The sequence below is a fragment of the Cupressus sempervirens genome, chromosome 5 (assembly GCF_028749045.1).
Source record: "Cupressus sempervirens isolate cs-2001-9-10 chromosome 5, ASM2874904v1, whole genome shotgun sequence".
In the NCBI taxonomy this organism is placed as follows: domain Eukaryota; kingdom Viridiplantae; phylum Streptophyta; class Pinopsida; order Cupressales; family Cupressaceae; genus Cupressus; species Cupressus sempervirens.
In genome coordinates this window covers 841,164,391-841,308,569 of record NC_143122.1, presented here as the reverse complement: position 1 = coordinate 841,308,569, position 144,179 = coordinate 841,164,391, and the positions used below count along the sequence as shown (strand labels likewise).

At 37.7% G+C, this 144,179-nt stretch overlaps 1 protein-coding gene across 5 annotated transcripts; it reads left to right on the top strand.

The window, feature by feature from the left end:
* The first annotated feature begins 33,652 nt into the window (after positions 1 to 33,652).
* On the top strand, positions 33,653 to 141,528 carry LOC149558494 (uncharacterized). Of its 5 annotated transcripts, XM_089832718.1 has the most exons (10): positions 33,968 to 34,258; positions 35,023 to 35,359; positions 75,116 to 75,378; positions 92,844 to 93,069; positions 93,229 to 93,458; positions 94,166 to 94,388; positions 94,546 to 94,775; positions 140,296 to 140,521; positions 140,642 to 140,892; positions 141,009 to 141,528. In XM_089832718.1, exons 2-9 carry the CDS (start codon positions 35,320 to 35,322, stop codon positions 140,845 to 140,847), a joined length of 1,644 nt encoding a protein of 547 aa, XP_089688844.1. In that variant the 5' UTR covers positions 33,968 to 34,258; positions 35,023 to 35,319; the 3' UTR covers positions 140,848 to 140,892; positions 141,009 to 141,528. The 5 variants fall into 5 exon arrangements, with proteins under 5 accessions (XP_089688846.1, XP_089688845.1, XP_089688848.1 ...); XM_089832720.1 differs by lacking the exon at positions 35,023 to 35,359 and having other exon boundaries at positions 33,653 to 34,258; XM_089832719.1 differs by lacking the exons at positions 33,968 to 34,258; positions 35,023 to 35,359 and adding an exon at positions 33,717 to 33,878.
* The last annotated feature ends 2,651 nt before the right edge of the window (positions 141,529 to 144,179 follow it).

Genomic DNA, 144,179 nt, shown 5'->3' with positions numbered 1-144,179 from the left:
CATCCAGGTTCTATTCTTACCCTTTCCTTTGTTACGAGACTTAACCTGAATAAATCCACTGCTATCAACAAGTCCATTAGATAACAGGGCCTTCCCCTTGTCCACCCTAGGGGGATTGGGGGCAGCCAAGGATGGGGACTTATTCCTAGGGCATCTGTGATATAAATGACCATATTCATGGCAAATTATGCATCTAAATAGGAGGGTCTCATAATCCAACTGTTGGATCTAGGAAGATGATCCCATGCAAATCTCCATAGAGTCTGGTAATGATTTATTTAAATCAACTTCTACACAAATACGGGTAAAAGAAATTACCTTACGATCTTGAGTCTGAGTAGCCGAACCCATAGGTTTTCCAACAAGCAAAGAGATTGAGTGAAGAATATCTTCCCTCTAGAATTCCAAAGGAAGCCTCAATAAGCGAACCCACACTGAAACTCATGAGGGGATCTCATCAGTGGAGTTGAAGCCCATGTCCCAAGGCTTGATGAAGAGCCCCACCTAGTTAAAGAAATAAGGGCCTCCTTCAAATCCCTTATTCCTATCCGACATGCTTGAAAAGATAACCATAAAATAGTTATTAGATGCTAACAAAATCTCCATATCTCCTTATGGGTTCCACGCCTAGTGTGCCTAGGATTCCAGCACGGGTAAAGAAAGGCAAAGGCCCAAAAATTTGCAAATAAGAGCACGATTGCTCTAGTATTCGACATCCTTTGAAACTTGCTTTGGTTGAATAACCAAGATTGGCTGATCCTCTAATCTCTACAAGCACCCATTAACTTTTCTTAATCAAATCATCCCTTTTGGATAGGAGTCACCTTCCTCCAATTGGGGTTTACCATTTAGTTCCTTATCATTGACATGTAGCAAAGAAGACGGCTCGCCCATCTCCATATCTCTATTGGAAAGTTGAGACGAGGCTATACCTCAGTCCCCCATTCAACAATGAACTGAGATGCAGCTAGAAGGAGAGAAAGATAGGGTAGGAGTTTCACACTCACAAAAAATCATAGGTCTCCCATCGAGGATGCACCCGAGGTGGTGTTCGATCTAAAAAAGCCCACCCACTGGCTGTAAACAAGCCAGGCCACCCACCCAACCAACGGACACCCTCGACAGCAGATCATCAACCCTCAACGTAGCAGATACACTTGCTCAAGAGCCTCAAAAACTCTCCTCGCAAGTCGGGCTAGGGCACGCAGGCCCTAACGCAACACAAAATTTTGCTCACCATCCTCATAATATTATGTAGTTCTTTTGATTTCTATGACTTAAAAATTAATTTATTTTAAATTTCTTTATGGAACTAATATGTTACATAGAATAGATGCATGATTGTAAACATTACAATTTTAAGAAATTATTTTTCTAAGATTTGATTGGTTGAATTCATTTAGCTATTATATTGGTCAAGTGGATTGTAAAACTAACAATTTTTAAGAGTTAGTTTTTATTAACGTGAATGTTTAATAATTTTAATGTAAATGATTTGGTTTAATTTTTTTATAATATAATATTTGTCATTTAATTAAAAATACTAGAAAGATATCTTTCGTATATTATATAATAGTTTAAGAAATACTATTATATATTATTATAAAAATATTATTCTTTTTATATTTTAATATATTTCTAATATAATATTATCGATGACATATATACAATACAATATATATTGATAATTATATTCATAAATAAAATTTAAATTATAATTATAATTAATATCATTATAGAAAACTATAATTATCTAATATTTTTATTAATTAAAATATTTTATAAACAATAATAAATTTATTAAATTACAACTATATTTATATAAAAGGTATAGCAAGTACTAAGCCACTATGTAGCACTTGTTATATCTTTGTAATATAAGTTAGCTATTACATTAGTTTTAAAACTAATATTTAGTAAATAATTTAATTTGTAAATATTAGATAACAATAAAGTAGAATAGTATATTTTTTGAGAGAGTTTTTATTTTTATTTTTTTTCCTTTCTCTATTTAAAAGACAATATTAAGAAGCAATTTTTTTTTGTATAATATATTAAACACTAATTTCTTATTTGAATTGTCAGTAAAAAAAAATTCAATACTTAACATTCTTCTTTATATATTTATAGTAGAAATAAAAATACTATATAAGTTAAGAATAAATAAAAATAAATTAATTTTCTTATTAAAAAAAAATTGTATTTTATCCATATTTTTTGTAAATTTTTAATAAGATAAATTTTCAAAAATTAACTAATTTCATTTTTCTCATACATTATTTAGATGAATATTATTTAGATAAATTTATTTTTATAAGTCTTTAAATATTTTTCAATTAGCTAACTTATATTACTTACCTATTACCTACTGTTGTTACTTAGGTTTGCACCCTTGTCCAAAGCCTATGCATGAGGACAACCTAGTAAAACATGGAAACAACCTCCAAGTTGTGGGACTTGAACTGTGAGGTTGAGTCTCTGGAGAAGGCCGGCTTCCTCTTACTATCAGGATGCACCTAACTACTCTTGGAGAGGAAAAGGGAGAAGGAGAGCATGAAAGCAAATCTACCTAATCTAATCTAAAGAGGTGATGCACCAAAATAGAGTGTTTAGGCCAATCTCTGCTCATATATGCACTTTTGAACCAAAATGAAACTAAGCATATACACATTCAGACTTGTTTTAATCTAATAGTCACATGCAGATCAGAAGACCAAGATGAATGACACAAGGAAGAGAGATTCACTTATAGTATCATTCATAAGCAAAGGAGATACAGTCATGCAGATCATAGATCTCTACAAAACACCAGTGAGAGGCAAAGAGTTCTTGCACTTTCATACCAATGGCTAAAAGAGATAAGATAAAAAATTATGTAGTTCAGAAGCACAGGGGAATTTACACTGAGAATCTGCATAGCAGTAACAGAGAAAACAGAGAAAGGTTCACCTTTACAAAATTCACAAAAATTGCCTTTATAGTTCAAGCATAACTGAGATTTTCCCTCCAAAACTATCCTACAATCCCTGCCATCAAGGCTCTACCAAGGATAATCATGGGGATATGAAGAAATCTGATCTAAGTATAGCTTTAAGTACCATGAAATCTGACTGTTAACTAAAACAGGGCCTTGAGAAGACAGAGGAGACACCATAACTGTGCTCTAACCAAGTAAATAGATTAGATTGGGGTGGTAGAGTGTCTCTGCATGCTTCACATTCACTTCGGTGGTTGGAATTGATCACGAAGATCAAATCACATAAAAATTCCTGACTCTCTTCATTCCTGAGCACCTGAATCAGCAGGGTTAGCAAGTCAACTAAACTCTGCATCCAAAATGGGCTATGTGGACCAATAACCTCTTTCCTTTCTACCACCTCGCAAGGTCTTCCCGAGTTGACCACCCCTTTCATTACTAACCACACCATCTTCTCATACTCCAACTGCGACGGTCACATTAACTGCCAGCGCATCTAATTGTTACTGCCTCCATTGGACCCACTGGGACATGTGTCACCGAGGCGCTATGTCGCTATGCGTATCCTCTGAGCACTTTCCCATAGCAAGATAGCACCCACCGTGGATCAAGATTGATCTAACAATTGTGAAGACTCGCCATATTACTGTGCTCTACCCTTAAAACTTCTGGGCCCATGAACCAACTCAGCACACCTAGCATTTGACTTGGCTCGAACTGGTACCATCCCTGCAATTTCATAACACTTGGCCCCAGCTTGCTACGTGTCGCTGAGGCACTATGTCACTATGGGTAATATTCTCACAGCTTTCCATAGCAAGATAGCACCCACCATTGATTTCCACGAGATCAACAATCATGGAAGATCCTCATAATACTGCGCTTGCCTCCATAAAGTTTCTGGTCCATGAATCCACTTGGCAACCACCTGGCACAACCTAGCGTCCTCATCTTGGCAAGATCTGGCCCCATTGATCCATGTGGCAGAATGGCGCTATGTCACTATGGATAATATCCTCGTAGCTTTCCATAGCAAGATAGTGCCTATCGTCGATTTCCTTAGATCTATGGTGATCAACAAATTTGTACAACTGCACACTAAGTTGGCTGAATGGACCAATGAAATATCACCACTGTACTATAACCCACATGACAATTGCCATCGAGGACGAGCCGTAATATTTCTTTGGATAAGGGTGGGCCCATTACATCATCTGTGCCATGTGTCACTGAGGTGCTATGTCGCTATGGGTAATATCCTCGTAGCTTTCCATAGCGAGATAGCGCCCATCGTTGATTTCCTTAGATCTGGCAGCGAGCAAGATGGATCTGACCTATCAACATATCAACCAATAGAAACTGGCCACGTGCCAACCTGTCTGACAAATCCTCGTTACTGATATCTGACGGGGCATACTTGGAACCCACCTTCCTTCTGATGTCACCGCAGTAACACTTTTCGTCTGGGCGCTATGTCGCTAACGGCTGTATATGCTACTTTAGTATTTTAGAAACACCAAATTAAAACAATCAAAAGCATTTGCATACTAATTTAATATAACTTCATGAGAGACAAAGTGAAGTTCTCAAATGAGAATATGAGCCATGGATAGACTCTCTCAATGAGGATGATCACTTGATGTAGAGGTGTGTCTAATAGCTGAGATGGCTTGATTATGTATGTATGCTCAAATGCTCAAATGGGCTCCAATGGAGGATTTTTGATAGATTTTGGTGAATGGATTTGATGTAAAAAATGGCTTCTCAAAATGGCATTATGGCTTTACTTTCTAGATTGTGTTAAAATGGCTTGAGAGAGGATTCCTTAAATAGGCAAAGGGCTTGAGGGATCAAGGGCTAAGATGCAAGGATGGGAAAAAGCTTATGGAAGGTTTAGATTGAATGAGAGGAGAGCACATGGATTGTGCTTTCTTATAGCCAATTAGAGAGTGACACATGTCACAGGGTCATTGGTTAGAGCAAGAGGGGTTGAAGGGTCAACAAAGGAGGCTCAAAGGTCATAAAGACCCTCATAATGGCTTGTAAGAGCAATGAATGGGCTTGTAAGAGTCATTTATGGCTTTGTGGGCTTCATAAAGTTTTATGGTTGGGATATTTGTGAGAGAGTTGAGATATTTTGACTTGGGTTGGATTAAGAAAGTCTTAAGCTTGACTTAAGAATCTGCAAATGATTAAGGCTTGGATTAGGCTTGGGTTAAGATTAGATTAGGCTTGTTAGAGGTGGGCAAGTGGATGGCATTTAATGAGGGTGCGTAAAGGAGGAGATATTTGTTAACTTTGGCTTGGGTTAGCAAGTCTTAACCCATGTTTAGGGAATGTGACAAGGTTGGGGGGGGGGATTAGGATTAGGGTCAAAGATAAGTATTGACATCTTCTAGAAGAGTCTAGGCTTTGGATGAGGATGAAGACTTTCTAGAAGAGTCTAGAACTTCCTAGGATGAGGATAAATAAGGTTTTTAGGAAATAAATAAAGTTTTATTTATTTCAAGGGTTTGGGTTGAGGAGATATTTATTAAAATATTTTTAATAAACATGAGAATTAATATTTAATCTTAATTAAATATTTTGAGTTGGGATCAGGAGTAGGAAATGATGGGATTAGCCTTTAATTGGAATTAAAGAAAGATTAGAAGATTTTGGAAGAGGTTAGTGGTCTTAAAGAAATTGGCCAAGTTTTGGGCAAAAAAAAAAAAATTATTTATTTTGAGATTTTTGGTCAATTTATTAATTAAATAATTAATAAATAAAAAAATAATGTTTAAATAAGATTTAAACATTTTTGGGAGGGATTCCTTCATTAAATATTTTTAATTAAGATAAAGGGATTTAATGGCATAAAAATAAATAAATTAATTAAATAATTAAGTAATTAATAAATGATGATGTCGTCAGGGACTTTTTCAGAAAATAAAAATACTTTATTTTCTAAAGGATTTTTAGGTGTCTACATTTTGCCCCTTTTTGATGTGATGCCGCAAGTGGCATGGCATCAAAGATAAGAAAATAAGATGCCCAAGGCTAGAGCAGAAGAGGAGAGAATGGACTGCGAGATGCCCCCTCAAGAAGGCGGCAGGGAGAGAAAGCGAGGCTCGATGGCTTCTTGAAAAGTACAAGAATCTTGGCGGGTGGGAGGATGAAGAGTGGCTTAAGAGAAGAGGTTTAGTTAGCTCAAACTCTCACTATGGGAGAATGATAAAGGAGAATCAGATGCACAAGAGGAAGCAAGCTTAAGACTTTAGGGAAGGTGGAGGATGAAGGACCAGAGTGCTATAAAAAGGAATCTAGGATAGGGAGAAGGATGAGGGGATTATAAAGCTGATGCAACAGGATTTCAAAGAGTCAGATTGGTGGAAGATGGGTTTCGGAGATCCCTAGGACTATGATTGTGGATCTTGAAAGATGAGGCTTGGTGGATTGATTGGATTGGTGGATCCCTAAGACTAGGATTGTGGATCCCTAAAGCTAAGAGTGATGATTGATTCTAAGAGATACAGTTGCACAAGCTGGGGTAGGAGAGACGGATGCTAGATATGGATGGGGGAATAATGGAGATGAAGGGAATCCATTGAAGCTTTTTGAGCAGGGGGATACTTCAAAGAGAAGTACCACCATGTAGTTGAGCACTAGATTTTCTATAGGACTGTTGGTTAATTGCCAAGGGTACCAAGAACATCAAGGCCTTTTCACCAACTATCTAGAGGACTGATGAACTGACTCAAAACACACAAGGATTGCCCCAACATCATACATGAAACCCAGAGGAAACAACGTGGAATTGACACTGGGTAACCCACAAGCAAGAAAGAAATGAACAAAAGACTTGATCAAAATCGTATGCTCAGATTGCCCCATTTGTAGCATACCGTGATATGGAAGATCGTGGCAACCTTGAGGAGGGAACAAAAAAATTGCTTGGAAAAGATACTTCAAGACCCAAAAGGGAAGATTTCAAATCAATAGAAAGCGAAAATTTAAAAGAGAACCATTTGTCAATGAGATGGGTAGGATGAGGTACTAATGGACCAAGATTAGACATGAGGAAAGCTATATCCTACAAGGATCTATCGGAGAGCACCTAAGCTGGTGGATTTGGATGAATGATGCACTTAGCAAGCTGAACTGAGAAGGATAACACTTTGATGACATGAGATCTAGCTAAAGAATGCATTGGAATAGCTAACCAAGATTTGTGCGATGTGCACAAGATGTTGATCAAGGATGAACTGACACGAAAGTTGGATAGATACAATGGTACTAAGCTAAAGAGGATGTACAAGCTGATGGACCAAGACATGTTACAAATGTACAAGGTTGTTCATGTTTTGGTTTTGTGAGATAGAAATGTTTGTGAAGGGTGGGATGTCTGTCATAGTTGATAGGCGGATAGGTAGATGGTTTGCGAAAAGCTTAAGTGAAAATGTGGTTCTTTGCGTGCATGTGATAGGACACAAACTAGGATACAAGCTTTGGTATATAATACAAGATGTAATATGTTACAAGCTTTGGACAAGATTTGGATATACAAGCTATGATATAAGGGATGATACAAGATTTACAAGCTGGGGTACAAGATTTACAAGCTGAGGCACAAGATTTACAAGTTGTACAAGAGATATTTACAAGCTTCATTAGATTTTGGATATTTGGTTGGAACACCAAGGGAACAAGCAGGTGTTTTATGGGATGTTGGGTGAATGGATGAGGGATAGGATAGTGATAGATAATGGATTAGTGTAATGCCCCACCCGGAGATCCTTGAAAACAAGGATTCAAATCAAGCCAAGATATTTTATTTTTTACAAGTATGAATGCACGAGACAACATCATACAGGGATCACAAAGATCGCAACGGAAGACTTCAACACAATCCCGGCAACCAATGAATCTTCTAACGCCACTACCCACTGACACACCCAAACAAAAGCCAACAACCACCACAACAAGATGAGGGCACAAGAAAAGACCACTCATCAACGAAACAACAAGTTGGGGTAAAATGCAGAATCCTGAAATTTGGCTAAGCCTGAAATCCTGAAGCCCTGAAAATTGGCTAAGTCTAGATTTCTGAAGCCCTGAAATTTCCTAGAATCCATAACTTATCTCTGAGAGGTCTGAAACCTATCTCAAATGATTTGTCGCATATATTAAAATATATCTTAAGTATAAGGAATTAAACTTATACTTATACTTAAACGATATACGTCAACTTATACTTAAACAATATATTTTAAACCCCGAAGGACTACAACAGAAACCCAAAAACTGAATTTCAAAAGAAACCTCTTGAATTCAAAATGCAACAACATAGGCTTGAAGAATGCCCAAAAGGGTATCCAGATCAACTCTCAAAAAGATCGGATCACGAAAAAAAGTGCCCGCTGATGGCATGCGCAGGTTTTTCACAAAAATCGTGCGACACTTTTTACTAAGGTAGGGCGACACTTCTCCCTTACTGCGTGCGACACTTCTCAAGAAGGCGTGCGATATTGGAAAAGTATCACGCGACATTTCTCATAAAGCCGTGCGACACTCTTCCAGTGTCGTACGACATTTCTCCAGTAATGCGTGTGACACTTTATAGTATCGTACGACATTCTTTCTATGGGCGTGCGATACTTTATCAGTGTCGCACAATGCTGAACAAATGTCACCCATAGAAAGTAAAAACACTTCCAAAACTCAAAAAAGGGAAAAAAAATCGACAAAAGAACCTCCACACCGGGGAGTACCGGATCCACAAAGGCTCGAGGAATGAACGCTCGAGTGCAAGAACAACATAGAAAGGAGAACATCTATCCATCTAAACTACAGTAGCAAAGAACACACTGAAATAAACATCGTAGAAAACAAAAGCAACATCGCAATGTACAAAAATACATCTCAGGAACAAAACAACCAAACTAAGTACGCAGTTCCTCCCAGCCGTCAATAGCATCATAAGACCATCGTGGGTCCTAGCCATCCCCCGCGCATAACATCCCAAGCCACCGACCAGATCGTCGGTACTATCGTAATAGGGATGTCACTACTAAAACATGCAACAATATAAGCATAATAAAATCTAACATGCTAGTAGTAACACATAAGATAATCCTACAGTAGATAACATCACCTATCACATGCTAAACAACAGTAAGCAACAGATATGCTAATACAACAATTCACAGCATCTAATCATATGCTAAACATCATAATAAGGGAATGCGTCAAATAAAATAACATCATCTAAACATGATATACAAGCATCCCAAAGAAAGCATAAATCACAAGAAAGCATACTCCGGAACCCGAAGTACCAAGTGAAGACATCCAGCAACGGTCGCACTAGGACAAAAGATCGTCTCTGTACATCGATCCCTAGCATTGGTGAAGGTAGCTACGCCTCCCAACCACATGGCACCCGTAGGTCCACACCCGTCGTGCTGATGGAGATAATGATCCAACCACAAACACACATAAAGCACAACATCCAAGGCTAACACTCACGCCAGACAGTATGATGGCCGAACCAAGAACCTAAGACAATGCAAGGAGTAAAGGTCCTAGTCAGACACTCAATAGGCTACTATGTAGGGGCTGACATCCTGGAGAGTCGCTTGGCATCAAAAAGCCCAAGCTCAGATCATGTGTCCTCAAACTTAAACGGGTGCTCACACATTGTGTCCTCGAACTTAATCGGGTGCTCACACATTTTACTTATCTTAAGTTTTATTAACAATCACACATTTTATTTAGTTATCACTTGCTTAAAACTTCCTCTGCCAACCCATGACGCCATGATCGTCGGGCTGCGAGATAAAAGCCCCCTCCAGATGCTACCCTACCCTACCCATGCTCATCCTACAACAAGTGCCCGTGGGCATGTATACTCCCATCCCAACTCCAATGATCATAACTTTCGGCAAATTCACGGAAGATCGGGCCTCGCAAGTCACCCAACAAATGTACACGCACGTACTCGTGTGTGGCGCACCACCATCATGAAGATCATAACACAAGGACATGAATGAGAACATAATGCAAAGAAAACACCCAACTAAAAGCAACACGGGAAGGACAGATTCTACACGAATCCCAAAGTCGATAAAATCATACATCATGAAATCACTCAACCGGCCTAAATCTGAGAGTATGGATTCTACATGAATCCCAATGATGTAACAAGACCAAACATCATGAACTCACTCAACCGGCCTCAATTCGAGAGTATGGATTCTACACGAATTCTAGCGTTCACGAAACAAAAGCAAAGGTCCAAAAGAAACCATAACAGGTGTAAAATCACTATACCAAACACAACGTCAGGAGTACGAATGCAACACGCATCCCAATGTAATATAAAAGGTACAAAAGTGGTCTGACTAATATCCAAACGGATCATCAAGGTCCATGACCCACATTGTGCCAAGAAAACTTGAGAAAACAGGGCAGCACACAAAACAAGGTAAAAACCCCAAAATTTTGGAAAACTTCAAAATTAAAACCCATTTGGCCTTTGGGTTCAAAAACCCCAAAAATCCAAAAATAAATGAAATCAGTCACCGTATGCAAAAATGGCCAGCATAACGGCGTAAAATCCCAAACCCTCATGCCAAAAAATAGGAAAATGTTCATACCCGCCCAACCGGGTAGAACTAGCATACAGAAACGGAGGGGAACACTAGTTCTTAGCCTCCAAACAAACGGCTACCAAAAACAGAAGCAGAAACGGAGCAGAAATAATAAAACAGGAAAGCCCTACCTCACAGCCAAAAGGGCAAAACGGGAATTTGAACCATAAAATAAATATCCCGTAGAAGTAGCTGAAAATCGCGGCAATCCAAGGTTTCCCCGAGCTGGATCCAACGAGCCCAACCTCGCGACGATCCCACGCCCGTAGCTCCCACAAAGAACAAAACAGTAAATCCTCATGAAGAGGATTTTGGGTTTTACTCTCCAACTTTCCAATTTGAAAGTGAGAAGTGAGGAATTATATTCCTTTTTGGATATTTATTCACTTTTTGGGTGAATAATCGATTAGGGCATTTAACCAGCCAATCCAATTAAACCCCAAATCAACCCAAACGAAAACAAGCTATTCCTATAAATAGGAATTCATCTATGGAAAAGCTGCCATAAATTAAAATAAAATAATTAAAAAGCCCAAAAATCCAAAAACACATAAATCTCCTTAACAACTTTCGCGACAATGCGAACCTCTAAGTGCACAGACATGCTTACTAGTCTAATCACATAATGCAAATGAGTTTGGATTTAATAATCACCAAAAGGTTTAAATTAAACATTTAATAAAAGATACATCGACCATACAAGGACGACATTGGAAAAATATGAAAGGCTGAATCACTAACTCCATGTGCCATTGCCAGGGATATAAATCTTGCACACTAACAACACGATCCAGTGCAATTGCATATAATAACATAGCCGAAGCAATAAATGCATTAAATCACCTAATTTAACCATTTATTTAATTATATTAAAATAATCTATTTACATCACTCACGTTCGCATAAAGCATAACAATGTAGGAATGAAGTAAATAACCATAGCACTAAATTCATCACATAGCAAAATCAGAGCTATGGCCAAATACCAGATAATCAGATAACATCATAAAACACACTGTCATCTCAAAATGGCATCATCATGCAATATGATTAACTGAACAACATAGTAGTCTAATATCTATGATACTTGAATCAAAGAGTAACATTTGACCCTCAGGTCATCTCAAATGTAAAACATCACATAAGAACAGATATCTCTCAGATCAAAATAAAACAAGGTAAACGTCCGCAACACATAACCAAATAATCCAACAAGAACAATCCATTCTAATTACTTAAGCATTTAATAATGATTGGTTACTCTGCATTAAAAAGGCATTTAAAACACATAAGAAAACACATTCAAAAACATGACTAACCACTGCTACAAGAACCTAGTCCAGTGTAGCATGGTAAAAGAACATAGTGCAATCTCTGCACACATCTCAGGGTAATCACGGAACAACCTCATGATACTACATCGATCCTGGTAACCACTGGCACAAACCTTAGTGAACCAAAAATCACATCATAATCTCAAAGATCAGTCAAAAGCATAATCAAAGCAACTGATACAGAAACATAAATCCAAACACCTCAATGGTGTAGACCACTCAGGGTCACAATCATGATCCCATCACAACAAAAGATCAGCAAGGTTGCATCCATCAGCACGACTTACAAAAGTCAAATGGGAGAGGCACTACAATTAGTCTTAGTACACAAGGCGCCTGAATTACCAGGTTTTCACTAAGGTACCTATCCAAGGCGCTTGAATTGCCAAGTTTTCACCATTGGACACTTATTTCTCTTTACTATTTTTTTGTGTTTTTCAAAAGCTGGGTATACTAAGGATCTTCAAGCATAGAACTTCTTGAGATGAATGATGTTAGTAGGATCATTCAAGAGTTCTCCTTTCGGTGTAGACAGCTGATAGGCTCCAGAGCCAAAGGAGGCAGTGACAACATAAGGACCAAGCCAGGTAGGTTCAAACTTGCCTTTCTTTTCTCGATCAGCTTGGACTTTCATATTTTCTTTGAGGACCATGTCGCCCGGCTGAAAGTTTCATGGAAGCACCTTCTTGTTGAAATTCCTTTTGAGACAAGTTTGATAGACTGTGAGATGATCATAGGCTTGTTGTCGCTTCTCATCTAAGAGATCTAGTTGGGTGAGCCGAGCTACTCTGTATTCTTCATCTGATATTTGTCCTTGCAAAGATATGCGCAAGGAGGGAAGTTCAACCTCTATGGGTAGTATTGCTTCGACACCATAGACTAAGGAGTATGGAGTTGTGCCTGTGGATGTACAGAAGGAAGTTCGATAGGCCCATAAGGCTGGATTTATTTGTAGGTGCCAATCACGGCCGTAATCATTGACAACTTTCTTTAGGATTTTGAGGAGGGTTTTGTTAATTGCCTCTGCCTGGCCGTTACTTTGTGGGAAATATGGGCTAGAAAAGTAGTGATGGATGCGGAGGGAAGTGCATAATTCTTCCATGTTGAGATTTTCAAAGTTGCCTCCGTGGTCGATGAAGATGGTGGATGGGATGCTGAAGTGGCAAACAATGTGGTACAAGATGAACTTGGAGAGCTGAACTCCTATAGCTGAGACTAGGGGGACTGCTTCCACCCATTTAGTGAAATAGTCTGTAGCTGTTATTATCCATTTATGTCCATCAGATGAGAGAGGTGTGATAGTTCCAACTAGATCAAGGCCCCAACAAGCGAAAGGCCAAGGTGGTGCAATAGGCTGTAGATCCTGTGCTGGAGCATGCACAAGATTTGCGTCCTGCTGACATGGGAGACACTTTCTGACAAAGTCACAAGAGTCTTCTTCAATGGTAGGCCAATAGTAGCCTACTTGAAGGATTTGTCGCACGAGGACAATACCACTCGTGTGGGCACCACAAAGTCTGGAGTTTACTTCTTTTAACACCATCGCGGCCTCATTTTCATCTAAACATCGAGAGAGAGTATCATGATAACCCCGACGATATAGGGTATTGGCTATGATAACATAGCGGGATGATTTTTGGATGAGGTTTTGGCGTTGGGTACGTGTGAGGTGAGGGGAGATGATACCATCTTTAATGTAAGTGTGAATCTCATGGTACCAAGGGAATTGAGAACTAACCAAGATACAAACACGGTTTAAGTCATCATTCGCATAGGCAGGTGTGAGGAGCTGCTCGACTAAAAACTCTTACTACGTAACCGCTTGGGGAATTTCCAAGAGCGAGCTGATAGTAGCCATAGCGTCTGCTACTTTGTTCTGCATTCGAGGCACTTGTGTAAATTGAAGCTTTGTAAAATGTTGGGTTAGCTGATCAACTAGATCTTTGTAGGGTAATAGCTTTCCATCTTTCTTTTGATATTCATTTAGGGCTTGCTAGATGATGAGCTGAGAATCGCCAAAGATTTGTAACTCAGTGATGTTCCATTCTGCAGCTATCTTTAATCCTGCTATGAGAGCCTCATATTCAGCTATATTGTTGGTGCTAGGAAATTGTAGCTTGAAGGCTTTTGGAATGTAATCTCCTTGAGGTGTGACCAACAATATTCCTGCCCCTGATCCATGAGATGTATATGAGCCATCAAAATAAAGTTTCCGTCGGAGTTGTTCTTCAATTAGACATATATGCTCATCTGGAAATTCTGTGATCAAAGGATATGTATCTAATAGAGGCACATCAGCTAGGTGATCTGCTATAGCTTGCCCTTTGATTGCCTTTCTGTCCACATATTGGATGTCAAATTTCCTAAGGAGCATAACCCATTTGGCCAAACGGCCTGTAAGTGTTGTTCTAGAGAGCATATACTTCAGAGGGTCAATCTTGGAGACTTGTTGGATGGTATGACATAGCATGTAGTGGTGAGGCTTTTGAGTTGAGAAAACAACTGTCAAACAAGCTTTTTCCATAGGAGTATAATTGAGTTCATAACCAATTAGGGTTCTACTGATGTGGTAGATGGCTCTTTCTCTGCCGTAGTCATCGAGCTGTGCTAGAAGTGCCCTTAGAGCAGTAGGCGTTGCTGATATGTACAAGATCAAGGGATGACCAGGAACTGGTGGAACCAAGATAGGGGGATTGATGAGATACTGCTTGAGATGATTGAAGCTGCGTTGACATAAAGGATCCCACTTGAAGCTTTCATCCTTCTTCACTAAGTGTACAAACAATGTACACTTATCTGCAAGCTGGGAGATGAAGCACCGAACGGATTGAAGCTTTCCCTGAAGAGTGCGAAGCTGTCGCAATGTCTAGGGAGGAGGCATGTCTAAGATAGCTTTGACCTTCTTGGGGTCGGTCTCTATACCTTGTTTAGAAACTATAAAGCCTAGAAGCTTGCCAGATGTGACCCCAAAGACACATTTCTTGGGATTCAGCATGAGATGATATTTGGCTAACCTATCAAAGACTTTCTCCAGGTCAGCAAGATGATCCATGAAGGTGTGAGATTTAACCAAGATATCATCCACATAATCCTCCAAAATGCTATGGATAAGATCATGGAAAATGGCTATCATAGCTCTTTGATAGGTAGCCCCAGCATTCTTTAGGCCAAAAGGCATCATGTTGTAGCAAAAGGTTCCCCAAGGGGTAGTGAATGATGTCTTATGCTGATCCTCTTCTGCAATCTTGATTTGATTATACCCAAAAAATCCATCCACGAGGGACAGAATTTCATGTCCAGTTGTAAGGTCTACAATCATATCTATGTTGGGTAAGGCAAAATCATCTTTTGGACAAGCTTTGTTAAGATCTCTGAAATCAGTGCAGATTCTGATGTCACTGGAAGGCTTAGTGACGGGGACCATGTTGGAGATCCACTCTGAGTAGTCGATAGGTCGGATAACCTTAGTAGCTAACATTCTTTCTAATTCAGCTTTGACTAGTAATGCCACCTTGGGGTGCATTTTTTTAAGCTTTTGTCTGACAGGCTTGATCTTTGGATCGATTGCAAGATGATGAACTACAAGCTTTGGATCAAGTCCTGGCATGTCCTGATATGACCATGCAAACTAGCCAATGTTCTCTCTTAAGACCTAAAAGAGGAGGTCAGCTTGGTCTTGTGATAGGGATGCAGCAATATGAACAAGTCTTGGGATCTTTGAAGAACCAATGTTGACTTCTCTAGTATCCTCAATTAGAATAGAAGACACCTCTAGTCGATTATCTTGAGGAGGCAATGCTAAATCCTCATGTTCTGCTTGTGACTCGGATTTTCTTGCTGAGGGGTTCTCTTCGCTTCCTTAGTTAGTCCTAGATTCACCTTAGTTCCAGTTTTGGGTGTATCAGAACTAGGTTGGGGATTTTCTCCAAAATACCCCTTGGGATCTAGCTTATAGATATATGCAGAATTTGGCTTTGTTTGCTTGTGAGGAGTTTTGGCTCCCATGAATCTCAGAAGCGCTTCCTCTGATGTGAACTCATCAATATGTATGACGCTTGGTTGGTCCCAATCTATGAGTTGTGGATGGGTAAGTGGTAGGTCAATGAAATGGATGGATAGTTCTTGGAGAACAGAGTCTCTGAGGAAGATTTGGTTTGGGATATTGTTGTAGGCTCTCTTTTCAACTTCCTTAGGAATGTCTTCGATTTCAACAAGGTCGCAGTGAATGTTTGAAAAAGTGCGACCGTTCTCATTGGTGCCCCCAGTGGTGGGTATGCAAAAGCCAAGACCTGACTTCGATTCCCACTTGTGTGCATCGATGGGGCACTGCATGCCTCTTTCTTCTGGTCCTAGACCACCAACGGTATCTGCATGGCGAAAGAGGCCAAGTATTTGGTAGTTGGTGGTGGTGGATTTCCTCCTAGAAGTGGCATAGAAAAATAGTTGGTAATAGAAGGTAATGGATTAGTTGGTGGTGGAGGTGGTGGGAATTGAAAGCTTGGGAATGGAACTAATGGGGTTTGATAGCTTGGTAGAGTGGTGGCAGGAGCTTGGGTCACTTGAGAGCTTGGCAGAACATTGGTAGTAGATTGTGGGGTTTGATAGCTTTGTGGAGTGAGGGTAGTAACTTGTGGATTTGTGGTTGATGGCACTGAGCTCCAAGGACCTAGTGGAAATGATGGAATTGTGCTTTGGGTTGTGGTGAATAAGCTATGGGAGACGAAAGGTTGATTACTTGACCCTATGGGTGGCATCCCTGTTGTATATTGCTGAGGTTGGCTAAAGATGCTAGCACTGATTTGGGAGATGGGTGGATTTGGAAGGTTGGGCTGGAGAGTAGCAGCAACAATAGTGAAGGCAGTAAATGGTGAGGTGTTTTGGGCAAAGATAGTTTGGAGTGGTGAGGTATGAACCAAGGATGGAGTGGTGGTGGCTGGATTGGCTTGTGGAATGGAGATTTCAACTTGGGTGAAGGATTGTATGTTTGGGTATGTTGGATCAAAAAGATTGGCTTGAGGCTCTTCTTTTGGCACATATTGAGGATAATTTGAATCATAGGAGCCTATTGGGAGTGGTAGTTGCCCAAACAACGAGTGAGATGGATCTGATATGGGAGGAGGTCTTCCAAAGTCGAAGGCTCCTATGGTGTCCCTTCGAAAGTTAGCCATGATTGTTTCTTTGTTCTTGTCTATAATTGCGCTCACCAATACGACATTTCCTAGTTGGTTCATGAAAGCTTCAATGTCAGTAGGTAATGGTATAGTGTTCTCTGGGTTGAAGGATGGTTGAGTGCTCGAGGGGAGAGATGTTGTTTGATCCAAATGATAGGGCTCCATTGTTTCCTTCTTCTTCTTGGCTAAACGAGTGACAGGTGGCATGAAAATGTTCCTAGGGATGAGATGCAACAATGCCGATGGATGCAAAGGGGGAAGGTTTTTCTATGCAAATGATTTCCTAGGTTGAGGCAAAGCTATATGACAAACCTAAGGAGGATTGGGTTGGGGATTCTAACTTTAAAGATATGTTACCAAAGCATGAAAGGTCTGCTTTCCTATGTGCAAGCCTGGTGGTGATTGTGTCAACTTTAAGGATAGACTGATGATCCTTTAGGAAAAACACGAGATTGACCACTTGTGGATCCCAAACTTTGGCTCAAGGTGATGAGGGATAACAAGTGACAAAGCTAGATTACCCTAGACAAAGCTCTATTAGAGGGATAACCTTGGTGAGGCTGGTGGATTTGCAAGATGGTAGGAATGGAAAACCTTTGGCAAGGTGACAACAATTTTGAAGGCTTAGATGTGAAAATTAGGCTTTTTGGGATGCTAGCTAGGTTTGAGGGGATTGGTTTGATTCTAAGGCAAAGACCTAGATGAGATGGATGAGCTAAAATGATTTAAAGGGATAACCTAGAATGGCTGGCTTTCCTACAAAGATGACTATAAAGTGAAACAAATGCAAGAAGATGTGGAAAAACAAGGGGGCCTAATCATAGAAATCATGCCTAGTTGGTAAGACATAAGCAAGGTTAACTCCTAGATGCTTGCTAAATCTGATAGTGCAATCTAACCAGGCGTCCTGACAGGTTTCGTCGACCGCTTTGTCTTTTGCTTTGTGGAGTTTGGCAATTCGAGGGCTTGGTGTTACTTCCTTTCTCTTGGCTAAAATTTCTTGGTATGCTTGAGAGGGCTTGAATTTGGCTTTGTGAAACTTCTGTTTGGGTTTGGGTTGTTCTGACATAAATTCTTGAATCTATTTGGCTTTGAGAGATCGTGGTTGTTTTGCTTCAACTTGTTCAACTTCTGAAATAGGCAATGACTACGCTAAATGTGCCCTAATCTAGGATTGACCAAGTTTGGCAAAGATTCATTCAACAAGTAAAAGATCAAGCAATAGATAGAAACAACCAAATAGAAGTTTGTGATTCTTAGAAGATAGTAACTGCGCCGTGGAGTGTGTATGTTTTACAAATGTTTCGAGCAATCACTTAAAACACATTAACATCGTAGATGGTTGTCTACAAGGCTGACAGTTGGTTTAGCTAGGGAGTCCTCGATATACCCAAGGTACGTGAGGCCCAAATCCGTAGATGAAACCAAAACAATGTCACACAGCTGAGAGGAGCGGTAATCCACTTCTCCTCTTTCACTTCTCAAGGGTATAAAGTTCCTTGAGGCTTAGCCTGAGTGACAAAATCTTGATCCCAAGAGAGGTGTCTTTGGATTCACCTCCCGATCTTTATACTCCGTCGGAATGCTAGAGTTGAAGTCGTCCCAAGGGGTGATGAAATCCCGAAGTAGGCCTCCTAAAAGCTAAGACAAGATTTTGGATCCTAATCTTATGCACCCAAGATGGCCTTGAAAGATGACAAGGGGAGAGAAGACTTGGATGATCTTGGGCTAAAAGACAGAGTTCTTTTCCAACTGACGCTTTAAATTTTCTGATCTAGACCTTTTAAAAACACACGTGATTTAAGATGCAAAGGTTCAATTCCAATTTGAAATGCGCCAACAAAAGATAAGTAATCAAAGAATGAATACACCAAGAAGATTTAGGGTCAATAAAAAGTAAACTCGCACGCTCGGAGGCCCTCCACGTCAAGTATCGATTGATTTTCTTTAAGGCATTCAAGATTGAGTGTGAGTTTGTTTTAAGCCCAAAACAAAGATGTGTGTAAAGCTCGATTTCAAGCAAATTAATGAAACACCAAATTAAAACAATCAAATTAATGGCTATATATGCTACTTTAGTATGTTAGAAACACCAAATTAAAACAATCAAAAGCATTTGCATACTAATTTAACATAACTTCATGAGAGACAAAGTGAAGTCCTCAAATGAGAATATGAGCCATGGATGGGCTCTCTCAATGAGGATGGTCACTTGATGTAGAGGTGTGTCTAATAGTTAAGATGGCTTGATTATGTATGTATGCTCAAATGCTCAAATGGGCTTCAATGGAGGATTTTTGATAGATTTTGGTGAATGGATTTGATGTAAAAAATGGCTTCTCAAAATGGCATTATGGCTTTACTTTCTAGATTGTGTTAAAATGGCTTGAGAGAGGATTCCTTAAATAGGCAAAGGGCTTGAGGGATCAAGGGCTAGGATGCAACGATGGAAAAAAGCTTATAGAAGGTTTAGATTGAATGAGAGGAGAGCACATGGATTGTGCTTCCTTACAGCCAATCAGGGAGTGACACATGTCACAGGGTCATTGGTTAGAGCAAGAGGGGTTGAGGGGTCAAAAAAGGAGGCCCAAAGCTCATAAAGACCCTCATAATGGCTTGTAAGAGCAATGAATGGGCTTGTAAGAGTCATTTATGGCTTTGTGGGCTTCATAAAGTTTTATGGTTGAGATATTTGTGAGAGAGTTGAGATATTTTGACTTGGGTTGAATTAAGAAAGTCTTAAGCTTGACTTAGGAATGTGCAAATGATTAAGACTTAGATTAGGCTTGGGTTAAGATTAGATTAGGCTTGTTAGAGATGGGCAAGTGGATGGCATTTAATGAGGGTGGGTGAAGGAGGAGATATTTGTTAACTTTGGCTTGGGTTAGCAAGTCTTAACCCATGTTTAGGGAATGTGACAAGGTTAGGGGGGGGATTAGGATTAGGGTCAAAGATAAGGATTGACATCTTCTAGAAGAGTCTAGGCTTTGGATGAGGATGAAGACTTTCTAGAAGAGTCTAGAACTTCCTAGGATGAGGATAAATAAGGTTTTTAGGAAATAAATAAAGTTTTATTTATTTCAAGGGTTTGGGTTGAGGAGATATTTATTAAAATATTTTTAATAAACATGAAGATTAATATTTAATCTTAATTAAATATTTTGAGTTGGGATTAGGGGTAGGAAATGATGGGATTAGCCTTTAATTGAAATTAAAGAAGGATTAGAAGATGTTAGTGGTCTTAAGAAAATTGGCCAAGTTTTGGGCAAAAAATAAATAAATAATTTATTTTGAGATTTTTGGTCAATTTATTAATTAAATAATTAATAAATAAGAAAATAATGTTTAAATAACATTTAAACATTTTTGAGAGGGATTCCTTAATTAAATATTTTTAATTAAGATAAAGGGATTTAATGGCATAAAAATAAATAAATAAATAAAATAATTAATTAATTAATAAATGATGATGTCATCAGAAACTTTTTCAGAAAATAAAAATACTTCATTTTCTAAAGGATTTTTAGGTGTCTACAACGACGAGGAACATAGATTTTTCGATAGTGCCATAGTGCCCACCGTGGATCTAGCAAAATTCGACGTCGGAGAAACATGAGGAAAGGGAGGACCCACCTGACATGCGGTCAAAAGGCGCTATGTTGCTATGGCAAAACAATGTGTGACTTCCCATAGCGAGATAGCGCCATCCGTACTGCGGGCCCGCAGAAATAAATCATAAGGTTTGATTAATTAATTTTATATTTTTAATTCCTAGGATGTTTAAAATAACATTAAATTGGGAAGTGACTATTGGGCGGGCAAGTATTTAAAATTCAAATATTTGGTAGGGGGCACAATATGTAACATTTCAGGCGACTCACAAGGGATGCTAGCCTGCTATGCATAAGACCAGTGGCCCGAAGCATCAATTGGGTTACAGAGTCAAAAGATGTAGATCCTGCGTACACTGTGAAACCCTAACCCTACCTCTGAGAGGAAAACCCTGAAACATCTGGCTCTGCAATTAGAACCAGAGACGAAACCTTCTTTCGCAACCTTCAAAATTTCAAAACTTGCTGTCTCACGAAGACAATCCTGTGCTTGTGCACTTCTTGGAAAAGCAGGGAACAAACTGGAAATGAAAATAAGCTAACTATGTACATGGAATCTCAAACCCTCAGAAACATGGCTCGAGATAGATCCCATTGACTGGGATGGGCAAAATTTCACCACTAGGCTTGCTTAATTGGAAAGCATTGGCCTGCTTGCAATTGACAATCAGATAGGGACCACTCCATAATGCATCAAACTTTGAGTGTCTTCTTGGTTTTGCCCTATCTGCGTCCCATTTTAGAACCAAATCTCCCTCCCTAAAGATTCTAGCCCTAGCCTTCCTATCAAAACTCTTTTTCACTTGTTGTTGGTGTGTCTCTAGGGTCTGCATAGCTTTATTTCTCTTTTCTTCCAACTCCATTAGCTCTGCCATTCTTACTGTCATGGCATCATCTTCAATCAACTCCAGTTGATGAGCTGGCTCTAGGGATGGGAACTCCAATGAATTTGGAAGTCTTGCTTCTCTGCCATAAACTAACACAAATGGTGAATTCCCTATTGACCTTTTAGGCGTTATTCTGTCAACCCACAGTGCAGTCTTGAGTTTTTTATGCCAACACCTCTGGTTATCTTCTATTGTCCTTTTCATGATCTTGATCAGGTTCTTGTTGGAGGACTCAGCCAAACCATTACCCTGAGAATAGTAATTTGAGGATGTGCTCAAATAGATATTATGATTCACTGCCCATGCACAAATCTGAGTTCCAATAAAAGATTTTACATTATCTGAAATAATGGTTGAAGGGGCACCAAACTTGGTCACAATTCCATCAAGGAACTCAACAACTGAAGATTCAGTGGCATCCTTCAATGCAACTGCCTCTGTCCATTTGGTGAAGTAATTTGTAGTAGTTAGAATCCACTTGTGATCAAAACTACAAGAAGGATTAATAGGGCCTATGAAATCCAATCCCCACTGAGCAAAAGGTTGATCCACTTGGATAGGATGAAAGGGCAGAGTTGCAAGTCTTTGTTTGCCAGAGAAGAAGGCACATTTTTCACACTTCCTCACATACTTATGACAATCATGAAACAAAGATGGCCAGTAATAACCAACCCTCATGATTTTCATTGCAGTTGTCCTTGCTGAGAAGTGGCCACCATCAGGACCATCATGAAGTTCTTTGATCATTCTTTCAGCCTGGTCTATATCAAGGCATCTTAACAGGGCTCCATTAAAATCTTTTCTAAAGAGGACACCATCAACTATGACATAAGGAATTGATTGTAACCTATACTGTCTCCTTTTAGTTCTATCTAATCCTTAAGGGTATTCATTGCCTAATAAGAAATTCATCATTTCATCCATCCATCTCCTTGGGTTGCTATTTCTTACCTCTTGTTGCTCTGTCAGTATCATAGCAGCTTCCTCATCAAGTTCTTGAGATGATAACATCTGTTTACACAACCCCCTCCCTCTTACGAGCTTGGTGATTTGGATGTCAACATCATATTCCATCACTTTAGTAATCCAACTAGCTCTTTTCTCACTAATATCTTTGCTCAAAAAGAAATCCTTCACATTGGCATGGGGTACTAACAAATGAATCTTATTATGAGACAGGAGGTGTCCAAATTTCTTTAAGGCTCTGATGACTGCAAGGGCTTGCTTCTCTACATAGTTGTATTTATCTTTATATTTTTTAATCCCTTCACTAAAGAAAGCTATGGGTTGTTCATCGCCTTTATCATTTCTTTGAGTCAGGACAAAAGACATGCTTGACTCACCAGCTAGGGTATAAAGGATGAAATCTTTCTCAAAATTTGGATTCATGAGAGTAGGGGCTGAGGCTATGGCTGTCTTGATCTCTTCAAAACTTTCCTTCCCTTCCTTGGTCCATGCAAAGACCATACCTTTCTTGAGCATAGTTGTAAGAGGTTTCACCATGGTAGCAAGATTAGGGATAAATCTTCTCACAAAATTTATCCTACCTAAGAAACTTTGTAGCCCTTTCTTGTGTTTAGGAAGAGGGAGGGCAAGTATTGCTTTTGTCCTCTTTGGATCAATGGTTAAGCCATCCTAAGATACAATATGTCCTAATAATTTTCTTTAGTTAGTAGCAAAGACACACTTGCTTGGGTTAAGGGAAACCCCAAACTCTCTGCATCTTAGGAATACCTATCTTAGATGATCAAAATGATCTTCTACATCCTTTGAATACATTGTAATATCATCAAGGTAAACTAAGACAAACTTGTCAATCAATCTTTTGAAGGCCATCTCCATTGCCTTCTGAAATGTAGCACCTGCATTGGTTAGCCCAAATGGCATCTTGCAATAAGCATAGGTACCCCATTTAGTGGTAAATGCAGTCTTGTATCTATTAGACTCTTTAATCAACACTTGATTGTAGCTAGAAAATCCATCAAGAAATGAAAATCTCTTTGAACCACTGCTTGGACAAAATCTGCTCCATAGAAGGGAGAGGATGATGATCTTTAAGGGAAGCTTAGTTAAGGTCCCTAAAGTCCACACACAATCTAATTTCTCCATTCTTCTTCCTGACAGGGACAAGGTTTGCTACCCATGATGAGCGTTTGATAGGGAAAATTATGTGGGCCTCAATCAATTTGGATATCTCCTTTCTCATTAAGGGTTCAATTTTAGGATTCACTGGCCTCTGTTTTTGTCTTACTGGTTTTACATCATTAATTAAATCTATGGTATGCTAAAACAACCTTGGGTCAAAGCCCTTTAAGTTATCATATGTCCAAGCAAATACATCATTAAATTCTTGACATAGATGAATAAAATTTTCTTGTTCAATTTCAGAACATACCTTCCCCATGTTTAAGGACTTTCCATTAGCAATCATGACTGGAGTGTGATCATCCTCATTAGTAGCTAGGTTCATGGCCCTGCTTCTTGCTTGGTCATCGGGATTAAAAACACTCTCTAAGGTAATGAGACCCTTAGGAAATTTGTTAGAACTGAGGTGAATGATCTGATCACCATATTGATCCTGTAGTCTCAACTGGTTCCTGCCCGAAAATTATGCCTCATTTTGCAAGAAGCTCACAATTTTCTCATCAGACTCAAACACTTGCCAATGGATGTTGTTATCAGGGATGGCAGGCCTTACTACCACTCTAATTTGTTGCTTCTTCTCCTCCTCAAGATTCCCTGGCACATCATAAGATGCACCTATTGCTGCAAGTCTATCAGCATGTCTGTTTTCTTTTCTAGGGATGCTTTGAATATTAAATGCATTGAAACCTTCAAGAAAATCCCATACCCTATTTTTATAAGACTTGAGCAAACCATTCTTGGTGGTATTCTAATTTCTCACTTGATTAACCACCAACTCACTGTCTCCATACACCCTTAAGGCTTGGATTCCTCTTTTTTGAGCAAGTAGGAGACCTTGAATCAAGGATTCATACTTGGCCACATTATTAGTGCAACTGAATTGGAGCCTAAAGGAGAAGTAGTACCTTACTTGTGTAGGAGAAATCAACATCACACCAGCCCCTGATCCATTTTTATTCCTTGATCCATCAAAGTACATACTCCATATCCCACTCATATCTTCTTTAGTCTCCACAAGATTGGGAACTAGAGCATCTTTCTCCAATATACAATATGTATTGAGACCTGTCTCAAGGGTTTCTGACATAGGGTCAAATTGATACACATTAGCCCACTCATCTAAGAAAAAATTAGGTATCTCTGCTAGGGAAGTGGTGGGCTCATTCACTATGTCATTCTCATCCATCTCTAGGATAGGGCAATTCATGTTGATGAGATTAGGGGTGTAGGGTTTAGTATGATGGAGGGCTTGAGGTTCTACTCTAATTGAAGCATTGGCTCCATGTCTCGTCTTAAAAGACATATATGACCAATCAGAAGATATGAAACCACCTATTTGGGCAGTAAAGTCTCTTGACAGATAGATGGCAAAATATGGCTTGACCTCAACAACAGAGATATCTTGGGTTATAGTACAACTAGGGCATGCATGTAAGGCCATCTCCACATTCCTAAGGATCCCTACAGTCTTGATAGTACTACCATCCAACTATAATACATCCCTAACAATGGGCTCATATTTCATCTCCAAAGCATCAACAACAAACCTAGGCATCACTGAACTACTAGCCCCTGAATCAATCATGCAATTATGGACTAGTTTGCCCCCTATAATTAGAGAAACATAGAATGGAGGAGGTCTAACCTTTTTACTTGTTTCTACCTCCCTTGATGGTTGTATTAGGCTTGTGGCACTTTCCATACTAGGTGGCTGATCCTTTGGTTCAATTCTTTCCAATTCTTGCTGCAACAACCTCTTTTGCATGGGTATAGTAGCAACTGTAGACACCGAAATTTGATTACACTGCTTTGGTAATCTAATTTAGCCATCTCTAAAGGCATCATTAATTAAATTCTTATTTAATTAATCCTTTGCCATCCCTAGTTGATTAATTTAATTAATCATCTATAGTCCTAATTGATAAATCAAAAATTTATCAATTAAATCCTATTCTTCTATCTAATTCCAAAAATCCCCATTTATTAAATAAATCTATTTGATAAATGAAATCCTCAAATTCAAAAACCCCTAACCTATCTCTAATCCTCCATTTAGCCTAATCCACCCCATCCACCCATACTAACCAAGCTTAGCCACTAACTCACCCACCCTCATTAATGCCATCCACTTGCACATCTCTAACATCCCTAATCTAATCCTAAACCCAAGCCTAATCCACCCCCTAATGTTGTCACATTCCTTAAACAAGTTTAAGACTTTCCTAATCCAAACCAAAGTCTCCCCCCAAAAAAACCCAACCACTAAGTCATGAGTGCTCTTACAAAACATAAAGACTCTTACAAGCCCACTCATGACTCTTACACCCATCTTCCACACTCTTCCCTCTTCCACACTCATTCCTCTTACATCCCTCTTACATACTCAACCCCACTCATCATGACTTTAACCAACCCTTTACCCTACCTTCTCACACTCATCCTCGTTGTGACAAGTGTCACCTTCCCATTGGTGCTAAACAAGCACAATCCATGTGCTCTCCTTTGAGTGCATCCTAGCCCTCCTTAAGCCTTCATCCATCCTTGCATCTAAGCCCTCCATCCCTCTACCCCTTAGCCTATAAATTGAATCCCATCCTAAGCCATTTCATCAACAATCTTTGAGCTAAAGTTACCATGCTATTTTGAGAACCAAAGCCATCAACCATACCCTTATAATGCCAAATTGAGAGCTCACAAAGCTACCAATTTGCCATTACCCATCTCCATTGAAGCAACTTTTGAACATCTTGAGCATACATCCACAGCAAAAGGACACATCTACAGAATCAAGAAAGCATGGAGTGTTTTCTCTTTTGAGGTTTGCACTTCTTGTTTTGCTTTCTTTGTCTAAGCATATATGTGAATTTAGTTTTTGGTTTGTGAATGTTTACTTTATTTGTTAATGTTCTTTGCATACTGATTCTGGTTCTACAACAACAACATCCCACATGGAGATATTCACATTTGTCTTCTTCATTTGCTCTACCACACTGAATGGCATAGCAGGTGTTTTGGTAGAACCTTTGGGAGTTGCGATTGTATGAGGTTGAGATGGAATAACCTAAGGATCACTTACATCCTTTCTGCCATGATTTTGCCTTTGTTGCTGAAAGTTACTTGATTGATTATTTGCTGCTTGCTCATGAGATATTGCATTTGAAGTTGAGGCCTGATTGGGAGGAGGGATAGCATCTTCCATAGATCTTCTTTTGCTTCTAGTGTTATGAGTAATGGAATCCTGGTTTACATTACAATGCTCCTCCATTTGATGATTCATAAAAGAGCAATCACCCTATCTTTGCATATCTGAGGCATCTTTAAACTGGTCCTCCTTGTATGATTGTTTTGCTGCAGGTTCTTGGACTGTCAAAGCCATAAAATATTCAGCCTTCTGACACATACAACAGGCATAAGAGTAGTTAAAGGAGGGACAAAAATCTTGATCTTGAGCCATATTGTTTTGAGGGACTATGGCCCTACTTGGGTTTACATTTGAGGTTGAAGCATGGCCACCCTGCCTACTCGGATCAAAAGAATTGTTCCAATGATTAGGATTTGGAAGCCTACCACTGCTTGGAGTTTGATATTGCAATTGGTGAGGCTTACTACCTTGAGCTTGATGTATTTCTAAAGTCACCACCTTGTTGCTTACTTTCTGCATCATAGAGGAGTTATCCTCCAGCTTCTTCCCATAATCTTGCAATCTTTTCTCTAGGTTCTTTTCTCTCTTATCCATGTTTTACATCAGAGATTGCATCATCTCTTTGATTTCATCTACCCCATTTGAAGATGTGGAAGCTTGAGGGACTGGAGTAAGGGATTGTGATGTAGAAGTTGTGGGAAGAGGAGCCATTGTTGGTTGATGATTTGGAACATCAAGGAAGAAAGGCATAGGAGGCCTTGGAGCTAGCTTACCTCCTTGTATTAGGATGTTCTTTGATTTTATTGCTATGTCATAAGCATTAGGCAAGGTATCTCCTCCCATAGTTTGGATTGTAGTGGCAATATCACTGTTAAAAGCTCTAAGAAGGCATTACCAGGGGTAGGCTTCACTGAAATAGGTATTGTATCCCATGTCTTTTGAAATCTATAATTAAAATCAGTCATACATTCATGGGGGGCTCTTTTTATAGTGGTCAACTGCTATAAAAGTGACAAATAGTCACTTTTATCATCAAAATGTTTGCACAATCCTGCTCCTAATCCATCCCAATCTGTTATAGAACCATGAGCTAAACCTCTATACCATTGTAGTGCTTTTCCTTTCAAGGATGAGGCTAGGAGGCTAACTGCAACATCATCCTCTGTAATACCATGGATATTGCAGACATTTGCAACCTCTTGAATGTGTTCTGAGGGAGAGATAGAAGTTTCACTAGTAAACTCTGGTATACTTTTGAGGCTAGCTACTAGTATGTCATGTCTTTGGGCTAATAAGAGAGGGCTCCCACCATTAAAGGTGGCGAAAGTATGAGCTCTAGGCAATGCCATATAGACAAGTGATCTATTGATATGTATTGATGGCAGTCTAGGCTGAGATCTAACAATAGGAGGAGTAGAGATAGATCTTGTAGGTGTATTTGTTACTATTGCACTCCTAACTGGTGATAAAGATATTCTAGTCTTCCTTCTTCTATGGTTTGAAAATGAAAGCTCTTGATACTAAAACTTACCTCTAGAAGATGCCCTTGTTTCAGCTCTGGGCATGAATCACTGCAACTTTGGTCTGGAACTAGATATGTATTTGAAGCTCATAGTCTCCAAGTACTTTGAAGAATGAGCCTCTTGAAGGCTTAAACACCGAAGCTAGTACTATCTCCTCGGTATTGATCTTGAAATCTTCCCTTTTGACACCAGCAGGCTTGAATTTTTTTGAAAAGTTGTCCCACCGGGCGTGCCAAAAATTGTTGTCACTTAGGTTTGCACCCTTGTCTAAAGCCTATGCATGAGGACAACCTAGTGAAACATGGAAACAACCTCTAAGCTGTGGGACTTGAACTGTGAGGTTGAGTCTCCAGAGAAGGTCGACTGCCTCTTACTATCAGGATGCACTTAACTACTATTGGAGAGGAAAAGGGAGAAGGAAAGCATGAAAGCAAATCTACCTAATCTAATCTAAAGAGGTGATGCACCAAAATAGAGTGTTCAGACCAATCCCTGCCCATATATGCACTTTTGAACCAGAATGAAACTAAGGATATACACATTTAGACTTGTTTTAATCTAATAATCACATGTAGATCAGAAGACCAAGATGAATGACACAAGGAAGAGAGATTCACTTATATTGTCATTCATAGGCCAAGGAGATACAATCATGCAGATCATAGATCTCTACAAAACACTAGTGAGAGGCAAAGAGTTCTTGCACTTTCATACCAATGGCTTAAAGAGATAAGATAGAAAATCATGTAGTTCAAAGGCACAGGGGAATTTACACTGAGAATCTGTAGAGTAGTAATAGAGAAAACAGAGAAAGGTCGACCTTTACAAAATTCATAAAAATTGCCTTTATAGTTTAGGCATAACTGAGATTTTCCCTCCAAAACTATCTTGCAACCACCGCCATCAAGGCTCTGCCAAGGACAATCATGGGGATTTGAAGAAATTTGATCTAAGTATAGCTTTAGGTACTATGAAATTTGACTGTTAACTAAAACAGGGCCTTGAGAAGACAGAGGTGGCACCATAACTGTGCTCTGGCCAAGTAGATAGATTAGATCGGGGTGGTAGAGTGTCTCTACATGCTTCACATTCACTTCAGGTGGTTGGAATTGATCACGAAGATCAAATCGCATAAAATTTCTTGACTCTTTTCATTCCTGAGCACCTGAATCAACAGGGTCAGCAAGTCAACTAAACTCTGCATCCAAAACGGGCTATGTGGACCAATAACCTCTTTCCTTTCTACCACCTCACAAGGTCTTCCTGAGTTGACCACCCCTTTCATTACTAACTGCGCCATCTTCTCAAACTCCAACTACGATGGTCACATTAACTGCCAGCGCATCTAACCGTTACTGCCTCCACTGGGCCCACTGGAACACGTGTCACCGAGGTGCTATGTAGCTATGCGTATCCTCCGAGCACTTTCCCATAGCGAGATAGCGCCCACCATGGATCCATACTGATGTGACGATCGTGAAGACTCGCCGTATTACTGTGCTCTGCCCTTAAAACATCTGGGCCCACAAACCAACTTAGCACACCTGGCATCCGACTCGACCCGAATTGGTACCATCCCTGCAGTTTCATAACACTCGGCCCCACCTTGCTACATGTTGCTGAGGCGTTATGTTGCTATGGGTAATATTCTCGTAGCTTTTCATAGCAAGATAGCGCCCACCATTGATCTCCACAAGATCAATGATCGTGGAAGATCCTCATAATATTGCGCTTGCCTCAATAAAGTTTCTGGTCCATGAATCCACTTGGCAACCACTTGGCACAACTTGGCGTCCTCATCTTGGCGAGATCTGGCCCCACTGATCCACGTGGCACAATGGTGCTATGTCGCTATGGATAATATCCTCGCAGCTTTCCATAGCGAGATAGCGCCTGTCGTCGATTTCCTTAGATCTATGGTGATCAACAAATTTGTACAACTGCACACTGAGTTGGTTGAATGGACCAATGAAATATCACCACTGTACTATGACCCACTTGACAACTGCCACCAAGGACGAGCTGTAATGTTTCTTTGGAGAAGGGCAAGCCCATTACGTCATCTGTGCCAAGCGTCGCCGAGGCGCTATGTTGCTATGGGTAATATACTTACAACTTTCCATAGCGAGATAACACCCACCATTGATTTCTTTAGATCTGGCGGCGAGCAAGATGGATCTGACCTATCAGCATACCAACCAATAGAAACTAGCCACGTGCCAACCTGTCTGACAAATCCTTGTTACTGATATCTAACGGGGCATACTTGGGACCCACCTTCCTTCTGATGTCGCTACAGTAACACTTTCCGTCTGGGCACTATGTCGCTAATGGCGAGGAACACAGATTTTTCGATAGTGCCATAGCGCCCACCGTGGATCTAGCAAAATTCGGTGTCGGAGAAACACGAGGAAAGGAAGGACCCACTTGACACGCGGCCAAAAGGAGCTATATCGCTATGGCAAAACAACGTGCGACTTTCCATAGCGAGATAGCGCCATCCGTTGATCCAGATTGATCCAACGATGGGGATTGTGGCCCTGCAGAAATAAATCATAAGGTTTGATTAATTAATTTTAAAAAAAAATTCCTAGGATGTTTAAAATAACATTAAATCAGGAAGTGACCATTGGGCGAGCAAGTATTTAAAATTCAAATATCTGGCGGAGGGCATAATATGTAACACCTACTATTAGTTATGAAAGAGTGAAAAACTAGAAAAAATATGAGGACGAACTTAATTATATTTTAAATTTTTAAATTTACTTTTTTACTATTATATTTAATATATGTGAATTTATGAATTAAATTATATTTTAAAAATATATTTGGTAATAAGATTATAATAGAAGAGTAAATAAATAAAATCATATAAAATTGTTAATTTTTTAATGTGCTAATTATTTTTGAAATATTCCATTTAACTATGTAAATATCCATTCTTACACATTCAAAGAAATTTAACAAAAAAAAAGATGAATCTATATTTTTATAATATTTAAAATTAATTTATTTAAAAATGATAAATTAAAAGTTTCATATACATTTCTATAATTAAATTTATTGATTAGATCAATAATTTAAAATTTAAGTAAATGTTTAATCTATATTACAACAATTTTACTATACAAGAGAAACATATTTCATTATTCATTATTCTTTATTCATATAAACTAAGACAAGACCCTTTGTTGGAGCATGGGGATGGTCGCCCAAAAGGAACCACTTGGAAGGAGGCGTCCCCTCTCACACGTCACACGTGAGTTTAGAGGGCCATTCCTTGGATTGAGTAAAAAGGGTAGTTATACGATTAGGAAAATAAGGATGGATAGTAGTTAGGAAAGTGAGTAAATTGTGCAAATTGTTAAGAGGTTAGAGTTGGTAATGTTTCTGACGGGGATTAATGTTAGTAACTTAGGAATTGTGGGTTAGTTAAAGTGTAGGTTAGTTGAGTAGTTAGTATAATAGTTAGGGATGTTTTAAACTTTAAATTAGTTCATGGTTAATATCTATTTGTTAGTAGGTAAGTGTATGGATATAAATTAGTAAGTCAACTAGTTAATGGTTTAGCAAGGAAATGATGTGTTAGTAGAGTTAATTAATATGATAGAATATAACAAATTTAGTTCTTGATGAATATTAGATTAGTTAGGGTGGAGAATGGAATGTTAGTGTTAGTTTTTATAAGTTATATATATATATATATATATATATATATATATATATATATATATATATATATATATATATATATATATATATATATAACTTACGTCTATTATATAATTTTAAAATATGTTAGATGTTAATCATTATTTAGAATAAATAATATAGTGACAAGTTATATGTTGGTAACATAAATAATATTTCATAGTAATTCTTATAAATATATGGATTTAACACATAAGATATATAAGGAGAATGTTATTTGAGGTCTAGGTAAATTGAGTGCCCACACACACACACACACACACGTGTGTGTGTGACATTTATATTCCAATCAAAATAATGATAATAATAATATATATTGAGTTGTTATATAAGAGATACTTAATAGTACCTAGAGTTTAGTTGACAATGTGAATGTAATTATGTAAATCAGTTTCTGGATTAGATTGTGTGGAGATTTTTACCATCAACGTTTCGAATCACACTACGTGATCCATCATCAGGATGAGAGAGCAAGAGATGTCAAATGACATCTCTTGCTCTCTCATCCTGATGATGGATCACGTAGTGTGATTCGAAACGTTGATGGTGTGATTTGACATCTCTTGCTCTCTCATCCTGATGATGGATCACGTAGTGTGATTCGAAATGTTGATGGTAAAAATCTCCACACAATCTAATCCATTACATAACTATGATCGATTGGGGAAATCTGATCGCATTAATGTGAATGTAATCCCATCAACAACTACAAAATTACTAATTGTTCGTAAATCAATAGATGCTTTAAGGACTCATCAACTCGTTTCAATTCCCTTAACCCAGAAGGTGGACTTCGGTGGAGAAATTATGTCTCTACTGCTCTCCTAGAAACATACTGCAAATGTTATCAAATTCATTTGTGTGTCTAACCTAGAAGTAAATATGAAACTTCCACCACACTAATAAGGATCAATTCGATTAAAGAATCGAGAGTATGTTGCAACCCTTTAATCATTAATTCTGAACTTTTAGTCTTCAGTTCCCTATGTTATATTCTAAATGTTACATTTGAAAAAATATAAAAAAATTGTAGTTGTGTTTTGCCTATTAATTTTTTTTTTCAATGGAGGGGTTTTGTCTATTAATTTTGGGCATGAGATTTATTTCATTTTTGTTTCATGTAATATTTCTTGTAATTATGATTTTTTTTTCCAGTAATTTATTTTTTCTCTACAAATTTATAAAAATAAATAGTTTTTCTTAATGCAAAAATTATTATTTTATTATGATTTTTTTTTCCAGTAATTTATTTTTTCTTTACAAATTTATAAAAATAAATAGTTTTTCTTAATGCAAAAATTATTATTTTATTATAGTTTACATGCACATTTTTAAGTTTACAAATTGTGAAAATTATTTATTGATTATGAAAAGATTGAGCCTTATAGATAATTTATATTTATTATTTTGCTTTAATAGAACAGTGTATTTAGTTCTTGATTGTTTATTTATTTACTCATGTCTAATATAATAAATAAAATATATTTTAATATATTGAGATAGCATAATCATTACACCTCGTTTTAGTACTAAGTGCTCCTAAATTTTCCCCTCTTAAACTAGGTTCATGGACAATATTCTTTCAGTCATTCAATACAAATTAATTTTAGATATTTACGCTACACTGTTAAGCAAGAAGAAACTCGGCTTAACTAGGCTGGGTTAAAATAATTACCCATTACAAGAATTTGTTAGGGCTTTACTGAGAGGAACGATTTAACGGACACTCAATGGACAATTCAGCTGGTAAAGGTTCCAAGTCTTAGAGCTTCCTGTATAGATAATCTTTGGAATTACGGTACTATATATTACATATAAAATCTGGATGGTTAACCATCGTTTTCCACGGCAAACACGTCTTGTTTTAAGCGTGGCCTCACGAAAAGCTTATGACAGTATTTGCGAATCAGGAGTGCACACAAGCACACTCTGTACCTGACTGTCCCAGGAAACATTCAATAAATTGAGATGCTTATCATTATGAGGTCGTATTCACATAGAAGTACAAACAGCTTTGGTTAGCTCTAGAACTTTGAACTGAGTTAGAGGAAGACGAAAATAAAGGAGTGTACAGTTTAGAAATTCAAATCTCACATCAGTTACGGAGGAATAACGAAAAAGGAACAGTAAGTAAGCGACACCATTGTAAATGGTTTGAAATTTTGAATCATATTGAGGATAGTTTGATATTTAGATTGCAGAAAAGGAGATTTACTTTCCTTATTTTGTGTGCGCAAAGATTACGAGTGTAATTTATTTGTGGGTTGAATAAGTTGTTCTGAGCCTACTTTTTAGGCTAAATTTTTGTTAAAATCCCAATTTGTATTTTACAAATTGGTCTTACACCTGTTTAGTGTTTTGGTTACTCTGACCAGCATATTGATATGGTGCATTTAGATGTTTCAGTTTTGGAAACCGAGACAGTGGTTTTGCCATCTATAGTCTATTGGCATATTTAGCTCATCATATCGGTAGGTTGATGGACTTCAGATTGTTTGATTATTGATTACCGTCAACAGTATACTGGAATGGATGGAATCGATTTGTAGATTGAAGAACTTTAAGTAGATTTAATTTGTACGCTGAACAACTTGTAATAGGCCTTTTTTGTAAATTGAAAAACTGGGGTCGGAGTCGTTTCCATATCTGGTTAGGGAACTTTTGATGTGACACGATAGTATATTAACGAGGGCTTTTATTATTTTTGAGTTAACTGGTCAATGTTGGAGGTTGAAACTTGGGCTTTGAGTTGTTTGAATACTTGCTGAGGGGCCTGTTGGGTGTGCTATAGACAACGTACGATAATGGGTGCATTTTGATTTGTAGGTTGAATAAATGAAGCTAGGTCTAAACTGTCCGCTGAACAATTTGTAATTTGCCTACTTTGCAGAATGAAAATCCGGGCATAGAGAATTTCCTGTACTTGGTTACTGAGCCAGTGGAGTGTCATCAACAGTCTATTGCTGTGGTTGTATTTCACTTGCAGGTTTAGCAACTTCTGATATGTATGATACATAGGCTAAAGAACTATTATAAGGGTCAATTTGCGGGTTGAAAACAGGGCGTAGAGTTGGTCCTGTATTTGCTTGCTGGGACAATATATGCACCATCAAGTGTTTGCTGGCTTGGGATCATGTTACCAGAAATAATATGAATGAACTCAGTATGGGATTGAACAAGACTGGGAATGGAAGTGGACAGGATGGATAGGCTATGCACTTTTCACCGTAAGAAACACTTAATTATTTCAGAGGACAAAGCTTTAGTTCAATTTAAAAAGAGGGTTACATGAAAAATCTCATCCTTTAAAGAGCTCACATTTAACCTTACCTTTTAGGTGGAAATTTAGGTGTAAAGCTATGGTTTGCAAGGTTTCAGATCCTCTCATCTTAGGTGATCTCAGGCTTCTTTACAGATGAGTTGATGTGAGTGTATTATATTTATACTTAAAAAAATCTTTGTAGCAGACTTGATTTGTAGATTGAAAACTGGGACATAGAGCTGTTTTCGTTTTTCTTCTGCATTTCCTATTAGCATTGCTGCATTCTTTGGGTTTATTTTTAATATTTATTTTCATTTCTTTTGAATTTCGTTGATGGCACTGGCAATTTATTTTGATATGTAGAAACCTTTTTGGCATTCTGCTTCATTAGAGTCTAAAAATTGAGCCTGTCGGAAAGAATTGTAAAACATAAATTGGCTTAATTATGCTAAGAACCAAAAAAATGCATAAACTTTTTCAATCTTTTCAAGGCAAAAGTCGGTCAAGTTCTTGAATGGAGTCTAAAATTAGGCTACATGACATTGACAAGAGTTGTATATCAGATTTGATCTTCAGCAAAGGGACAAAAAAGGATGTGCGGTGCTTTTAAAGTCTCTTCTCACTATCTTTTTGTAACGTCCTGGTCATAGGTAAAGGGAATGATGAAATTGCTAAGTTGAAAAAATGAAAAGGAACTCCTTGAGCATACAATAAAGTTAATTAGACCCATGGCCCTCATTTGGTAGGTGTCTTAATAAATTCTGGTTTGAGGTCTAGTCTTCTTTCTAGTGGTCTCAAATTTCTACCTTGAAATATAGAGGCATGGGTGCGCTTAACCACTCCATTATACTTTGTGTTCTATTCCTAAAATACAAGAGAGGCATATATCAAAAAGTTCATTTAAGCATATTACTACATACATCTATGGTTAGGGGGGCAACCTGAGTCACAAACCTTTGTCAGTTGTGTCACATGTGTCATGTTTGCATTTTGTACTGTTGGTTTCATAACATACGAACATGATCTCTTTTGTTGAAGCTACATTTTTAAATTGTAAAATTTCAATTATTTATTTAATATGTATGATTCAAATTATGTTTCAGTGTTTTGAATTTTCATTTATGAATCTTGTAACACAACTTCCTTTGTCAAAATTTTAAATATTATTACAAATTTTATATTTTCACATATTGTATTCTGATGACGCGCATATAAGGTTTTGTAAATAAATAAATGAATAATATCTTTAATAAACAAATAAATCAATTAAATAAAATATTTAAATAAATAAGTCAATATATGTAATATGTATTCAAACATCAATTAAATAAGTATTAAATAATAAATAAATGTATTGTAATAAATTAGTAGTAATTATGAATAATTATTAGTTAATAAAGAAATGATTATAAGTAATAATTCATAAACTGATTAATTGTTAATAGAATCGACAGTGACAAAGGAACAAATCCATTGTGGCTAAACCCATGTATTTAGCCCCATGAATAGCTAATAAAACAAAAGCGACTTGAATAGTCGTGTTGACATGATCATCAGGTTTCTAAGTAATAAACAAGATCGCTTCGCTTAATGTTTACAATTTATAAACATTAATGTATATCAATGTTGAACCCAATGATTAGTAAAGATTAATCATTAATCTTAATAGGCTTGGAGTGATGCGACCAGAAGAAGGTATTGATATAAATCAAGAGACACATCACTTAAAACAGAACCTATTGCACTTCTCAGATATATAGGACATCGACCACTCGTTTCTGAATGATCATCATAATAGTTTAAATAAGCATTGAAGAACATTGCGGAAAGTAATGGATAAGATTGGGCAATACTTTGAATAGGAGAATGATAGGAGTAGAAGCGAATACATTGCTGTGAATTGTATATTAAATATAACAATATCTCAAGGGAATATCATTGAATGAGTAAGGAAAATACTCAGATTATAAGTTAGGCTTAGTACATCATAGTGACTGGTATGTACAGTGTTGCTTATTCTAATCATGCATAATATTAGGAAAATACTCAGATTATAAGTTAGGCTTAGTACATCATAGTGACTGGTATGTACAGTGTTGCTTATTCTAATCATGCATAATATTAAATTTATTGAGAAGTAACCATTATTTAAACAAACTTGCTCATGATTAGTTATTATTTCCAAGTTGAGAAGAAGAGGAAAAATGCAATAAGGGATAGGCCTGTGTAAATCATGCCAATCTGTAATTCCCAAGATAGGGTAGAGATCAGTGACCTTGAGTGCTTTGTGGACATGTCCAAGAAAGGCTTAAGGACTTGGATCCGTAAAAACCTTGAGGGAAATCATTGAGTTTGGTGTCTAAGCAGTTTGTTGTATCTCAACATTCTCATGGACTGGAATAATAACCAAGATGGCTTGCTCTTCTTAATACAATTTTTTACTAATTCACCTATTGTTGCGTCTTTATTGTATGAATTAAGTAATATAGTTACATAGTACAAGACAATGTATATGGAACATAAATTCATTATGCATAACTAGTGAATCTTTTTCAGGGACATTACGATTGGTATCAGAGCATTTGTTCCGCCATCCTATTAATGCACCGAAGCTAAAGGGCACAAAGGGCCTTAGAAAGAGAAAAAGGGAAGCAAACATCAAACAATACAATGAGTGAACTAGTAAGCAATGAATTGAGAACGTCCATGGAAATAACAACCAAGATATTAATGGAGCAAAATGAAAGAGCCATAGAACTCATGAAATAATTGAAAAATGTGATTAATTCAACAAGTGACCTTAGAAATCCTAGTGGGAAGGATGTTAGTACAAATCATTCAAGAAATAATAGTCAAACAAATACACTTCAAACTAAGAAACCATATTTCCTGCCTTTCCAAGATAGGAAGAGGAAACCAATCACCTTCCTAGCAGCACAAAAGAATTAGCAGAGGCTTACTCAAAATTAAACCCTAAAGTAAGGAGAAGTGTATCTTTTAAAGATTACTCGGAAGCAAAAAGATTGGAAGCTCCTAGAAGAGAAAGAGAACAACCTAATAAGAACCTGAAGCACAAAGCAAGCAAGGTCACTATTCCAAATTTTGACGCATCTGGCAAAATCATAACACAGGAATGGTTGCAAAGATTACACACATTCTTGAATCTCAATCTAATGACAAAAGAAGATGCTATCTAGTTTTCCAGCCTACACCTCGAAGATGTAGCACACGATTGGTAGCACCATGGTGTGCATACACAAGGATATGAAAATATAACCTCTTATGAAGAATTCTCACAAAATCCCCACAGAGATTTCAAAGAGTTAACGAAGACAAACAGGATCAGTAGAGGAATATATCCAAAGGTTTCAAAGAATATCTACAGGACTCATGGGGTTAGATGAGGAAAAACTAACCTACCTATTTATAGAAGGGTTAAAAGATTCGATAAAAGGATTAGTGACTGCCTTCAAACTTACTACCTTGGATGATGCTATAGAAACAACCTTGAATGTGGGAACATCATCCCCAAACAATTGAAGCTCAAATGCTCATGTTAAATCCTTTCAAAAATGGGACCATCACTGAAAGGGTAACCCTATCATTGACGAATAAAAGGAGAAAAATGATGTTTAAAGTGTCTAGAGCCATGGGAAAAATGTCACTAATGTCATAAAAGAGGGTTGAATCCACATTGCAAATGCAAGGAAAGGTTGGAGCTTGACCACTACTGTAAAAATTAAGTCCAATTAGAAGCAACTTCCGAGGATGGGGAAGAAGAAAAACCCAAAAAGAAAGCTAAGTATGGGGATGATGATGATGAAGAATCGGTAACCATTGCCATTATTACTTCTTGAAAGTTCGAAGAATAGGTAACCATACCCTTTATCACTTCTTATAAGTCCAAGCAATGTCTTTTCCATATGAAGGGGACCCTTAAAGGACAAGAAGTTATCACCTTAGTGATTCATTGGTTGGCTAAAAGGAAACTTGAGACTAAAGAATTCAAAAGATTTTCAGTAGCAACAAAAACAGGGGATTTGGTTAAGTGCACAAGAAAGGTTCCATAATTAGAAATGCTAGTAGGGGCGCACCCTATGAAAGAAAACTTCTATGTGGTACCATTAGGCACCAACATAATATTGGGTACCCCTTAGATATACTTGTTGGGATGCTTTTTGTTTGATCTACCAAACCGAACAATTCGTTTCCAACATAAAGGGGAGGACATTAAAAGGGCTATTCGACGGGTCTCCGAAGGCAGTCTCTTACAAAAAGATGGATTTTTTATAGAGAAGATCAAGGGGAATGGGCAACACAATGCACAATCCTTGACAAATCTACCCCTAAAGGGAAGGCCATTCACAGTGATATAGAGCCTATCCTAAGAAAACACAAAAAAGTTTTTGATGACATCCCCCGAGGACTACCTCCCAAATGAGGATTTGAACACATAATCCAATTAGAAAAAGGAGCACAACCAATGATTACCCCTCCCTACTGTCATCCACAAAAATTCAAAGAGGAAATAGAAAAGACTACGAACAAATTATTGGAGATGAGCCACATTCAACCAAGTTCCACATTCAAAAATTCAAAGAGGAAGTAGAAAAGACAATGAGAATGTGCATTGATTATAGAGCATTGAATTAGAAAAGAATCAAGAATTGTTACCCTTTCCCTAGAGTGGATGAGCTTATTGATGAACTCCATGGAGCTAAATATTTCTTGAAAATTGACGTAAGGTCCAGGTATTACCAAATAAGGATAAGAGAGGAGGACATTCCAAAAACAACATTAGAAGGCCATTATTGACATTTAGAGTTTTTGGTATTACCCTTTGGGTTAACCAATGCCCCCGTTATATTTCAATCCTGCATAAATCATACCTTTAGGAAGCAACTTAGATAGTTTTTATTGATATTTTTTGACGATATCCTCATATATAGTAAAACTTGGAAGGACCATCTTAAGTATATTGATGAGGTATTGAAAATTCTTGAGCAAGAGTCACTATACACCAAAGCTTTAAAATGTGAATTTGGTTTGACGGAAATCCTATACGCAGGTCACAAAATCAGTGAGCAAGGTGTAAGTGTTGATGAGGAAAAAATCAAGGCTATTAAGGAATGGTCTAAGCCCAAAATGTTGACCCAACTAAGGGGCTTCGTAGGACTTTACAACTATTACAGGAAGTTCTTGAAAGGATTCTCGAAATTAGCAGCACCCCTTTATAGATTTGACCAAGAAGGGACTTTTTGGATGGAATGAACAAGCTCAACAAGCTTTTGAAGATCTTAAAAAGATAATGAGCTCATGTCCCATATTAGCCATTCTCGATTTCTCTCTACCATTTGAACTACACATCAAGAGAAGGCATTGGTGCAGTCCTCATGCAAAATAAACACCCTATTGCTTTTGAAAGTAGGAAGCTCCATCCCTTTGAAAGATCTTATTTAATGTATGATAAGGAGATGTTGGCAATTATGCACGCATTGGCGAAATTTCGACAGTACTTGGTTTGTTGATTTTTTGTTAGTTAAAACATATTGCAATAATTTATAGCTCCTTAAAATAGAAGGATTTTAATGACCATCAATAAAAATGGGTAAGCAAGTTAAAAGCTTACAACTTTGACGTAGAATATGTTAAGGATAAAAACAATATTGTAGCTAATATATTATCTAGAAGTTCCCTCTTGTACACCATAATCAACATCATGATAGATTGTGTAATATACTTGTCATTAAATAAAATAAAATATTAACTTATATTTGGGTTCCCGATTGATTTATGTATATCTCAAGCCCATCTTTAATTTTCCATATGCGTAGGTGTTTGCTATGTCATGTGTTGATATGTTGTTTCTTCCTTTAGAGTTTTCCTTTGACGGGGTCTATATGTTTGTCAGGTTAGATGTTGTAACTTGTAGGAATGCGACTTGATTTTGTTTTGGTGTTTGTGAATTCTATGGAATTCTGCTACTATTCGTCATTTCGGAAGTGAAAGACCTTCCCTATTGCTAGTGCAGTTTTGCTGGGTTTCAATCTTACCATTTGCCCAGGTCTGGCAAATCGAAGCACCATCCTTGTTTGCAAATATAATTTCTATTCAACATATCTCTTTGTGTTATTCCTATGTTCTGTGGCGAATATAATTTGTATATTATGTTTGGCTTTAAACTTGGAAGGCTTACTTTATTTTGCAACCATCCAATGAATTATTCTTACATTTTGGCAAGGTTTGAAAGTGTCTTATGGTCTCCATTATGTCTGCAATGCATTCCTCCACCATATCACCCTTCCCCTACATGCTGGTTCTCCTTGCATTGACAATACACCATAACCTTCCACCCCCACCATACGACCACCACATGTACAATGTCCATCACTGTACCAGACTTATCCTTTAATAAACATCGTATGGACCCTTGCAAACGTCATACGACCCTGACTTACTACACACCATACGTCTTAGGTTTATTGTATGGTATAGCACCTAGTCCCTTCACTTAGCCACCATACGTTGTCTAGAAATTTGTGTAGACTGTACACCCTCCTAGCAACTCTATACATTGTCGACATTCCACACCATATGGTCATTGTACCAAAACCATACAACATTCTAACCTTGCCAAATGAACAAGCCTGTGTGCATGTAGTGTGATTTTAGACATTTTGATCGTCAAGGATCTCAGTGGCCTTCGGGAACATTATAGTGGTATCAAAGCCAGTGATTCCGCCAGTTTGTGGAAGTGAATGCAAGTTTATACCTGAAGAAGAATGTGGGATCACTTTGTTGGTAGAATAGGGGATCCATAGGATCCTACGATAGAAGTCACGAATCTTTTAAGAGAGCTCTCTAGAAACCAAATCTAGATCAATGAGACCTAATGACTTATGTAGGAAACAATACAAAAAATTCGCTGAGGGGAAAGCAATCGGAGAACAAAATGGGCATAGAGACAATTCTGTTACGAGAAGGACAAGCCCTAAACCCTCTCACTCTCAACCTTTGATACCAATCTTCCCTCAAAGGATAGAAGCACCATGCAAAGAACAAGAGCCCACCTTCGAGGAAATGCAAGAACAACTTTGAGTAGATTAGAGGAATGCGAATATGGAAGTTGATATATCCTAAAAAGATTATGTTGATCTGAGAATGAGATATTCAGGTAGGGGAATCTGTGGTTATTTTAATGATGACCTTAGGAGAAAGGTTAGGAAAGTGCACTTTTCACCATTGGATGGATCTAGAGCAATCACCACACATGCATGGGTTCTGAAGGCGAACACCTATTTTCAGCTTAACTCGATGCCCAAAGAAGAAGCAACCAAGTTCACAACATTCCATCTGGAAGGAGTGACGCATGAATGGTGGGATAGATTGGTTACTCTTGACCATGACCAACTGACCTCTTACACTGAGTTCACTGAGAGACTAATCAAGCGTTTCAATGGGAAGGACCCCGAACTAAACTTCAAAGATCTAGCATAACTGGGGAAAACATGTAGGGTAGACAAGTAAATCACATATTTCCAAAGGCTATTAGTACTAGTCACAAACAATTTGGAGTGATGTCGGGTTGTGTTATTCATGGATGGGCCGAGGGAACCTTTGAGAGGCTGGATCAAAGAGTTCAACCTGTGCACACTCAACAAAGCTATTAAGAAGGTACATGACATGTTCCCATCTTCTTCCAAAACCCACATAGGAAGACAAAGGCAAGGAGCTAATTCAGAAAAAGCCTCCATTGGATGAAGACTCTGTAGTGCCTGCCCCTAGTTCGCATTTCTGTTATCATTGTCAAATTCCTTAGGCTGATTTTATGCATTGATTAGTTTTAGAGATACTAGATTTGTAATATTATGATATTATTTCATGACTTTGATTACAAATGTATCAGTTATTATTGCTTAGTTGATTTCATTCATGTGTTGTTAATGATATTTTAATGATCCTAGTTAGTAAATGTGATTTCTTTTATAAAAATGTTAACAGGATGTCTTTAATGATGATTATGTTGTATTGATAGAGATGCATTATTATATGTATGCATTTGATATTAGACTTGTGATTTTTACGATACTTACCCCATACTTGCATGTGTATGGTGCGCGTGTTTATTTTATCTTTTTTGTCTGAAGTGTTTGATGTGGTTAAGGGAGGGAGTCGTAGTCACCTGCTAGTCGGGATCTACACGATGCACCACTCCCTGCCATTGCCTGTTTAGTTTAGATATAACTATATACATGTACATGCTCGTCTTTTATGCAGGATGCAGGTACCGGGCATCGACTTCCCTGAATTGCCAGGATGAGCGTGCCCTATTACAAATACTCAAATGGTGAGAATGGGAAGATAATGATCAGGTCCAATCCTAGCCATAGCCTAAAATACTTGTCCTGCAAGGAGGACTCATAACAGACTGTCTACCCTTTTAAAACCCGTTAGTATTTTTGTGCGTATGTTGTTTTGTGAGTCCTTGATGAATTTCTATTAATTAAGTCTAATTAATAGATTAAATTAATAATTTAATTTAATGGAAAATTATTATGACATTTTGAATATTTAATTATATTTAATTAATTGAGAAATTAATTAAATATAAAGAATTGAATTGGAAGATAAAAGTTTTAAGATTAAATTTAGAACATGATAATATTTATTTAATTTAATAATAATATATATTTAGAGTTCATTTTTAAATAAATGCTAAATATTATTGTTATTTAAGTTAATAAATATTTATCAAATTAAACATTCAAAATAAATTAAGAAGTGAAAAGATATTAAATTATGAAAATGATTTAAGTTCGCATGAATGAGTTTTAAATATAAGAAATTAATTAAAAGATAAAATATGTGCACAGGATTAAGATATTTTAATAAAGCGCGCATGAGATTAAAGTTATAAATTAATTTTAAAAGTAAAGTAAAGTGGAAAGTTAAATAAAGTAATTTAATGATTCACTTAAAGTGAACGAAGGAATAATAAAAGAATATTTTAATTTAAAAAGAAAATTAATTGTGCATGAATGAATGAATTAAATAAAATAATTATTATTTTAGAGTTGTGGAGACAGAAACCCTAAAGGTAATTAGATTCTATATTAGAGGTTTTCGGGTCATTATTGGGACACAAGTTTTTTCACACATAGGTTTCAGGGAACACACTTTTGGAAAGGGAAACAAAGAAATCTTTGGAAGCTTGGAAGGGTTTGGATTAGCAAGGGTTTCAACAGATTGTTAGCATCAGATCAAGGTAGGGTTTGTGAACCATTCTAGAAACACTTTCGGATCTCTGTCTTCTTCGTGCTTGTTGGAAATTGCTTTCTCAAATTTTATTGAATGAATCTTGCTACCTTTCTTCTGAATCTTTTGCGATTTGATTTCTCTTGGGAATCGGGATTGAAAAACTATTTAGATAACCTCGTTCTACAATTGAAAGGAATTAGTGTTAAATCGAGATCTGTTCTTTGGATCAAAATAGAAATTAAGAAATTTAAATTTGGAAGGGTTTGTTTTGGAAATGAAAATCTTAGGATTGAGAATTCAAAGGGTACGATTTATTTTTCCTATTAAACTGAAGTTTCAATCATGGATTAAAAATATATATATATTTTAATATGAACTGGAAGAAGTATTGTGTAAAAATGATATATATATATATACATATGTGAGATAAAAAAAAAAAGTTATATAATAAATTGTATAGAATACACAAATCTTTTAATTATAATAATAATTATAATAAAACGTTTTACGAAATATTATATTTTTAAATTAAAAAAAAAATATATATATATATATATTTACGCGTGGGCGATTTAAATATTAAAAAAAAAAAATTATAATAAAATTATTATGGGGAGGGGCGGGTTTTACCCACCCCCTACCCCCGTGTCCTTCATAACTCAGCGGTCAGCTGCTGTCGCAGCTGCGGCAGCAACCTGCTACGGCAGGGCTGCCGCAGACTTTATGGCTGCGGCCAGCATTTGGAAAGCCGGCGGGCTTTAAACACGTTTTCTTTTTTTTATATATGCGTTTCTTTAAAAATTGTAATTTAATTATAATTTAGTTATAATTAAATTTAAATTGTGTTAAATATTTTTTTTAAGTTATTAAATTTAAATTATATAAAATTTTAATTATTAAATTTTAAAATTATATTATCATTAATAACTAAATTAATTATTAATAATTGAAAAATGTTTTAATAAAATTAATAATTGACTTAATTAAATTGGATTTAATTAAGAATTATTAATATCGAGAGTTATTTAACAGATGAGTAAATTTATTTATTGTGGTTAAGGGACATGATTGGATTTGTTAAGTGTTACTTTTATAACTTGAAGAAATAAATGGGTATACTCAGACTGTTCTTTTAGGAAAAGTGATCATAGTTTTATATATATTGAGTCGAATAAATGAATGGGTTATTGGGTAGAATAAACCGAGAATCTCCTACACTTGAACGTTCATTGTAATGCAAATTGAAAACGTTACTTTTGATTTTTTTTTAATGTCTTTTAAAATCAAACCCAAACTATGAAATTGTACTGTTTTCTATGTATTGTCTTTACTTGTGGATTTTGGGGTTGACCTAGTTTGACCAGTCTAGGATGTACACCAGAGGCTTTGTCAAATTTCTTTTATACCATTTACGTGGCTGGATGTCATGATGTGTTTTGTGATTCATATTGGAGATTATATTTATGAGGTTTATCTTGTGGAGCTTTTATGTGTTCTTGGATGGCAGAACCATCTTATTTCAGGTTCCCTGTTAAGGAACCAAGTTTGATCTTTATGAGTGTCGTGGTATGGGACACAACTGTGTTTTTATATGCTTAGGAGAGGTTGTCTAGGTACGTGACTTGGGAGTGGCTTGCATAGGGGTCCGGGACCCAAAGTGGTCAGTGCCAGGGTAACCTAATGCAAGTTATGTAATAAGTGATAATCTAGTAAGTAAAATTTATGGGGGGAAAACACACTAAAAAGATAAGTTAGAGATATTTGATCTACCCATGCCTTTAGTGCTTGTATAGACTAAGGATGGGAATGAGATGAGTGCCTCGTCTTCTTGAGAGGGCTTTCTAGTTTTCCATATGTGTGATGTTGAGGGTCCGGGGTTCAGAGTAACCAGTCTAGGGTAACTCAACGCTTGAGGGTCCGGGGTCCTTTAAGAGATCAGTCCAGGGTAACTCAAGCAGCCATGTGATGACACTCCCTAGTATGTAGCCTGAGTCTCTTCTGTAGATTTTGTGTATCTCTGGTGGTGTACTTATTGTTGGTGGTGTATCTATTGTCGAATGTGTTTATTATGGTTATTTACTTTCATTGATGATGATTGGTGATTCATGGATGTTGTACTTTTGACATGTGGCTTTTGACTTGAGATGATTATCTTTCGTTGACTTTATCTTATGATCTTGGTATTTGGTTTATACTTGGTTTGTGTATGATGTTTGGTTATGTGGTGTCGGTATTGGATTGAGTGTTCTTACTTTTGGATTATTTTATCTTCTCGAGTAGCATGTGTTACCTTTGAGGTAGTTTTGGCTATTAGGGGTACCTTGCCTAGGAATGTTTTATGTTTGATTAGCTGTTTGTGGATCGTTCATTATCTTCCCTGCACGGTGGGAGTGGAAGCCTGACTAGGTAACCACGCGGTCGGGAGGTAGTGCCTTCTTACCATTTGGGTTCCCCTTCACATTGCCAGCTGTTGGATGTTCATTGCAGGATATGTACCTTTATCATTCTTATTTCTTATCTCAGAGACTTCTTTTCAGATGAAGTATATATGTTATCATGTATTCTGATGTATTGTATCTTTTCTCACATACCCTGCGACATGTGCAGTGGATGTTATTAATTGGATGTACTTTCATTGTATTGTTTATACTTATGCATTTGCTTATGCGATTATGTATCTGTTATTTCTTTATGATCTTGAGACATTGTACTTGGAACTTAGACTAATTAATTTAAAATTATTAAATGTGACTCAACGTAAAGGAACCTTGAGGAATTGAAACTATATTTGTAATTGCAAATGTGTATTTGATATGTATGTTCTTATTGCTTCCGCATTAATGTTATCTTGATGTTGTTTAAACTTTAAAAAAAAAAAATAGTTCAGTAAACTTTGTCACATATTGGGTTTATTTCTCTTGGGTTCCCGAGCGGGGCGTTACAGACTCTTGACAAGAGCTTCGAAGGAAAAAACTTTGCTTTACTTGCAAGGAGCCGTGGGGACCGGGCCACCATTGTCTTGGCAAGGGAAAGATTCATTACATTGAGGTGTTTCTGACAATGAAGAAAGTCTAGTCTCCCAAGGGCAAGGTGCCGAAACTACTAAGGCAGAGAGAATCGCTGCACTCGTGTAAAAAGGGGATATTATTGCTACCCCCACTATGGTGGTTGGAAGAAGTATCTTTAGGGTCTGTGGCAGACTTCACACAAAAAATGAGTCTCAGTAATGATTGATAGTGGCGCCACACTCAATTTTATGAATTCATCAATGGTCACTAGTAAGGCTTTGCATGTAGTAGAGCACGGGGGATTGGAGGTTAAGGTTATCGGAGGAACTTTATTGCCCTGCACTCACATGATTCCATGACTCAACATGACCATGGGAAACTATACCCTAACATATGATTTATTCATCACAGACTTGGTTGACACAAATATCATATTGGGCATCTAGTGGATAGAGACCCTTGATCAATGTACCCAAAGTTTCAAGAGGAGGGACTTTTCATTTGAGACATATGAGAGAAGGTGCTTTTAAGCGGGGGATGTCAAATAAAGGACCGAGGGAAATCACAATCAAGAAGTTGGAAGCAATTTTTAAACAAAATATGATCCCAGTATGTAACTTTGACATTGTGGAGGCAAGCAAAAACGTGATAGTCAACTCTTTACTCCATTCCTTGAATGATTAGTGGGCCTATCTATTGGTCAAGTATTCCAAAGACACTTTTACATGTAAGTTGATTATTGGCTATATACAAGATAGATGCAAAGTGATTGATGATATTATGTACTATGACAATAAGATCTACTTAGTGCCTGATTCCAAATTGAAGAAGCTGATCATAGAAGGTTTCCCAAAATTGGATTTGCAATTGCTTGAGGGCCAGTAATTTTTTGGGATAAGAAGATTGTAATATCCTTATCATTAAATAAAATAAAATAATAACTTTTATTTGGGGTACCGATTGATTTATGTATATCTCGGGCCTATCTTTAATTTTTCGTAGGCGTAGATGTGTCATGTCATGTGTCGACATTTTGTTTCTCCCTTGGGAGTTTTCCTCCGAGAAGAAAACTCCGAGAAGGAACATATGTCCGTCGGGTTAGATATTGTAGGTATGCGGCTTGATTTGTTTTAGTGTTTGCAAATTCTATGGTTATTCACCATTTCAGAAGTGAAAGACCTTCCTATTTGGCTGGTGTATTATATCACTTTGCCCAGGTTTGGCAAGTTGAAGCACCATCCTTGTTTGCAAATATAATTTCTATTCGACATATCTCTTTGTGTTCTTTCTGTGTTTTGTAGTGAATATTATTTGTATATTTCGTTTGGTGATAAATTTGGAAGGTGTACTTTATTTTGCAACCATACATTGGATTGTTCTTATATTGTGACAAGGTATGAAGGTGTCTTACAATCTCGATTTTGTCTGCAGTGCATTCCTCCACCATATCACCCTTCCCCTACATGCTGGTTATCCTTGCATCAAGCATACGCCATAACCTTCCACCCCCACAGTCCGACTACCACACATATGACATCCATTGTTGTACCCGACTTCTCCTTTCGCAAACCTTGAATGGACCCTTGCAAATGTCGAATGACCCTACCTTACTCAACACCATACATCCTTAGGCTGATTGTATGGTAGAGCACCCATTCGCTTCACTTAGCCACCGTACACTATACAAATCTCTATAGATTGTATGCCCTCCTAGAAACTTTGTACATTGTCGGCATTCCACACCATACAGTCATTGTACCAACATCGTACAACATTCCATCCTTGCTAAACAGTCAAACACGTGTGTAGGCATTGCAATTTTAGACATTTTGATCGCTAAAGATCTCAGTGGCCTTTGGGAACATTACAGATTTGAAACACTCGATCATCGCAAAATATGCTAAAGATTCACATGCAAACAATATAATGGAAGAAAATATACAATAAGAAGATTATAAAGTAGTAGAAGGAACCATCTTATATAGGACAAAATGTTAAAATCAGACTTGTTGACAGTGATGGAATTATAATACTTCAGGTCTATTCCTTATATATATATATATATATATATATATATATATATATATATATATAATATGACTGAGATTGGTATTTGAATAGGCTTCTTTAAAATCAGAATGTTAAATACATAGTAATTTAATGTGCTCGAGCCCTACAATAACACTCCAAGACTATCTTTGATGTATGTGTTCGTTGTGATTATCGAAGGATTTAGAGCTTTGATAAACTTAGGAGTCACGCATGATTGGCGTGACTCAATCAAGAGTCATGTCCTATCGTGACATGGCTCCTAGTCATGTTTAATCATTTATAAAATGCTCCTGACAAAGTCATGACAAGCCGATAATGAATTTATCACCGCTTTTGTAATGTACCTCGGTGAGATTAGAATAGTCGGTGTCCTTACTTATTTGCACAGATTTCCATTTATATATTTATTTATTTGTGTGTGTGTGTATATATATATGTATATGTAAGTAATAACCAAAAATATGAACTATATTTTAATGTGCAAATATATATAAATAAATAATGAATATTTATTTATCCGACTAAGCTATACATTAACACTGCCTCTTAGATTAAAAGGAAAGATACAAAAGTAAATAGTACACCATTGGCAATATTTAGGAGTGACACAAAGGAAATCTTTGATCAGAAAACTTCCATCATATGATATCATATAAGTATTTGCCTAGCAAAATATCGACACATGATATTCACCAAATACTATTTTGATATCATATTAGGTAACATGAGTATTGGCCTATTACAACATCAATCAAATGATATTAACCCAGTACTCTGAGTAATGTCCTATTGGAACATCAATTGAATGATATTCACGAAGTACTTATTGTGGTAATGGTCTATCAGAATATCACGGCAAGATATTCACTAAGTACCTAACATATATCTATACAAACAACTTATAGACAATTAATTTAATGACATCTAACACTGAGTTGTTGATTTACAAGATAAAGCCTTTCATGATCTATTTCAACATTCACACAAATGTATATCATGACATAAGTTATTGTAAGATCGTCACCTTCCAATAACTTCTACAAATACAAGTGATGATCATTTGAAAGTCATTACTTTCTCATGATGTACACAGGGGGTAGACCCATGCACATATGACATCAAAAGTATACATGAAGTCATTATGGATACTTTCATGTGGGGTTGTCATGACATTCACCATAAACTATATTAGAGAATAAGGTTTTCACATCAAACTTATCTCTCATAGACAAGAATGTATTGCAAGGGATTTCACTTGGAACTTCTCCTCCACAAAGAAACACCAATCTTTTGACCTCTTCGTCGAGGTTATTTCTAACGAAGTGTCAAAACTCCCTCTGAATCTGATATGATCAAGATTCTCAATATTCAACTGAGACATTCTCTATTTGCTCTCTCTCTAATGAACTATCATGCTTCCTGGTTCAACAAGTATACATCTTTTTAGGAATATAATAGTCTAGATATCCTTGGTTCACATGGAACTTCATCCCATGAATCATTGTCCCTTTAACTGCTATAGTTTTTTGATTAGTAGAGAAACCATCTCAGAATAGTCTCCTCATTCTGAACCAATACGACCAAGATTTTCGGAGGCAAATTGAAAAATATCATCTATCTGCTTCCTCTCTGATGAATGTGCCAAAACAACCTCTTTATATAAAGGTAGCCATAATTTCAATCATCAAAGATATTTCCTTCAAGAGCCTCATTTTATCTAGCATGATCATTAGATGACTAATGAATTCTAGATCAAAACTTCTTTGGAGGTACTGTCATAAGATTGAGTTTTGCACAATATTTGGTAGCATGTGTAAAGTACCAACCTTCTTTTCTTGCAAGAACATCCGCAGACACAAAGGAAAAGATCAAGGCAAATAGCTCTTTATAGTCTGTATAAAAATACATCGATTAGATAAATGTAATAGTCAAGGATAATAAATACTTATTTGTGCATCGACATCGTTGATACAAGTTACTCCAATGAAGGTCCATATGCATCAAATCAGAAAACGCCTCCATATAAGCATTTCTCAAATAATGGGAATGGAATGTTGGTTATTATTCCCCCTACAATGTAAAATTCCCACTTATTCGAATTTATAGAGTTTTCAGTCACTATCAAATGAGAGACAATCATGCATTAATTAGTCATCAATCTCTATATCTAAAGCAACCATTAGATGACTTTAGTCCTTAAATACCCAATTATTCCAAGGTATTTTGCACATATAAGTTCTTTGCTCTCTCTAAATTCTTTTCTCTCAACAAAATAACACATCCATGCTAAAATTTTAGTGTATATTTTGTTTATCAAAATTTTCATACACTCTAATGCCTTCATTATCTCCAAAGGTGTAATATTTCTATTTTCATTTGAAACAGGTATGTATATATAAACGGAAAGTAACGAGACTCGGACCTGGCTTGGACTCAGCAAGGATAACTCAATCCATGACCCGGCTTGGACTTGCCTGTGACTCGACAGTGACTCAACAAAGTGACGAAACCCTTGAAATCTAGAGATTTTTTTTCCATGCACCCATTATAGAATAAAACTATAAGACACAATAACATCATGAAATAGAAGGTAATTTGATCACATACATAACATACATCGATTATATAAGTACAAAGGTAAATTATAGATGTATCAAGAAAATTTTGAAAACAAAAATTAAAAATCAGCCGAGTCAGCCAAGTTAGCCGGTCGAGTTAGTAGAGTCTAGCGAGTCAGCCCAATTGACCTGCCGAGCCAAGGTCACAGGTCATTTTGACCCAGTTGAGGTAACTCGAATCGCCAACTTGGATGACTCGCCTGACTCACGAGTCTCGTTACTCTATATAAACGTTCATACGTGTACCATTCTATCTAGATAAGGGCTCTAAGACTGGACCATTTAGGCATAGGACTTGATAATCTTGGTCTTTGAATCTTTGTGTCAGAATTCTTAAACCCTCCTTTGAATATATTTAAACATAAACTATAGGGCTTCCAAGTTGGCTTGAAATCTGTATAGTTTTCACATATCTTACTTATGACTAGTGTGCTCTCTCTATTCACTTTACAACCTTAGATGCTGAGGCAAGCCAAAAATATTTCCCTAGTTCATTCCATAACTTTTTTTCTTCTTTGAAATCACTTTCAATCATGAAATAGGAGTTGTGTGGTGGTTACTTACAGTTCCATCTTTGGAAAATAGCATTGGTTTAGGTGAAGACAAATTTAGGAGTGTGTTATAGTTTACTTCCATCTATTTTCCTTATTTCATTGAGGATTCTCTTCTCAATAATGCACTCCTCAGTGATTTCTATATGTCCTTTCCATTCACTGAGTGAGATGTCTTGAAGTTCCATTTTCATTCAGGATGAGTTGATGAAGTTCAAACCAACCAAATACTAATAAATGATGAAATTATTAGAGAGGGTCTATGAAAAGTATCGATACATGTCGTTTGTCTACCATCATTCCATTCCTTTGTCGTCAATCAACATCTCAATGTCATCTCACAGTTGTGACTATTTTAGAGTGTGAGCAGAGTGGGGGATTCTCCTACTTTGCTTGAACTAGTTGCCTCATTTCTTGACTTTCATTAGGGTTAATCATCTTCATGGAATATACACATAAAAGATTACTCAAAGCACTGCTTGTGCTTTTGATATTTTCTCTTCCTTCCTCTTCCAGAGAAAGGCTATCGAGCATCTCAATGACCAAGATATGGAGCCACAAATGGTAGGAGCCTTTGTGGATAATAAATTCTTTGAGATTTCTTATTGCAAATACATTATTCTAATATATCTTTTCTCACCACACTTGCCATTTCACCTTTATGCGCTGCCAGCATTTTCAGTATCAATAGCGAGGGCCTCAAATTCTTGATCTAGGCTTTAGAGTAATTTGCGGCATGTATATTTGTAAATGGTATGATTTTTGCAAGAATACCTTTGGTGCTTCCAACCTTTACAAGAATAACATAGGAACAAAATCCAAGAATTGATCGAATCACTTCAGGTGGACATGAGTCAATACTTTCAATGTTAATTCCTGAACTTTTGACATTCACAACTCTTCGAGTTTAATCGAAGATTCTCTGTCGAGCGATTTTGTCGATACATACATTGCTTTCTTTTCAGACTTCCAACAAGATATGTTGTTGCTGTTGTCTTGCCGGAAGACATTATTGGTGAATTCCAAAAACTTTTCAAATCTGCTTTTCCCAATTTTAACACTGCTCTGTTACCATGTTAAAATCAGACTTGCTGACAGTGATGTAATTATAATACTTCTGGTCTATTCCTCTTACAATATGAACATATATATATGTGTGTATGTGTGTGTGTGTGTGTGTGTGTGTGTGTGTATGTATATATATATATATATATATATATATATATATATATATATATATATATATATATATATATATCTATAAAATATGACTGAGATCGGTATTTGAACAGGCTTCTTTAAAATCAGAATGTTAAATACTTAGTAATTTAATGTGCTTGAGCCTTGCAATAACACTTGAAGACTGTCTTTGATGTATGTGTTCGTTGTGATTGTCGAAGGACTTAAGAGCATTGATAAGTATGTGACTTAGGAGTCACGCACGATATACATATGTATGTGTATGTATGTATGTGTATGTACGTATGTACGTATGTATGTATGACTGAGATTGGTATTTGAACAGACTTCTTTAAAATCAGAATGTTAAATACTTAGTAATTTAATGTGCTTGAGCCTTGCAATAACACTCGAAGACTGTCTTTGATGTATGTGTTCGTTGTGATTGTCAAAGGACTTAAGAGCATTGATAAGTATGTGACTTAGGAGTTACGCACCAATTATGTTTAATCATTTATAAAACACTCTCCACAAAGTCATGACTAACCAATTTTGTAATGTATCTCGGTGAGATTAGAATAGTCGATCTCCTTACTTATTTGCATAGATTTCCATTTATATATATAAGTAGCAACCAAAAATATGAACTATATTATAATGTGCAAATATATATACATAAATAATAAATATTTATTTATACGACTAAGCTATACATTAACACAAAATATATCTACTCTAGGCTCGAAAATGAAAACAACAATCATTAAGAATCTCACGACAACCCCCTATTAGGAGATGAAGGATATTACAAAACTTACAAACAAGGGAAAAATACTTCTGGAAAGGACTCAAAAAGTACATACTCAAGCATGTTCAAGAATGTATGACATGCCAAAGAAATAAAGCAAAACAAACACATCCGATAGACCTCCTTCAGCCCCTGCCAATACTTGATCAAAAATGGTAAATTATCTCCATGGATTTGATAGTGGACCTCCCCAAAGTACAAGGGAAAGACTATATATATGTGTTAGTGGGCCAGTTGACCAAATATGCACACTTTATGGCCATATCTACCAAATATAGAGCACCTCAAGTTACAAAAGTTTTCTTCAAAGAAGTACTCATGCTAAATGAATTACCTAAAAACATTGTAAGTAATAAAGATAGCAGATTTTTGAGCATGTTTTGGCAAGAGATCCTCTGTTTGGTAGGTATCGTATTGACACCTGATACAAGTTATCATCCTCAAACAGATGGACAGAAAATGTCAATAAATGGATATTTTAGGAATGGTGAAATGCTACACCTTGGTGAGTACTATTACAATATCACGCATAACTTATCCATTGGAACGAGTCTGTTCAAGGCATTATACAGCTATGGAGCCATTTCTTTCGGAAGCTTGATCCTCCCAAAAAGAAAGGTACTAGGAGCCAAGGTTCTTGTACAACAAAATATGGGCATCATGAGAGTATTCAAAGATAATCTCCATCATGCACAAAACCAACAAAAGATTTACGTCGAGCGAAACTGGACTGATCAAGCATTTGAAGTTGGGGATTGGGTTTTCTTGAGGCTACAACCCTATAAACAAGGATCTGACAACTAGTGGAGCAAAGACACTAAAACACCAATTCTACGAGCCCTACAAGGTCTTTAGAAAAATTGGCGAGGTAGCCTATGAATTATAATTACTTGAGAATAGTAGAGTCCATAATGTCTTCCATTTTTCACGGCTAAAGAGGGTCTTTGTACAACAAATTACTCCATGCGAAGAATTGCTCCTCGCTCGATGATGAAGGGAAACTCATCCTAGAACCAAAAAGGATTCTTAAAATGAGAGAAAAGTTGAGAAATAAAACCATCCCAAAGTATTTGATTAAATGGCAAGGCCTTCTAGAGGAAGTCACAACTTGGGAAGGAGTCAAGATTTTTGAGCACCCAAACCTTAAATTGCTTAAGGACAAGCAAATTTAGGAGGGGTGCACTGTGATAACCCATGTATGAATATTTTGTTTATAAATAAATCAATAACATATTTAATAAACAAATAAATCAATTAATAAAATATTTAAACAAATAAGTTAATATATGTAATTTCTGTTCCGACATCAATTGTATAAGTAGTAAATAATAAATAAATGTTTAGTAATAAATTAGTCTTAATTATGAATGATTATTAATCAATAAAGAAATGATTATAAGTAATAATTAATAAATTGATTAATTGTTAATAGAACTCACGGTCATGAAGGAACAAGTCCACTGTGGCTAAACCCACATATGCAGTCCCATCAGCAGCTAATAAAACAAAAGCGACCTGAATAGTTGCATTAACATGATCGCCGGGTTTTTAAATAATAAACAAGACTGCTTCCCTTTTTGTTTACAATTTATAAACATTAATATATCAATGCTGAACACAACAATTAGTAAAGATTAATCATTAATCTTAATAGTCTTGGAGTGATGTGACAGGAAGAAGATATTGATATAAATCAAGAGACATATTGCTTAAAACAGAACCTATTGTCCATCTCAGATATAAAGGACATTGACCACTTGTTTCTGGATCATCATCAGAACAGTCTGAATAAGCATCTAAGAACATCGTGGAAAGCAGTGGATAAGATTGGTCAATACCATGGACAAGAGAACAATAAGAGCAGAAGTGAATACATTGCGGCAGACTATATATTAAATATAACAATATCTCAAGGGAATATCATTGGATGAGTAAGGGAAATACTTAGAATATAAGTTAGAGCTTAATACATATTGGTGACTAGTATCTACAATGTTGTTTATTTTTATCATGCTTAATAATAAATTTGCCGAGAAGTTACCATTATATAAACAAACATGCTCAAGATCAATTATTATTTCCAAGTTGAGAAGAAGAGCAGAAATACAATAAAAGAAAGGCCTTTGTAAATCCAGCCAATTGGTAATTCCCAAGATACGGTAGAGATCAGCAACCCTGAACACCTTGCAGACATGACCACAAAAGGCTTAAGGGCTTGGATCTGTAAAGACCATGAGAGAAACCATTGAGTTTGGTGTCTAAGCAACCTGTTGCATTTCACTGTAGAACCAGAATCAGTATGCAAAGAACATTAACAAATAAAGTAAACATTCACAAACCAAAAACTAAATTCACATATATGCTTAGACAAAGAAAGAGAACAAGAAGTGCAAACTTCACAAGAGAAAACACTCCATGCTTTCTTGATTCTGTAGATGTGTCCTTTTGCTGTGGATGTATGCTCAAGATGTTCAAAAGCTGCTTCAATGGAGATGGGTAATGGCAAATTGGTAGCTTTGTGAGCTCTCAATTTGGCATTATAAGGGTATGGTTGATGGCTTTGGTTCTCAAAATAGCATGGTAACTTTAGCTCAAAGATTGTTGATGAAATGGCTTGGGATGGGATTCAATTTATAGGCTAAGGGGTAGAGGGATGGAGGGCTTAGATGCAAGGATGGATGAAGGCTTAAGGAGGGCTAGGATGCACTCAAAGGAGAGCACATGGATTGTGCTTGTTTAGCACCAATGGGAAGGTGACACTTGTCACAAGGAGGATGAGTGTGAGAGGGTAGGGTAAAGGGTTGGTTAAAGACATGATGAGTGGGGTTGAGTATGTAAGAGGGATGTAAGAGGAATGAGTGTGGAAGAGGAAAGAGTGTGAAAGATGGGTGTAAGAGTCATGAGTGGGCTTGTAAGAGTCTTTATGTTTTGTAAGAGCACTCATGACTTAGTGGTTGAGTTTTTTTTTGAGGGGAGACTTTGGTTTGGATTAGGAAAGTCTTAAACTTGTTTAAGGAATGTGACAACATTAGGGGGTGGATTAGGCTTGGGTTTAGGATTAGATTAGGGATGTTAGAGATGTGCAAGTGGATGGCATTAATGAGGGTGGGTGAGTTAGTGGCTAAGCTTGGTTAGTATGGGTGGATGGGGTGGATTAGGCTAAATGGAAGATTAGAGATAGGTTAGGGGTTTTTGAATTTGAGGATTTCATTTATCAAATAGATTTATTTAATAAATGGGGATTTTTGGAATTAGATAGAAGAATATGATTTAATTGATAAATAATAGGTTATTTGATTTATCAATTAGGACTATAGATGATTAATTAAATTAATCAACTAGGGGATGACAAAGGATTAATTAAATAGAAATTTAATTAATAATGCCCTTTTTAGATAATTAAATAGAAATTTAATTAATAATGCCCTTTTTAGATAATTAAATAGGATTACTAAAATAATGTAATCAAATTTAGGTGTCTACATTTTGCCCCTCTTTGACATAGTGTTGAGACAACACTATTTCAAAGAAGTTTGAATGAAGACGACACGAGGAAGATGTTTTAGCAACAAGGTTGCCCCAATCTCGAATAAGAAGAGGAGAGACTAGACTTAGATGATGCCCCCTCAAGAAGGCGGCGGGGAGAGAAATGAGGGTCGACGACTTCTTGAAAAGTACAAGAAATTGAGACGAGCTGAGACGCAGGTTGGCAAAGGGGCTGAATTAGCTCAAACTCTCACTACGGGAGAATGATAAAGGGAAATCAGAGGCACAATAGTAAAGCAAAGCTTAAGACTTTCTAGGATTGGGGGGGGGGGGAGATGGAGGAGCGAAGCGCTATAAAAGGAATCCATGATAGGGAGATGGATGATAGAATGATAAAGCTGATGCAACAGGTTTTCAAAGAGTCAGATTGGCGGAAGATGGGTTTCGGAGATCCCTAGGACTAGGATTGTGGATCTCGAAAGATGAGGCTTGGTGGATTGATTTGATTGGTGGATCCCTAAGACTAGGATTGTGGATCCCTAAAGCTAAGCGTGAGGAGTGATTCAAAGAGATACTGATGCATAAGCTGGGGTAGGAGCGACAGATGTAGGATATGGATGGGGGATAATGGAGATGAAGGGAATCCATTGAAGCTTTTTGAGCGGGGGGATACTTCAAAGAGAAGTACCACCATGTAGTTGAGCACTAGATTTGCTATAAGACTGTTGGTTAATTTCCAGGGTTACCAAGAACATCGAGGCCTTTTTACCAACCGTTCAGAGGACTGACGAACTGACTCAAAACAAACACACAAGGATTGCCCCAGTATCACACATGAATCCCAGAGGAAGCAGCGTGGAAACGACACTAGGTAACCCACAAGCAGAAAAAGAAAACAAGCAAAAGACCTGATCAAGACCTTACGCTCTAATTGCCCCATTCGTAGCATACCATGATATGGAAGATCATGGCAACCTTGAGGAGGGAACAAGGAGATTGCTTGGAAAAGATATTTCAAGACCCAAAAGGGAAGATCCCAAATCAAAAGAAAGTGAAAATCCAAAAGAGAACTGTTTGCCAACGAGATGGGTAGGACGAGGTACTAACGGACCAAGATTAGACATGAGGAAAGCTATATCCTGCAAGGACCTATCGGAGAGCACCTAAGCTGATGGATCGGGATGAGTGATGCGTCTGGCAAGCTGAACTAAGAAGGATAACACTTTGGTGACAGGAGATCTAGCTAAAGGATGCATTGGAATATCTAACCAAGGTGTGCGATGTGTGCAAGATGTTGACCAAGGATGAACTAACACGAAAGCCGGATAGATACAATGATACTAAGCTAAAGAGGATGTACAAGCTGATAGACCAAGATATGTTACAAATGTACAAGTTTGTTCATGTTTTGGTTTTTTGTGAGATGGAAATGTTTGTGAAGGATGGGGTGTCTATAATAGTTGATAGGTGGATAGGTAGATGGTTTGTGAAAAGTTTAAGGAAAATGGGATTCTGTGTGTGCATGTGATAGGATACAAGCTAGGATACAAGATCATTTACAAGATGGAATATGGTACAAGCTTTGGACAAGATTTGAATATATACAAGGTATGGTACAAGATTTACAAGGTATAATACAAGCTTTGGTACAAGATTTACAAGTTGTACAGGAGGTATTGACAAGCTCCATCAGATTTTGGATATTTGATTGGAACACCAAGGGAACAAGCAGGTGTTTTATGGGATGGTGGGTGGATGGATGAGGGATAGGATAGTGATAGATAATGGATTAGTCTTTAGCACACAAGGCGCCTGAATTACCAGGTTTTCACCAAGGTACCTATCCAAGGCGCTTGAATTGCCAAGTTTTCACCATTGGACGCTTATTTCTCTTTACTATTTTTTTTTTTGTATTTTTTCAAAAGCTGGGTATACCAAGGATTTTCAAGCATAGAACTTCTTGAGATGAATGATGTTAGTGGGATCATTCAAGAGTTCTCCTTCTGGTGTAGATAATTGATAGGCTCCGGAGCCAAAGGAGGCAGTAACCACATAGGGACCAAGCCATGTAGGTTCAAACTTGCCTTTCTTTTCTCGATCTGCTTGGACTTTCATATTTTCTTTGAGGACCATGTCACCTGGCTGAAAGTGTCGTGGGAGCACCTTCTTGTTGAAATTCCTTTTGAGACGAGTTTGATAGACTGTGAGATGGTCATAGGCTTGTTGTCTCTTCTCGTCTAAGAGATCTAGCTGGGTGAGTCGAGCTACTCTGTATTCTTCATCTGAGATTTACCCTCGCAAAGATATGCGTAGTGAGGGAAGTTCAACTTCTATAGGTAATACCGCTTCGGCACCATAGACTAGGGAGTATGGAGTTGTGCCTGTGGATGTACGGAAGGAAGTTCGATAGGCCCATAGAGCCGGATTTATTTGAAGGTGCCAATCACGGCCGGAATCATTGACAACTTTCTTTAGGATTTTGAGGAGGGTTTTATTAGTTGCCTCTACCTGGCCGTTACCTTGTGGGAAATATGGGCTAGAAAAGCGGTGATGGATGCGGAGGGAAGTGCATAATTCTTCCATGTTGAGATTTTCAAAGTTACCTCCGTGGTCAGTGAAGATGGTGGATGGGATGCCGAAGCGGCAAACAATGTGGTACAAGATGAACTTGGAGACTTGAACTCCTGTAGCTGAGACTAGGGGGACTGCTTCCACCCACTTAGTGAAATAGTCTTTAGCTGTTATTATCCATTTATGTCCATCAGATGAGAGAGGGGTGATAGTTCCAACTAGATCAAGGCCCCAACAAGCGAAAGGCCAAGGTGGTGCAATAGGCTGTAGATCCTGTGCTGGAGCGTGCACAAGATTTGCATGCTGCTGATATGGGAGACACTTTCTGACAAAGTCACAAGAGTCTTCTTCAATGGTAGGCCAATAGTAGCCTGCTCTAAGGATTTGTCGTGCTAGGACAATACCACTCGTGTGGGCACCGCAAAGTCCGGAATGTACTTCTTTTAATGCCATCGCGGCCTCATTTTCATCTAAACATCGAGAGAGAGTATCGTGATAACCCCGACGATATAGGGTATTGGCTATGATAACATAGCGGGATGATTTTCGGATGAGGTTCTGGCGTTGGGTACGTGTGAGGTGAGGGGATATGATACCATCGTTAAGGTAAGCGTGAATTTCATGGTACCAAGGGGATTGGGGACCAACCAAGATACAAACACGGTTTGAATCCTCATTCGCATAGGCAGGTGTGAGGAGCTGCTCAACTAAAAACTCATACTGCGTAGCTTCTTGGGGAATTTCCAAGAGCGAGCCGATAGTGGCCATGGCATCTGCTGCCTTGTTCTGCATTCGAGGCACTTGTGTAAACTGAAGCTTTGTAAAATGCTGGGTCAGCTGATCAACTAGCTCTTTGTAGGGTAATAGCTTTTCATCTTTGGTTTGATATTCATTTAAGACTTGTTTGATGATGAGTTGGGAATCACCAAAGACTTGTAACTCAGTGATATTCCATTCTGCAACTATCTTTAATCCTGCTACAAGAGCTTCATATTCTGCTATATTGTTGGTGCTAGGGAATTGTAGCTTGAAGGCTTTTGGAATGTAATCTCCTTGAGGTGTAACTAATAATATTCCTGCCCCTGATCCATGAGAGGTGTATGAGCCATCAAAATAAAGCTTCCATGGGGGCTGTTCTTCAATTAGGCAGATATGCTCATCTGGAAATTCTGTGAGCAAAGGATATGCATCTACTAGAGGTGCATCAGCTAGGTGATCTGCTATAGCTTGCCCTTTGATTGCCTTTCTGTCCACATACTGGATGTCAAACTCACTTAGTAGCATAACCCATTTGGCCAAACGGCCTGTAAATGCTGTTCTGGAGAGCATATACTTGAGAGGGTCAATCTTGGAGACTAGTTGGATGGTATGACTTAGCATGTAGTGGCGAAGCTTTTGAGTTGAGAAAACAACTACCAAACAAGCTTTTTCCATAGGAGTGTAATTGAGTTCATAACCAACTAGGGTTCTACTGATATAGTAGATGGCTTTCTCTCTGCTATAATCATCATGTTGTGCTAGAAGTGCCCCTAGAGCAATAGGTGTTGCTGATATATACAAGATCAAGGGACGAGGGACGACCAGGAACTGGTGGAACCAAGATAGGGGGATTGGTGAGATACCGCTTGAGCTGATCGAAGCTGCGCTGACATAAAAGATCCCACTTGAAGTTCTCATTCTTCTTTAGCAAGTGTGAAAATGGTGTACACTTATCTGCAAGTTGGGAGATGAAGCGCCGGACAGATTGAAGTTTTCCCTGAAGAGAGCGAAGCTGTCGCAGTGTCTGGGGAGGAGGCATGTCTAAGATAGCCTTGACCTTTTTGGGGTCGATCTGTATACCCCGTTTAGAAACTATGAAGCCTAGAAGCTTGCCAGATGTGACCCCAAAGACACACTTCTTGGGATTTAGCATGAGATAATATTGGGCCAACCTATCAAAGACTTTTTCCAGGTTAGCAAGATGATCCATGAAGGTGTGAGATTTGACCAGGATATCGTCCACATAATCTTCCAAAATGCTAGGGATAAGATCATGGAAAATGGCTGTCATAGCTCTTTGATAGGTAGCCCCAGCATTCTTTAGGCCAAAAGGCATCATGGTGTAGCAAAAGGTTCCCCAGGGGGTAGTGAATGCTGTCTTATGCTGATCCTCTTCTGCAATCTTGATCTGATTATACCCAGAAAATCCATCCATAAGGGACAGGATTTCATGTCCAGCTGTAAGATCCACAATCATATCTATGTTGGGCAAGGGAAAATCATCCTTTGGACAAGCTTTGTTAAGATCTCTAAAATCAGTACAGATTCTGATGTCACCGGAAGGCTTAGTGACAGGGACCATGTTGGAGATCCATTCTGAGTAGTCGATAGGTCGGATAACCTTAGCAGCTAACATTCTTTCTAGTTCAGCTTTGACTAGTAATGCCACCCTGGGGTGCATTTTCCTAAGCTTTTGTCTGACGGGCTTGATCTTTGGATCGACTGCAAGATGATGAACTACAAGCTTTGGATCGAGTCCTGGCATGTCCTGATATGACCATGCAAATCGGCCAATGTTCTCTCGTAGAACCTCAAAGAGGAGGTCAGCTTGGTCTTGTGATAGGGATGCAGCAATGTGAACAATTCTAGGGATCTCTGAAGAACCAATGTTGACTTCTCTAGTATCCTCTATTAGAATAGAAGACACCTCTGGTCGATTATCTTGAGGAGGCAATACTAAATCCTCATGTTCTGCTTGTGGCTCTGGATTTTCTTGCTGAGGGGTTCTCTTCGCTGCCTTAGCTAGTCCCAGATTTACCTTAGTTCCAGTTTTGGGTGTATCGAAACTAGGTTGGGGATTTTCTCCAAAATACCCCTTGGGATCTAGCTTGTAGATGTAGGCAGAATCTGGCTTTGTCTTCTTATGAGGAGTTTCAGCTCCCATGAATCTTAGAAGCGCTTCCTCTGATGCGAACTCATCAATATGTATGACACTTGGTTGGTCCCAATCTATGAGTTGTGGATGAGCAAGTGGTAGGTCAATGAGATGGATGGATAGTTCTCGGAGAACAGAGTCTCCTAGGAAGATTTGGTCTGGGATATCGTCGTAGGCTCTCTTTTCAACTTCCTCAGGAATGTCTTCGATTTCGACAAGGTCGCGGTGGATGTTCGAAAAAGCGTGACCATTCTCGTTGGTGCCCCCAGTTGTGGATATGCCAAAGCCAAGACCTGACTTTATTTCCCAATCATGTGCTTCGATGGGACATTGCATGCCCCTTTCTTCTGGTCCTAGTCCACCTCCTTGATAGTTCCATTTTTCAGTGACGAGCTTATGTTGTTGGGGATACTTCTGGCTGAAGTGATCAAGGCGTGCTTGATTTCTTGGAGGTGCATCCTTATGTAGCCAATTGTTGATATCTGGAGTGAGCTCCTCATGAAGAGGGGTTTTTGAGGACACAAAGGTGGTTGGGCCAAACTGTTTGTATCGAGGAGGTGGAATCTCCTTAGCTTTGTGATATGTTGGCCGTCCATGGGTATGTGGATCAAGTGGGATTGCTCCGACAGCAAATGCATTTGATAGACTATATTCTCCACAACCTTTGTTGTTGATCTTTACAGTAGATAGGGTGGAGGCAAGGATGGTTTCTGCGTCATTACAAGTGTGGGATGAGCTGGCGATGGCTGTGCCGATGTCTATTCCAGGGCAATGGTTTGTATATGAAGCTTCAACTGCATTGCAGTAAGAAAAGGGTTCTGGATCGGCATGGATGGTTACCTCAGTGCCTTGATGCGGAAATTTGATGCACTGATGGTAGGTGGATGGAACGGCCTTCATAGCATGAATCCATGGGCGACCGAGGAGGATGTTAAATGGTAGGTTTAGATCAACAACATGGCAAACTGTCTCTTGAATGACTGGCCCAACCTTGATTGGTAGCAAAATAGTCCCTTCTGTGGTCCTTTCCAAGTTGTCATAAGCTTTGATGGTGATAACCTCACTGATCATATCTGCCTCAGTATACCCAGCTTGTTTTATGAATTTTAGGGTGCAAATGTTCAAGGCTGATCCATTATCTATCATTACTCTTTTCACGGCAAAATTGGATACCATGATGGCTATGCGAAGTGGAAGGGTGTGATTTGGCTCAACCGCGGGTATGTCGGTGGGTTTGAAAGATAGGGCACATGAGGATGAAAGGTGTCCAACAAGATTACGAAAATCAGTAGCATTGATATCAGAAGGGACACGGGATTCTATGAGAGCATTGTCAAGGATGTCTTTGTACACAGGACTAGTGCGGAGAAGGTCTAAAATGGATATTTGGGCTGGCATGTTCCCAAGGTGTTCCAAGATATTGTACCGGCTTTTTGATGGAGCTGATGGTGTTGATGAAACTGGTGGGCCTGCGATGTTAAATCGCGCTCTTCGAGTGGTGACCGCACACTCATTGTCTGGTCCTCGGATATTGATAACATTGACAGAAGGCTCTTTCTCAGATATACAACCTATAAGGCTACCATAGTCTATATAGGATGAAGTGTGGTCATTGTTCTTCCCATGCTGTTGGTTTGGCTGGCGGTTGTTGGTGTTGTTTTGGATAGGTGCTTTTCCAGGATTTTGGTTGTTGTGTGGAGGAAAAGCATTTTGATAAATCTGTAAGCCTGCATTGGGAGAGGTTTGGGCACCAACAGTGATTTCCTTCCGATCAATGAGGTCTTGCACAGTCTTTCAGTTTCATGCATCTGAGGGTGGTGTGACCGTTTACCCTATGGAACTTGCAATACTCATTGTCCTTGTACCATGCAGCTTTGGATTGGCTTGGATCAATTTGCTGGGTAGGAGGAAATTTGATGAGGTTTTCCTTAGCCAATTTCTCAAAAATAACATCCAATGGCTCACCAAGGGGTGTATAGTTTCTAGGTGCAGGTTGGAATCTGGGCTTTTGCCCTGCAGCTATATTGATGGCATTAGCTTGATTGTTAGACCCTTGAAAGTTGAGTCTTGTATTGTGGTTTTGATAGCTTTGGTTATTTCGTTGTTGGTAATTGGTAGCTTGTTGGTTATTTGTTTGATATGGTGGGTTAGATTGGTTTTGAGAAGGACTAACGATATTCACATGTGTGGTGTCAGTAACCCCATCTGTTGCAACATGCTTGTTTTTGTTCCAATACCTAGACTTGTCATTGGAATGTGATTGATTTTGGTTGGCCTCTTTGTAAATCTTTACCACACCATCTTTGATGAGTCCTTGCTCAAGGATCATTCCTTTCTCTTTGATATCCTTATAGGTCTGCAAACAGTTCATGGTCATGTGGTGAGCCAAGCTGGGATGTGCATTATCAATAAACATTTTCACCACATGGCGTTCTGGCAAGGTGCAGGATATGCGGGTGGTAAGGGTTTGCCATCTTTGCAGGTATTCGGCAAGGCTTTCTCCACCTTTTTGCTTAGTGTGGACAAGATCAACTATTGATAGCTCTGTTTCAACAAGATGGGCATATTGGGCTACAAATGCCTCAGATAATTCAGCAAAGTTTTTAATTGTGCCATAGGGGATTCTATAAAACCATTCAAGAGCTGGTCCAGCCAAGCTTTTGGGAAAAAGGCGCAAGAGGAAGACATTGTATGCCACGTCTTGGCAATGCATGTAAAATTCTTTGATATGTGTGACAGGGTCTCCTTTTCCTCTGAATTTGTCAAATTTAGGTACCTCAAAGTGTTTGGGAAATGGTGTCGTGGTAATGGCTCTGTCAAATGGGTAAGGACACACATTCTCAAACTTGAATGTCTTTGGATCATTCCCTTCTTGGATGGCTTTCAGAGCTGTCTTCATTTGCTCCCACTCTGAATTGATAGGTGATGGTTGGGGTGCCCCCAATGTAGGAGTGCCTTGAGGTAGGTATGTGCTGGATGGGGCCATTGAATATGGATGGTTATGAGGGATTTGCTGATAGGGATTGTACATTGTTTGGGCAGCTGCATGGTGGATGACGGGTTGTTGAGGGGGAGGTGGCGCATATTGCTGCATGTGCTGCGAGGCTTGCTGTTGATATGGGATTTGAAGTTGGGATTGAGAAACATAAGCTAGCTGTGGGGTAAATGGATTGCTTTGTGGAGGTAAGGTATAAGATGGTTGTAAGGCTTGGGGAAAGGATCGGAGGGCTTGTGGGGTTTGACCAATATATGTGGGTTGTGCCCCCATTTGGGATGGCATCTGCAAATAATTGGTGGTTGGCTGGGGTGGTGGATTACCTCCTAGAAGTGGCATTGAAAAGTAGTTGGTAATTGGAGGTAATGGATTAGTTGGTGGTGGAGGTGGTGGGAATTGAAAGCTTGGGAATGGAACTGATGGGGTTTGATAGCTTTGTGGTTGGATTTGGAAGCTTGGTAGAGTGGTGGTGGGAGCTGGGGTCACTTGGGAGCTTGGTAGAAGATTGGCAGTAGCTTGTGGGTTTTGATAGCTTTGTGGAGTGAAGGTAGTAGCTTGTGGATTTGTGGCTGGTGGTATTGAGCTCCCGAGACCTAATGGAAATGATGGGATTGTGCTTTGGGCTGTGGTGAACAAGCTGGGGGCGATGAAAGGTTGATTACTTGGCCCCATGGGTGGCATCCTTGTTGTATATTGCTGAGGTTGGCCAAAGATGCTAGCACTAATTTGGGAGATGGGTGGATTTGGAAGGCTGGGTTGGGGAGCAGCAGCAATAGTGAAGGAGGTGAACGGTGGGGTATTTTGAGTAAAGGGGGTTTGGAGCGGAGAGGTATGAACCAAGGATGGAGTGGTGGTGGCTGGGTTGGCTTGTGGCATGGAGATTTGAACTTGGGTGGATGATGGTATGTTTGGGTCTGTTGGGTCATATGGATTGGCTGGAGGCTCTTCTTTTGGAATATATTGAGGATAATTTGGATCATAAGAGCCTATGGGTGGTGGCAGCTGCCCAAACAATGGGTGAGATGGATCTGATAATGGAGGGGGTCTTCCAAAGTCAAAGGTTCCTACATTGTCCCTTCGAAAATTAGCCATGATTGTCTCTTTGTTTTTGTCTATAATGGCGTTTACCAATACTGCATTTCCTGGTTGGTTCATGAAAGCTTCAATGTCAGTAGGTGATGGCATAGCTTGCTCTGGGCTGAAGGATGGCTGAGTGCTCAAGGGGGGTGAGGTTGTTCGATCCAAATGATAGGGCTCCATTGTTTCTTTCTTCTTGGCTAAGCGAGTGACGGGTGGCATGAAAAATGCTCCTAGGGATGAGATGCAATAATGCTGATGGATGCAAAAGGGGGAAGGCTTTTCTATGCAAATGATTTCCTAAGTTGAGGCAAAGCTATATGACAAAACCTAAGGAGGATTGGGTTGGGGATTCTAAGTTCAAAGATATGTTGTCAAAGCACAAAAGGTCTGCTTTCCTATGTGCAAGCTTGGTGGTGATTGTGTCAACTGAAGGATAGACTGATGATCCTTTAGGAAGAACACGAGATTGACCACTTGTGGATCCCAACCTTTAGCTCAAGGTGATGAGGGATAACAAGTGACAAAGCTAGATTACCCTAGACAAAGCTCTGTCAAAGGGATAACCTTGGTGAGATTGGTGGATTTGGAAGATTTTAGGAATGGCAAACTTTTAGCAAGGTGACAACAATTTTGAAAGCTTAGATGTGCAAATTTTGGATTGCTGGCTAGATGGTTTGATTCTAAATGAGATGGATGAGCTAATAATGCTTAAGGGGATAACCTAAGATGGCTGGCTTTTCTACAAAGATGACTCTAAAATGAAGCTTATCCAAGAAGATGCGGAGAAACAAGGGTGTCTAATCATAGAAATCATGCCTAGTGGGTAAGGCATAAGCAGGATTAACTCCTGGATGTTGGCTAAATTTGATGGTGCGCTCTAACCAGGCCTCTTGAAGTGCTTCGTCGGTAGCTTTGTCCTCTGCTTTGTGGAGTTTGGCAATTCGTGGGCTTGGTGTTATTTCTTTTCTCTTGGCTGAAAGTTCTTGGTATGCTAGAGATGGCTTGAGTTTGACCTTGTGAAACTTCTGTTGGGTTTGGGTTGTTCCGACATAAATTCTTGAATTTGCTTGGCTTTGGGAAAAATCTCAGTGGTTTTGCTTCAACTTGTTCAACTTTCAAAATAGGCAGTGACTACGCTAAGTTTGCCCTAAGCTAGGATTGACCAAGTTTGGCAAACATTCATTCAACAAGTAAAATAAAAACAAGCAATAGATAGGAACACCCAGATAGAAGTTTGTGGTTCTCAGAATGTGATACTTGCGCCAAGGAGTGTGTATGTTCTACAAATGTTTCGATCAATCACTCCAAACACATTAACATCCTAGATGGTTTTCTGCAAGGCTGACAATTGGTTTAGCTAGGGAGTCCTCGATATACGCAAGGTACGTGAGGCCCAAATCCGTAGATGAGACCAAAAGGATGTCACACAGCCAAGAGGAGCGGTAACCCACTTCTCCTCTTTCACTTCTCAAGGGTATAAAGTTTCTTGAGGCTTAGCCCGAATGACAAAATCTTGATCCCAAGAGAGGTGTCTTTCGATTCACCTCCCGATTCTTATACTCCGCCGGAGCGCTGGAGTTGAGGTCGTCCAAGGGGTGATGAAATCCCCAAATAGGCCTCCTAAAAAGAAACAAGGTTTTGGATCCTAATCTTATGCACCCAAGATGGCCTCAAAAGACGACAAGGGGAGAGAAGACTCGGATGACCTTGGGCTAAAAAACACGCTTGTTCTTTTACCAACTGACTCTTATGTGTGCTAATCTAGACTTTGCAAGCACTCATGTTTAAGAGACAATGTTCAATTCCAACTTGAAGCGCCAACAAAAGTAAATCGATCGAAGAATGCAAACAATAAGAAGAGTTAGGGTCAACAAAAGCAAACTCGCGCGCCCGGAGGCCCTCCACGTCAAGTATCGATTAATTTTCTTTAAGGCATTCAAGATTGAGTGTGAGTTTGTTTTAAGCCCAAAACAAAAGTGTGTGAGATTTGATTTCAAGCGCGCGCCCGGAGGCTCTTCACGTCAGTTGTTGTTTAATTTTAGTGCCCAAACTTGAAGTGTGATCGATTTAATCTAGAGTTTTGGCCATTTAAGAATTTTGATAAAGTTAAAGCAAACGTTCAAAGACCAAGTGAGTGAGTTAGATTGTGGAACATTTAACACCTTTTTCAAGTAGACCCATCCCCATAAATGGCGCTGAGATTGCAACCAATGGTTAATATTTGATGGGTGATTAGAAAAGAGGTGAGTCCAAGGAACTACTCAAATTGATTTTTGTAAATTTGTATTGTAACTTAACAAAGTTTCTTAAATGTCCAAAAATCAAACTTTACCTAGATTGCATGTGAAAAAGAGATTTGTAATGGTTAATTGATCTTTGGCATTCAAGATTGGATTTTTTTGTTTTAAGCATGCATTCCAAAGAAAGTTGATTTTAATCCATGACATTCAAGAGTGTGTTTTTGAGCAACATTCATTCAATGAAAAATGTGTTTAACCATTCAAGTTCATTTTTTTTTTTAGCAACATGCATTCAAAGACAAATGGTTAAACATTCAAGTTCATTTTTTAGCAACATGAAAACCTGCAAGAAACATGGTTAGTGGTTCCATATGTGCTCCAACCTGCAATGAGACAAAAAAAAAGCAATTTAGTTAGTTAGCCAAAATCTTCAAAAATGAGAGCTTAACTATGGGAAATTTTTTTTTAACTTTTTTTGTTGTTTTTTCTACGCGTAAAAATGCTTAAAATGGTCTAAATCCTACGGAACCACTAAAAGTCAAATTTTGATTTATACTCTTTTTATTTTTATTTTTTATTTTATTTTTTTTAATTTTAGCTACAAAGTGCAGAAATAATAAAGCAGAAATGGAACATAAGCAAGCAGAGAAGACAGTCTGTCAAAATACGAAGAGGACAAAACAGATTTGCAGCACAGAACACAGGTGACAAGCAGAGACGCCGATTTGCGCAGATGCGGATTTTCGCAGACGACGATTTTCGCAGACGTGGATTTTCGCAGATGTCGATTTTCGCAGACGCGGATTTTCGCAAACGTCGATTTTCGCAGACGCGGATTTTCGCAGATGTCGATTTGCGCAGACGCGGATTTTCGCAAATGTTGATTTGCGCAGACGTGGATTTTCGCAGACGTCGATTTTCGCAGACAGAACAGGTTGCAGACGCCAAAACTGCGCCAAAAAAGCTGAAAAATGCGAATTTTTTTTCTTTTAGATGGTATTTCTTCTTCCTAAGTGCGTTCTTTAACCTGCAAAAACAAGCAAAACACCCTCACAACACACTCAAACAACAACAAACATTAGATGGTTAGAAAAATGACATATAGATGAAAATAGATGATTAAATGACCCATAGTGGGGTCCCACCTGGCGTGCCAAAATGTAGAACCAGAATCAGTATGCAAAGAACATTAACAAATAAAGTAAACATTCACAAACCAAAAACTAAATTCACATATATGCTTAGACAAAGAAAGAGAACAAGAAGTGCAAACCTCACAAGAGAAAACACTCCATGCTTTCTTGATTCTGTAGATGTGTCCTTTTGCTGTGGATGTATGCTCAAGATGTTCAAAAGCTGCTTCAATGGAGATGGGTAATGGCAAATTGGTAGCTTTGTGAGCTCTCAATTTGGCATTATAAGGGTATGGTTGATGGCTTTGGTTCTCAAAATAGCATGGTAACTTTAGCTCAAAGATTGTTGATGAAATGGCTTGGGATGGGATTCAATTTATAGGCTAAAGGGTAGAGGGATGAAGGGCTTAGATGCAATGATGGATGAAGGCTTAAGGAGGGCTAGGATGCACTCAAAGGAGAGCACATGGATTGTGCTTGTTTAGCACCAATGGGAAGGTGACACTTGTCACAAGGAGGATGAGTGTGAGAGGGTAGGGTAAAGGGTTGGTTAAAGACATGATGAGTGGGGTTGAGTATGTAAGAGGGATGTAAGAGGAATGAGTGTGGAAGAGGGAAGAGTGTGGAAGATGGGTGTAAGAGTCATGAGTGGGCTTGTAAGAGTCTTTATGTTTTGTAAGAGCACTCATGACTTAGTGGTTGGGTTTTTTTTGAGGGGAGACTTTGGTTTGGATTAGGAAAGTCTTAAACTTGTTTAAGGAATGTGACAACATTAGGGGGTGGATTAGGCTTGGGTTTAGGATTAGATTAGGGATGTTAGAGATGTGCAAGTGGATGGCATTAATGAGGGTGGGTGAGTTAGTGGTTAAGCTTGGTTAGTATGGGTGGATGGGGTGGATTAGGCTAAATGGAGGATTAGAGATAGGTTAGGGGTTTTTGAATTTGAGGATTTCATTTATCAAATAGATTTATTTAATAAATGGGGATTTTTGGAATTAGATAGAAGAATAGGATTTAATTGATAAATAATAGGTTATTTGATTTATCAATTAGGACTATAGATGATTAATTAAATTAATCAACTAGGGGATGACAAAGGATTAATTAAATAGAAATTTAATTAATAATGCCCTTTTTAGATAACTAAATAGGATTACTAAAATAGTGTAATCAAATTTAGGTGTCTACACTCACCACTCTCATGGACTGGAATACTAACTGGGAGTTTGGTCTTTTCAATATAGTTTATTACTAATTCACCTATTATTGTGCCTTTATCCCCTGAATTAAGTAATATGGTACAACTTAGTGTATATGGGACATAAATTCATTATGCATAACTTCCTTTGGGACAATACATGTATACCTGTTTTTGAAAATTGTCATGTTTGTACTAGTGTTATACATCGACTTCCTCATATCCTGTTTTTGAGTTGATACTTTAACTTGTTTCTATATGCATCTTTTGGTAAAACTCTTTTGAAATGGTCTTCTTATATCGATTTGTAAACATGTAAAACAATGGCATTGTTTTGAAATAAATAATGTTTTTTATATTTGTGAAAATTTAGCATGAAAGTTGATCATTCTAGCCTTTGTGGAGATCTCTATTATCATAGATAGCTGTTTCTGTTACTGCAACTCTGTATTGGGAGAGATTTCGCTTTAGTATGGTGTGATATGATATTTACACAGAAATCTTACTAATGTGAGCTGTTATATATATTTTTAACTATTGTCTTTCAATTCTCGTTTTCTGGGCTTCCTTGGGAAAAGCAGAAGAGACAAATTTTATGCCATAGAATAGACCATCCCCGATTTCATTTTAGGAGGTTATATTTGCACTTCTTTGAGTGTAAGTTTTCTTATGGGATGAAGATGACTTATGACTTGTTGATAGGAGGGAAAGTGGTGTTTTGCTAGAAGAATATACTATAGAATTTATGAAAGATTATTTGACTGTAAGTTTTCTTGAGATTCAGAATGGTATTATTGTGCATCCTGCTTATCTATATCGGTGTTGGTGTCACGCCCTTTGATTCTCTTTGGGATCCTTAAGAGTTGGTTCTCATCATCTTCGGATCTGAACTGATCACCATTTAGACAGAGAGGATCGGGTTTGTAGATTGTGTACTTTGGTGCAGGTCGAGACTGAGACCCATTTCTTATTTCGTTGCCCTATCTACTATGAGATTAGAGGGAGATTTTATTGTCTTTTTGGAGATTGTTTCTCTCTTTCGGAGTTCTTCAACTATGTTGATCAGCGGTGTCTTGCACTTTATCTTTGTGAGGCCACCTAGCTTCGTGAGCATACCCTTTAGTCAGCCACATCTCAGGACCACACCTTAGACCAACTAATCACCGGCTTTTTCTCCCCCTTGTCTCAGTCACGGGGTGTGAAAAGTTCTTCCAGCATCACTCCTTCCAGATTGGTCAGACATTGTACCAATCTTTCCAGGTAGTGGCACTCCTCCAGCGGGTCTTGGCGGCGATCTATCACTTTGTATCATCCACGGTTATATCCTTCTGTGACTAACTACTTTGTACCAAGGAAGGATTGTTAGTCCTTACCTTGTGTTTCTTGGTCTTGTGTTTTGTTTTGTTTCTTTTCTGTCACCGTTTGGTGATCCTGCTGTTGCCGACTCTTCTGTTTGTATGCTCAGTCCCATAAACCCTTGTGGTTTTTTGTTGGACATTAATATTATTATCTTATCTTATGGGATATTTGGATGAAGATGACTTATGACTTGTTTATAGGAGGGCAAGTGGTGTTTTGCTGGAAGAAGGTATTATAGAGTTTATGAAAGATGTAGTGGAAGAGTTATTACTGAACATGCACCAACATATCAAGTAAATTGAGCTTAGATCTTAATAAAATTGTTCAATGCACCTCTATACTTTAGACAAGGTTGGAGTGCAATTGATTTATTCCAAATAAAATACACCTATGAAGAATTGATCACCTTTAGGTATAAATTGACCTGAATAGATGACTTTTATGGTTCCAAGGAAAAACTCAATGATAGCTTTTAACTGTTTAATAGTGAGTGTTTGGTTAGCAGGTTGACATGGAGAACATGAGAACCTTATTTTTGATATGTTATTTGGTCTCAGTGTGCATTTTTTTTCTCAATTTCAATTTTTTTTCAAAATGGAAAGAAACATTAAGAATAATCAGAATTATTTGAAGGAAATAAATTGTATGTGGATACACATGATAAAGTATATGAAAGAATGTTTTCTTTTTCATATTAATGATTTTAGGAAATATTCTAGGCATGGTCACACGACCAAATTTAATGTTCAGGAGTTGAGGTAGATGTGGTGGTTAGTCTAAGTCCTTGATGTATAAAAAAACACACATTTTTTATATAATGCACATTGTCAAGCAGTAAACTGTACAGGCTTTTACAATTTCATTTGCATCTTATTATTTGCAATTACTGTAGCCTTCAAGATGCCATTTGATTTGTATTCATAGAGGGGATGTTGAGAGAGAGACTTCTTTTTACTTTGCTTTACTTTGCAATTATACATTATAATAGCTAACATCACCACACGAACTTTAGAGACTCTTCTTGTAGCAACACTGTGCCTGAAGATTTATATTCATCCCCTGTTTACAACTCACAAGCAGTTTGAGTGTAAGAGAATTTTTATAAGATCTCCCTCCAAACCATACATATGACTTCCTTCGACCATGGCTTTTCACATGACTCGTACCTGATTAACCTTGGTTTCATCCTGGTGTCATTTTATAGAGTTGCTTGTATGAACTATTTAATCACAGAACTTATTAGTCTCTTACTTCAAATACTTTGTTTGTAGGTATGTCAAGAATTTTATTGTTTAAGAGCCAGCTACAAGAATACACGCAGAAAGCATCTTTACCACTACCTGTATATGAGACTGCAAATGAAGGGCTGGCACATGATCCTAAATTTAAGGCAACTGTGATTGTCAATGGAGCTAGATATGATTCTACTTCAAATTTCCATAGTATCAAAGCTGCAGAGCAAAGTGCTGCGCAAGTCGCTCTTGAGGATTTGTTGAAGAAGCTGGGTCAAGAGAAAGATGTTTCTAGCCGAGGAGTAAGTGTTCTGCCATCCCTTTGGCTTGGTGTAACATTGTATTTCAGACTAATAACTGTTCAGATAATGGCTACTTTATTGTTTTCTGATAATGCATATGAACACAATTATTTTTGGTGAATCCCTCCCTTTATGTTAAATTAAGAGAATATGAACAAAAAGCTATTCATCAACCCTATTATCAGGGTTCGGTGATATTATAAAAATCTCAAATCTTTCTACTTGTGGAGAAATCATTATTGTTTCCATCCTTCTGCATCCAAGAGATAAGGCATTGGTTCACCTATCACGAAGAATTTGCATTCTTCAGGCCAGCAATGGTTTATAGGAAGAGACTGCTTTCTTGTGAGTCTCACTCTGGCTTATTCTGGAAATGGATGAGTCTCACAGGACTTCATCGGTTGAGCAACATCAAAAGCAATAAGATGGTCCTTCGTTCTTCTGCATATTTCAACAATGCCCATCAGATATTCAAACTTTCTCATGCTGAAGACTTTGTGAGGTGTTGAAAATTGAAATGGTCCCAAAAGCCTTCCAATGCCTCAGGTGACTTATCGATTATATTCAGCTTTGTCCATTGCATGGTTTGCATGAAAGTTCTGCTTCTTGATTAGAATCTCAGAAGCATTGGTAGAGTGAAATATATTCTGAGGCAGCCAACAAGGGCCATTGAAAACTTCTAGCTCTAAGAATGCCTTTGTTCAGTAGCATTGACAATTGGCATTGAGTCACCTTAGAATAGTATTAGAAAGATCAAGATGCGCCCATTGTTCTAGTAAGAGAGCCTGTAGGTTGTTGAAAATTGAAATGGTCCCTAAAGCCTTCCAATGCCTCAGGGGACTAATCGATTATTAAATTTTCAACTTTATCCATTGCACGGTTTGCATGAAATTCTGCTTCTTGATTATAATCTCAGAATCTTTGTTAGAGTGAAATATATTCTAAGGCATCCAACAAGGGCCATTGAAAACTTCTAGCTCTAGGAATGCCTTTGCATTGAGTCACCTTAGAAGAATATTAGAAGATCAAGATGTGAACAAACTCATTGCCCTAGTAAGTGAGTCTGTGCTTCTGTTTTGTTGCTTGTACCATCACCATTTCTTCGAAGCTGCATGAAAAGAGAGCTTGTTTCATTTTGAATCATGCATCTTGCACTAGAGAGACCCTTGGTTGCCTTTGAAGGCTTTGTAAAATTCTAATCTTGTTTGTTTTGGTGGAGGTCGACACTAGCATTAACCTGTTTGAGGACTATATCTAACTGCACTAGTCCCATAAACTAGGGGATTTTCAGATTAGACCATCTTTTCAATTTCTCAATCCCAAGAGAAGGATTTATTCTTGACTGTTTGATCCTTTACCCTATTCATTATTTAAGCAATTACAATCTCTACTTTGTTTCAGGAGGCAGGGATAAAAAGTGTTTCCCCACCCCCCCAAAAATGCTCTTCTGGTTCTTTCCTTCCATAATTCTCATATCAGCATTGAAGGGCAAATGACTTTAAGTAGGAGAAAATTAACTGTTGAAAGCTCGGACTTGGACAGATCCAAAATATATTTGGATAAAGCACCTAACCACCCCAACCTGTTTCATAGCTGTTTCCAGCTTGCATCAACAAAAGGACAACTAACGGAGAGATGATTCAATATCTCTTTTGGCTTTTGACAAGGAGCACGTAAGGGAGTGTACTGATAACCAAATCTTCTTCTCTTTTACATGAGGATTTTCCTGTCAAATGCTGCCTAGGTAAAAGCTCCTCTTTTTAGTAGGCACATCTTGTTCCAGTATTTTGATGCTGGCCAATCCTCTCAGGTGAGTGGATGATAAGTCTCTTTGTGTCTTGTCTTTGGCCAAGTACTAGCTCGAGTTTGATCTTGACCTTTTGGTAGTGTCATCTTCCTTGATTAAGACTTTTTTGTTCGGTGTAAGAACTCTTGTTTCAACAATTTACTCTTTTGTGTTTCCACCACCATTTGACCGCCTCATTATTTGTAGAGCTGAAAAGATGATTACTTCTGTTTAAGCCTCATCTAAGGAAAGAGTTCCCTAGCTTCCACAAGATAATTTTGATCCTCCAAAAAAGGATTGTTCTGTAGTCTTCTGAAAATATGGCCACTTCAAATTCCCCAAGCAAGCGGATTGCTTATAATAGGCCTGCAACCTAGCATGAGTTCATGTATTGGAGCCTTATGTGGGTATTTTTCGGTTAGAAATCTTGATGTAAGTCGTAGAGTCCAGATATTTCCTTTGAAGAGTCTTATCCATGTAATATTTTTGTTGGAAAACATTCTCTAAACTTGCTTGGCACTGAATGCTCGGGTTTCTCAAACCAAATCCTTGTTTAATTTAGGAATGCAGATTATGCTCTAGGAGAGGTGGCAGATGATCTTGATTTGTTTCAAGTCTGTAATTGTTTTGAAAGGCATCCTCAAATATGACATGATGTAAATGGGAAGCCTATGATGATTGATTCAACATGAGAATCTTGTTGGCAAAAGATGCTTCGTCTTCCTTAAGGACATTTAATTTTTGCAAGAATCAATTAATGTTCCACAGAGAGATAATTACCAGCTCCTTTGAATAAAGGAAATCCTACATATTTGCTTGACAAAGAACAAGCCAAGAAATCCAGTGTGTTTGTTATCTGCAATTCCGAATTGTGTCTAACATAAAGAAGAAAATCTTGGACTTGTCCAAATTTATCAACTGGTCTGAGACAATTATTTCTGATTATAGAGTGCTTTTGACAGTCTTAGCTTTGTTCTTGCTTGCTGCAACATATAAAATGGTCTCATTAGCAAATTGTTGGAGATTGAATAGGAGTGCCAATTGTGACTTGTATACCTGTCCATCTTCCTTCTTCATGTGCTGCCTTAATTGAACTTTTAATATTGATGGTGTTGGATTAACAAGTACAAAACTTGGGCTTGATATGTAACTGAAGATGCTATCTAGTCTTTTGTTAAATCTTAAACTCTGCCCATCTAAATAGGACAGTGGCATAAATATGAATCCTTCCCCATGCACAGTAAGGCTCTGGTAGCTGATCTTTACTTGAGAATGCTTATGGCTTCATTTGAGTTGTAGGTAGATAATATTCGAGCCAAGCACACCACAAAATGATTGATTGATAATTTTGACAGGAAAGATCTTGAGGTGCATTTTCGGGATTTGGCACAACTCAGACAGTGGAATTTTTGTATGCTTACATCACAGATTTTCAATGGTTATCAGTATTTGCAACTGATATTTCCAAACAAAGGTTGGTTGTGCTTTCATTTCTTTGACCCATTGAAGGGTTGGATTAAAACCCTTAACCAACCTACATTAAAATATACAATTAAACAAGCAAGAGCCATGGAATCTTTGACTTCAAAGGTCAGAAATCAGTCAAGAGGAATTCCACCCGAAGATGGGAAGCATGACAACGAGCTAGATGTTGTCGGTAGAAATTGTAGCTGGCAGGGTGTTGTCGTCGGTAAAGATTTTGTAGCTGATGGGCTGACGAGTTCATGTCGTTGGTAAAGATTTTGTAGCCGACGGGTAGATTAGTATTGTTATGTAGCCGACGGACCCCTTCAGGAAGGTTCGGCGGAAAGTATTTATACCCCGTGTGGGTTCATTGTAAATCATCTTATCTTAACTTATGCTCTATATGTAATCTATTGGCATATGCGAGTAAAGGAGTACTGTTGTTGCTGTTCGAGTTCATTATTTGTGTGCATTTCTTATTTAATCTATGCAGAAAACATTTGGTGCCGTTACCCCATGAACCTAGAAGGTGGGAGGAATGAAGAAATGCTAAATCAACTTAACAAGGATTGAAATAAGGTCAAGGGAAAAGATGGAATCCGTACTACGCAAAAAAATTTAATTCTGACACAACAAGCCGAATGCAGAAGGAGGTTTCAAAAGATTGCCGACGGACATAGAAGCACGGAGGAATTGTTAGAGGAGACTCGATAGTGGGTGGAGTTGGTGGAAGAAGCAAGGGAGGAGTTTTTGAATTTGTATTCGTCGAGGGAAGAGAATCCAGATGGAAGAGAATCGCCTCGCATGGGTTGGAGTGCCAGGGGAGCACGAGCATGGAGTGAACTCTTTGTCCGCGATACACTTCCGAAAGGGACAACTTCAGAAGATCCTTCTTCACCAAGGTTCGCAGTTGTTGAGACTGCCTGTGTGGGAGTGCAAACCGCCAGTGTGGGAGTGCAGACTGCCGGTGTGGGAAAGCAGATTGTTGGTGTGAGAGTGCAGGTTGTCGGTGTGGGATTGCAGATTGCCAGTGTGGGAGTGCAAAGCCACGGTGTAGGAGTGAATAGCGCCAGTGTTGTAGGACCGAACAACACTTGCGCACAAAACCTAGTAGTGATGGCAGGACTAAAGAAAAAGTTACTGAAGTTTGATGGTGATGGTGCAGCCAATCTGATTCGACACCGTAAAACATGTGAAATGATTTGGAGGGAAAATGGCATGACAGATACAAACGAATGGGTGCGGCAGTTCTGGCAACCCTACGGGGTGTTGCAATTGATTGGTTCGCCGATGCAGATCCCAAGAACTTAACCACTTGGGACAACCTTAAGGAGTTTATTGTCGAGTTTCAATTCTTGCGCGATAACGACGAAATTTTCGCAGAGATATACAATACGAAGCAATGGAAGAATGAAACTGTCCGCGTCTACACTAGGAAATTAAAAGATTTGATAAGTAAAATGGAAAATAAGCCGGCGGACAGGCTGCAGAAAAGATGGTTCGTGGAAGGCCTACGCTCGAAGTTGCGGAAGAAGATGAAAATTGTGTTGCCGTCGTCATACACAGAAGCATACAACAGAGTGATGAACTTGGAAAGCGAGCAGAGGACGAAAAAGAAGAAGAATAGTTCCTCCGACTCAGATGACGCGTCCTCAGGAGAGGATAGCAGTCATGATGAAAACAATAGCAAGAAGGTCCGCGCCCTACAGAAAGACATGATCCGTATGATGAAGGAATTTAAAAACATGCAAAAGGAGACAAAGGGAAGTGAATTATGGTGCACGGAATGTAAGACAGAAGGTCACACCAAAGGGTCTTGTCCAAAGAACCAGTTCTACGATATTTGTCAGATCAGGGGACATTCCACAAAAGAATGCCCCTTCAACATGAAAACTAGAGGACCTCAACAGGTGTTTCAGGCACAGGCAACTTCCACGTCAGGGGGGAACGGAAATGCAAACATTGATGGTGTCACTTCGGGTGGGTATAGGAATAATAGCAGAGGGCAAAACAACAATAACAATGCAAACAATAACAATAACAATGGCAACCGAAGTTGAATTTAGTATGATGCAAACGGACGACCGATCGTTCAATGCCGAGCATGTAATTTGTGTGGTCATTTTGCGCGGGATTGTACAATGGCAAACACATTGAAATTATTATGTAGATGGTGTGGACTCAGCGACCATGAAGATGCCAAGTGCCCAAAATTCAGAGTAAACTTGATTATTGTTGGGACAGATGAAGAGGAGGTTCTCGCAATTACGTGGAGGCAAGAAAAAGTGTACTCGGACCCAACAGAAGAAAAGAGGAAATTGGGGGAAGTGCGGGCGGAGATTGAAAAGGCATCGCAAGCAGAGACCTCTCAGTTGAAAGACACCACCGGCACCTCGGCAAGGAACGTCGCGGAACAAAACATCATACGACAGATTTTACAAATGGAGGTACCGGTCAAGATAAATGATTTGCTTCTTACGATGCCTCAGCTCCGGTCCACTCTCACAAATATTGTGCTAGTTCCTAAGGTATTGGGAGAACCAGGTAGAGGGAAGGAAATTGCCGCAGGCGGAGAAGATCTAATGTTGCTAGCCCTCACATTCGGACGACATCCGGTGGTTGTCGAGATGGGGATCCTCGGACATGTTCTCATAGACACAATAGTCGATGGAGGGTCCGGTGTAAATGTCTTACTCGAGGACACTTGGAGGAAGCTGGGACAGCCGACGTTGTGGTTCCCTACATTTCAGTTGCTGATAGCAGACCAACATGGTATAAAACCTCTTGGCGTTCTGATGGCGCAACTGGTGACAATTAGCACACAGCGGTTCCTGTTGGACTTCGTCGTGATTCCGTTGAAGAGAAAAGGATATGACGACATTCTGGGCCGTGGATGGCTTATTCAAGCTGGGGTTAAACATGACTGGAAGAAAAACACTTATCACTTGAAAGCAAAGGGAGGAAATTCGTCATTGATTTGCACACCCAAATGGTGGGGGAAGAAGTTTTGTCCTCAGATTTTGAAGCAGAAGATGAAGTGAGGCAGCGTATGGAACCAGATCAGGAGGGAGTCCTGCGTTTGGAAGGAGGATCAACAGACGACGATTTGGATTCTGTTAACAGTCTTTACCATTGGTAGATAGAGGACTACGAACTCTTTTCGAGTTGTAATATAAGGGTGGACAAAGGTGAGAAAGAAGAGGAAAATGAATGTCCGAAGGAATACAGAGAAGCGGTTATGGCTGAAGTTGAGGGGAAAAACATATAGTATGAACCCAGAAAAAAGAAAGATCCTACGATATGACTGCGCAAAAACAAAAGGTTATGACAAACCACTGATATATTAGAAGGGTGTCGGCAGCAAGGAAAATACATCGCATGGTCTGAATAGGAAACAAAGAGAACAGGCTTAATAAAAACTTCAGCAATACAGCGTGAAGGTTCTAAAATCAAGAATACAGTCACTGATGGCAAGGGATGGTAGCCGACGAAATTGTAAGCACAATGGGCCACAAAGGTGACACAGAACAGACGCAAAGTATGGCGTGAGAAGCACCTAGAACTCAACAAGTTTCTGTCGAGGCAGTTGGTACTAAAGTACGACGGTCAAAATGAATTCAAATTGGAAAAGTTTAAGGTTCGATGGGTCGGACCATACCAGATCCGGGAGGTCGGCGACAATGGAGCAATAAAATCGTGGACCTTGGATGGGCAAGAGGTACCTCACGCAGTGAATGGGTCAAAGTTGAAGATATATCATGCCATAAACATGCCTCTGGTGGCACAGAATAGCAAAAGGCCAAATTCCCTTGCCGTCGCAGAATGGTGAAGTCAAGGTGAAAAGCTAAGTTGTAAATTTTCTTAGTCGTAGTTGAGTTGTATTTTTTCGAATCTTGAGTGAAAAAAAAAAAAACAGAAGAAAAAAAGAAGAAAAGAAAAGAAAAGTTGTAATTGTATTTTTATGAAAAAAAAAAAAAAAAGAAAAAGAAAAGAAAAGCATGTGGGAGGGTCTGTGGGCCTTTTTTCTGTGGGCGCTTTGTATTCCGCGGGTGATTATTACTTCCCCGCGGGCTTCCTCCTTTCTCCCCCGCAGGTGTCTTTCCTTAACCTTGAGCACCAATTTTTTTATTAATGTTTTTTTGCTGTTCTCTTTCCACGGACTGAGCAAGGGGCCGCGGGTATTTTTGGCAGCTTCTATTCTTTCGCGGACTGAACTCTGGCTTGCGGGTTTTGATGTTTCTGATGCTCAGCTCATTTCTGCGGATGTCTTATTTCGGTCAGCGTTAATGTCCCCCGCGCATTGAGTTCCTTTTTGCGGGTGCCTTCCCATCTATATTTGCTCGCGGGTTCTTTCGTGATTCCCACGACTTGCCTTTGGATGTTTCTTCTGCAGATAGGCTTGGATCTCAGCGGCTTCATCTTCGGTGGAGACCTTTCATCCTTCCGCGTCTCTGTCTTCTTTCCCCGTGAATGGTTATTCCCACGGTTGCCCTTGTTCCTCCGCAGATGGTTCTGTTCTCCCACAGGTCATCTTCTTCCTTGAGTGCGATTTCATCCGTGGATGGATGGTATTGTTTATGGGGGTTGGCAGACCTTGTTGCTTGTGGCTTCTTTTCCTTGCATCTGCGGATTCTCTTATTTCCTCTTCCCGACGTCGTTACTTTTTCTTATGTGAAGGTGTTTGGAGCCGTCGGGTCAGAAGCAAGCAGCGGGGGAATATATTTTTTAAAACATATTCTTCACGGGAAGGCAGGTTGAACAGATGAAAGAGGCACAACAGCGGACGAGCAGAAGTGGGAGAGAAAAAAGAAAAGAAAAAAAAGACGACGACAGATTGAAACAGTTTTGAATGAGTAACGCATGATGCCGAGGGGAAGGGAAAGACATAAACAGGCGGAAAATGCAAGCAGTTGTCAAAAAGAGTGTGGAATCAGAAGAAAAGACAGAAATGTTGTGTTCCATGCAGTTTTGTTTGGGTTTTAGAGTGCTAATTTGGTCTTGGCGGCGAGGGGCGCTACCCCTTGACACACCTGGGGCATTGCCCCTCAACCCCGTTGGGGGCGTTGCCCCCTAGACCCCCAGTTGTTGTAGTTATCAGTCGTGGAAAGTCTGACCAGTTGATGAAGACTTGGAGTTGCTGTAGGCATGGAGTGTTTGTGTACCAGTGGCACTTGGAGTAGTTGTTGGATGTGAGGCTGTCTTGATGGATGCATAGAGAGCTCGGGAGGAGTTGATCATCCAGTTGAAGGCAATTCAGCGATCCTTGGCTTAGGGTACCCAGAAGTTGGAAGTAGAGAAAGTGGCACGGGTGGCTATCAAGGTCAGCTTGATTAAGGAGACAGTATTGTGTTCATAGAGGCTGTAGATGCAACACATTTTGCGACCAGTTAGTGTATTTTGTTTTGTTAATTTGTCCTGGATATGTTGTAATTGTATTTTGTAATTGTCGTTCGGAGGCGACTTTTTCTTTTGGGGGGGATGATGTCATTGGTAGAAACTGTAGCCGACAGGGTGTTGTTGTCGGTAAAGATTTTGTAGCCGACGGGTAGATTAGTATTGTTATGTAGTTGACGGACCCCTTCGAGAAGGTTCGGCGGAAAGTATTTGTACTTCGTCTGGGTTCATTGTAAATCATCTTATCTTATCTTACCTTATGTTCTGTATGTATTTTGTTGGCATATGCGAGTAAAGGAGTATTGTTGTTGTTGTTCGAGTTCATTATCTGTGTGCATTTCTTATTTAATCTATGCGGTAAACACTAGATACTATAATTCCTAATCTGCCTAAACCTAGAGTTGCTAGATTGGATTTTGAAGTAGGAGTGAGCTGCGAAAAAAAAAGTTGTATTTCATTTGCTACAAATCATGGGAACCTGATCATATGTGCCTGGGGAAAGGCAAAACATACTATATTGAGGCCACTTTGGATGTAGAGGATAGGCTTGTTGACCTCCTTGGAGACTCATTACATGGCTTAACTGCCTCCCATGGGTCAAGTTAAATCTAGCATTTATATTGGGCATTGAAAGTTCAAGCGTTTGGTGCGACAATAAATGATTCCTATAATTGCTATCAGAGCCTTGGGTCACGGGTTCGAATCTCCCTTCAGTGGGTGCTAAAGGCTTAGTCAGTGTTGAGGGGGAGATTGTTGACTTGGTGGTCAACACTTCCTTGGAGATTTATGACATGGCTTAACTACCTCCCACGAGTTAGGTTAAATTTTGTATTTGTGTTGGGCATTGACAGTTCGAGCTTTTGATGCAACAACAAATGATTCCAACAAGGCTATTATATACTAGCTTGGGAAGTGAGCATGAGGAGGTAAAAGGTACCATTGCTTACCTATTAGGAGGTTTTGTGCGTCAACCTTTCTGAGTAAGAGTACTATTGGTTATAGGGCAACTTGTTTGGGGGATAGTGCGCCAACTAATACTGTCATTAATGAGGATCTTATGTCCAAACGAGGAATATGACTTAGGACTTTTAGGATTCAAGATCATGATAGCCAATAGATTCAAAGTGAGTTGCACTAAGATGATTCTGCTGTTGAGCATCTAGTTGGATGAGACTAAGATTTGTGAGATTGATACTATATTCAAAATTCCCTAGTTGCACTCGATTGGTAAATACAATCAAGATTTTCAAACAGGGGAGTGGAAGTTCTCTATTGATGGGAGGAAGATAGTGTTGAAGGTATGGACATATAGTCTTAAGAAGGGAGCGACAATGAATAGGTAGGGACAAACAATCTTAAGAAGGGAGTGACAATGAATAGGTGAGAAGAATTGCTTGCACATTTTGAAGTTGTTCCCAAGGTATGTTATAGCACTGGATGTACTTTCGTGGTGGTTCTATCTTGTCTAACTTTTTTGGAAAATGAGGGATGTGGGAATCAAAGTAGCATATAGGACATTGGATAAGGATAAGAGATAGGGTGGTGAGTTTGGTTATTTGACAAAGTCATATGATTATTAAACTGAATTCTCTGGAGGATAAGTGGATAGTAGTTATGAGTGTTTTGCAATACAATGTTTCCAATTGTTTACCGTATAGGGTAAACGGTTTATTAATGCATTCAGACAATAAACAAGAACATGTAACACAGAGGTATTCCTTTTATTATTCGCATGTATACAGAAGATACTACAATATTCAATATGATTGATATGATTACAATGATGATTACAATTCCCTTCCTCCAAAGTTCATTCTGGATGGTGTACATATACCTTCCCAAAGGGGTGACTCAACCGTCATGCGCCCGTTCGGATACAATTCTACCCGTCGGCTACAATATAGATTTTCTCGACATCATCATCCCTCCAAAAGAAAAGTCGTCTCCAAATGACAATTAACAGAACAAAATACATTAACTGACTAACTGTAGATCTATTTCCATCACACCACTTTCACAGTCGTCCCGTGCCTGCACCAAATTGGTCTCAAAAACACGTTGCATTTGTAGCCTCTGCTAACACAACACTGTCACTTTAGCCAAGCTGACTTTGATAACCACTTGTGTTGCCAACTCCTAGGTACGCTGAGCCAAGTGTCGCTCTACTGCCTTCAATTGGATGATCAACTCCTCCCGAGCTCTCTATGCATCCACCAAGACAGCCTCACGTCCAACACCTACTCCGAGTGCCTCAAAGTGTAACACCCCTCCCAAAAGGCATGCTCCAGTGCTCTCTCCACCTCTGGCAGACAAACACTTAATGCCTGCAGCAGCTCTAGGTTTCATCAATTGGTCACACTTCCCATGACTGATAACTGAACTGACTGGGGGTCTGAGGGGCAACGCCCCCAGCGGGGTCGAGGGGTAGCGCCCTCGTGGGGTCTTGGGGCAGAGCCCCAGACACGCTTCCCTGTTGTGATATAGGTTGGGGTTGCCATCAAGACCAAATTAGCACCCTCAAACCCACAAAAAACTCCATGGAACACACCTTTTTTTTTGATTTTCTTTCGATTCCATACTCTTTCTGCCAACGGCTTATTTTTTACTACCTTTTTATGTCTTTCCCTTCCCTTCGGTATCATACGTTACTCATTCTAAACTGTTTTGATTTGTCGTCGTTTTTTTTAAGAACCTCATATAACCCTTCCTCTGTGTCTACCGCTATACTGCAATCTGCTTCCCTTCAATTGAGTTTGTACAGTGATCTCAAACTTTTGTGTTTTATGTCGTACGGTTGGCATCATACCCATACTCCACTGCCATACAGTGTCTTCTTTGCTCGTACAGGACCATTCTTCCTCTTATAGCCGTACGATGTCTGTTTGTCTCCTCTATGTGATTTCCTATTGCCATATGGCCTCAACGGCACCAAATGTTTATCGTACAGGGTAAACGTTTTATTAATGCATTTAGACAATAGACAAGAACATCTAACATAGAGGTGTTCCTTTTATTATTCGCATGTATACAGAAGATACTACAATATTTGATATGATTACAATGATGATTACAATTCCCCTCCTCCTCCAAAGTCCATTCCGGATGGTGTATATATACCTTCCTGAAGGGGTGACTCAACTACCACGCGCCCGTTCGGATACAATTCTACCTATCGGCTACAATATAGATTTTCCCGACAACATCAACAAGAGTTTCTAATGACCTCTAAGACTAATATGGGATCCTGGTAGCAAATTGCTTGAGGGCAGGGATGTTGGGTGGGAGGACTTGTAATGTCTCAATTTTTTCGAGTTTGGGAAGTAAAATATTTTAAAATTTCATAGGCTTAAAAGTGTTTAGGGAAAATTAAATTATATAATGCATTTTAAAGTATAATTAGAATTTAGAACACTATTAAATAAGTTTTAGGTGATTGTAATTAAAGTTGCTAATCAACAATGGGAAGGGAAGATAATAATATTACAAGGACATTGTGATTGGAGAAGAGCACGGAGGGAATTAAAATTTTCTCTTCGGTAAAGATTTGAGAGTATTCTCAAAATTATTCTTGGGATGGATACTTGAGCTGCTGAGCAAGCCATTTTTGGTAGTGCAAGATTCTTTGAGGACCAATTTCAAGAATCACAAAATATTGATGAAGAAATAATATTATTTTTATGAGTACAAGTGTGGATTGGAATGGTATCAATGTCTATTACTAGTTGGAGAGCCATACATTATATGACGAGATTATATTTTATTCCACATAAGTGACAAATAAAGCATTGTAATGACATTTTTATTTGTTACGAGTTTTTTTCCATAATGGTGAAGCTCTGGCATATATTTTTAGTTGTTTTCACATTCTTCACTTTGGCACACTACATAACTTTGGTGAAAGGAAGTGAAATAACAACTTGAGAATCTTTTCATGGAAGTCCTCAGTACCATACGTAATGATTATTTATTTGAAGGTTATTAGTAAACGTCAACATAGCTAAAAACAAAGTTCCCAGAGTCTGGAAGGATTAGGCGAGTCAGCGATTCAAGTCATTCTTGATGAGTTAGATGGTCTCTAACTTGGACTAGATACATGACTCACCAAGTCAGCAATTCAGGTGGCTGACTCGTTGAGTTTGAGCTAGTTGACTTGGCTGGCAGCAAGCTTGAGTTGGGCAAAAAAAACTTAAGCTTTTTGAACTTTTATTTTGGCTTATTTCTTCCTTGCAGCCCCAAAAACATTTAATTTGAGATGCAAAAGTCACATCTAGAAACTGAGCGGGTCACTGACATTTACTAACATCATCAAGTAGAAGGTACTTGAATGCCACCCTTCCCTATGACAACTGCAATTCCTTGTGCTTTTTTGACAAGAGTTTTGGCAAGAAGATATTTGGAAATTGCATTTTTAGGTTTTATTAATACTCTTTTTGGCATCTTGAAAACTCAAGAAAATGATGCACACTATGGAGTTTTATGTGGTTTTGAAGGTGCTAATTTGGTCTTGGCAATGGGGGTGCTGCCCCTTGACCTGTCCCTTGACCTTGTGAGGGGTACATGTTCAAGTAAGCAAACTAATCATTGATTCCTGAAATTGGGGTTTCAGAGAAAAATTGATGTATTCCAAACAAAGGTTAGAGTTATTATATGGTACTCGATTGTTTGTATTCCTTGACACTTTATTATGAAGTTGGAGAAGTTTTTAATATTATATTTCTCCTTTAGAAGTTATCGCCATATTCAAGATCTGACAATCAATAGATTTCTCTATCAAAACTCTAGGTGCCATTATAATTACATTGCTATTTGAAGTGGACAATGATTAATACTAGAAATAAATATTATAAGCTATTTATTTCCTTTCTAATTCCTATATGAGTTATTTCAAAGCAAAGTAGATGCATAAACTCTAATAAACATACTCTTCAACCTATGTACGCAAACTGTCCATTTGAATGTTTTTAGAGGATTAAATGTAAAATTTGGTAAACTTTAGTAAAGATCTTTATAGATAAGGAATATAAGAAGATTGAATGGATGTTGCAATTGTAGAGAAAGAGGAGAATGCAAAGGTAATTGTTAATTTTTTGAATTCTGTCATAGCTGATTTTTATTTGAGTGAAATAGTAAATGGATGTGAAGAAAGAAAAGTGGTTCGATGCAGTAAAAAAATGTTGCGAGTTGAGTTACAATGAGATTTTATTCATTGTGTTGACTTACAAGAATAAGAGAATGAAGACAGAATGCAAGGAAGAATCATGTTATACTGAGGCAAAGTTTATGAGAGGAAGAAAGAGGAAAGATGAAGAAAGGGAGATATAGAAAGATTTCCAAGGGATTTCAGAGGTATTAGAGTTGTGCATTTGCTAGCCTGAGGACGTTGGGGAATCAACATAGCATGAGCAAGCATCTTCATACTCGCATCTATTATCTTTTGAGAAACAAGTTTAATTTGAAGATAAACTTGAAAAATGATATTGAGACAAAGTGTACTCTTGAAATGAACTGGGCAAAGAAAATCAGAACACAAATGGGAGACTATGATCAGCTAGACCCAAGCACAAAAGACATATTGAATGACTTGGCCAAGGGTCAACATGAGATAAAACAAAATTTTGCTCAAATGTACAATATGATGGTTCAACTCATGAAGAATAATAATAACAATTGGAATTATGCAGGCAACAACATAGAAGATAATGGTCATGGGGATGAATCGGTGAATCATTAAGACAAAACTCCAATAGCTAGTTCTAGGCCTTTAATGCCTAACTTTTTATCGAGGAATTAACTAACACATGGAGATTTATAGGATTGATTTCTGCAATATTGGAAGAACGAGATCAAAGTTTCATGCCAAGATGTCTTTTTGGGAATATGTAGATTTGCAAATGAAACATATGCCATAGGGAAGACGACACAACCCGGAGTTGTGGATGAAATTACGTAAATTGTCAATTCCATATTATGATAAGTCATGCAAAATGTCAACAAGAGGATGGGCACATGAGATGGATACATATTCTCAATTAAATCTTATGTTGGAGGATGGCACCATCAAATATGCAACACTTCATTTAGATGATATCTCTCCCAAATGGTGGTGTCATGGAATGGTCACAACAACCCATGACCAGATTAATTCTTATGTCAAATTCATAGAGCAATTGATCGATCCTTTTGACAGAAAATGTTGTGAATTGTATGTCAAGAACTTAATGCAACTCTAATTGTGGAGTTGTATAGATGCTTTTATTGTGGATTTTCAACATTTATTAGTATTCATGGTTGATATTTTAGAGGTAAGGTTGAGCCATATATCGATGAATTGTTTGGTCCATTGTGTTAATTCTATATAACTCTGATATCATAACTGATCTGAACTGCAGATCATACAGATTTAGTAAAGCATGAAGATCCTTTGAAAGGATTGGCCTCTTAAAACACCTTATATGATTAACCTAATCGGCGTCTTCCTTGGGAGCATTTAATAATGTTCTATTTGCATAGTTATAGTTAGTATATTTACTAACTAATTGTAAATCCTTGAGACGCCAATCTTGGCGATATAATTTTTGGTTTATATGTAGGGCCAACCTGGAAAGAGAAGGACATGCCTCTTGGGTGCTATATACATAAGAGGTAAGAATGTGGATAAAGGACACATGAAAAACAATAAGTCTGCTCCTCTAGCATTGCTGCCTCATGCGATTTATAGCAGGGATAAAAACATTATTAGAATAATACATCATACTCTAAGAACACTAACTATTCTGTCCTGAACATATAAGGACCATCTCCAGCAAGGTTAAAGGTACTATATGAGTTGGTTGATCAGAATTTGCAGAAACTTTACATGGTATCAGAGCTCTGGGAAATATAGAACTGCAACCATCAAGTCAGAAGGGAATAATATGGGAAATATAAACTTGGAGAGGCATGGGTTACCAAAAATACCTTGGTGCAGAGAGAAATGCGAGGACTGTCATTTTCCATATAAAGGGCTTTTATGAAAAGTTGGTTTGCATTCAAAGATTTGATTACATCTGCTTATGAAGATATCAGAGATGGAAGGTTGGGAACATTAATAATATTTTCAGGAAGAAGTCTTCTAAGAATCACACCAATTCCCCTGATCCCATTCATCATTAAGTGTTGCTGATAAGGAAAATTGGTCAACTCATTTGTAAGCAAGACAATTGGTGACCATGCTACAATGATGAAGCAATGACTAAACATAACATTGTAAAAATGACTGCACAAATGTCAATCTTCATCTATGATACCATTCAATCTCTAATCTTGTAACTGATTCTCACTCAAATTGTTGATCATTACGCGAGATTCCCCTTCTACCTCTTGGCTTTTGGACCTAGACAAGACTGCTAGTTTGAGCCCTTATAGAATAACCCAGTCTTTTGTCTCACTGTTTGATTTGGTATGTTGAAAGGAAAAAACTCTTATAGCAAATTGGCCAATTTTGGAATGAACACCACATCTACAATTGATGCAGGAGCATCCTTGGCTGTCTAAGCTATCCTGCATGTTGGGGTGTTCTGGCTTTGGAGTTGGAGGACTTGGTCAATGAAGAGGTGGTACTCGGTCATTACTGGGTAGTTGGTAGTTGCTGTGTTAACCGAGTGACATGGTTAATGAATGCGTTTGGTGATGCTTGGGGCACTCGGCCTATGCCGTGGCTCGGTTTACATTGGGAACTCGGCAGTAGTGTTGCCCGAGTTGGCGTCAGTCAATGAAGGGAGCTCAGTTATGCTTGGTGAGTTGCTGATACTCGGTGGAGGTTTGTGACACTCGGTCATGTCTTGGTGTCTGTGTTGCCCGAGTTGTTTGTGAGCCAACCTTTTGGCATTTAATTTGGGTTGTATGTATTTAATGAGTGTTGCAGCCGACTTGTGGCTTATGCATGTATTTAATGTAAGGGTTATTTTATTTTGTAATGGGCTAGGCCGACCTGTGGCTTAGTTGGGTATAAGTAGGGGTGTTTTGTGGAGTTTGAAGCCATTATTATCATCCAGCTTGGAGAAGAGGATGTGGCAAAAGTGCGAATTTTAAGAAGGGCTAGTAGTTGAGGCTTGGGAAACAAGGAGATTACTTGGTGGGCTTGCGAGCACAAGTTGAGATCTTCCTTGGGGGTTTCTACCAGAGCGTGGATCTGGACTAGCTAGTGTTGGGATTGGATCTTGAGGGATCTTGTATAACTGTTTTTGTAATTGCTATTGTATTTGGCCAAAACTCGGAAGGCCTTACAGCTAGGCACATTGCATGTAAACAATTGTTTTATGAATAAAGAGTTGCTTTTGGTATCAGATTGTGTATTTTGTGTTGTGTTTCCGCTGCATGGTTATTTGCAGGGATCCGGATTACCTCCAGTAGGGGTACCCTCGGATTCTCGCTGCATCAACAACAGCCAATCCCAAGCTACCTCCTGGCACTTCATGCAAATTCATTTTGTGAGAGTCAATTTTTGGCAGAACAAAATTACAGAATTTTCATATTAAAGATTTCTGTTATTGCTTCATTAGCAGGGAACTCCTATGTGATATTAAGTACCACGTGTGATATCAATTTCTAGTAAATATTTTCTTAATTTTTTAGGCTCTAGAGCAACTTTGTTAATGCATTTTCCATTTCATAACAATGATATGTTGTAATTGTAAGTTTTGGCCATAGTTGTTCCAGGCTCCAGCTATAGTTCAAATTGATATTTATATTAATTGTTTGCAGCTATAACTTTGATCATTATTTTAATTATACAATGAACTGTAGTCTTTTATTGATCAGTTTTTATTTTCTACCATCCCAGCATAAAACAGGGCTATGTAAAAACCTTCTTCAAGCTCATACTCAAAAAATGAGTCTCCCATTTCCTGTTTACAAGACTACAAGGTCAGGAGAGAGCCCTCTCCCAATTTTTACATCTACTGTTCAAGTTGGTGATGTTTTCTATACTGGGGGTGTGGCAAACAATAGAAAGGAAGCAGAAATCAAGGCTGCTCAAAAAGCACTAAGGGCGATTCAGACAGAAGCCTGTGAGTTTCTACAGATTTAACGTCATTTTGGCCACACAAATTGGTCTTCTTTGTTTTTATTGTTTAATGTTCCTTTTGTCTTTATTTTTGTTTATAATGTGGTATCTAACTGGCAAATACAGAAAATAAGGATGTTAAATCATTGCAGTGGTGTTTCAGGTGATTCCATTTCTCAGGCTGGCACTCAAAATATTTCTGTTTCGAAAGCTGCAAATCCCAATACGTCTGGTTCCCAAGATCTTGTGCCTACTAAATGTTCACAAGCAGGAGAGGATTCTCAGATAAAGAGGGATAGAGATAAGGAATTATCCTGTGAAGGGTGTACTCCTGTAGAACCAAAACAGAGTCCAAGCATCGGTAGTTTTGCTTGTGAAGATGAAACATCAAAAGTAAGCAACTCAGCAATTCAAAGATTATTTAAAGATTATCGCATGGAAGATGTACCACTGCCACTTGATTAGAACATAGACACTAGGAAGGTCATTGATTTGTCACAGTGGTTTAAGTCGATAGAAAATCAGAGTGTTAACAGATTGTTAGCTAACTAATTTGATTTGATGTTAGTTCATCAGTTCTGATTGTATGTGTGACCATTTTTTTTGCAAATATAATTTCTTTCGATACAATGTTTCCTTTTCTAAACTGTTAACTTATATCTCATGTAAGCACTAGGAAGAGAATTTACTTATCATGATGTTGACAGAAGTATTTACAGATTGTTAGCCAATTAATTTAATTTGATGTGTATTCAGTTGTAATCGTATGTTTGATCATAGTTGCTCCAAATATTATCTATTTTGATATAATGTTTTATTTTTTAATCTGTAACTTATATCGTGTAGTTACTAGGAGAACCATCCATGTATCATGATGTTTTAAGTTGACAGAAAACCAGACTACTTAGAGATTGCTAGCTAATTGATATTATTTGATGTATGCTAATCAGTTGTGATTGTGTGTTCAACCATAGTTGCTCCAACTATGTTTCATTATGATTTATTACTTTATTGTTTAGAACTGTACTTATATCATAACTTGTGCACATAAATAGTGAGCTGAAGTAACATTTGATGAGATTTTGTTTTCTGTAACTCAGAATGAAACGGGAATGTGTAAGACTCTTCTTCAAGTTTATGCTCAAAGAATTGGCCTTCCAGTTCCTGTTTACAGATCTACAAGGTCAAGAGAGATACATTTACCAGTTTTTATATCAACTGTTGAGTTTCCTGGTATATCCTACACTGGTGGTGCAGCAAGCACTAAGAAGGAAGCAGAGATTAAGGCTGCAAAACAAGCATTGATGACACTTCAACCACAAGGTTGTGATTTTCTACTGATTCAGAGACTGTTGTTCTTTGTGAACTGGTCTTGATTGTTTTTGTTGCTTGAGTGATTTATCCACCCTTCATCTTTGGTGATAATTTTGTCTCATGATACATAAATCTGGCAACTAAACTGTGGCATTGATGATTTTAGGTGATTTAATTTCCCAGACTGCTGTTCAAGATATCACTCATTTGCAAGCTACACATTCCAATTTGTCAAGTTCTCAGGTTCCCATATTTAGTATTTGTTCACAATCAGGAGAAGATTTTCAAAGAAAAAGGAGCAGAGAGATGGAAATAACCCCTGAAGGATGTAAGGCTATTAAGCTCGAGAAGAGTAAAAGCATCAGTCAATCTACTCCTAAAGATGAGGCATTAAAGGTGATAGACTTTGGGCTAATTGATATTGTTTAAATAGAGATTGATATATGGCACACTTGTATTGTGTATGAGTAGAGCCTAGGCCTTTGACATACTATTGATTGATATAAATATTTCAAGTTGATAAAGCTCATGCTATCTTCCACACTAACATATATATTTCCTCGGCTTTATTAGAATGGTAGTTTATTGTTATAATAAAGTGCATGTGTACACTTGTCTGCAATAAGGAGTGGTAGGTAGTTTGTTAAAACTTTCATCCATTTTTAGATTACCATCCATTTATTAATTACTCCATGCTTTTAGCATATGATCAATAATATAACATGATACTCTCAACTTGAGAAAGTACACCATTTTTACTCAGCCTCATTCTTCAGTTTGACATACAATTGATCGATATAAATATCTCAAGTTGATAAAAAGCTCATGCTATCTTCCAAATTAACAGATACATTCCCTTGGTTTTATTAGAAAGGTAGTTTACTATTATAATAAAGTGCATGGGTACACTTCTCTGTAATAAGTAGTGGTAGATAGCTTGTTGAAACTGTAATCTACCCACTATTAGGGTTAGTCTGGGACAAGTAATAGCTGCAAAATAATAGTTAGAATCACAACAATAACAAAACTAACTATATTATTCTACCCTCTAATTTAACCCTAATCTTATGGTTGTCTCCGGATCGGGCTTCCTAGCTTATAGCTACCTCACCGTCTTCCTGGGAGCGCACCCTTTAAGATTCTTCTTGGACGGGCATCCTTTATCCAAGGCCAATCACATATGCATACGTTGACAACATTAGAATATTTTGGCACATTGATTCTCGGCCATGGTGGACAATGGAGATCTTAATATCGCACATTCTTCATGCTTCAAGTCTCATTAATCTCCATGGTGTTAACCCCATGAGTTAACACAATATTATCCACAAGTATGATTCATTAATATAAATAAATTCATAAACTTAATCAAACAAATATAATCCATATACATACCTTTCTTACCTTCTACTTTTCTTGGTCAATGTGGCTCTATCCTTAGTGGGCCCTTCAATGAATTATTCCTTCTAGAGTATCTCAACTCTATATTTACTTTCTAAAATTCTTCCTTTTCTAATTATAAGGAAAGGATAAAATATACTTGTTTTGTTTCTTCTTTTTCAAGAGTCACAACCTTTCATAATACAAATCCTTTAAAAAGTCACAACACTTCATAAGTAAAATACTTTGAAAAAGTCTCAATACTTTATAATTACAACATTTTTGAAGAGTCGCAACTATTCATAATTATGATCCTTTCAAAGGTTCACATCCTTTCAATATCGTTGATACCTTTTCAGAAAGTCACTTCCTTATTTTCTTCATATTACTTTCCTCTTCAATTTTCCCTTTTTGAACTCCTATCTTCTCCTCTTCTTTTCCCTCCTCTCTAAAATAAACTCTCCCCCTTATTATATCTTAATTTTAAGGAGTCATGTCTATTTGTTAAACATCTCTCGACTTTTCAATAGATTTAGTTAATTTATATTATTCTATTTTATATTATTTATTAACTTACTTATTTGTGTTTATTATTATTTGTTATTAAGTTCTATTTAGAAAGTTAACATACTTTCTACAATATTGTCTCTTGTATTTAATTTTATTTCTTTATTTACTCATTGAATTTCTTTTATTTTTTAATTATTTAAAATATCATACTAAATATAATTTCATTAATAATATAGATTAAATAATTATGATTTCCTAGTTTTATATTTTACTATTAGTTTTAATAAAACTTTAGTATCATTATTTATTTAATAACGCTGTATTATCTAATTATTATTAAAATTCTATCTTAAAATGGGGAAATGACAGAAACTTTCATCTATTTTTAAACTCCTATCAATTTATTAATTACTTTATATTTCTAGAATATGATCAATATAATATAATGTGATACTCTCAACCTGAGAAAGCACATCATTCTTATTCAGCCCCATTCTTCAATTTCAGTATAATGCAATGTTCTCGACTTGAGAAAACATTCATTTTCTTTCAATCTTATTCATTGGTTTCACCTATTACACCAAGCTTTTGGGATGAGGATGGCAGGGGGTGACATGTTTTAGCCTTTAGGGATGGATTTTTTTAGAGGCCATTTTTTTGGGATGATAGGGGATGGCTATTAATAGAGTAGGGAAATATAAAAAATAGGAAAGTTTCAAATGTAAATTAATAAATATGCTTAAATCTAAAATTAGAATATCAAAAAATTCTACAAAGCCCAAATGTTGTGTTAGATACCATGAGAAATGATCAAATGACCTTTGAATGATCAATACTATTGTATGCCACAAGTGTTGGAGTATGATAGAAAAGCAAAGGTTACTTATGTCACCAAATATGCCTCATATAGAACCAAAACATATCTTTTGATTTGAAGAGATTGAAGTACATTGGATATGATTGTTAAGGGTATAGATGGAATACTCGCCTTTTAATCACCAAGTAATAGAAACTTGCTGCGTGTTTCCTAGAAAAACTCGCAAGTTTTAGGGCCTGAGTTTTTGATAGAAACTCGCCTGTGCAGCAAAAACTGGCATTAAATGCCCAAAAATGCTTTTTTCCCTCACTAGTTTGCATTTGCAGCATTGTGGACTTCCCAAAAACTATTGAAGGCATATTCAAGTGGATTTAAGGCAGATTTCTATGGTTTTGGACGAAAAATCTCATTTCAAAGTAGGTTTGTTGAGTTTGTTTTTATTATTTTTAAAAATATTCTATTATTTTTTTGTTGCATGAAAATGAATTTAAAATCATTCCAAGTAATCGGCGAGTTTCTATTACTCGTCGATTAAATGACGAAAACTAGCTTTGAACATTCTATTGTTTTTAAATGTTCTTTTTTGGCTGAATATCAATTATTTTGAATGATTTGTAGACAATTCAACACTTCGGCGAGTTTCTATTATTCGGTGATTAAATGGCGAAAATTGGCTTTAAACACTGTATTGATTTTGAATATTTTTTTTTGCTGAGTTAAATGATCTTGAATCATTTGTAGACAATTCAACACTATTTTTGACAATATTTTTTGAATCTATTGCTATTTTTTTGAAGAATATGTAGTTTTTGTCAAAAAACAAACTCTAGCAGTTTGTGTGGTTACTAGTTGTTTGACTTTGAATGATGTCTAAAAATATTCTAATTTCAAACTACTTCACATATTATCTATTTCCAACTTTGTTTAATTATTTTTCTAAATTTTCTAATTTGTATTTTAAATTTCTCTGTCTAGGGCAGCTAAGCATGACAAATTTAGAGGAAGTGGGGCCACTAACACCATGTACTTCTAGATATATAGGCACCCAACCTAAAAATGCAAGAGATAAGGCATGGAGGCATGCCTATGAAGCTGCAAATGAGCCTTGGGAAAGTTGATATGCGTAAGATGTGAAATAGTAGTTTCTGGAGGCATAAACCGCCTCAAATGCCACCTTGCAGGTATTAAGAAACATGATTCAAATACATGTGACAAGGCATCCAAAGAAATAAAAAGATTTATTAATGCCCTACTTGTAGCTAGGGAAGTGAAAAATTGAATAGGGAGAGGGGAAGATTAGCTATGACGGAAGTTGTAGCTGAAACTCAAGGTGCTCCTATTGATGTTGAAGAAGAAGCAACACTTGAGAATATAATGGCCTCTCTTCGTGGCTCGCAGATCTGCAAAGAAAGTGCCTCTTTTACTGCTTTCGCTTTCACTTCTGCTTCCTCTGCTAAAATACCTAGTTCTTCACCACCATCAACATTAGGGATAGGTAGTTATTTTGTGCCCATGGACACACCTGGAGCACAACCATCATTAGAGGCCACTATATGGAACAAGGAGGTGCACAAGAAAACTAATATTTAGTGTACAAATTTTTGGTTTTTCAACAATATCCCAATGAGTGTGGCTGTTAGTCCCTATTGGCTGAATTTAGTGACTGCGATGACAATTTCAGGAAAAGGGTACAAGGTACCTTTTCGCAAGAATTTGAGTGGAATGTTAGTAAATAATCGGAATCCACTTGAGTTCATTTATATATATTTTTTTGTTTATTAAATAAAAATTGTGTACTAAGATTTGATTTCATTATGATTTTATAGGTTGCTTGTAAATGCGGTTGATAGGAAAAGAGCAATGGTGGAAGCATAGTTTGCACACTCGGACTTGGAGAGTACTCGGCAAGCCCAAATTTTTCAACTCGAAAAAAACTCGGCATACTCTTAACAAAAACTCGGGGAAATCTTGGGAACTTAGAAAGTACTAAAATTTAAAATCTCTCAAAGAAACTTTTTTTTTTGGAGAATACAATTATAAAATGTATTAAATTAGTATTTGACATTTCAATAGAGAAAATGTATAGTTTTATAGCACTAAAATGATGTGAAAAATGCATCTAATCCAATGTTTTCCTTGCATCAACATGTTTATCTACATTTTTTGACATCTATAAATATGCGAGAGTTAAACTTGAGAGTACTTAGCAACTCTGAGAGTACTTGTAGAGTTTGCAAACTATGGGTGGAAGAACAAAAAAAAGAGTGGAGGAAATATGGCTGCACCATTCTATCTGATGGATGGACAAATGGGAAGAATAGAACCAATATTAATTTTTTGGTTGCTTGCAAAGATGATGTAGTGTTCTAAAAATCTGTTGATGCCTCTAACAAGGTGAAAAATGCACACACATTGGCATTAATGTTGGAGAATGTTGTCATGAAGGTCTGAGTAGAGAATTAAATTTCATCTATGAATCTTCAGAATTAAATTTTATATATCACTCATCAAAACCTTCACAAGCTGGCAAAATGCACATGCTCCAATACCATGTTGAAATGTCAGAAAAGTTAATATTTTATTCCAATTTTAATTCCATTGTCATGTATCTATCAATGAAATCACCTATCTTAGTATATATAGGCAAGAGACACCCTTTCACCAAGGGACACCAATTTTTTTATTAATATAATTGTCTATTAAATGATTTTATTAATAGAAGATAATATATTATCAATAATAATATTACCAAAATTTTTATATTATATAATCATATAATATAATAACTATACAAGGTAATTCTACAATATATTATATTATAATATATTCATCTTATAATATAATGTAAATAATCACAACCTTTGTAATATCTAGGTGGGCTAGTGGATTCTGATCATAGCTACAATAACATCAACAGTAATGTCCCTTAAGTCTGTCAAAATGATATTCCCATATCTTCTGTAGCAAGATGTCTCCACTCCAGAGACATTGCTGGGAATTTTATGGTGGATTCATGCATTCATTGCGACTTTTAGAAATCAATATGTTCTGTACACGTGTTTTCTCTATGGTACCATCCACAAGCCAATTCATGAACACAATTGTTATTACAGAGGTTTGAATTCTTCATCTACAAATTGATACATTTGTAGCAAACAACAATTTCAAAGTTTAGTTAAATAATTTTTGTCAGTTTGTACAAAGTGCAAACTGAACCAGATATCTTAAGTTAACTACTGCAGAGACATGTCACTCTTTCCGACCATTTAAAGCCCATTGCTGCCTGCTTGTGAAACGACAAACAAATAATCTCTAATGTGGCATATTATAAATATATTTTAGTTCCATTCGGATCTCTTATATTATCATTGAAGTTGTTTAACATTACATTCATTAGGTAACATATTACAAATAAAAACTTCGAATGCTGATAGTGCTGTAGGATTAACTTTATATATTGCTGCTATTTTGACTTATGAAGCTTGAGAATCTCATAAACAAGGCTCACAAATATGACAAGGTTCAAAGTTGCTAAATATAGATTATACCATCGTGATGAAAAAGGTAGTTGCAACGACATGGAAATAGAGAGTATGCAATAATAATAATATTAATAGGAACAAAAAACATGCAACGATAATATCATTTTATCAATTGTAGAAACATTCAGATAATAAATCTCACCATGTCATTGTATATATATGTTGCATTTGTTGGATATAACCACATCAATGTTTGACTAGCCAAGGAAATTTGATAATCAATATGCCTTCGTGTGTTGTTTTTAGCAACCTGCCTCAGAACATAGGCACTGCTTAGTACTAGAAACACCCCTAAGATTGAGCTACTTTGATACAATGTTATTGTTACATCCCAAATTTAGACCTAGTTTTAAAATGGCTCATAGCCGTTGGATTTAATGGATTTTTCTTTCATAATCGTGTGAAGTAGGTGGTTATTTATATCCTTTGTATTAACTATTAATGAAGGCGGTTGTTAACCATTATTTGTTTAACAGTTGCTTGATTTTGGGATTATGGTTAATAATCAAATTCTTTAAATGTTTATATGAAAATTATTATGGAACATGTTATTATGATGGAAGTGTTTCATGGGTGATTACAGGAGAAGATGAAGGGGAGAAGCATTGCTAAACAGGATCAACAGAATGGGATACTAGTTTAGTCCAGTCAATAGGAATCATAGGTATGACCTTAAACTTCTTGGTAAGGACCTAGTGACTTGAACTTCAGGATACATCTATAGAACCTGCATGAGCTATTAAATAAATAATTTAAGAAATATAAAATAATTTAATTAAAATATAATACGTACCTCAAAGGATTTTTAATGATCTTTCACCATATTATTATAATATATTCTTATGTACGTACACAAACATAAAAATGAAGTAACACCATGATATTATTTTCTTATAATAAAATGATGCCACCTCACCAATATATCTACTTGTACGTAGATAAATATAAATCATAATATTTTTCGAATTATAACTTTCCAACTCTTTTTTTTCATCTCTTTATTCTTCTTTTTAAAAACCGATTGAACACTTGGCATTTAGTTGGCGCTCAAAGAGCCAAGATAATTCTTTAAGTTACGGAAGCCAAAGAGTCTTTTTAAAACCTTTTTATATCATGAGTCGGGTGAGACGAAATAAGGAAGAGATTGCATTCCTTATTTCCATTTTACTATCACATTTTCCTTGCTCATTCCGGCTCCCTTAGACATCTTTAACTCCTCCATTATTTCCGCCTTTTCCATTGCTCATAGTTCTGGCTTCACACATCATTCAAACCTCTGCAAACTCAGATCTCTGCAGAATATAAGTGCTGCCATTCTTGTATAGGTTGTCGTATATTTTCACCTTGCTGAAGTTGAGGTTGCCTTTACACACTGCAAAATCAATTTGAAGAACAGATATACCAGTGTCTAGCAAGGCTCAGGCATTTCCAAAATTTATACCAGGTCATGTGGTTGATCATTCTCCAAATATTGCTATATTTCCTTTAATAACTATTAGTGCATTTCAAATTCCATAGCAATAAATTGCAGATTATACTCATTCATACTTGAATAACCTTAGGAAGATGTTACTATGTAGCAAAGTACCCAAGACATGGAATCATAAATTGTCTTGCTATTGAAAGTTAGAATACAGTGAATTTATTTTTGCAAGTTTTTAATCACAGAATGTGAAATGCTAGAAGCAACTATTTGCGATGAATTAATAGAACAAAGCCGATAGCTCTGAGAATCCGAACACTTAGGACTCACCGGCTGTATAGCCACGAAAAGGTGATGAGGTGAGATGATATCTGCAAGATCACGGAAGATGAAATTAGATATGATTAAATAAAATTATATAACCATACTTAATAGCTCATGCTCGTCCCTAATAATGTTTCCTGTTGTCAAGTTGAGTGGTGGTGATTGGGTCGTTGAACCCATAAAAAAAAACCTTGGCCAAGGTAGTTTAAAGACATGTTTGCCATCTATTGATCACTTGATGTCAGTGGTGCCAGTTGTGCAAACATGTCCGTCCATAACTGTGCGGACATTCTAAACACTAGAATGCTCAAGCGGTTGGATTAAGAAAATCCCAAGCCCAATCCTAGGGTAGGGAGGGCCTTTTTAATTAAATAAATTGTGTGGAGATAAGTATGATCCAAGGTTGGGAGGTTAAGCCTAAGTCAATGCTTTTCTTACTGAAAGCTGAGGCTTGCACAACCAGCTAAAGACCTACCGGATATTTCTAGTATGTTCTTTCTTTTTCATGTTATGCAATTACTTAATTAATATGCATAAAAAGATAGCTAACTGATATTATAGTTATTTTAGTTGATCATGAATACAATTATTTCCAGTTAATCGTTAATCTAGTTATTTCAATTGATTATGAACACAGTTACTTCCAGTTAATCGTTAATCTAGCTATTTCAATTGATTATGAATACAGTTACTTCCAGTTAATCGTTAATCCAGTTATTTCAATTGATTATGAATACAACTAAGAAAAATTTTCAGTTAATCGTTAATCTAGTTATTTCAGTTGATCATTGATACAATTATTTGCAATTAATATCATATGAAAAGGAAATCAGTTATCTAATCAGTGAATGCTGGGAAAGTATCTTTATTTTTGGTTATGAAAAATCGTTTGTTATAGTTATTATGGTGCTTGTTTAGCCATGGGCAATGATTTGCCCTCCCAACCATAGACAATACCTGATTGTCTCCCATGAGCAATCCTCAATCTTGCAAATTTAGTGTATTGTTTTTCATTGCTAAGAGAGGGAGATGCATTCTTCCTTTATGCCAAATAGAGGTGCCCCTTTACCAAGGGACACCACTCTTCCAAGTTGGCCGCAATAATTAATTATATGAGATATATATAAATAATATTTATCTCATTTAATTAATTATATATTATTTTATTATATAATTTATATATAATTATATTATCACATTGAATATAATTATTATATCACAATAAATATTATCACAACATTTATCTATGTTGGCCTTAAGGATTCCAACCATAGCTACAATAAATTTAACAAAATTGGTAGGGTGGAATTCTGCTTGTCTTGGGAAATAATGCCCAAAGAGGGTCAGATTCTGACCGTTCTTGGGCATTTCAGTCATTCATAGAAAATTCTCTATAAGTGTTGAACTTCTAAATTGCGCTCCTTTTGTACTCGATCTTTGAAAGTCCCATATTTTAGTCATGCAATGTCTTGGAGATCTGATTGAAGGAGCTGGAGTGAGGAAGTTTTGAATTTTCAAAATTTGCCATTTGCAAAATCCAGTTGCAAAATTTAATGCTTTCAGCCCCTTGAAAACCTTCCTAAGAAGACTGACTTCTCACTTAACTCATGGCATCTTGACTTCCTAGCAACCTCGATCAAGGGCTAAGACCTGAAATTTGATGCTATCTAGACTCCCTAAGACCACTAAGATCTATAACTGCAACAAAAATAGGGAGTCCCCTTATGTAATGAGGTGACGGTGTGAAAACCTCACATCAAGAACCAATATGATTGACACATTGATTGTCTTTGTTTAGATTGAGGAGGTGTACTTCAACAAAATTGTCTACTATATTTCAGAAATAATGCCACCTTTGTGCAGCCAAGTATATGCTTTGATAAGTTAAAGGATATCTTCATGTATCACCTTTAATAGTTTTTAAGAAGTTAAAGGATATCTTCACTTATCACCTTTAATAATTTTAAAGAATTTTCTTCTAAGGGGGACATGTCACAACACCCTAAGTGATCCACTCTGTAGTCAAGTGTACGGGGGAATGTTGGAGCTTGTAATACCATCTAAGGAAATTCAAAAGAATTTTAGGTAGATGCCTTATTTAGATCACGCTCTTTGAGATATTTGTCAAGTTAGCATCTTTTGGGCATGCATATTGATTTGTATTTATGCACATACAAACACATTGTTTTACCATGAAGTATCAAATTCTAAGTGTTAGTCTATAGACAATGTTAAATTCTGTTGGCTCCCTCTTTACTTTTTTTTTGTCTTGTCAAACTTAGTAACTTCATTCCTAAGGGTGCTTACATAATATTTTCAACATCTCTGCACATGTCAAACCATCAAACCATCCATTGCCTCCTCATTTGTCTTAATTTAAGACAAGAAAAAGTTGCAATTTAAGTCATATGTTACTTTTTTGTTTGGTCCACCCCTAATAACTATTGTGTTTGGCCTTCATCAAGTGAGAAGTCTAACCGAAGGTTTTCTCATATAAATCAAAGTAGTGTGGATCCTTAAAGCTAAAACGAAGAAAATTATAATTCATGATAACAAATTAAAAGTAAATTAAAATTTTGTAAGTTTTTGAAACTTACTAAGTATTAGCATTGATTTCTTTGTGAGTTTATAAATGTTAAAGTTTGTGTGTTTGGTTGTTACACCTCTAATCAAAAGTGGTACATATTTTCATTCTTTCTCCCATAGTACTGTTGGATGACATTCTTAGCCTTTTTTAGACCCTCATACAAATACCAATTGTGGTTTAAAAGCCTAATTGAAGGTATTATCATCTTAAACGAAATAGCATAGATTATTAGAATTAGAATTAATAAACATTTGACCGGCAACAACAAATGAAAAGCAAATAATTTTTCTATAGATTTTACAAACATACAAAATATTGGAGTTGATTACGTTGTAAGTTCATAAAGTAAAATTTTGTGGAGAACCTCATACATGCTCTTGGCAAACATATTATAAAAAAATGGTCTCCATAACATGTTTGCCCTCAACATTGTTTGAATTTGGAGACTCCATACGGTGAGTGTATTAAATCTGCACTAGTTTGTACTGAATCATGTGGCTTCCTTTAACAAAATCCTTTCCTTGGCACACTCTCTTATCAAGTTAAACACCCAAGGGTGGCAGTAAATGTATTTGTTTATATTTTTCTCTCTTTTTCTATGGTTTCAACAGTCCAAGTTTGCTTATATCCTCAAGCAAAAGCTCATTGTCATGGATGTGATGGGGGGCTTCTAAAATAGTTGTGTGCTTCTCCGTAAAAGTCTTCCTACTATTGCATTGTCATTCACGACTTAAACATCATTCTCTACATCTACTACCATGATCTCGTTCTCTAATATATTGCATAAGGTGTCAACATTTTCACTTCATGGGAGGTATAGTCAGCTTTAAGAACATCATCTGTCCACCTAAAGCCACCAATAAATTGAATAAATTGTGAACTCTACCATAATCCCACACACTAGACAATTTTGTGGTCCTTTATGTACCAAATTCTCTTCTGATTGTTTGTTATGACTAGAGTATTTTTCACGTCTTTGTTCAACAAAGGCTCACTTAAATCACATGTATTAGGGGTTTTAACCTTTACCAGCAATGCTGCAATAGTTACTATGTTAACTGATGATTCCAAATATGATCTCCTTTATCACATGGAATGGTATGTTATGCTACCAAAAATTGAGCTAACACCATCCTTGCCTCATGATGTCTCTCTTGATTTATGGACTTACTTTAAGTGTGTGCATAAAAAATATTATAACAAAAACCCCTATATTGCACTTGCTAGAACTATTTCAATAACTGAGCCCACATCTATGGGTCAAAACAAAAGCCTATTACATCATACTTCAATTTTGGAGGACCTTAGCCATCCTCTCCCTTTCCTATTTTTCTGTCCTTGTACAAAGCAGGGACAACTGTAATCTCTTGTAAAACCTCCATTTCCAGTGAAATACATAGCTGCACATCTCAGCCAATGATTCAGCAAGGTGATATCTGAGGCAGTCGATGCCAGTTTTCGTCTTTATCCCACGATAATTCCACACTACTATTCATACATTTGAACTTGACATGCCATACTTGCATGCAGAATTCTTGGCCTTGACAATGCTATGGCTATTAAAGTTGGTAACCTACGAAAATGAATATTAAACAGTGTAACATGGGGATTCTATTCAAAATAGCTGCAAGCAACTAGGGGGTGGGGGGATCAGTTGCTCCAAAACCAAAACTTAAAACCCCTTAAAAATCTTAAATCAATAGAGCCTTATTCATATGCTTTATTATTGATATGCATAAAGTAAAACGTGTAAACATAAGTAAGCATCAAACATGTGGAAACCCAAATAGGGTGAAAACCACAGTGGGTTTGATACCCACAAGAAGTCCACTACTTTGTTAGAAGTATGCTTTACTACGATATGGGTAATGCATTTGCATTTAGGCACACTGCCTAGAGCACATATTCAATCACCTTAGGAACACACTTAAGGAAATCTCATTGACTTGCACAATATGACTACAATCTGTGACATGAAATGAACTGTAATGAGCATCTCATTGTGCCTGGTTCAGTTCACTTGAAATACAGCCAGATCTCTTGCTGCAATTCTTTCTGTCATATGCAAATGAGCAATTCAGCCTTCAGCGGAACTGAAAAATAAACTAAATAACAAACCGCCGACCTCTGCAATATAAACATCTCTTGTGCAACACACGAATTCAAACCTTTTATCATATTTAACAAGAACTAAGTTGGTGAAACCTAATGTCAAAACATCCATGTCCTAGTGGCAAAATCATCCATCAAGATCACTGCACGTTTTCCAAATCCAAACATATCTCTGATCCATCTCAAACACCTCAAACATTTACCAATCTCTCATAAGCTGTTTTATGATCTTTTAGCATGTCTGCTAGAGCAAAATCATTTCTTCAAATTCATTAATCTTGGTCACCTTGATCAATGTATAAAATGTAGATCACTAGCACATCAAAAGCATTATTCTAGACCATCCTAAGGCATCATTAATACTTAAACGAAAAAACAAATTTGTCATCCTTTACGAATTTGCTAGTAATTCTTGCCCTCTCAAGAATGTTGTTAACCTCTTTACCAAAATGCTTGTAATTGTCTTGCAGATTTTCAGAATCACAAACCCTTTGGTTGATAGACACATCGCTATGCCCTTTGCATGTTCCCAAATGCACAACCAAAGATCTTCTCACATTTTCTTGTTGCAAAACTCTGTAACTCAATTGCACTGTCAGACAGTGAGATAACCAGTCTTCCTCTGAGATGCCATAACTCACTCAAATCATCATGTCAGCATCTGAAACTTTGTATACATCATGTAAACAACTTCTATTATATCCCATGAGGTGAGAAACTCCTCATCTTCAGTAACATTCATGTGCAACTTATATGAGTTGGTCCTTGTTACTGGTGAAACAACACAACAAACATTCATCTATATGAATGAACATCCAAGCTTGATGATAAATATACTATGATCAAATGATAGACATGTTGACACCAATGAAAACACATCCAACTTGCCAACAATCTCCCCCTTTGGCATTGATGACAACATGTGATGAGAAAAACAAGTAATTCAATCTGCAACCAACAGCTCTAACAAGCAGTATCTAAAATACATTATTATCTTTCAGAGTCTCTCTGACTTAGTTCTGATACTGCTCCCCCTTGGATAAATCCCCTTGGGATCATGCTCTGATTACATGCTCTTCTTTCCATCAGTTTCTTCCCCTTAGATGTATGCTGTTCTCACTTTCAGCTGAAAATACTTTCTTATGTGCAAGTATATGAACTTGTCCTTCCTTCTCTGCAACAACTTGTTAAATACTTTCTTTTGCTTTTTCATCTTCTTTTTTTTCTTTTTCTTTCTGATATTTGATTCCCATCCATCTGCTCTTTCATTTGCCTCTCCTCTTCACACTTACTAACTTTTTTCACATCTGTCTTTCTCCCCCTTTGACTTCAATGACAAAGGGTGTGTTGTCAGAACTTGCACTCAGCTTGACCTATCTCATCAATGTGCACTTCCTTTTCTCTCTCTGCTTAGACTACCTTGTCAAGCTCTCCTTTTGTTCTATCAGATGCCTTCTCTGATTCCCATCCATCGCTATTTCGTCCATGTCTATTTTACCACCACAGACATCTTGAGGAACATGTTTTGGAATGGGTGCAATGATAGTGTTCTTATCATTATATAACCCTTCACATGTCAACACGTCATCTGGATTCATAACACACAGACTGGGAAGTGAAACATCCCCTGAACGATGGTATAGTATTATTCTAAAATAAAGGTCTATTAATATAGAGAATATTGAATCCATTCACTTAAACAATACACTACCTTGTAGTATCCACCTATGTACACCTCCTGCATCATTCAATGAAATATTGGTCAACATTGCAACCTTTAGTGCATGATTACATTTGTTTCCTTGCATGACCATAGATAGTCACATGCATATAAACCATCTCTACTTGCCTTCACAAGGTACCAAATGCCCAATGATTGACTTTTAACCATGGTAACACGGGGACGCATCTCCCCCCTTTTTGCCCCACGTTCCAAAGACTTGGATGCACTGGGGACTAGGGGACTCCGTCTTCCCGTCCCTAGCGTGTTGATGTGAGTTTTTGTACCACTATATAACATATTAACAATTGAATATCCGATACGGAGTATCAAACATACAATTCCTCTCTTGAAAAGTTATTGCTCATGGGATATGAGAATAACTCCAATGTTCCTTACACTCGTGGATACTCACTCAGTTTTATCGATGTGATTTGCTGGTAATCACATAGCCGGCCTTACGCTATTCATTCGAGGATGACTTGGGTTTTTGGTGAGATGATGGAGATGGTGGTTAGGTGTGAATGCTAGATGTTGATGGGAAAGTGATGGTCGTGGAGGGTGAATGGTTCTTACGACTGGTGTTTTTCTAACTATCTTCTAAATTCTAAGTCTTAAATTACTTGCTATCCTACTCCTACTCCTAGGGATGGAAGACTAGCAAATGGACTGGGATTGAACCTAATGAAAGTTAACCAGCGGCCTCACTTCCACAAATGCAATGATTCAAAGGAAAAATAAACTATTTTGCCACACAAGGCTTCCCAACAAGCCGCTAGGATGCTAGTGGTCTAGTATTGATCCTTATCAAACACCTACTAATGCTACCATACAACTATCCATCTACTTAACTCCTACTTAGCAACTTGAAATGAAATTTGCTTCAACAACTTGAAATTAAATTTACTTTAACTATTTGGAAGTAGAAACCATGCAATAATACCAAAGGCTCTTAATCACCATGCGTCTTTCACAACAATGAGAAAGAAATAGTGAAGTTTGGCATTATCTTTGCAACAATCTTCTCCGACCATTACAAATGAGAGCAAATGGCCTTATATAGAGGCCAAAATGTACAGTTGACGGTAGAGATAAAGAGGCAAAAATGACGATCCAGATTGAATCCTAGAAATCCTAATTAGGGTTGCCACCCCATCGGCCAATGAGAAGACACCACCTCGTCAATGGACCAATGAAAAAGGTGCAAAAGTGGCAACCAATGAGAAGTCACCAAAATGGTGGCCAGTCAGAATTAGACACTTGTCCTATCCTAGAAGAAAGAGAAATTGCCACTTGAGCTTACATCAAATAATCTTCTAATATAACTCTCCCTTTTTCTTTCATTCTTTTAGCTAAGGCAATAAACCTAGCTAGCCTTTCGTTGATTTCTTCCATGGGAGGACAAGGTGTATGCTTTATCTTGAGCTCCGCTGAGTTCATCATGCTGCTTGCTACTTGCTGCTTGTAGTGTCTTCTCGTGATCCTTCTCATACTCTTTTGCAAATCCAATGAAAGCGCTTAGGGAGGAAAGGGTGTTCAAATGTTTCTTCTTGATAGCAACCTTTCCTAGTTCATCCAATCTCAATCCAAGTCTTGTCTCATTGATATCCGCCTCTCTGATGTCTTCAAAATCAAGCACCATCCCTACGTCGCTCATCATGGTTGAAATGGAAGTGTCGACGCTTGGGCTATGCCGTGCAACTGCCTTCTGTATCTCTTCAAGTGTTCTAAATCTGGTAGTCAAGGCGACAAACCAAGATTCGACCGTACTCAATCCTTTCTCATCAACCAACCTGGCCCCCTCCAAATATGCTTTTGGTAGCCCAATGAATGCTTGTAGCTTGGGAATAGCTAAATCTTTGACCGGGAAGGAAATCCTTCCACTCTTCTTCAAATAATTTGAACTTGTCTCTAACAGTCACCAATGATCAGAATGTCGAGATTAAGGCAGGCAAGAAATTTCGCCCATCTTGGATTGTATCATGGATCCAACCCCTGACTTCATGTAGCTGAGTTGATATCTCTTCCATATTGCTCCCGCTGTCTTGAGGAAGGGTTGCCTGGTGTAACGGTTGGATAGGCTGGCAATCTCTCCAATATTTGTTCTTGGCTTCCAACTTCATAATCCTTTCATTGGCCTTCCTCAATCTTTCCCTGATCAAAGCTATGCCTTCTTGGATCTCTTCACATTCCATATCATCTGTGCTTCTTCCCAAGTCGACTTCCACTATCTCGTATTCTTGGGCTGCAATCTCATCCAATGCGTTATTGACTGTTGGTATAGCAATCTGGACCTTTCGGTGACCATCATTGTCCCCCCTAATTACCTTCACCACCGTCTTTGCCATTTGCTTTTGGTTCTCGCTATCACCCTTTTCTATTAATCCTCGGATGTCTTCTGCCGTTTGAGTAGTTACTCCCTCGCCTCTTGGCATAAGCATTTGCCTTAACCATAGTGGTGCGGTGCATCTCCCCAAATCTAGATTTGGTTTGAGTAACAAAGCATCACCAACGGCCTCGGGTGCCTGACTTATCGCCTCAATGTCAATCGGCCCATCTCCTTCTTCACTAGTAACTGCCATATCATCTCCTTGTTGGTTTTCTGAGAGAGGGGAATACTCGGTGCTCTTATTGTAACCACTTGATTCTGAATTAGAGCTCACCTCCACCGCGACCCCTTTATCACTTGAATTGACCTCTTGGCTTTTAGCCTCAATTATGCTTTCTCTCGATGGGACTATATGATATCTCTTGGCTGGAGGTTCTGGATGTCCTTTGCTTTTTCCAACCTTGAAAGCTCTTTTTCTTGCTTCTAACTGTTTCCCGTTGCCGGCTACTTCCTTCACCCTTCTGCGTGACTGATTCTGTTGGGCCTTCTTTTGGTTTCATCTTCTCATAAGGGGAATCTTTTGTTTTTGTAACCTCCTTGGTCTTTCATTATACTACGATTTGGTATTCAAATCAACTGCTCTTGTAAGTGCCTCCAAGGAAGGATCCTGATGGTCATCCCAATCAACTGGATTCAACTCTGTTCCTTCTACTGTATCATAATCTCCTCTCAACACATTACCATCATCTTCCAGTTGATTGGGAATATCAAGGCCTCTCCATTTAATATCTCTCATCATGTTCATTGACAATCTTGAGAAAGCTAGCTTTGTCACATGAAGGTCATCCTTGGCATTGGCCCAAAAGTCCTCTATGGTGGGAACATGCTTAAATGCATTTCCATGAGATACCTTGATAAGACCACTATGATCGAATCCTTGCCTCGCTTTGTACCATCCTAGATGATACCATTCCAATTCCTTCTCTGCAGCTGCAAAGGTGGCCCTATTGGGACAACTATCATTGCCAATTCCGATTGAGAAGGTAATTTCAGCCTTACCCTTGTTTCTCATTATTCTATCATAGTGCTCAAGTTGCCTAGCCAATTCCATCAAAACTACCTTGTCGGGTGGGTATCTTGGAAGCCTCTTGGGACAAACTATGCTCCCTGTTACTCTAATGTAGGTGAATTGTGAAAATTGGATGAACCAACTCCTAAACTTTTTTATCTTTGCCTCTGCTTCCGATGAGATTCTCTTAGCAGGTGTCCCTTGTAGTACCCTTATTGTCTTCATGGCAAAGGCGTCACAAAATATCTTGTAATCCTTGTTGTTGTGCAAATGAAGCTGTGGATAGCATTCATGCACCAAATATTGCCTCGGCCCATTGCCAACTTCTCCTAAGGCCTTAAGTCCTAGACTCCTATACAGTCTAGCAATTAGGTAAAACAGATAGGATCCCATGTAGAATTGCTTTTGATTATATATGGTTCTAAGTTGCAACTCTAGGTTCTCACTTATGATCCTAGCCCAATCAAATCTTCTTTTCCCCTTTTCAATTTCATCAATGAAGAAGTACATCCAGTTTTCAAATTGCATACCTTGAGCTAGGCCCATGATCCGGCTAAGAAGCACAATGAGATCTCCGTATTTTGATTTGAAATCTGCCATTGTAAGCTTTGATGACTTGGTTACGCCTTTCTTTCCCTCGTGTAGCCAATTCTGTTTTAGATGTGTGAAATAGGCCTCTTGGTTATCCTGAAATAATTTAGCTGCTTGATCCATCATTACTACTGTCATGTTTTTGTACTGGGGAATGTTAAATGTTTCTTCGATTGCTTGTCTACCAATATTGGCCAACACCCTCTTCCCTTCACCAAAGATGATGGATTTACTGATCAAATCAAACCTGGATGCGCATTCCATAACCAATTCCAGATAGGGCAATGTAGGAGGAAAACTCATTGCGTGTACAATTCCACTTCTGTATATCTTCTTTGCCAAGGGGGATTGACCTTCCCTTTGTCTATCCTTTACTTGTACCATGTTTACTGTACCGACATTGGTATCAGTTATTCGTTTCATTTTCGAGAAGAAAGTTGTTTTGGGCATCATATCCTTTTTGTCTTTCTTAGTATTTGTTCCCTTAGGATTCTTGCTTGCACTACCATCCTCCATCTCGTCGCCCTATTATGGGATGGTAAAGTGGTGGACAATGAATGCAAGAAGAGACAAGGGAGACAATATCTAGACAAGAACGAAAAAAGGAGGTCAGCTTAAGGACCCCTTTCGACTCTAAATGATTAGAAGTCACCTCTACCAATAGCTGGATTTTTCTTTTGGAAACTAGGATCAGACCTTGAGAATTTCAGATCCCTTGAAAATCAGAATTTTACTTCTTTGGAATTGTCCAGCTTTTGCCCCAAAAATCAGACTTTCATCATGTATTCCTTCTCTAAACTAAAGTCGCCCAGATCTGATGTAAAAATTGCAGTCCCAAATGGAGAAAATTAGACCTCCATCATAAATTGCCTAGGGTATATGAATCAGATCTGCCTTCAAAAAAATGTCAAGAGTGTAAAACTCTGCCCTCAAACCAATTCGCCCAAGTAAGAAGGTGCTCTCTCTCAACAAAAATCGTCACATATGAAGGAAATCAGACTGCCCTAGCAAAAATCGCCCAACAATGGAGGAGAAATCTGCTCTCTCAAAATCGTCTAACAATGAAAATTCTGCCCAAAGAGGAAAATTGCCAAAGGAAGGAGAAAATCTGCCTTGAAAAATTGCCAAAACAAGAAGAAAATCTGCTCTTGCAAAATCGCTCACACTATGGAGAGAAAAAAATGAAAAGTGAGGAGAAAAGAGGAAAGGGGGTTCCTCTTATACCCAACTTGCCACTCCTTCCTAGCTGGCTGACTGGCTCCCTGGCAGCAAGAAAAATAATAATGAATGCACAATTATGGCCCCCAATTTAATGCTTAGCTAAATATTAACTTCGCCGAGATGAAATTTACTTTTTTAAATTGCCAATTAGACCAAAATTGCAAATAGAAAGTAAATAATGCGTTGGAGATGCTAAATGTTTTCATTTAATGACGGTTTAGTAATTAATATGTCATTAAAATTGGATTTTGGCTAGCCAAAAGCCATTTTTCAATATTAAATTACTAATTTCATTAAGTTTTTTTTTTGCAAGGCAAATTTAATCCATTAAAGCCAATTTTTTGCAATTCCATTCAAATTGATTTTGCTAAGCAATTTTAGTTTTTTTTAACACAAATAAAATTATTTCTCTAAAGTCTAAAATCAATTTTGCAATTTGCTTTCATCATAACAAAAATTTAATTTTCTCATCGAAAAATTTCAAGATTTTCCAAAAACAGTTCAAATCTAACCAAATTTCATTTTTTGAAAATTATCCAAATTTACACAATTATATCCAAATTTTTAAAAGAAATCGTTTAAGTACGAAATTTACAATTTTATCCTACCAAGTGTTGTTTTTTGAAATTTTGTTCGGCCTAAGGATGAAATTGGTTGTTCTGGAAAATCAAGTTGAAACTGGGTGAAAATAAACCTAGCCCTCTCCCCTCTGGCCTGAAGGTGTCAAAGACTTAAAAATCTCAAAAAATCAATTCAAAATTGTTGGACAATCAAAAAATTTGCCCAGGTGATTAAAAAAAGGGGGTCCCCAAAGTTTTGGGGCGATGGTGTGAGAACCTCACAACATAGCGGTGCCACTAGATTTTGCCACCTCCGTCGAGGATGGGGCACATCTCGATGTTGACTATTTTCTGATTCGACTATTTGTGTTCAATGTTCGTTGTTCCAGTTCAATCCAATGTTCAAGTATTTACTCTTTTACATCTTTATATCTTATATTGCAATACATCTTTTCATAACTAACAATTTAAAGTATCGTATGTATATATACACACCCCCTTTTGTCCCCTATCACCATCTCCCCACCGTCCCCTCACCGTCCCCAAATTAAGGCCCCCCTGTCCCCCCATCCCAGAAACTTGTCCCCTTGTTCCACTATCTCCCTGTCCCCCAGGGTGGTGTAACTATGCTTTTAACCCAATGCTAAATAGGATTTGTCTAATGTTGTACATAGGTTTCATCGAGAATCTCCTTTGTCCTTTCCATACTGGTTTGCATATGTCCAGCCTTGTAGTTTGTGAGAAATCCAAAATATTGAAACCTCTATTTTTACTTGTAGAATGCTTCCATTTGATATACAAGTGTGAAGTATAGGTGGTCCATCCTTCTTACAAAATACTTGTTACAACCATGAAAGGTAATGTATCTTCAGTATACACTGGTATGACTCAATTATAGCATTTGTTTCTTGATTAGTGTAGATAAATTTTCTAAATTTTTTCACTCCTATCTACAAAAAAAGGTTGAGAACGAGTTACAACTATGAGCCCAATTCAAAATATGTGTCATCAAAAGAAATAACAACCACCAACAATGATAAGTCCAAAAATCATGGTTGATCCTTAAACTCGTCTAAGAAAGCATGCAACTAATTGATGGTGCTCTCTTTTCTTCCCTCTGTGGCCATTACGATTTTTCTTAAAAGGTGAAATAAATCCATAGCTTCATCCTTTGTTGCTTGTATGTAGTCAAAATAAAGTAACTATTATGTTTAGTACTTGTTAAAGCTAGTCGGGCTAGGTAGTTAGGTGGTGAGGAAATGCGTTGGTTGGTTTCCAACTAACCGACCTTTCTATAAATGTCTGGAACATTGGCAATGTACTCATGTTGGTTTTTTGGTATTAATAAAGAAATCATTTCCTTGCCTATTGGTATTGTGGTATGAATGGTATATTCTAGATTTTACGTCATATGTATTAGTTGTATTAATCTGTGTATTTGTGAAATTGTGTGATATTCCAATCTATGTCTTTGGCACCGTTGCCTAAGTTTGAACCTGGAGGTCAGTAGGATGGAGTAATGGGAGGCCCTTTGTACTGCTCATCCAAGTAACAAATAGTGATGGGGAAGAGGAGGAAATAACCGGGGAAGATCAGTTGACATGTGATCTAGTAATGGCCTGAGAAGTTGCGGTCGATTAGTACGTACAAAGGGAAGACCGTGAGAGAATGGTCCTTGAAGGTACGGTACGCGGCGAACTTTCGGTGCCACCAGCAGTGTGCGATCTCTTGGGAGAGTTCCCTTGCCTGCTAGCATGGAATTTGTTACAAGTGGAAGAGGAAAGAACTGAGACAAAGCAAAAGGAGGAGACAAATACTACAACAATTTGCAGAAAGGAGGACGAGGGAGCGCAAAGAATGTGAAGATTCCCAAAGGAGAAACAAACATTAAAACGATTCATGTCCTTGATTCCAAATATATATCCTAGGCGAGCACAAGGAGAAAAAATTGAGGAAGAAGTTGCCTTGAGGATACTATGTCTAGTAGCAAGAGGAGAGATGTCGTAATTGGAAAGGAGGACAAGGGGACTCCACGAGAATCCAAGAAGGGTTAATCGAGCATACAATTGAAGGTATAGCAATTTGGTCATCTTAGAGGCACCAACAAGGAAGTTGTGATACAAAAATCCAGAGACACCAGCAGGGAGAGACTTCTGATTGGAGCAAAGTTAAGAAGGGGATACTTTCAATAGTTCCTCCTCGAGAACGAACTTCCAATTGGGAGGGAGTGTTTCATTTGGAAGTGCTCCATCAGGAGGTGTTCCATTGGGATTTGTTCCATTGGGAAGAAGTGTTCCATTGGGAATTATTCCATTAGGAGGTGTTCCATTGGGAGGTGTTCACATAATGGCAATAAACAAACAAAATTACCAAGGTTCACAGCGGACGGCTCGGAGGACCCCGCTCGCCACTGTAAAACATGTATAACAATATGGCAAGCGAATGGACAAAATGATGCAGCGAAATGGTTAAAAGCCTTTCCAGCCACATTAATGATTGGTATATGGATTTGAAGACAACAAAGAAAAACACATGGAATAACATCCGCACAGCCTTCGAGGAAGAATTCAGACTCCTGAGAGATGATGATGAAATAGTAACGGAGATTTATAACACAAGACAAGGGAAGAGTGAATCTGTCAAAGCCTATAGCAGAAGAATGAAAGAGCTGATAGGGAAACTAGATAACAAGCCAACAGATGGACTAAAGAAACAATGGTTCATCGAAGGATTAACATCGTCTCTCAGGAGAAAGATGAAGATAGTCCCACCATCGACCTTTGCAGATGCATGTACCCATGCCATGGACATAGAAAGAGAGAGTAAAACTTCCAAGGCAAGAAGGCATGGAAGCTCAAGTGAAAGCTCGAAGGAGAGCAAAGAAGAATCCAAAACCATTCAAGCCTTGAGAAAAGACTTGAGGCGTTTGATGAAGGAAGTGGTAGGGAGTAAGGAAGAAAATAAAGAAGGGAGAGAACTTTGGTGTACTGAGTGTGAAAAAGAAGGCCATACTAAAGGAGCATGCCTAAAGAAAGTGTTTTGTGAGATTTGTCAGGTATTGGGGAACGCAATTAAATATTGCCCCTATAATTTGAAAACAAGGAGCGCCCAAGTATTCTTGACCCAAGGGGGGCAATCCACACCTCCCTACACTCCGCCGGAGAACACAAATACAAAAGCCTCACTAGGAGGATACAAAAATAACAGGAGAGGAAGTAACAATAATAGCAATAACAACACACTGCAGCGGCCACTCCTGTATGATGCAAAGGGGAGGTTGATGATTCAATGTAGGAGATGTAATGAATGAGAATACTTTGCACGAGATTGTCAAAGCGGAGTAGGACAAAATGGAGGGATGCTCTGTAAATGTTGTGGGCCAAGCAACCATGAGGATGCAAATTGCCCAAGACAAAAGGGAGTAAATATGCTAGACATTGATGATCTAGAAGATGAGATTCTTGTAGTCACCACGATGCAAGCCAGAAAATTAACCTATTCAGATGCTACTACGGAGACCGAAAGATTTCATGAAACAAAGAAATACATTCAAGATAGCATGGGAGTAGAAGGAAAGATAAAGCCAGAGAAGCCTATTTCAAATAGGGGTGTAACAAATATTGTGCGACAAGTACTGGAAACTGCTATCCCAGTGAAAATAAGTGATTTATTAGAAACACTACCCCAACTGTAGGTAGCACTAACACAAGGGGCAAACCCAGAAGGGATAACCCCAAAGAAAGAAAAGGAGGGAGAAGCACACACAAAAGACAATACATTGTTCACCATAGGGATGGGGAGAACACTAGCAGTAGTAGAGAAGGAGATACTAGGGTGCAAACTCCCAAATAGTATTATGGATGGAGGTTCTAGTGTAAATGTCTTATCAGAAGAAACATGAAAGGAAATAGGGAAACCTACACTCTGGCCCTCGACATTTCAACTAGTGGGAGCGGACCAACATGGAATCAAGATTATAGGAATGCTGATGGGACAAAAAGTCATAGTTGGTATGCAATAATCTTTTATTGATTTTGTGGGTGTCACTCTAGAGAAGAAAGGATACGATGCTCTATTAGGAAGGGGATGGCTGGTTGTAGCAAAAGCTACCCATAACTGGAAACGAAACATTCTATCTATTGAATTTGAAACACTATCTATTGAATCAGAAGGAAGAAAGTACATCATAGACCTCAAGAACCAGTTAGTAAGTCAGGACTTGGCATCAGACTTCGAAGGAGAAGAGTATGGAGGGATGGAATGAGATGAGGAAGGAGTACTTAGATTAGGGGAATGCTTAGAAGACAACACAAGTTCCCTTAATGGATTATTTCACTAGCAGATTGCAGAGTATGAAGTTTTCCATGTAGAATGTAATATGCTGGAAGTACAGGAATTTGAATCGGAGGAACAATACCTGGAAGGGTACACAGAGTATAAGGAATGGATGGCAACCCTTAACAAGACACCTGCACACATTTTTGAACAAAAGGTGTAATACGAAGAGGACAAGCTCCAGGCATTGAACCTCAAAGAAGGAGATCAACCCAAGGAAATATGGATAGGAGATGATTGGGACCCAATATTGAAAACAACCCTTAAAATTTTCTTGGAGTATAAGGATGTTTTTGCTTTGACGTACAAAGACTTGAAGGGAGTACCTTCGGAACTGTGTCCATCGAATTCCATTGGTACTCGAAGCAAGACTAGTATGGAAAAGACCTTATAGAATGAATAAAATTATGCATAAAGGGTCGGGGAAGAAATCACAAAGATGTTAGAAGTAGGGATAATATTCAAAGTACAAATGAGTGAATGGGTATCTCCTATAGTCATATCACTCAAGAAGGCTGGCGCTCAAATTCGGATGAGTGGATTTTAGATGTTTGAACACAGTAACAATAAAAGACCCATTTCACATTTTGTTTACTGATAGCATTTTAGAGGAGGTAGCCGGTCATGAGGTGTATTCCTTCATGGACGGATTTTCAGGATATAATCAAATTAGTATTATGGAAGAAGATAAGCTAAAAACTACATTTATGGTTGAAGATGGGGTATATGCCTATAATAGGATGCCCTTCGGACTATGCAATGCACCGACTACGTTCTAGAGGATCATATTACATATTTTCGATGGAATGTTTGTGGGGAATTTCAAAGCATTCTTAGATGACTGGTTGGTTTACAGTGGGCAGGAGCAACACCTCAAATTTTTTGGAGAATTCATGAATAAATGTTGAAGAGCAAGATTAGCTCTCAACCAAAATAATGCAAGTTCATGGTTCCACACGGGAGACTGCTGGGGCATATTGTGTGCAAAGAAGAATTGAAGATAGATCCTGATAAGATCAAGGTGATTTTGGAAATGGATGCGCCGTCCAATGTAACAGGTATCAAGTCATTCCTGGGTCATGTAGGATACTAGAAAAGATTTATAAAAGGATTTGCCAAAGTATCAATGCCACTAGAAAGATTAACGAGGAAAGGCGAGCGGTTTGGGTGGAAGGAAGAGCAGGAAACCTTCCAAGAACTGAAGAAAAGATTAGTCGGGGCCCCTATTCTCATATATTCCGACTGGGACAAAGAATTCCGTGTCCATGTAGACGCCTCCAATTATGCAATAGGTGCCACCTTGGCACAAATAGGGAAGGAAGGGCTAGATCATCCTGTATATTTTGCAAGCAAGCTCCTATCTAAAGCATAGCATAACTACAGTACCACGGAGCAGGAAGCATTAGGTATGGTGTATGCAGTGCAGAAATTCAGACATTACTTACTAGCTATACCTTTACATTCTTTGTTGACCACCAAGCACTGATGTACTTAGTGAATAAACCGGTGATTCAAGGGAGAGTAAGTAGATGGCTAATTCTACTGCAAGAATCTACATTTAAAATTATAGTGAGGCTGGGAAAATCTCATGTGATTGCTAATCAATTGTCAAGGATCAAGTCAGGGGAAGCTGTGGGTAGTGGGGTGTGTGAGGATTTTCCAGATGCACACTTATTTCAAATTGCAGTGTTACCTCAATGGTACAAAAAAATTGGACACTTCTTATCAACAACCACCTTTCCAAAGGAAATGCCTATAGTAGAAAGGAGAAAAATAGCCTTAAAAAGTAGCACATTCTAGCTAATTGAAGGGTTATTGTACAAAATGGGACCGGACGGAATACTAAGGCGATGTGTAATGGAGGAAGAAATTCCAGGGGTTTTAAGTGAGGCCCATGAAGGACTAGCAGGAGGTCACATGGGACCAAATACTACGGTGAGGAAGGTACTTCTTGGAGGACTATGGTGGCCGACATTGTTCGCAGATGTGAGGGAATGGGTATTGAGTTGTGACACTTGTCAAAGAGCAGGAAGGCCACTCAAAAGAGATCTCATGCCATTATTTCCTTCCAAACCACAATAATTATTTGAACGGTGGGGACTAGATTTTGTAGGACCCTTATCGGTAAGAAAACGTCATCGGTGTAAGTACCTAGTGGTGGCAATAGAGTACTTAACGAAATGGGCCAAAGTACGAGCTCTTCTAGAGAACATAGCTCTCAGCACGACCAAATTTTTGTATGAACAAATAGGCACCAAATTTGGGATTCCACTCCAACTAACAAGTGACAGAGGAATACATTTCGTCAATCATACCATCAGGAGGATGACAAGAGAGTATAAAATTTTTCATTCTTTCTCCAGTCCTTATTATCCAAGAGCAAATGGCCAAGCAAAGGCCGCGAACAAAGTAATAGTGGCAATCCTATATACAACTTGTGGAGTAGAAGGGCAGGATTGGGAAGAATGAATCTCGGCAGTGGTCTAGGCATATAGGACTACGTATGAGGCCATTATTGGACATACCCCCTTTTACCTCATGTACGAACAAGAGGCCGTGGTACCAATGGAACATGTAGTACCAAGCTTACGGGTGATAGTCGAAAACAGGTTGGGGGATGAGGAGAGCCTCAAGGAAAGACTATGTACTTTACTCAAACAAGATGAAAGGAGGACATTTACTTAATGGAGTACAGAGGTGGCTCAACAAAGGCGAAAATTTTGGCATGACAAGCATCTAAAGAAAATGGATTTTAAACAAGGACAATTGGTACTAAGATACAATGGGTAAAATGAAATAAAACCAGGAAAATTTAAAGTCCGATGGCTAGGACCATTTAGAATATCAGAAATAAAGGAGAATGGAGCAATAAAGCTATCTACGTTGGATAACAAACCTATCAAAGACCTTGTAAATGGGTCTAAGTTAAAAGCATATGAGAAAATAAATAAATTGGAAAGTACCTATTTTATAAATATAGAAGAGGAAAAAAGACAAAAAACAAAAAGTGAAAGTGACCAAATTAAACCAAGTCCTTATAAAAAGACGGAGTCACAACACATCACTATAATTGCCAGAGATGGAATTGACAGAGAAGGACAAGAAGATGCAGCTGAAGGGTTGTATGGATAGTCATATAGCAGGAGGGAAGGGTGGACGGAGTAGTCGGGAAAATAGCCGTATTGACATCAGGGAGATTAGAAGAACTCGTACAGCGGAACAACATAGAGGAGCACCGCCGTATGAAAAACTTGCATATGGTAGCCCAATGTACGGTCCAGCGTATGACAATTACAACCCACACTTGTACGAGCATCCGTACATGAGGCCGTACGGCAGGGGTGCATATAAACCAATTCTGTATGACATTGAAACACATTCGTACGATAGCAGTACATGGGAGTTGATTCTGTACGGCAAAACCAGAGCATGTGAGAAATCCGTACCAGGGGAGGAAGGACATAAGATAGTTGTACAAGGGGATACGAAGGTCCAAAATTTTGTACAATCTGTATAGTTTGTGGAACTACACGTGGAAATTGGTTACAAGCAATCTTTGTAGAAGGATAGTTGGTACAAGTGGCATATACAAACAGTGCAAGAGCTCTGGGGATCGACTCATCAACGTACAATGGTGAAATTAAGCATAGGGAATCCTAGCAGAGGAAACATTATCGAGTCCAAAGAGAAGAAACCTGTGGCACTGGAAGCCAAAAAGGAAATAAGGAAGATGATAAAAAGCAAAGGGAAAACGATAAAAAAAATCACAATCACGATTGAGAATATTATATTTGAAAGTGTGATGGGAAGTGAGTGTGGATGCCCATAATAAAAGTCTTGTTCATAGTATGTGCTAATTGGCTGCTGGAAAAGGAAGAAGTTATCATTGTCATAAGTTTTCCGTAGTACAATACTGTTCATGTAAGAACCCCAACAGGGTCTAACTTTGAGAAACACCAAATTGCTTTATTTTCAGATTTTTGACATTTTGTCAAACACTTTGCATGAACTTCTATCTCACTTTCCTTTATTTCAGATTGTATTTGCTTGCTTGAAATGGTTTTGGATGATGTTCAAATGCTTGCAAATTAACACTACAATGACTTGGTGAGAAACTAGGCACAAATACAACTTCTTTGGTCTTTTCAAATGCATATATAAGAAATTCTAGATTTAAATTGTGCACCTACAACTGTCATTTTCACAAACACTTGGCATGCAATCTAACCGTCATTTTTACAAACACTTGGCATGTAATCTAATTAACTGATAGAGCAGTTCAGTTATGACTTATCAACACACCAACTTTATTTACTAAATGAGAGTTTGGAATATTTACAATGCCAAAATAACAATTATGCACACAATTCTCAGAATTATAATGGAACCTGACAATACTCCAAGCTTGGCATTAAAATACCCTAACAATTTGCAGCAAGCATGATCGATAACATTGGCTCTCCATTGGAAAAAACAAATCCAAGAAAGTAAACACAGCCTTGAAATGACAATCTGCTCTTATATAACTGAACACAGCCCTTCCTCAGACTTACACATGAGCTGCATATGCAAAGTGGTTGCCATAATTCGTTGCCATTAACAATTGTTCACCTGAATTCTTATCCGTTCCTTCACTTGACAATTACTAGTAAATAAATAACCTTCAAGCAATACAATCGATTCTACAACAATAAAACCCAATCTTAGACCCTAATGCCAGTATTCACAGTTCTTCCAATATGGATGGATTTGTCAAATTCAGTACTAATAAACAATAGCAAATGGCACAATTCATGGGAAAGGCTTTCCCATTCAAAGCACAAAGAAAACTGAGAATTTTTTTCAATTTCTTTATCTCAAACCCTCAAACCTTAAATTCACCAAGATATTAAAAATGCATAGAATGAATATCCATCTCCAAGAGCTCGCTTTTATAATATTTCAATTCAAATGGCTTCTTCATACCGAACTGCTAGTGACTTCATGTTTACACTTTTCATTGAAAAGGCTTAATTTCTCATAAAGCAACTTCATGTTATAATTTAAAGTTGACAAATATTAAAGTCACTTTATTATTGACTGAACTTCTCCATTGCTCCATAATTTACCTTTTCATTGATATAGTGGTATCTTGACACAAAAGGTTCTTGTTTCATGTGCCCATGATTTAAAAGTTTTCATCCCGATTCCAATGAGCTATAACACTAAGGTGCTCATTAAACAATTTCGATCAAAATAACAATTTTAGTAAATATAATTAAATTTTAACCAGTAGCATACCCACCTTGCGAAAATGGCCTAACATTGGAATTAAAAATTTGATAGCATAGGAGTGATCCGAACGGTTAAAGATGATGAATGATCCTGGCTGGGTGACTTACTGAAATAGATGCTCCCTTCCAAGAATATTGAATCCCAAACCAAAAGTCAAAAATAACATTTGAAAGCAACATATAACTCTTTTAAATCATCTAAGTTCATTGAAATCATCTATTGACTTACTATAAATAGTACATCCCTCAAAACAGAGACAAAACTCACAATCGGCCACTGGAGAGCCAAGTTACCACCACAAGGTCCTCTAATCACTAGTATTAGCCTACAAGGACCCAATGATAGGCTAAAACTAGTAGCTTTGGTGCAACTCAAAAATGGGGACATCACAATTCGCCCTTCTTGAAATTGCTTGTCCCTAGGCAATCTCCACTGAGCTGGAAGCCCAAAGGAAGATTGGGAAATGTCGCACGCTGAAACACAATTGCTAAAGCATCAGAATAACCAATACCTCGCAAAAGTGACAACAATCCATCTGTCCAAACTCTGCGGTTTGAATTTATTCATCTAACCAAACCTTGTACATGAGAATTAATGATGAAATTTCAAATAAACCATACCATTTACATACTGCAAAACTCCCCAACAATTCCAAGCTGGATGCTTGATCTACATAAAGGATCCCACAACACATTGAAGGGTGTCCAATAAAGTATGTCGAGATTCTAGATCTTGAATCCATGCCAGCCAAGGTAAATAACCCATGACATCAGCTATGCCAACATGATCATGCCACCATCATGTAGTAGAAAGTGAAACAATCCGTCAGGACCCATCCAACATGCACTACTAAACCTGCCTCCACCTAAATCCTAATATAAATGAGGTTCGCATCCATCCATCACCAGAAAGAAAGGATATCTAGCAACACCTGATAGACTAAATCCCCCTCTACACTCTGTAAGTTTTCTGCAAACTCTGATTAATCAATACTGATATAATACCTTTACTCTTGCTGGAGATGGTCCTTATATATACCGGACAGTATATTAAGTGTTCTTGCTATGATGTATAGTTGTGCAATAAAATGTTTATCTCTGCTATAAATCGTATAAGGCAGTAAATGCTAAAGGAGCAGACTTGTATTTCGATGTGTGTCCTTTATCCACATTCACACCCATATATATATAACACCCAAGGGGAATGTTCTTAGAAAGGACATGTCCTTCTTTATGTCGGCCCTGTAATGTCCCCTCTTTAGTTCGACATGGCATTGATCATGGATTTGCCTATTCCAGACTCTCGTAGGCAAATGGTGTGGAGAGGGAGTCAATTCTGCGGATCAGATGGTCATATCTTGCTCTTGAAGAAGTTTTAAGAGGTTATATTTTATTATTATGTGTTATTGGGGCCTACATGTTATAATTTTAAGTTGAGTTGCACTTTTTATTTTATAAAATTACTTTATTATAAAAAGTGCATTATAATGAGATTTTATAAAGGATGTTTCTAGAAGTTCTAGCAACTTCTTAGAAAAGTGAATAAATAGAGGGCTGGGCCTCTCATTTGGACATGCTTGGATTTGAGATTTCTTCTACTTCTTCCATTGTGGAGCAAATTTGTAACATTTGGGTCTGCAAATTATCATTTGATCTTTGGGAACGAATCATTCCCTTGGATTGGCGACTTTGAGGGTGTGAAATATCACCTGAATTGTTGCATTTGAGGAGTTGGTAATGCAGCCATCTCATTTGGACTTCATTGAGATTCAGTCATAAGGGTTTACTTTGGTTGGAATAAGGGTTTCAGTTGTGCCCTAGCATTTGTGGATTGATTAACAGGGTTTGAAGACACAGCTGTGCATTATTTTCAGACTACCAGTCCAGGGTTTGGACCCACATTTTTGCTCATAACTCCTAATTGGCTTGACGGATGAATTTCATATTTTAGGGGGTTATTCAGCAACCCTAGGCGCCCAGATTTATTGCTTTTGGAGTGACAAAAAAACGCTGCAATATTTTTATCTAGCAGCCGTACCAGGCCGTACCTGTACGGCCCTGTCAGTTGGGCAGCAACAGCAATTTTGTGAGTCGGTTTGGGGCAGATTGTGAGGTCTTCGTGTGGCATTAATCCAGCAATCATATCCGGCAAAATTGGAGCTATTCCAGGTGCACAAAATATTGATTGCCAAAATATTGCATGTTAAGGATTAGAACAGTCAGCTCTGTCATTGCATAAATAGTTATTTCCAGTCATTAATAACTGTTGTAAAAGTTTCGTCATTTGCATTCCAAATCTGAACTGGGTTATTGTTCATGCCATAACATTGCATTGTCAAGAGCTTGATGTATTAGAAGTGCATAGTTGTGACAGTCTCTCATTGTAATCAGTTCTATTTGCTGTCATAAAATCAGAATTGCATTGGACTTCATATTTGAGTTTCATATTGTCATCTATCTCTTAGATTGGTAGTGTTATAATCTGGAATTGTTGTTCATACATTATTGGCATCATATATTGAGGTTTCGTTGTACAACAATTAGTAATATTGCAGCCTTATTCGGTTACATGCCAACTGTTTGACAAAATTCCTAAGTCCAGTTTGAGGGTTTTAGTGGCCTTTATAGTAAGGGTCATTACAGGCCCTATACAAATTGTATTCATAAGATCAACGTCTCTTATGGATGGCAATTAGTTAGTAATTAAACTATGTTTATGCATTTAGACTTAACAAAAGTGCCCCAAGGAGATGCCGATCATAATGAAGACAATAAAACCAATTATATAGGCCTGTTCATTCAGGGATATTTCATGCATATATTGGATCTATTCGATCTGCAGATTTTAAAGGAGATGTCCCTCTCTAGGTCGGCCCTATACAAATTGTATTCATAAGATTGGCATCTCTTATGGATGGCAATTAGTTAGTAATTAAACTAACTATGTTTATGCATTTAGACTTTAACAAAAGTGCCCCAAGGAGATGCCGATCATAATGAAGACAATAACCAATTATATAGGCCGATTCATTCAAGGATATTTCATGCATATATTGGATCTGTTCGATCTGCAAATTTTAAAGGACATGTCCCTCTCTAGGTCGGCCCTATACAAATTGTATTCATAAGATCGACGTCTCTTATGGATGGCAATTAGTTAGTAATTAAACTATGTTTATGCATTTAGACTTTAACAAAAGTGCCCCAAGGAGATGCCAATCATAATGAAGACAATAACCAATTATATAGGCCTGTTCATTTAGGGATATTTCATGCATATATTGGATCTGTTCGATCTGCAAATTCAGATTGATATGATATCAGAGTTACCTTTTATAAAATTAACACACTCTACCAATCCCCCGTGAGCAAGAAGTCCAATTGTACTAAAGGGACAAGAACTCCCACATGTGTCCGTACCATACCCAAGATATCCATCCTATGCTAAACTGCCATGCATGTATTGACTCTTCAAGTAGTCTCTTGACAACTGGTAACAACTAACTCCATCAATTGAAGACGACATATTCCCATCTCATAAAGTATGGTATGATCTCGGAGCCCATCCACATCGGCGAATAACCAAGTCCTCTACATGTGGATCAAAAGAAAAATGATGAGCACTCCTCGCTATGTGGTTATGATAAAAGGCTCCAATCTCTATCAATGGCTCATCACTGACAACGAGCGAATCAAAAGATGATTCCAATCTTTGACCTTGGACAAATGATTGGGTAGATGCCTTGCCAAGCCTCTCTACATACCCAATAACATACTCTATCATGAAACAAATGAAGGCATTTTGACTTAAGTTCCTCCAAAGCCCTTTAGATGAACCTCAAGTCACGAATATGAGTACTAACATCAACCCCATACCATCTCTCCTCAAACTTGGTTCTCTAAAGTAGCTACTCAACATATTTATGTGTGCACTCAAAAAAAGACAAGGTTGAATCAACCTTCCCTTTAGAAACCCTCAACTAGTCAATCTCTGAGGCTCCACAAACTATCTAACAAAATCTATTTTATGGGATGAAATAACAAGATTGTTTCCAGAGGAAAACAATCCAACATGAGAATCGACCTTCCAACCGGATGATACTCTTGCATATATCTTGTGAAGAAGAGGCAGTACTAGCATGAACTGTCACACAACTCACTTATAAATCCAACTCTACCTCACAAGGACTCTAAAAAATCTCTCTTGCATCACCTGTCAATAGAATAACCCGAGGAGAACATGGTGCAACAAGTGGCTCTTCAATGCACTCATCCACTGTACCAATCTCAACTGTAATCTGAGATAGATGTAGCCACATCCCCAGTACATCCATCACTACAATCCGTGGATGTATGGTCATCACCGGCTGTCACTATAGAAGTCTGTACTGAATCTGCAGGTGGTGAACATTGTACTCTCCTTAACTCCATGATAACCTCATCCAACTAATACTGCGATTCCGAAGGAGCCAACTAGGTGCTCTCCAATATCTCTAAAGTCACCTCAAGCTCATGAGTGAGCTCAACTACCTCCTCTTCCTTTCCCAACAAGGCATCATAACAAGTGCAAACCCACTTGAGAAGGTAGTTTTTGTTGTCCGATAGCTGCAAATACTTGTGGTTCATTACCTTGATGCCCTCTTGAAGGGTATGAAATTCTACAAGGGAAAGACTGCTATCACAATGTTCACTTGTCATAAGAGTACCCCATCCATAGGTAGCTACCATCTGACAGACAACGTTATAATGTTCTATAGTTGTAGCAATCTGATTATCACTCACCCTCAAATGCCTGACCACAGACTGTCTCTAAACTTCCCGACTCTCATGCAAACTACACTATAATAGGAAGTTCTATCTTCATCTCTCTCCTCTTGATACATAACATCATGTGAGTTATCATCTTGACACATGTCAACAACTGTGGTACTGCTGCTGGGTGCTTCTACGAATGGATCAACTAAATAAGTAGAAGATGTTGCTATATCAATCTCCTTGCATGGTTCCACTCCCCATGTAACTACAAGTCCCTGCGAGTCACATTCCTGGGACCTATCATCAACGTGAATCATTTACTAAAGTCTGAAGTGACAAAACTAGACTCACCACAACATGAGTCATCTTTATAGATAACATCAGTAGTACTCAAATCAAGAGTACCAACATCCTGTACTTGTACACTCTTATCTCATATGCTGCTGTAAACATGTCTCACTGCTGTCATAGAAATCAGAAGTAGAAGAATTTGTATTTTCCATGCAATCCTCAAAAACTAACACTCTTCATCATGCAAGACAACTCATAGTGATACCACAACATCCTCCACGCTTGTCCTGTTTTCAACGCCCTCAATAGGCTCAAACATTGGATTGCTGTCATAAAAATCAGATCCTATATCATTAATAACTCCAATGCTATTTGTCGATGTAGGACTTCCATCAATGGCAGCTACCATGTCATCATCATTACCATGATCACTAGCTCTTGTCTCATGAAAATGTTGACACTCAATGCAAATGTTCTCTAACCAATCAGGCATAACCTCATGACTCTGGGAAAAACCTCCCTCATTCTGTGTGTAAGACGAATTGGTGGCTGCCCCACTGAGCAAAGGCCCAACCCCCACAGCTGCCTTCGCTTCTTCTACTTATTTTCCATGATTGAAATTATTACAACCTCTTTTTCCTTTTTCATAAACCAGGAATCTAAAATCTATGGGTGTTGTAGCAGCCCTGATATCTTTCTGTTATAATTCTGACTAGAACCACTATAGGGTTGTATAGTACGCTGAAGCTCGGGCTAAGACCTTGCATGGATTTCCTTGACTTTTCCTTACCCATGCTTGTCTCACCCATGATGAATACAACACCTTGAATGCAAAGGCCTCCCTCGCAAGATGGTAGGAAACCACTCTAAAACCATCGTAAGAACTCTTAACTTTGAGAAGTACCAAATTGCTTTACATTTAGAAATGTCAAACACTTTGCATGAAACCTCTATTTTGCTGTTCTATATGTCAAATCATATTTGCTTGCTTGAAATGGTTTTAAATGATGTTCAAATGCTTGCAAATTAACCTATGTTCCCCGGGGACTCGTCTCGCCCCCAAAAAAAGCCAGCGTTTTCGGGAAGGGGATGTTCTTGTCTTGGGGACTTCATTGGCGACTTGCATCCATCCCCAATTTTTTATAACACAAAAAATAAAAATAAAAAAACAAAAATGTCACTTTTGCTGTCCCTGTTTGCCGCCCCCCCCATACCCAAAATTGGCAAAATTTTTTGCCATCTAGGAAACCCGTCCTGCTGTCCCTGTCCCGGAAACTCGGGGGAACATAGAAATTAATACGACAATGACTTAGTGAGAAACTAGGTGCAAATGCAACTTCTTTGGTCTTTTCAAATACATATATAAGACATTCTACATGTAAAATGTGCACCTACAACTATCTGTCATTTTACAAACACTTGGCATGCAATCTAATTAACTGATTAGAGCTGTTCAGTTATGACATTACACCAACATGTCAACTTTATTTACTATATGAGAGCTTACAATATTTACAATGCCAAAACTGCAATAATGCACACACTTAATTTTCAGAATTATAATGGAACCTAGCAATACTCCACACTTGGTGTGGAAAGACCCTAACAATTTGTAGCAACCATGATCAATAACGTTGACTCTCCATCAGTAAAAACAAATGCAAGAAAGTAAATGCAGCCCTAAAATGACAAACTCTGCTCCTCTATAACTGAAGTCAGCCCTTCCTTAGAGTTCCACGTGAGCTATATATGTAAAGTGGCTGGCATAGTTTGTTCCCTTCAACAATTGTTCACCTGAATTCTTAGCCATTCCTTCACTTGATAATTATTAATTTATTAGTAAATAAATAACCTTCAACCAATACAATCGATCCTACGGCAGCAAAACCCAATCTCCGAAGCAAACACTAGCATTCATAGTTCTTCCAATAAGGATCAAATCATCAAATTCAGTACTAATCAACAGCAGCAAATGACACAATTCATGGGCAAGGATTTCACATTCAAAGTGCAAAGAAAACTGAGAGAAATTTACAATTTCTTCAGCTCAAACCCACAAACCTCAAATTCACCAAGATATTAAAAATGCATTGCATGAATATCTATCTCCAAGAGCTTGCTTTTATAATATTTCAATTTGTATGACTTCTCCTTCACACCAAAGGATAGTGGCTTCACGTTTACACTTTTCACTTCAAAGGCTTCATTTCTCATAAAGCAACTTTATGTTATAATTTAAAGTTGACAAATAATAGTCACTCTATTGATTAAACTCTCCCATTGCTCCAAAATTAACTTTTTCACTTATATAGTGGTATCTTGACACACAAGGTTCCTGTTTCATGTGCCCATGATTTAAAACTTTTCATCCCAATTCCAGCGAGCTATAACAGTAAGGTGCTCATTAAACAATTTCAGTTAAAATAGCAACGTTGAGTAAATATAATTAAATTATAACTAGTAGTGCACCCAAATTGCAAAAATGGCCTAACAACATTGGAGTCGAATATCCGATTGTACAAGAGTGATTGCAACGATAAAAGATAATGAATTATTCTGACTGGGTGATTTAATAAAAAATAGATGCTCCCTCCAAGAATCTTGGAGTCCAAACCAAAAGTCATAAATAACATATGAAAGCATCATATAACTTTTGCAAACCATCTGACCTCATTGGAATCATCTGTTGACTTATGTAGGTCCCTCAAGATGGAGCCAAAACTACAATCGGCCATTGTAGAGTCAAATAACTCCACAAAAGAGGCCCTCTAATCACAACTATCAGCCTACAAGGACCCACTGAAAGGATAAAACCATCAACTCAGATGCAACTAAAAAATGAGGACATTACATTTCACATCATTGCATCCTTTTGTGCTCAAATGGACCACACCCTTCTTGATGCATTTTGACATCCTTGTATGTTAGGAATCTGTCCCTTTTCCTCAATATGGTAGTCCAAATGGGATCATATGAATGGTTGTTCATGATAGAATCAACACTTACATCCATCACCAACAACCTCAATATAAGATTTGCATTCATTTGAAGGGTTTGGAACTTTGGAACAAACAGACCTTGTCTCCTTCAGTGGGTTCCCCACCCAATGACAGATCTCGCTTTGGTATCTATTTGAAACGTTTCCTTGTATATCAAAAATTACACTTCTGGCATCCCATGGAACACCTTCACATTCATGTGGCACTGACAACCATATTTTTTTTTCTAACTTTCAAGGTTGTTTCTCACATTGAGGCCATTTCCTATGGTCCGGTGGACTAAATGCACACCAATAACTGCAATTAAACCTGCCAAATCGTTGGATGGACATGGGAAAATAAGTAATGCAATCAGCAACCAACAGCTCCAACAATCAGTATCTAAAATACATTATTATCTTTTGAGTCTCTCTGACTCAGTTCTGATACTACTTCCCTTTAAATAACTCCCTTTGAGATCATGCTTTGATTACACACTCTTTTCACCATCAGTTTCTTCCCCTTGGATGTATGCTGTTGTCATTTTCAGCTGAAACCACTTTCTTATGTGCGAGTATATGAACCTGCTCTTCCTTCTCTGCAACAACTTCTAAAATACTTCCATTTTCTCTCATCTGTCTCTTTTCCTCTTTCTTATTGACATTTGATTCCCATCCATTTGCTCTTTCATCTACCTCTCATCTTCATACTTACTAACTTGTTTTTCACATCTGTCTCCTCCTGTTGACATCAATTACAAAGGGTGTGTCATCAGCATTTGCACTCAGCTTGACCTATCTCATACATATCTGCTTCCTTTTCCATCTCTGCTTCTACTACTTTGTCAAGCTCTCTTTTTCTTCTATAACATGCCTTTTTAAAATCTTTAAGTACATCCAACTACTACCTTATCATATATCCTTCACCAGTAGCTGTTATCCAAACATTTGCGCATATTGTGTTTTATCTTCAATCACATTCCTTTCCACCAACATGGTCTTTGCTGTCTCAAAAAACTGTTGTGTTCTTGCACTCTCCCATATTATTTTGCTGAGATGTTATAAGGGCGAGTGACTCACATTTTAATTTCATGCACTTCACAAAATAAGCTAAGCTGGCTCGACATGAACTTAGTTCCAGTATCTGATCTCAACTTCTAATCTTTAGACCCAAATCAATTTCAATAATTCCTTGAAGATTTTATATCTCACATACTTCAGGTCTCTTCTTCAAAAAGGTTGCCCATATCATCCTTGAGTAATCATCTCTAAATAGCATGAAATATCTTTCTCTTACAAAGCTTCTTGTCTCTATAGGACTACTGAATTCAACATGAACTAGATCTAGTAATCCCTTGGAGTTTCCTTTCTCAGTGTAAAGAGTAAATCTAGTTAGTTTGCTCAGTTGACATTCGTTGCAAAAGCTACCAGCTGGCATCTTCATCAAGGGTAAATCTCTAACAGCAAATGTAGAACTTAAAGCAACTATACTGTCAAAGTTCACTTGACACAATCTTTTATGCCATGGTCAACTTCCATCTATTTGAGCAATCAGACAAGTTTCAAAAGAAATAGGTTACCTCTTGTCTTGGATCCAGTAGCAATTTCCTTTCCATGGTCATATAGGATCCTGCACATATCATCTTTGAAATGCAAACCATACCCTTCATCCATCAACTGACCAACACTTAGAAGGCCGTGTCTCTTCCACATCATCAATGTTACTTTTTCCATCCAAAGTTATAAATCCTCTTCCTTCAGTCTTGCCACCAGAATTGTCACCCCATTTCACTTCTTCACCTTCACATTGCTCATAGCTTAAAAATTTGCTCCGGTCACCAGTCATGTGTTGAGAGCATCCATTGTCAATCACCCATTTATCTTCCTGCACTACTTGGGCAGTTAGAGCCTTCACTTCATTGGTGAATTTGGGGATCATTTCCATGTCAGTCATAGGATTTGCATCTTCCTTAATGGTAGAAAATGCAAACCTCTCATCATTGTTGTCAGCTTCATAAGATCCTCCATCAGTAGCACCTTAATCATCAACAGCATAATAACATCTTTCCCTAGGATTAGACTCATACTTGCACTTAGGAACTCTATTAAGACATCTAGATGTGAAGTATCCTGCCTTTCCTCATGCAAAACAATTAAATAGCATTTTTCCTTTATACTTACCTGTGGCAGGAGATCTCTACTACATTCTTTTTGCAAACCTTGCATTAAGGATTTCAAGGTTTCTTTCTTCTTCTTAATCTCCTTCAGCTCTCTTTCCCATCCATGCATCCATCCCACAGGGTTGTCAATTTGATATGGTCTTTAAATGTTCTTTTGAGTTGCTGCGGCCTTGAATGCTTTCTCATTCTTTGGTTGTGCATCACCTAGGGCACTTAGTTCAAAAACTATAAGCTTCCTAACAAGCTTTTCCCTTGTCACAGTTGTCACTGTCCTTGTTTCTTTGATAGCTGCAACCTTGTTGTCGTAGGCAGGAGGCAATGATTTCAAAACTTTTGCAACAACTTCATCTTCATCAAGTATACCACCAGTGCAGCTGATACCACACACTATCACATTGATTTTCAAAATATAGTATGACATATTTTTGTCTTCACCCATCCTCATAGCTTCATACTTTCCTTTCAGGCTCTACAGCTTGGTCATCTTTACAGCATTGTTAGCTTCATAAAGAATCTCTAGCTTTTCCCATATTTAGCTGTCTCCAATTCCAGGATATTGGTTATTTCTACATCAGTCAATGCACTTAGTACAGCTTCCTTTACTCTAAAGTTTGCCTTGGCATCACTGATTTCATTTGGAGTTGTTGAATTTTGAGGGAGGTGTAAGAGTTCTTTGTGATCTTCCAACAGTCTTCATTAATGTACTTGAGATGCACAATCATCCTGTTCTTCCACAATGCATAGTTGATTCCATCAAATCCAGGGCTTTCCATGTATGCTGCCATCCCTGGTTTTCCCTCAAGCTCTTAGGCTTCTTAAAGGGACTGGGCTCTAATACCAATTGTTGGAAATAACAAGAAGCAACTGGCGAGGTGTGGTGAGTCAGTTGCTCCAAAAACACAAAACCTAGAATACCATAGAACCTTTAATGCATTAAACCCTTATTCACTTATGCTTTGTTACTGATACACATAAAGTAAAACATGTAAACACAAATCAGTAAGCAACAAACACCACATAACACAAATTTTTATAGTGGAAACTGAAATAGGGTGTGTTAATGTTTTAGCATCAGTAGAAGTATTCATGTTATCTGATATATAATCTGTGTTTGTGTTGAACACATTAAGTTGTCACTGCTGATTGTTAAATCCAATGCATATATATATGTGTGTGTGTGTGTGCGTGTGTGTGCTTTGGATTATATCCATATGCATTTTAATTATCATCGACAATTTACTTATCGGCAGCCAAGTATATAATATCACATTGTTATGTGATCGGGCTCCTTGGTAAATCATCCGCTGGCAGACAAGTTATGTGATGTATTATATTTAATGCACGTAACAAATCATGTCCCCCGAAGAGACATGACTCACGTGGCCAAAGGCCACGTAGAGCCATGGCTCTTTGGGAGTCATGTCTCTACATTTGTATATATAGATGCTGTGCAGATTCCTGAAAATATAATATCAATCCAAGGCATTTTGTATCAGCAATCTGCACTCTGTGTTATTGCATTTCTCCATTATATATATAAAATTGCAGATTTATAAGAAGCCGTCCCTGATCATCAGCATACGTAAAAGGAAGTTGACTTTGCTCCCACAGTCACCGATATCTGCAATTAATAAAGGTCAGGCTGCTCTCAGTTATTCAAGTAAGAATTACTTTGTTATTGTGTTAATTGTTTTATCTATCAGACATACAATTAAATCTAACAGGGTGAAAGCCACAGTGGGCCTGATACCCACAATAAGTCTACTACCATGTTAGAAATATAGTGTTTTACAATTAAGGGAATGCATTTGTATTTAGGAACACTACCTAGAGCACACTACTCAATCACCCTAGGCCATAGTAATGAGAATCACGACAATTCATGCGATTCGGCGATTTGATTCAAGTCAAACGATCTCTTGTGAATCAGTGAATTGAATCAGCGATAAAGGGTTTATGAAATAAGTTACTAAATTTCAAGGGTTTTTTAAATTTGCTGATTTGTGGTCGATTAGATTCCAATTCATGGCCAGTTCATGATTCAATTCGGCCTTGCCGATTCCGATCCGATTCTGATTCTCGTTACTTTGCCCTAGGCACCCACCCAAGGAAGTCCCACTTACAAATACGATACAAACTACATTCTGTTACATGAAATGAACTGTAATTAGCAACTCATTATGCTTGGTTCAGTCTCCTTGAAGTTCACTGTAGCTCTTTCTGCCATATGCATACACACAATTCAGCATTTAGTAGATGTAAAAGACAAACTCATAAAAAAACTCATGGCATCTAGCATCTTTTGGGCAACACACAAATTCAAACCTTTCATCATACTTAACAAGAACTACGTGGATAAGACCTTATCTCAAAACATCCATCTCCTAGCGGTAAAATGTAGTGTACCCTTCTCCATGCTAGGCCTTTTTGGCACCTTGTTGGTCTATCTTTCCATCCGAATAGGCTAACGGCATTAATCTAGAGGATGCTAGCCAGTCACAAGAATTTATTTGGTTTCGTTTGGGGAAATATTTAAGTTGAGGAGCTTTTCTATAGTTAAGTCACTTTATAAATAAAGTTACTTTATGACTTGAAGTCATTTTTATAACAAAAGTAACTTAAGTGACTAAAAGACGAAAATGATTTTTATCCCATATTGCCTAATTGTTTGTACTTCCCCTAATATTGAGGTTATAAAAATGACGAGTCTCCTTGGGATTGGCACAATGAGAAATAATATTATCAAAACGTCATTGGTTGCTTAAATGTGACTGGTTGCTCTTGAGGGCGAAACCCCTTGAGGCAGTGGAGAAGCTGGACGTAGCCCCAGCATCTCATTGAAGATTTCACTCCTGACCAAACGTGGAGCTTGAATGGTGGTTCATCGTAGCTGTGGAAAGACACTCGGAAGTAAGTGATCTATTGAGCTTATACAGGGAGAGATTTTCTGATAGTAACTGAAGGCCGTAGGGTAAATCAGCAATGGTGTGAGTTGGAGGACATTACTGGTATCAGCTCAGCAGTTGTATTGGCCTCGTGGATATTCAGACATAACAGTCCGACTGATAATGTGGAGGTTGGAGGAGTAAGCCTGTATTGCATTTCCACCGCAGGGAAGGAGAGGTAGAGAAGTTCATTATTCACGTGCGAAAGTCTGATAGGCTGCGGGTAGCATAACTGGAGTTGCAGACCAAGTGGCACTAGCAATAACCATGGGAGCAACAGTGTCTCAACCACAGGCCGTCATGAGTTTGACTAATCGGGCTGGCAAGCAAGACTTGACCCAAACCATGATCGTGTGAAGAAGCAGGACACCTACGGCAATCACCAGGTGCCATTGTTATTTTATCTTACATTTGTTTATGTAAAACGCCCAGACTTTAAGTTCAGACCAGTATAAGACATTTCCTAATATTGTTGCCAAAGTCCATTCTGGAATGAAATTCAGGGTAACTGAATATTTGATTGAATGCGTTTGAAAACATACTGCAATTTCTGAGTTTCCTTTTGAGTATTCATGTCATTACAGTGTTGTTCTGCCATGTTGCGGGTGAGTTAAAATGCTGAGGTTAAACCATTTGTCATTACTTCTAACCACAAATTAAGTTAGATTGGTTCATGCTATTGCTGTCCGGGTTTGGTTTCTTACATAAAATTATCGATTAGGATCACTACACGTTTTCCAAACATATCTCGGAACCATCTCAAACACCTCAAGATCATAACAAGCCTAAAATGTTTTAGTGATCTCTTATAAGCTGTTTTATGATCTTTTAGCATGCCGGCCTAGAACAAAAGCTTTTCTTCAAATTCATTGTCTTGGTCACCTTGATCAATGTAAATAGTGTAGATTGCCAACACATCAAGCACATAACCCTAGAACATCCTAAGGCATCATTTTAGCTCAAACAAATAAATAAATTCATCATCTTTTATGAATTTGCTAGTCATTCTTGTCCTCTCAAAAACACTGTTAACTTCTTTACCAAAATACTTGTATCTACCTTGTGGATTAGCATAATCAGTTATCCTTTGAATGGTTGATACATTGCTCTGTCCTATACACATTCCCAACTGTACAACCAAAGATCTTCTCACATGTTCTTGAGCGAACTCAAACTTTGTAACTCTGTAATTCAATTACACTGTCAGGCAATGATATGTTCAGTCTTCCTCTGAGATGCCATAACTCACTCAAATTATCATGTCACCATCTAAAATTCTGAATATATCATGTAGACAACCTCTACAACATCCCATTAGGCATGCAACTCCTAATCATCAGTAACTTTTGTGTGCAACTCATTTGAGTCAGCCCTTGTTACTTGGGAAACAACATAATTTTTATTCATCTATATGAATGAACATCCATACTTGATGATAAACATATTATCATCAAAGAATTTGCATGTTGACGTCAATGACAACACATCCAACTTGTCAAAAGACTAGCCCACCCCACCCCCCCACCCCCATAACATCTATGCACCCGGGTTGGGGACGTCCCTGCGTTGGGAACTAGGCATTCCCAAGGCCCACCACCACTGCCTTTGCCCTACCATCTTGCCACTGGGGATTCCCCTCAAGCAAACGTTGCAGCTGCAACACTTGTGATAGAAAGGGGGTGTACTGGCTAGTGTAAAGGTCCCTGATACGCGCACATGCACACACTACACATGCATATTTATGAATGTAAGTTCATGATTTTGTACTTGTTTTGATATCCTGCTACTTATTGTAATAATCTTTATGATATTTTTTTATATTCATGTCACAATTCTACTATATTGAAGTATTTGGTAATATAATTTATTGGTTCTTATCCTATTTTTATACATCATTCTTCATAACTAGCATTTGAATAACTATATGTGTAGTATCTTACATCCACCTCCCTACCATCCCGAAATTGAAATTGAAGCCCTTTTCTTCTCTGTCCCAGAAACCCGTCACTACGTCCCCAGTGCGCGTGTTACACTGATATTAAAACAATCAATTTTTAGCTTAAAAATTTATAAACCCTCTCCAATGGAAAGAAGAAACAGAAATTAAAAATGTAATAAAAGCAGTGAAAGATTGAAATCTTAGAAGTGCTAAGAAACAATAAAATTGAAAAAAGAGAACTAAAAACAAAAAGAAGTGTGTTACTTTTCAAATCCAGTAAACAACTTTTCCAAATCATTCAAAGATGACTTGGAACAACCTTAAATTAACCTCAAATTAATACAATGAATTCAAGCAGTCGAGTACACAAGTGAATTTCATTAAAGATGAGTTTTTTTTCTTTCTTTTCACTGTATTTGAAGGCAGACTATGTGTGCGCGCAGCTTGCTGAATTGATGCACATATTTCATGAGCTATTGTGATTATCTACAGTCCACATGACCTTTCAGGCCAGTACTTGCCAAAAACTTGACTGTGAGTTATTGGGTAGTAGTTCATTTCTATTTTCCACTCATGAAACTGTAAGCAGTTTTTTCCATCTATGGTTCAAGCAGTTTCCATTCTCAACTTTTAGATTTCCCATTGTTGCAGCTCTTGGATTCTTTCTTCCTTTGTATTTGTGCAGGTTCTAACTGTCTATTATGCCGTTGAGATCATCTCTTATTAGTCTCATGAAATATGACATGTTTTTTCCTTTGGTTCTCATAAAATAACCTCACACAATGTCAAATGGCATGTATCATATAAGGGGTAATGAATGTAGTTAAGTTGTAAAGAATAGTGAGTATTGTAAACTCATTTTTAAGGAATTGATATATGTTCAGTCCACCGTGATGGTGGCTTTGATTCTATTTGTTCTAGTTATAGTCTACTTCATGTTGCATTCATTATATGTAATTGCAATTTTGATCTCATTTGTTTTGCATACAGTGAAATGCGTAAGAGTATTGACCTGATATTATTTCTACCATTGTAGCATGTACAAGGGCTATACAAGAATCTTCTGCAAGAGTATACTCAAAAACTGAACCTGGCACTTCCTGTTTATACATTTTCAATGTCCGGAGAGGTGCATTGCCCAATTTTTATATCAACTGTTCAAGTTTCTGGTGTTTCCTACACTGGGGGTATTGCAAATAGTAAAAAGGAAGCAGCATCCAAGGCTGCTCGAAAAGCATTGGCAGCACTTCAATCACAGGCTTGTGAGTTATGAGAGACTGTTTGTCCATATATATATATATAATTCGATTTCTTGATAATAGGTTGTTATCTTCGCACCAACATATAAATCATGATATTAAACTGTGACCATCATATTTCAGGTGATTCTGCTTCTCAAGCTGCTACTCAAAATATTTTGGGTTGTCAAGCTCTAAATCAAGATATGTCTGGTTCTCCTGTTTCCAGATCTAATATTTGTTCTGAACTAGAATTTTCTCAAATAAAAAGGGACACAGATGTAGACACAGCTATTGAAGAAATGAATGCTGTCAAATCACAACAGAGTACAAGTGATGCTGGAGCATGATAAAAAAATTCGTCATGATACTAAACTGTGACCATCACATTTCAGGTGATTTTGTTTCTCAAGCTGCTATTCAAAATATTTTGGGCTGTCAAGCTCTAAATCAAGATATGTCTGCTTCTCGTGTTTCCATATCTAATATGATAATATTTGTTCTGGAATAGAATTTTCTCAAATGAAAAGGGACACAGATGTAGACACAGCTATTGAAGAAATGAATGTCGTCAAATCAAAACAGAGTACAAGTGATGCGGAGCATGATAAAAAATTTCATTATTTGCGATTGGCATGGTAAATTTGTTTTGGACTCTAGTTAGGAATAGGTACAAACATGCCAAAGATGTGCATCTTGCAAAGCAAAGAATTCCCTTTTATGTGCGATGAACATGCAGGTTGGTAGAGGGTGGAAAGTCTAGCTGGAAATATATATAGATAGCTTTCTTAAGTTGGGACAATCCAGGACTTAAGTTAGTACTCAAATTTTTCTTCTGGAAGGATTAAATAGAGGTTTTTGTGGGAGAGGAGAGGATAAAGAATGATGTTAAAGAAGACCACGAGTTCTGATGGTCATTTAATATTCCTTTTTGTTGTGTCTTTGTATTTTAAATCCTCACATTAACAAGGATCAATAGTTCTACTTCCAGAGATGGAAACTTGATAATCATAGTTGAAATTGCAATAAAACTTGATGGTCCAAAGCGTTCATAGGTGACCCACAAATGGGTCAAGTGAGACTTAAAACGTATAACACCATTACAATTTAAAAATGCTACTGTGACGCCATAAATATATTGCAAATGGGCAGCTTCTAAATAAGAAACAGCCACCATCTTTAGAAGCACAAGGCAGAGAGACCCACAAAGCATTATCTGATGCCAATTGGACACCTTATAGCAAGAAGTTTTTTTATTAGAAAATTGTGTTCAATAACAAGAAAAAAACTGGGGCAATAGCTAGGAGTTGTACATGCAATTATTAAACAAATTCTAGCCCAGCTCAAGAGTACTTGTGGACTAAGGGGTTGTTTTCGTTCAGCTATATTTTTTAATCTAGTCGGTGTAAATTTGCAACTTAAGAAACGGCGCTTTATACTGCAAAGCCCCCTTTGTGATAAATAAGTTGTGTGCTCACTAAATTCAAGCTCTAGGCACAATGCTTTATTTTGTGCGATAAAATGGTGGGAGGATACGAGGTTGGATGTAAATGTGATGTTTATTTTATGTAATGGAGGATGTTGTGGATATAAACGATGGAAAATTGTAGGCTAGGTTTTCAATTGTGGTTTGAATATTGTTTTTGCATACTTTCTTTGTTGATTGGGATTCTTTTTAGGTTGTGTTGGTCTAAGATATCTAAAAATCATAAAAAAATCTTATAATTTACGAATAAAAATCTTAAAATCATAGTATATAGTTTCTAATATTTTTGTTATACAAAAATATTTGGTATATTTTATACAATATTATTAATAAAGTTTTTATATTTAGGCAAGAGCTTACAACACAACGGTAAATTGTGAGCCTCTTATTGAAGAGGTTTTGGGTTTGAATCTACTCACGCTTAACAAATAATAATAAACACAATAATTAATCTTGGTTTTGGCCTCTTACCCATCAATTTTTTTTATAATAAAGTTTTAAATTTATGCAATATTAATAATAAAGCTTTTTATTAAAATTATAGTATTATTTAATTTATTAGAATGATTGAACATTAAAAATTAATATTAATAAATCATAAATTGTTCTTAAATTTGAATGAGTGGTACAACATAGTTAAAAAGCTAATCTATTTTGAAGCTCGTGTTGAGATTTGATCCTCACTTCAAAGTTGATATTAGGGTTGAGAAGCACATCATTTTCATACTTTGAAAATGAAACTAATGAGTATAGATATCTTAAAGTAAATCTATCTAAATGAATGCTGATAGATATCCACTACAAAATGATTAAAATTTAATTTACAACACCCAAAGCTACTTATATTTCTTTTATCTCTATTTCTTTTTTCTAATTTAACTTTTTATTATAATTTGTAAAGAAAAATTGATGAATTTTTATATCTCCAAACATTATAATTTTATCAAATAATTTATGTGATGTTTATTAAATTATTTTAAAAAGTATATTATGTTTATAATTAAATTAAAAATTTTGACCTTTAGATGATTGTCAAATTGAACCTGAAAGGATAAAAGTTAACATTAACACACTCACACCATCCTACTCCACCCATTCTGCCATTGTAGAATGCCTATTGGCATTAATAATTATAAATTAAAAATAACATTAATATTTTAGAACTTTAAAACTTGTTAAATCTTGGTTTTAAGAAAATCCTTGGTAATCGTTGCATCTACACATTATGAGTTTTATGTATGTATTTATTTTGTTTTTACTATTTTATTTTATTTAAAGAACAAAATATTATTAAGTTTTGCAAAATAATTGATCACAATAACATAATAAAATATTCTAAATATTTCAAAAGTAACATTATTAAAATTAATTGAAAACTATAAAGAAATGATCATTATAGTATAAATTTTTTCGTCGTATATAATTTGTACAATTACAATGAGGTTTACATGTTGGAAAGGAATGGTTGAAAGGTACATCCTAATTCGTAGTATGAGTCAGATCATCCCCACAATCAATATCAGTATTGTAGGGTTTTAGGAGTCCAACATTTTGCTTCGTATTGTAATAATTTTCATGGCCTAAGGTTTATGTTCCTAAGTTGCAAGGGCTTTTGGTTGTTTCCTTGTAAAATCCTTCAAAACCTTTTGTTTACTCTAGTAGGTTTCTAATTCTTCAATACCTTTTTATGACTTCAAGTCGTGTTGTCTAGTGGTTGAAAGGGGACCTTTTGTTTTAAAATCCTATTGGTTAATCATTTTAAACTTGGGATCATTATTATTTTTCCTACCACATGGCTTGTTCCTAGGTCAACCAATTAGTTTTATCTCCTAAGTAGGGTTAATTTACATTTTCAACTTGGGAGCTATGTGTAAGGTTTTCCTAATCTTGTGATGATGTCACCCCATGGCTTAGTTTGATCGTGGGATGTCAATAGTTTGCAATCAGTCATTTTCTTGTCGGTCAACGCCATCATTTAAAACCTTATAGTATATTATGTGTTTAACATAGTAAAAATGTGATCTTTTGACATCTTAATCTTTTTGCATGTGGTGAAAATGGATGATCTTTTAATATGCTAGAAAACTTGCTTGACGATTATCTTTCCCTAGCACTACCCAATTGTTAAAGTCTAGAAGGAAATCTATGCTTCTCGTGATCTTGTGGTCCCAAACAATAATATTTTTCCTTTGCAGG

What these genes read in the sequence shown, in the direction of transcription:
- LOC149558494 (XM_089832718.1), top strand. Translation starts at nt 35,320, where the DNA reads ATGGAAGTGGACAGGATGGATAGGCTATGCACTTTTCACC. An exon ending in GGCGATTCAGACAGAAGCCT is followed by an intron (nt 93,070 to 93,228) that starts GTGAGTTTCTAC and finishes GTGGTGTTTCAG; the next exon opens with GTGATTCCATTTCTCAGGCT. An exon ending in GATGACACTTCAACCACAAG is followed by an intron (nt 94,389 to 94,545) that starts GTTGTGATTTTC and finishes TGATGATTTTAG; the next exon opens with GTGATTTAATTTCCCAGACT.